Source organism: Mustela putorius, unplaced genomic scaffold, assembly GCF_011764305.1.
Source record: "Mustela putorius furo isolate JIRA1106 unplaced genomic scaffold, ASM1176430v1.1 tig00003983_pilon_pilon_pilon, whole genome shotgun sequence".
Taxonomy (NCBI): Eukaryota; Metazoa; Chordata; class Mammalia; order Carnivora; family Mustelidae; genus Mustela; species Mustela putorius.
In genome coordinates, this window is record NW_025422123.1 from 2,281,307 (window position 1) to 2,407,405 (window position 126,099).

General features: G+C 38.5%; 3 protein-coding genes across 6 annotated transcripts; 1 reads left to right on the forward strand and 2 right to left on the reverse strand.

The window, feature by feature from the left end:
- Nucleotides 1-513: 513 nt before the first annotated feature.
- NUS1 (NUS1 dehydrodolichyl diphosphate synthase subunit) lies at nucleotides 514-35,596 on the reverse strand. 2 transcript variants are annotated; one of them, XM_045071105.1, is made up of 6 exons: nucleotides 34,979-35,596; nucleotides 34,561-34,707; nucleotides 14,220-14,345; nucleotides 13,142-13,291; nucleotides 7,033-7,132; nucleotides 514-3,369 (listed from the first exon to the last, which is right to left on the reverse strand). In XM_045071105.1, the coding sequence occupies exons 1-6, from the start codon at nucleotides 35,391-35,393 to the stop codon at nucleotides 3,279-3,281; spliced, it is 1,029 nt and encodes a 342-aa protein (XP_044927040.1). In that variant the 5' UTR covers nucleotides 35,394-35,596; the 3' UTR covers nucleotides 514-3,278. The 2 variants fall into 2 exon arrangements, with proteins under 2 accessions (XP_044927040.1, XP_004740141.1); XM_004740084.3 differs by lacking the exon at nucleotides 34,561-34,707 and having other exon boundaries at nucleotides 34,979-35,595.
- A 9,448-nt stretch (nucleotides 35,597-45,044) lies between these two features.
- Nucleotides 45,045-65,134, reverse strand: LOC101681553 (nephrocan-like). The gene is made up of 3 exons (XM_004740083.3): nucleotides 64,934-65,134; nucleotides 55,031-55,932; nucleotides 45,045-45,903 (listed from the first exon to the last, which is right to left on the reverse strand). Exons 1-3 carry the CDS (start codon nucleotides 65,120-65,122, stop codon nucleotides 45,456-45,458), a joined length of 1,539 nt encoding a protein of 512 aa, XP_004740140.1. The 5' UTR covers nucleotides 65,123-65,134; the 3' UTR covers nucleotides 45,045-45,455.
- Nucleotides 65,135-74,282: 9,148 nt separating this feature from the next.
- On the forward strand, nucleotides 74,283-115,925 carry GOPC (golgi associated PDZ and coiled-coil motif containing). 3 transcript variants are annotated; one of them, XM_045071092.1, is made up of 9 exons: nucleotides 74,283-74,810; nucleotides 94,372-94,536; nucleotides 96,070-96,093; nucleotides 99,451-99,626; nucleotides 100,646-100,811; nucleotides 103,346-103,441; nucleotides 104,906-105,070; nucleotides 107,722-107,902; nucleotides 115,542-115,925. In XM_045071092.1, the coding sequence occupies exons 1-9, from the start codon at nucleotides 74,523-74,525 to the stop codon at nucleotides 115,550-115,552; spliced, it is 1,272 nt and encodes a 423-aa protein (XP_044927027.1). In that variant the 5' UTR covers nucleotides 74,283-74,522; the 3' UTR covers nucleotides 115,553-115,925. The 3 variants fall into 3 exon arrangements, with proteins under 3 accessions (XP_044927027.1, XP_004740138.1, XP_004740139.1); XM_004740081.3 differs by lacking the exon at nucleotides 115,542-115,925 and adding an exon at nucleotides 111,288-114,318 and having other exon boundaries at nucleotides 74,284-74,810; XM_004740082.3 differs by lacking the exons at nucleotides 96,070-96,093; nucleotides 115,542-115,925 and adding an exon at nucleotides 111,288-114,318 and having other exon boundaries at nucleotides 74,284-74,810.
- The last annotated feature ends 10,174 nt before the right edge of the window (nucleotides 115,926-126,099 follow it).

The window sequence follows — 126,099 nt, forward strand, 5'->3', positions numbered from 1 at the left end:
ATTTCAAACTATACTGACCTCCTAATTTTTGTTAAATGCATTTCCTATTAACCAAAGTTAAAATGTACCCTTTGAAAATCCTGATTTCAGATAAAAATTATGCATTAGAAGTCAAGTGAATATTCTATGCAAAGCAAGACAAATCAGAGTTCTTACCGTTCTATTTTCTAGCTTAACAAGGACTGTCAAATTTCTTAAAAGAATACACATATATGTTTTTAATTTGGCATTCCCTACTCAATAAAAATCAATTTAGATTTTAATTATTCTGGAATTTTGAGAACTCTAACAATGGCAAAGCGAATTTTATCTTGCTGTTATCTAGCAAGAAGCAAATACCATTAAGGCTGCAAATGTTTAATCTGGTAAAAAATGTTTAACCTGAGAATACATTTCAATCAAGAACTTACCATCCAAAAAAAAAAGGTATTGCTATCTAGTCATGAGTTTCTCAGTAAATTTCTGCAGGCCCTAAATGTTTAGAATAAATGTAGCATTCACATACTACTATAGTCCATGAAAAGAGCATATTCTTTTATTGTTTTTGTTCATACATGTTAAGTTTCAACTTTCAATAATAAAATTCAATAAATTTGATTCCTCGATCATAAAAACTTGCTTTACACATTATTTACATGTTTCCGAAGTCTACAGTCATACAAAACACCACAAGGATTTGACTCTATGCATGGTACCATCACACAGGAGGAGGGAGCTAATCAAGTAACATACATTCAAAGATTAAATTGTAGATACGCACAGTGTATTTGGCACTGTTCATTAACATTGTAACACCTTCCTCTCAGAGATAGGTATTCTTAAGCCTTAGCCCCAATATGCCAGAATTTTGCTATTCACATCAAAAGCAGCTTTCAAACTTTGTTATAACAGTAATCAGGTTTAAGAAACAAAATACAACCAGAATTGGGAATGGAATTCAAACACTCCAAGTTTTTGCTATGCTCTAAGCTGCCATCCTTAAAGTCGGTTTAATGTGATTTTTCCATTGTGGGGAGTGTCAAGAAGAAACAATGTAAAGACAAAAACCTTGAGTACACACAAAGACAAACAACAGTTTTCTTTAAGGTTATCAATTCTTCTTGGGAGCGGAAAGGGAGCCCTGATGATACATAACTTGTGATGATCTTGGCAGGAATTACAGAATGACCAACGCCATTCAAGTTGTGGAAACTGATATTAAACTCCTGAGGAGAAGGATCTGGAATGCCTGTTATCTGAATTCAGAATCTTTAGCAACTTATTTTAAGGGTCTCTTCCTAGGACTAGAATAGACTCAGGTAACAGGTTATAGGTTTATTGTGATGTGTAATACTAAATACTACACTGTTATGAAATGGAAAGAGGAAAGTACAAAGACTCAACCATTAAACTTTTAGCAGCTTTGGCTATATCCCAGTGGGTAATTTTTTTTTTTTTTTTTTAACTAACTTCATTTTAACAAATAAATCTCTTCCCTTCAATCAGGCCCATTAAATTTAATCCATTAAAGCCATACATTTTCCAGAATGTTTACAAAAGACACATATCGTGTTTATAAAGGACATAAACTCAGTCTCAAACTAAGGCAAAAAAGCCTCAATAGAACATGGATCACAGTACAGTGGGACAGAAATCAGATATTGTCTAGTAAAGTTCAGAGATAGGCTACAGTTTCACATAAAAACTTTCAGCAATAAATTAAGACTTAAAAAAAAAGTCTTAAAATGTACAAAGGACTATGAAGTGCAAAGTAATGTCACTGGACCAAAATTTAGTTTAATCATTTTATTTCAAGTGTAATTTTTAAAATCATAAATGGGGTTTTGTAATCCAAAGTGGAAACAATTATTCTTCATAGCTTCAGAATATGACAAGCAACTTCAGATCTTGCTTTCCAAACCCAGTCTTCTTTGCTATTTTTCAGACTTCTGAGACCTAGTATTTAAGCTGCTCCATTCCAAATGTACAGTTTTAGACAACTATTGTACACTTAAGATTTTACTGAAAGAAGTCCATCAAATATAAAGACTGGTTTCTATCCAAGGATCAGCAGTGAGGGAAGAAATATTAAACACCTATCAAAAAATCACTTATTCATTTAAAAAATAACAGAATCAGTGCTATTCTCTGTCATGAAAGAGAACATGTAAAATTAATTTAAATTACTTTTGTGGACTTTGGTAATCTTTTATTACCCACACAGACCTCAATCTTACTTAAAGTTCTTTTAGGCAAAGTCACCATCAGGATTTAGAGTAAAATGAGTAAAAATCCTGGGTACTAACACAGCCCGAAATGTGCTATTCCAAAGAGGAACAGGTTACTACTTTTGAAGAAAAGAGCTGCCCTGATAACTTCCCTCAAATGCTTATTTTAGTATATGTGCTGCAGAAGCGAGCACCTTCAAATGCTTATTTTAAATAAAAATAGTTAATGGAAATATTTTTTAAACCAACTTTGGGCACACACTGCCCACCAAATGAAAAAGGAAATTACTTTCTTCCCTATTTTAGGAAATTTTCCAACTTTACTTTTAAGATTATAACTTTTTCAATTTTTTACTTTCTAATACAGTATATAGATTTTTAAAATTTTGCATTTCAATGTAGTGAGGGTTCTTTTTCAGATGATCTTCACAACCCAGAACACAGACACCAGAGCAACCCTCAGAAGTCACACTGTTCAACTACAATGAGATGAAAATGGACGGATATCTGAAGTACGTATGCCCTCTGCTCCAAAGCTGAGCAAGCGCTTTTAACATGTGACCAACACAGAACTCCACTCTTCTGGAGATTCCTCAAGCTCAAAACAGTTCCATTTAATAAGTCAATATATTATTCTTAAAAATTAAGTTTGGTCACTAGGAAAGACTGAACAAAAATTATTCCCCTCCCCTCAACACAACAACCAAATAGCTTTAGTCACCCCCTCTGCTCCCCACAAAAATGGGGAAGTAGTGGAGGTTGAAACCTTTAAATCTGAAATTCCAGCTCCTAAAACACTGAGGCTATTTGCTCAAACTGCAGGTCTACGTCTTCCTTCTCCAATACTTCCCCATTTATAAATTTATTTACACACACACACACACACGCACACGCACTCACACTCACACACATACTCTTACTCTCAAGTAAGACACTTTTTTGTGTTTGTTGATAAATTATGAGGATTATGAACTAGGTGTGTACAGGGTTTCATAGGTGCTTTGTAAACATCAGAGTCACTTGGGTCCTTTTCTCCAAAAGCCTGAAATCAAATTACGCAGCCAGGGATCACTACTTTCCCAGACGCTGTTCACAGGCTGCATATTGACGAAGGGCAGAGAAAAAGTCCTCATAACTGATGTTCAGATGGGAAGGCAAAGAGCTGAAAAGAAAGCACAGGGAAAAAAAAGCAATTAAATGATACACTGTAATTTGGAGGGGGAACCAGAAGGATAATGACCCAAAGGAAGTTAAGGACAGAAGAAAGTAAATTCTAAGTGTAGGGTATGTCAAACCTGTTCTACTAAATGACTGCTAAACTCACTGTGAAACAGTCCAAGTAAAAAACTTTCTCTCCTTCTTTCCATAAGAAGAGGAACTTGTATTTTGAGATAGTGACTCAGAACATATAGTAAAGCCTAAGTCTAAATTAATGTAAAACTGGAGACCTATTTATAAAGAATCTCATTCAAATTCACTTTAAGAACTCCTTCCTGAAGCAACCAGGGTAGTGGCTCAGTCATGATCCTGGGGTACTGGGATCAAGCCCCACACTGAGCCCCACACTGAGCCCAGCACTGAGCCCCACACTGAGCTCAGCAGGGAGTCTGCTTCTCTCTCTGCCCCTCCCCGTGCTCATGTGAACTTGCACGCGCTCTTTCTCTCTCTCAAATAAACAAATATATAAATAAAATCTTAAAAAAAAAAAAAAGAAAAAGAACTCCTTTCTGTTAAGAGTATAGCCAGTACTACTTGAAAAGTTTATGAAAGCCAGGATTAACCCTGGCAGAATAGCACAGATCCTTCTATGACTGTATGTTAAAACCATGCGGTGAGCAACCAGTAAGTTTTTATCTCTACCATTTCTAATTGCTCAAGGAGGCAATTAGAGTGTACTGAAAAGGCAAACACTTTAAAGGCAGACTGAACATACAGCCAGAGGGTTCCCCTTTAAGTATTTTAAATACTTAATATAATTTTCAATAATTAACATAAACAATTCTCTAATTTATACAGCTTTATTGTGAGGCTTTGGAAATTCCAAACTGTACCAGAGCCAAACACCAGGTCAGAGTACAAGCCACAGAGTTCCAGTCACATGCACCACTGGGCAAACTACCATGAACGAACTGCTGGCCTGACCGTGTGGTGCTCATAGCTATGCCTTCTTCATCCTTCCTTTTCCCTTCCCTAGCTTTACTGAAATACAATTCACTTACAATCTTGTCCCTTCCTTTAACTGCCCAAAATTCTGAGAGATGTCTCCTTTCCCTCCATTTCCTTATCTCTTAATAATCTCTGCCCTCAAACTTTTATCTCATTCACTGTACTTCAGAAATAAGCTCACAAGATTTCCTCAAAGGACAAAGTCAGCGACCCTCCTCTTGCTGAAAAGCATCCTTCAGACATCCTCTTCAAACAACCCACTTTCCTCAGTCTTTCTCTTTTATCCTATCAATGGCTTCCTCTCCTTTCATTCCTCAAAAAGCTCTCAGCGCCACTACTCCTCAGTGCCTCCGAAGTGGTCTTGCCATTCTCTTCTATCTCCTTCTCCATATTATAATTAAGACATTAAGACCTAACCATGCTTCCAGTCGGATGGGCAGCAGACTTCAATATAATGTGACACAGAGCTAGGACAGAAATATGTACAAAAATCCATGAGAAAGTTTGTTACGTGTTAGGTATCTGATATCCATTATCAGACTTAAATCCTCAACTTCTTATTAACATACCCATTTGACAAATACAGAGAAGCTTACACAACTATCCAAAGTCATGTTACTGAATTGCATTGCTAAGATTAGAAAGGAGATACATCTGTTCTACAACACACGCTTCCCTCCAAACCATGCTCAACTTCACAAGAAATCACTGCTAGCTTTCTTGGAGCCCAACCCAAAGGAACCTGAAATCAAACTCAGAAAACCCAAGCTCAGAAAAAGAAATGAGAAATAGACACCTATCACAAGAAAACCCAGAGTTTGGAGATGTAGGTTCTAATTTCACTTTATTACAAGCAATAATAAGAGCAATGTCTCTTCCCCCTTCTCCTCACCTATAAAATAAGGAGGTAGGACCACATGGTCTATAGATCTTTCTGCCTGGCATGCTATGCGTTCTTTTCTGCCTTCTGATTCCACAAACCATTTCCCTGTCCTGCCCCTGAACTTGAAGCACTTCTTAAAAGACCAAAAGATCCCTCCGTACTGTGCTCTTCTATATACACCTGAGAAAGTTCCTTTATTCTCACTGGTTCAACTACTACTACTTCCTAGGTACTGTCAGTCTTCAAATACCCTTTTTTTGCCTTGAGTTCTCATCCATGGACCAATTCTACATCTTCATATGCTCTCCTAAGTGTTTCCACTAAATAGTCTATGGCCTCAAAATCAACTTATCCTTGAATTCAACATTTTCTCTTCAAAAATCAATGTTCCCTTGACTTTCTAGTCTATAAGTGGGGAGTCTGCTTCTCCCTCTCCCTGTGCTGCTCCCTCTGTTGTGCACTGGCATTCTCTGTCAAATAAATAAATAAAATCTTTAAAACAAAATAAATCAAATCAGGGGTGAGCAAATGCAGCCCAAGAGCCTGCCACCTGTTTTTGTGAATACTGTTTTGCTTCGAGAGTCACACATATTTGTTTATGTACTATCCATGGCTGCTTAGCTACACTACGAATGTTGAGCAGCTGCAACAGAGAGGAATAGCTCGAGACTGTATGGCCCACATACTTACCTGAAATATTTTCCACCTAGTCCTTTATACAGAAAGTTTGGCCAACTCTCTTCTAAACAGGCAATTTCATACTCATCACTGTATGATCTCCTAAATCATAGTTATGGACTTCCACTCATTTCTCTACCTCATCCTTTCCCAGATTGAATCTACTCTAGTACACAGCGCCAAACAAATCTTTTAAAATCAGACACTTTATGCTATCTGCAGGTTCAGTGGCTTCCTACTTCCTGTCAAAACTGTTACACATATTCTTTGTGCTGGTATTTAAAGCCTTCCTAGCATCGATACCCAAATTATGCGTTTACACCTTACAGAGGTGACCCCTGACCAACATGGGTTTAAACTGCACAAGTCCAATTACACAAAGGTATTTTTTGATAAATGCAGTACAGTACTATTAATTTATTTTCTCTTCCCTATAATTTAAAAAACATTTTCTTTTCTCTAGCTAACTTTATTGTAAGAATATAATAATTGTGTTAATTGGTGTTATTCAGTTGGGCTTCCAGTCAAAAGTAGGCTATTAATAGTTAAGTTTTTAGGGGGTCAAGTTACATGCAGATTTTTGACTGCATTCGGGGGCCCTCATAACACTCACATTGTTCAAGGATCAATTATTCTACCCTCTAATGCTATAGTGCTAAGTCTCCATTCTGGTACAGCCAGTTCCCTACTTCTTGAAAATGAGATGTTCATTGCTCTCCCAGGTTTTCTACCTTTTCCTACCATCATCCGCTACACTTCTCACCTTTTTTTCTAATTATAGAAATGCTATCCATTTTACATACATACCCCAGAGCAAGTTACATCTTTTTTTTTGTAAAACCAACAACTCTGGCCCACAGAGGTATCTCTCCCTCCTGGTCTCTTATGACAATGTGTATCAGAACCAAATACTTGCACAAACATACTCTCTTGTGTCTGAGTCCTCTACATATATCTTTATCTTACCACTGATACTGTGAGATACCTGAGGGAAAGGAACAGTACTGTCTCTGGGAATTATCAAGATACCTAGTACAATGCTAGGCTCAAGAAACACTTGCTGGATTGAACCAAAGTCAGCACATTTTAATTACTTACATAATCTCAGTCAATCTGATGTGCCAGGGAAGAAAGCCTAACGTGCTGTCCACAGGACCAAACTTCAATACTAAATCAGGATCAGGAAAGCCAGTTGAACCTTAAAAAGAAATAAACAGGAATTTAACATGCATTGCTTACAAATAAAATGACCGAAGGCAAAATCTGTTAATCAATTTGGCTTTTTATGCTCTGAGGGTGTTTCCTTTAGAGGTTTTATCCAATCCCCACCACACTGCCCAACATTTACTTTAATATCTATGCTTTTTTCATATGTCAAAGTTTTCTCTAAAGACCATTTAACTGAACTGATTACCTGATAAGAAGGGGTAACCCCACTCCCATTCTAAACCCTACAGGTATCCTCCAAATCCCATCCATCTTTCAACATAAGAGTTCTCTGGGCATTCTGGGAACCACACTGCTTTGGGGGCACAAATGCTTATAGAATCATGTAAGTTCATAGCCTCATATAACTTCAGATATGAAAAGGAACTATAAAAGTAACTACTATCCTTCCTTCCCCAATACCCATTTTATAGCTAAGGACCCACAAAGATCAGCTCCCAGATATCCAGCATAAATGTTCTTTCCAGAGCCCCTGCCCTGGGGCGGGAAAACACTATACACCTGCCTCAACAAAGGCATGGCCACTTGGTCTCACAACCCGGTTTCCATATAAGACCCGGTTTGAGAAAAAGAGGGGATAAGGATAGCACAAGGCAAAAATTTAAAGTAGTCACTGGTAGAACAGAAAAGATGCTATAATCCAAGAGACCCAGGCTCTAACAGTTTCGAATAGCTTCAGTTTTGCCACTAACTTTTGGTCCCATAACCACCCCAGAGCTTAGCTGTTTCATCTGTTAAGTGAGAAGACTAGATGAAACAGGCTCATCCAGCAGTAAATAAAGAATTATTTCCGTAAGGAAGTTTCTTTAAAGTCCATATTAGTAAAGTAAGTGGACTAAGAAGAATATCTATTCCTCGACCTGGTAAAAAGCAAATTCTCTTTAGTTTAAAAAAAAAACCAAATTAAATAAAAAATGGCAAGAAGGAACTTCTCACGAATGGTAGTGTAAAGGTGATGAATCCTCCCCCATAAAAAACACATATAAAACTGGACAAAGCCAAACATTTAAGGGGACTAGGCACTGTCCAGAAGCAGACAATTATTCTTTTAATAACAAGAAAACGAAACAAAACAAAACACTAGCCAGAGCGTCAGGTAAGAGCAGTGGTAAGGGTCTTTGTCTCCTGCCTGGAAATGGTCCTAACTCCCCATGCCTCTACCCTCAGTCAAATGGTGAGCACCCCATTTTTACCAGCATGGGGCTCAGAGTAAAACTAGCAGATTTGGTGCTTGTAGACAAAAGGTATACACTCAGTTCGGAACTGGAGATTGGCGGGGGAGGGGGGATGATGATGATGAAAACCTAGGGTTTTGCCAGCTATAAGTGGAAAACTCAGAAGTGAACAAATGAGGAAAAGCCACAGCCTGCTGGCCTGATGTTGTAGCCCCAATGGGGGCAAGCAGTATAATGGTCAGAAATTTACCAGGAAGATCCCCAAAACAAGGGCTCAGATAAGCTCTCCACACACCCACAGCTGACCAGGAAACTGCATACATGCAAAGGAGGAAAGAGGGCAGGGGAAGAGGGCATCAAGAGAGCCAGTGAAAACAAACAGCCAAGAAGACTTGAGAACTGTGGCAACTCTGAATGCACTCTTACATCACACAGAGATCGGGGAAGCCTTACAAACTTAAGGTGTTTGAGCACAACCAGTGTGCATATCATAGTCTGACACATAAAACTAGACAGACACAGGCAGTCAGACTAAAAAATAAAATAAAAAATAGAAAATTTGAGCACAGATAGCAGTTGGCATCTTTATATATACACAACATCATCTTGTGCTTAAAAAATCTTAAGACTCTGAAAAATGAACTACCAGAACTATTAAATGAATTTTAGTAAGGTGGCAAGATATAAAATCAATATTTAAAAAGCAACTATATTTCCGCATATTACCAACAAACAATCCAAAAACAAATCGAGAAAACAATCCCATTAATAATGGCAACCGAAAGAATAAAATACTTGGGAATAAAATTAACAAAGTAAGTACAAACCCAAATCCCGAAATTAAAAAACATTGTTAAAAGAAAAATTAGGACCCAAATAAGTGGAGAGATATGCCATGTTCATGGCAATTTTCCCCTAACTGAGCAAGATTCAACTCAATCCCTATCAAAACAGGGTGTCTCTGTGAAACTGACAAACCTATTCTAAAACTTACATGAAAATGAAAGGGCCCTGAGTGTAGCCAAAGTTGTTTAACTTTGAAAAAGAAAATCAAAGTTGAAAGACATACCCTACATGATTTCACAGTTTACCACAGCAGATGCTGACGTAATCAAGACAGTGTGGTATTTGAAGGACAGACAATATAGAACAATGGAACAGAATAAGAAGTACAGAAATAAATTCAAGGATTTATGGTAAACAGAGTTTCAACAGAGGAGTCACAGTAATTCAAGGAGAAAAAAATGGTGGTAAAATGGTGGTAAAAGAACAACTGATTTTGTTTATCCCACATTATTCACAAAAATTAGGTCGAAATGGATTACAGATTTAAATGTAATAGCCAGAGTGATAAAAATCTAGAAAACAAGAACTGTGACTCTGGGTTAGGCAAAGATTTCTCTTTTTATCATTTATTTATTTATTAATTATTTTTAAAAGATTTTATTTATTAGAAAGAGAGAGAATGAGAGAGAGCACAAGAGGTGGGAGGGTCAGAGGGAGAAGCAGACTCTCCATGGAGCAGGGAGCCGGATGTGGGACTCGATCCCAGGACTCCAGGATCATGACCTGAGCTGAAGGCAGTCACTTAACCGCTGAGCCACCCAGGCGCCCAAGATTTCTCTTTTTAAATTTTTTTTATTATTATTAACATATAATGTATTATTTGTTTCAGGGGTACAGGTCTGTGATTCATCAGTCTTACACAATACACGGTGCTCACCACAACACATACCCTCCCCAATGTCCATCCCCATCCTTCCCACCCTCCTCCACTCCAGCAACCCTCAGTTTGCTTCCTAAGATTAAGAGGCAAAGATTTCTTAAATATGACACCAAATGTGATCCACAGAAGGAAAAAAATGATTAACTGTACTTCTTAAAGAGTAAACACTTTAAAAGAAACTGTTAAGAAAAAAAAAGCCATGGATTGTGAGAAAGTATTCATTCATAAATCATACCTTACTACTGAAAAAAGATGTACACCCAAAATACACAGACTTCTGAAAGTAACAAGACAAACTACCCATTAAAGACAGGCAGAATGTTTTGACTAGATTCTTCACCAAGAAGATACAGATGACAAATAAGCACATGAAAAAAGCTCAAGTCAGTAGTCATTAGGAAAATGTGAACTAAAACCATAATAAGATACTACACACCCACCAGAACAGCGAAAATTAAACACACACACACACACACACACACACACAATACTAAGCCTTGGCAAGGCTGTGAAGAATCTAGACTCCTCTACATTGCTGGTGGAATATAAAAATCAGTATAGCCTCTTTGGAAAATAGTTTGGCAGTTTCTTAAACATTCACTCACCACGCAATCTGGCAATTCCACTATTAGCTATGTACCAAGGAAAGGACAACATGTCTGCACAGAGACTGTATGTGAATGGTCACCGCAGCAGCATGCAAACAAACCTAATGCTCATCAACTGATGAATGAATCAACAAAATATACATCCATACAACTGAATACTGTTCAACAAAAAGTAATGAGGTATTAATATATGCAACATGGATGAACCTTAATAATATGCCGAGGAAACAAAGCAAGACATTAAAGTTATATATAAATGATTCCATTTATATATAACTTATAGAAAAGACAAAAGTATAGTCAAAAAGCAGATATGCAGTTGCCTTGCGTGGGAGTAGGAACGGTGATTAACTGCAGTCACAAGAGAACTTTTGGGGGTGACCGTATTCAGAGGGTTTGCTTCCATTTATAAGCAGTTTATCAGGTAGCCAGTCCAGGTGGCTGAGAACTGCAACTGGCATCTGAAGTGGGGACAGTCTTGTGTGTATTTTGGGTGCACCGTATTCAGACGGTTTGCTTCCGTCCGATCAGTAAATTAACGTATGGATTTTTCAGGGTTTACTACCCTGAAGATAGCACCTGGGCTCAACACTTCAGTACTTCTCCATAGGCTACCTTTGGTCCCTGCATCACTTTCAGGATACCCTCATAAATTACTCTCTGGCTGAGGCATTACAGAATCCAGGAAACAGTCAACTCTCCAATAACCTACACTGAGCCCCTGCAACAGTCTACTTTAAGTCTGTTCATTCAGCCTGAAGACTGAATACAACAGGCAATGAGAAAAGAACAGGACAGTCGGGGAGGAGGTGAGTAGTCAATTTAAGTTGGGACTTAGTGAGGCCACGTGGCCAGAGAGCGACTATGCACTGGGATGAACATGTGTCAAAGTAGAAGAAACAAGAACACGGAGTCAAACAAATGACTGAGTTAGACAGAAAACGCATGATTAATGAGTAAGGTTAAGTGGAAACTCTATGTGAATGAACAAAAAAATGTATGTCTGAAATTGTATGGCTATAGAAGCTATCAACGGACATGAACTTGTTAAGAAGTGCTGCCTTTATTCAAAAGGATCAAGGATAATGCCAGTAAGCAGAAGAACCATAAAGTTAATGCAAAAAGTTCCTATGGGGCTCTACAGAGAATCAGCAAATTAAAGGCTTTTTTATAAATAGTTACAGGAAAAAAGAAGTATAATGTTATACTTGGTACAACATGACAAATATAGTAAGTATATTTGGTATCACGTAATAGAAAGTCCTAAAAATAGAGCGATGATTAATGATAAGATTATATTCTTTGGAATGCCTCCTAAAGAGCTGTTAAATTCAAACTTACCAGATAGGTCAAATTAAAAAGACACAGTGAGAAGAGTGTGATATTATAATATAATAAAGAATATATACTTGGTCTCTGTCAAGGTTCCTGGCACAGAGCTCCTAAAATCCTTGCCATTTCCTGAATGATAGGAGAGGAGTATTTTTTGTTATTTATAATAAGCACCCTTCCACCATACCTGAGTTTATGTTAATTATGACTCTTGGTGAGCCTCTAGACCTCTAGATAACTTTAGGAAGGGAGCTAGTTGCCAAAGAAACCAATCATGTGATTAGAAGGCTGAAACTTTCCTCCTTCCCTTCCAACCTCCAGGTATGGAGGGGAAGAGAGGCAGGAGACAGAGTTCAAATCCCAAGAGGCACTGATTTAATTAATCATGCTAACATAAATGAACCACCATTAAAAACCCCTAAAAGACAGGGTTCTTAAAGCTTCCAGGTTGGTGAACACAATGACTGCACCCTCCCCTGCCAAGACCTTGTCCTAGACTCTTACACTGGGCTGCTCCTGACTTGTAGCCTTTATAATCAATGGGTAAACAGAAGTGAAGGTCCCACCTAAGTTCTGTGAGCCACTCTAACAAACTAGCAAACCTTAGGCGACAATCATGGGAACTCCCCATTTATAAGCAGTTGATCAGGTAGCCAGTCCAGGTGGCTGAGAACTGCAACTGGCATCTGAAGTGGGGACAGTCTTGTGTGACTGAGCCTTTAAACCTGGAGAATCAAACACGGACTACAGGTGGTTAGCATCAGAAGTGAACTGAATTGCTAGACACTCCTGTGGTGTCTGAAGAACTGGAGAACTCACTGTCGGTATGGGAAAATATCCCAGAAGAAGGCTGGTGACAACTTATTCAAGAATATTCATCACTGCCCCCCAAAATCCTCTCATATCCTCTCCTTACCAGTTAGTCCTCATGCAAGTGAGTTGACTACAAATTTCATATCTCAAAACCATTTTCACATGTGGGTCTTTAAAATTTCAGAAACATTGCAAGTGTAAAAACAACAAAATCAGGCGTTACCATGCAAGTGGAACCTAGATGTTCTCCTTCATACTGTACACTTGTGGGACAAAACTAAAAATAAACATATATATATGTGTATATATATATATGTATGACTTACTAAGTAAACGGTCGAACATGTCTACATCCAAATCTGTGGATCTCTTTTGCTGCTGGGCTACTAATTGGCAAAAGTCCTGAGCAGCTCTCACAATATCTGCTTTTCCATCTTCTGGGGAGAGCACCTTCACTGCTGATCGGCAATTTAAAACTGGAGGAAAAACCAAAGTTATTAAATAAAACATCCTGTTCTAGACATATTTCAAAATCTGTTTCAAGAAATATTAAGGTCAGACTAAAATAAAAGTACAGTTGTTCTAGTAAACAAGAATCATTTAGGTCCTTCAAATTCAATATCAAAACATACCTATTTACTCTCCTCTAAAAAGACTCACACATCACATTTTTGTGTATGTATTTATATATCGCCTTCCTTTTAGAGTGCTCAGAGACCTTGTATCTCTGAATGAATCCTCTAGAAAACAGGAATTATAAGCTAGCTTACAATCTTCATTCACCTAAAATGTCATCTACAATCACAGTACAGTTAGCAAAAAACATGAGAGAAGATCAAAATGAAGACTGTAAGGAAAAAAATGTGTTTCAATGGAATAGGTATTGTCTACTTTATCAGACTCTGATTCTATTGGACCTATTTTATAATTGATAGGATTCTATCTTATCTATTGATATGTAATTCTTTCTAATATGCAAAATTCTTTTTTATCCAGTAAAGTCTAGCAATGCCAAATTCTTATCTATTGACATGCAAATTCTTTCTTGTCCAGTAGAGGATCAATTATCTTCTCTGTAACCCAACAAACCAGTTTTGCCTCCATTTACATATTCATTTCAGTATTTAGGACCTGTGTGTCCATTCTCTGGACTCTCTTTTGAACTGGTTACAAAATCTGCCTGGTTCCTGGTCTACAAATTAAATGAAATCTTTAACATGTATTTATTTTTTAGTATCTACGAAAATCATAATTTTATCCTTTTCTGAAAATTATCTTTGAACAAGGTGAAGAAAGAAAAGTCTAAATCTGATGATTAAAGATGGTGACAAAGTGACAGAATTTACCTTGAAACACAAAACATATCTGCATAAATTAGATACTCAATTTTATACTCATGCTTACCTTGATCATCTTTGTCATTACTATTTGCAAACTCTGGTGAGTATTTTGAACAATCTAAGCCCAGAAGTTCCTGCTGTTGTTTTAAAATTTCATCCATCAATCTGGAATTATTTCTTTTGAAAATACCTTAAAAAGAAAAAAAGCAAGTAAACCCCAACTAGGTTAATTTATCAACAATTAATGGATGTTTGTTGTGAAAACAACATGCTCCCAGAATTGGACAAATCCCAAATGAAACAAGTGACTGACTGAACCTAACTAGAATCTAAAAGAAAAACACAACAAGATTTTGTTAATATAAGAGTCTAGAGTCAGGCTAATTTACAAAAAAAAAAAAAAAAAAAAAAGGGTGATTACTTAAGAGTCAGTATGACTATGATAAAATTAGACTGAGAAAAGCATTTTACTTTTTTAAAAAATATTTTATTTATTTATTTATTTATTTATTTGAGAGAGAGAGAGAGAGAGATCACAAGTAGGCAGAGAAGCAAGCAGAGAGGGGAGGGGGAAGCCGACTGAGCCGACTGCTCCCAGCTGAGCAGAGAGCCCAATGCAGGACCCTGAGATCATGACCTGAGCCAAAGGCAGAGACTTAACCCACTGAGCCACCCAGGCACCCCTGAGAAAGACATTTTAAGAGATCATTTACTTGAAACCTTTACTTACAGATTAAGAAACTGAGACACAAAATCCTTTAGAGACTTGTCCTAGAATTTAAAAACTATAGCAGTGATCTGGAGAGAGCCCTTGTCTTCCTGATTCCCAGTCAGATTTACTATGTACATTCAGTACTATTACCTTAATTTAAAAGATTTTTATTTATTTATTTGAGAGAGAGAGCATGAGCCCACTCAGGGGGAGGGGCAGAGGGAGAAGAAAGAAAAAGAGTCTCAAGCAGGCTTTGGGCGGAGCATGGAGCTCCAGTGGGCCTGATCCCACACCTGAGATCCGCAAACTGAGCTGAAACCAAGAGTCAGCCGCCCAACCAACTGCGCCACCCAGGAGCCCCTTGATTCGTTTTGTTTTTTGTTTTTTGGTTTTTTTTTAAATAAAGATTTTAGGGAGGAGTCAAGATGGCGGAGAAGTAGCAAGCTGAGACTGCTTCAGCTAGCCGGAGATCAGCTAGATAGCTTATCTAAAGATTGCAAACACCTGAAAATCCATCGGCAGATCGAAGAGAAGAAGAACAGCAATTCTGGAAACAGAAAATCAGCCACTTTCTGAAAGGTAGGACCGGCGGAGAAGTGAATCCAAAGCGACGGGAAGATAGACCCCGGGGGGAGGGGCCGGCTCCCGGCAAGCGGCGGAGCAACCGCGCACAAAATCAGGACTTTTAAAAGTCTGTTCCGCTGAGGGACATCGCTCCAGAGGCTAAACCGGGGCGAAGCCCACGCGGGGTCAGCGTGGCCTCAGGTCCCGCAGGGTCACAGAAGGATCGGGGGTGTCTGAGTGTCGCAGAGCTTGCGGGTATTGGAACGGGAAAGCCGGATGCAGAGACAGAGCCGACAGTAAGCTCGCAGCTCCGTGTTTACCTTGAACCGGTCGCAGGCTCGGTGAGCTCGGAGCGCGGCTGGAGGTCAGGCAGACGGGAGTAACTGGGCGCTGTGCTCTGAGGGCGCACTGAGGAGTGGGGCCCTGGGCTCTCGGCTCCTCCGGGCCGGAGACCAGGAGGCCGCCATTTGTATTCCCGTCCTCCGGAACTCTACGGAAAGCGCTCAGGGAACAAAAGCTCCTGAAAGCAAACCCGAGCGGATTACTCACCCCGGCCCCGGGTAAGGGCGGTGTAATTCCGCCTGGGGCAAAGACACTTGAGAATCACTACAACAGGCCCCTCCCCCAGAAGATCAACAAGAAATCCAGCCGAGACCAAGTTCACCTACCAAGGAGTGCGGTTTCAATACCAAGGAGAGCAGCAGAATTCCAGAGGAGGAGAAAGCCAAGCACGGAACTCATGGCTTTTTTCCTGTGATTTTTTTTAGTCTTGCAGTTAATTTAATTTTTTCTTTTTCATTTTTTTTTTCTCGCCTTCGGGTAAATTTTTTTTTTTTTTAACTGTTACCTTTTTCTTTTTTAACGATTTTTTACTAGTTTATCTAATATATATATATATATATATATATATATATATTTTTTACATTTTTCTTAGGTGTTTTCTTTTTTTAAAATTCTTTTCTTTTCTTTTCTTTTTTTTTTTTTTTTTCTTTTTTCTCTCTTCCTTTTTGAACCTCTTTTTATCCCCTTTCTCCCCACTCACGATTTTGGATCTCTTCTAATTTGGTTAAAGCATATTTTCCTGGGGTTGTTGCCACCCTTTTAGTATTTTACTTGCCCCTTCATTTACTCTTATCTGGACAAAATGACAAGACGTAAAAATTCAACACAAAAAAAAGAAAAAGAGGCAGTACCGAAGGCTAGGGACCTAATCAATACAGACATCGGTAATATGTCAGATCTAGAGTTCAGAATGACAGTTCTCAAGGTTCTAGCCGGGCTCGAAAAAGGCATGGAAGATATTAGAGAAACCCTCTCGAGAGATATAAAAGCCCTTTCTGGAGAAATAAAAGAACTAAAATCTAACCAAGGTGAAATCAAAAAAGCTATTAATGAGGTGCAATCAAAAATGGAGGCTCTCACTGCTAGGATAAATGAGGCAGAAGAAAGAATTAGTGATATAGAAGACCAAATGACAGAGAATAAAGAAGCTGAGCAAAAGAGGGACAAACAGCTACTGGACCACGAGGGGAGAATTCGAGAGATAAGTGACACCATAAGACGAAACAACATTAGAATAATTGGGGATTCCAGAAGAAGAAGAAAAAGTGAGAGGGGAGCAGAAGGTATACTGGAGAGAATTATTGGGGAGAATTTCCCCAATATGGCAAAGGGAAAGAGCATCAAAATTCAGGAGGTTCAGAGAATGCCCCTCAAAATCAATAAGAATAGGCCCACACCCCGTCACCTAATAGTAAAATTTACAAGTCTCAATGACAAAGAGAAAATCCTGAAAGCAGCCCGGGAAAAGAAGTCTGTAACATACAATGGTAAAAATATTAGATTGGCAGCTGACTTATCCACAGAGACCTGGCAGGCCAGAAAGAGCTGGCATGATATTTTCAGAGCACTAAACGAGAAAAACATGCAGCCAAGAATACTATATCCAGCTAGGCTATCATTGAAAATAGAAGGAGAGATTAAAAGCTTCCAGGACAAACAACAACTGAAAGAATTTGCAAATACCAAACCAGCTCTACAGGAAATCTTGAAAGGGGTCCTCTAAGCAAAGAGAGAGCCTACAAGTGGTAGATCAGAAAGGAACAGAGACCATATACAGTAACAGTCACCTTACAGGCAATACAATGGCACTAAATTCATATCTCTCAATAGTTACCCTGAATGTGAATGGGCTAAATGCCCCTGTCAAAAGACACAGGGTATCAGAATGGATAAAAAAACAAAACCCATCTATATGTTGCCTCCAAGAAACACATTTTAAGCCCGAAGACACCTCCAGATTTAAGTGAGGGGGTGGAAAAGAATTTACCATGCTAATGGACATCAGAAGAAAGCAGGAGTGGCAATCCTTATATCAGATCAATTAGATTTTAAGCCAAAGACTATATAAAGAGAGATGAGGAAGGACACTATATCATACTCAAAGGGTCTGTCCAACAAGAAGATTTTAACAATTTTAAATATCTATGCCCCCAATGTGGGAGCAGCCAACTATATAAACCAATTAATAACAAAATCAAAGAAACACATCAACAATAATACAATGATAGTAGGGGACTTTAACACTCCCCTCACTAAAATGGACAGGTCATCCAAGCAAAAGATCAGCAAGGATATAAAGGCCTTAAATGACACACTGGACCAGATGGACATCACAGATATATTCAGAATATTTCATCCCAAAGCAACAGAATACACATTCTTCTCTAGTGCACATGGAACATTCTCCAGAATAGATCACATCCTCGGTCCTAAATCAGGACTCAACCGGTATCAAAAGATTGGGATCATTCCCTGCATATTTTCAGACCACAATGCTCTAAAGCTAGAACTCAACCACAAAAGGAAGTTTGGAAAGAACCCAAATACATGGAGACTAAACAGTATCCTTCTAAAGAATGAATGGGTCAACCGGGAAATTAAAGAAGAATTGAAAAAAATCATGGAAACAAATGATAATGAAAACACAACGGTTCAAAATCTGTGGGACACAACAAAGGCAGTCCTGAGAGGAAAATATATAGCGGTACAAGCCTTTCTCAAGAAACAAGAAAGGTCTCAGGTACACAACCTAACCCTACACCTAAAGGAGCTGGAGAAAGAACAAGAAAGAAACCCTAAGCCCAGCAGGAGAAGAGAAATCATAAAGATCAGAGCAGAAATCAATGAAATAGAAAGCAAAAAAACAATAGAACAAATCAACGAAACTAGGAGCTGGTTCTTTGAAAGAATTAATAAAATTGATAAACCCCTGGCCCGACTTATCAAAAAGAAAAGAGAAAGGACCCAAATAAATAAAATCATGAATGAAAGAGGAGAGATCACAACTAACACCAAAGAAATACAAACTATTATAAGAACATACTATGAGCAACTCTACGGCAATAAATTTGACAATCTGGAAGAAATGGATGCATTCCTAGAAACATATAAACTACCACAACTGAACCAGGAAGAAATAGAAAGCCTGAACAGACCCATAACCAGTAAGGAGATTGAAACAGTCATTAAAAATCTCCAAACAAACAAAAGCCCAGGGCCAGACGGCTTCCCGGGGGAATTCTACCAAACATTTAAAGAAGAACTAATTCCTATTCTCCTGAAACTGTTCCAAAAAATAGAAATGGAAGGAAAACTTCCAAACTCATTTTATGAGGCCAGCATCACCTTGATCCCAAAACCAGACAAGGATCCCACCAAAAAAAGAGAGCTATAGACCGATATCCTTGATGAACACAGATGCGAAAATACTCAACAAAATACTAGCCAATAGGATTCAACAGTACATTAAAAAGATTATTCACCACGACCAAGTGGGATTTATTCCAGGGCTGCAAGGTTGGTTCAACATCCGCAAATCAGTCAATGTGATACAACACATCAATAAAAGTAAGAACAAGAACCATATGATACTCTCAATAGATGCTGAAAAAGCATTTGACAAAGTACAACATCCCTTCCTGATCAAAACTCTTCAAAGTGTAGGGATAGAGGGCACATACCTCAATATCATCAAAGCCATCTATGAAAAACCCACCGCAAATATCATTCTCAATGGAGAAAAACTGAAAGCTTTTCCGCTAAGGTCAGGAAACACGGCAGGGATGTCCATTATCACCACTGCTATTCAACATCGTACTAGAGGTCCTAGCCTCAGCAATCAGACAACAAAAGGAAATTAAAGGCATCCAAATCGGCAAAGAAGAAGTCAAATTATCACTCTTCGCAGATGATATGATACTATATGTGGAAAACCCAAAAGACTCCACTCCAAAACTGCTAGAACTTATACAGGAATTCAGTAAAGTGTCAGGATATAAAATCAATGCACAGAAATCAGTTGCATTTCTCTACACCAACAGCAAGACAGAAGAAAGAGATATTAAGGAGTCAATCCCATTTACAATTGCATCCAAAACCATAAGATACCTAGGAATAAACCTAACCAAAGAGACACAGAATCTATACTCAGAAAACTATAAAGTACTCATGAAAGAAATTGAGGAAGACACAAAGAAATGGAAAAACGTTCCATGCTCCTGGATTGGAAGAATAAATATTGTGAAAATGTCTATGCTACCTAAAGCAATCTACACATTTAATGCAATTCCTATCAAAGTACCATCCATCTTTTTCAAAGAAATGGAACAAATAATTCTAAAATTTATATGGAACCAGAAAAGACCTCGAATAGCCAAAGGGATATTGAAAAAGAAAGCCAACGTTGGTGGCATCACAATTCCGGACTTCAAGCTCTATTACAAAGCTGTCATCATCAAGACAGCATGGTACTGGCACAAAAACAGACACATAGATCAATGGAACAGAATAGAGAGCCCAGAAATAGACCCTCAAATCTATGGTCAACTAATCTTCGACAAAGCAGGAAAGAATGTCCAATGGAAAAAAGACAGCCTTTTCAATAAATGGTGCTGGGAAAATTGGACAGCCACATGCAGAAAAATGAAATTGGACCATTTCCTTACACCACACACAAAAATAGACTCAAAATGGATGAAGGACCTCAATGTACGAAAGGAATCCATCAAAATCCTTGAGAACACGGGCAGCAACCTCTTCGACCTCTGCCGCAGCAACATCTTCCTAGGAACAACGCCAAAGGCAAGGGAAGCAAGGGAAAAAAAAATGAACTACTGGGATTTCATCAAGATCAAAAGCTTTTGCACAGCAAAGGAAACAGTTAACAAAATCAAAAGACAACTGACAGAATGGGAGAAGATATTTGCAAACGACATATCAGATAAAGGACTAGTGTCCAGAATCTATAAAGAACTTAGCAAACTCAACACCCAAAGAACAAATAATCCAATCAAGAAATGGGCAGAGGACATGAACAGACATTTCTGCAAAGAAGACATCCAGATGGCGAACAGACACATGAAAAAGTGCTCCATATCACTCGGCATCAGGGAAATACAAATCAAAACCACAATGCGATATCACCTCACACCAGTCAGAATGGCTAAAATCAACAAGTCAGGAAATGACAGATGCTGGCGAGGATGCGGAGAAAGGGGAACCCTCCTACACTGTTGGTGGGAATGCAAGCTGGTGCAGCCACTCTGGAAAACAGCATGGCGGTTCCTCAAAATGTTGAAAATAGAACTGCCCTATGACCCAGCAATTGCACTATTGGGTATTTACCCTAAAGATACAAATGTAGTGATCCAAAGGGGCACATGCACCCGAATGTTTATAGCAGCAATGTCCACAATAGCCAAACTATGGAAAGAACCTAGATGTCCATCAACAGATGAATGGATCAAGAAGATGTGGTATATATACACAATGGAATACTATGCAGCCATCAAAAGAAATGAAATCTTGCCATTTGCGACAACATGGATGGAACTAGAGCGTATCATGCTTAGCGAAATAAGTCAAGCAGAGAAAGACAACTATCATATGATCTCCCTGATATGAGGAAGTGGTGATACAACATGGAGGCTTAAGTGGGTAGAAGAAGAATTAATGAAACAAGATGGGATTGGGAGGGAGACAAACCATAAGTGACTCTTAATCTCACAAAACAAACTGAGGGTTGCCGGGGGCAGGGGGTTTGGGAGAAGGGGGTGGGATTATGGACATTGGGGAGGGTATGTGATTTGGTGAGTGCTGTGAAGTGTGTAAACCTGTTGATTCACAGACCTGTACCCCTGGGGATAAAAATATATGTTTATCAAAAATAAAAAATAAAAAAAAAAAATAAATAAATAAATAAATAAAGATTTTATTTATTTATCTGACAGAGAGAAAGATCCAAGTAGGCACAGTGGCAGGCAGGGGGAGAGGGAGAAGCAGGATCCCTGCTGAGCAGAGAGCCCAATGCAGGGCTCGATTCCAGGACCCTGAGATCATGACCTGAGCCAAAGGCAGATGCTTAATCAACTAAGCCACACAGGCACCCCTTTATTTGTTTTTTTAATGATAAGATGAACTAGAATGAATTATGTAAAAAGCAGAGAGAATACACAAAGTAACAGAACCAGAATTTAGTAAATTCAAACAAAGCATGGAAAATGTACTACATAAAACTGTGTTTGAGGCACCTGGGTGGCTCAGTGGGTTAAAGCCTCTGCCTTCAGCTCAGGTCATGATCCCAGGGTCCTGGGATCAAGTCCCCCATCGGGCTCTCTGCTGAGCAGGGAGTCTGTTTCCTCCTCTCTCTCTGTCTGCCTCTCTGCCTACTTGTGATCTCTCTCCAACAAAAAAATAAATAAAATTTTTAAAAACAAAAGTGTGTTTGATCCTTCAGCCATGCACAGAAAAGTTAAAACTTTTAATTACTATTAGGTCATTGAAAGGGATGAAGAACTATGTGACGTATGTTTAATATAAAACTAATAAAGATAGCTCTAAAAACAAGTGACAAGTTTTTAGCTGTTTTCAGAGGGGGCATTTCTCCAATGGCCAGTGGGTTTTTTACTTTTTATCTAAAGTGTTCCTACTCTGTACTCTCAGTCAGATTTGACTTTAAAGCACTTCAAAGATTAACTGGGAGAGAGAACACTGTAAATATAAATAAAATTACACAGAATCTGCTGTATACACATGTCAACTTGGTGGTGTATGTGTTACAGCAATTCAAAGATAAAAAAGCAGTCTCCTTTATTTTAAAAGAAAGGGTTTGTAAAATAAGCAAGACTTGAGCTACGCTGACTTGAGAAACTTAAAAAAATGAGAATACTGTTTTTCAGGAGAAAAAAAAAAAAAAACCCAAAGCCTGAATTCAAAAGACAGACAAATGTTGCTGGAGCAAAGGATCTGAGAAAAGGAGACAGACCTAATTTTCACTTCATGGTGTCTACCGAACAGGTAACCAACAATTAAATTCCAAAGCAATGTGGTAATGGTGGAAATTTAGAACTTCAGGAAAATTAACCTGACAACACTACAGAGAAAGGGAGGCAGGAGAGTACTGTAATAGCCCACTCATAACCTGATGAAGCAATGGAAGGAGTTCATTATAAAAGAACTGACACAATGAAGAGCGTGACTTCATTAGAGGTGAACACAGAAAATTCCATGACTTTAATCCTAGCAAACAGAAAATAGTAACTTTTTTTTTAAAAGATTTATTTATTTATTTATTTGACAAAGAGAGATTACAAGTAGGCAGAGAGGCAGGCAGAGAGAGAGAGGAGGAAGCAGGCTCCCTGCTGAGCAGAGAGCCTGATGCGGGACTCGATCCCAGGACCCTGAGATCATGACCTGAGCCGAAGGCAGCGGCTTAACCCACTGAGCCACCCAGGCGCCCAGTAACTTTTTTTTTAAAGTGGAGAAATTCTAGCAGAAAAGTGGTTTGAAGGAGAATAAGCTTAGTTTTAGAGAGCTGATGACGAATATTTGGGCAGGGGATACCAAAAAAGTGATTAAGATACATGAGGAAATGACATTCAAAACAGGTCCTCTAAGTACCATGTGGGTAGATCTAGATCTTGAGAAGACAACAAATAAACGTCTGCTGAAAGAAGACAACAGGTTAGAGACTGGCCGGGGGACTTCAAAAAACCTCTTTAGGGTAAATGACGTTTCAACTGGCCCATGAAGAATTAGGAGAATTCTTCAGGGGTACACACAAGAAGTGAGAAATAAGATTTCCAAAGGTAAGGAAACATACATGGGGGAGAGCAGGGGCTAAGGTTGTGGCTCCTTTATGAAAGCCCACAATCACAAGATCAAAAGCCAAGAAATATAAATGCAAACATTGTGTAGTAGTACCCATACCCAGAGTGAAAGTAAACAAAAAAATATAGTCCCAAGTACAACCAAAATTTTTAAAGGCAGGTGATTAATATCAGAAACTATTTGAAAAACAATGTTTAGTATTATACTACTTCTGCAACAACAGAGATGTGCAGGATATGAACATCTTAGAGTAAATCACATAATTCACATGTATGACACAAAGGCATATACTTCAAAACAACTATATAATACAGATTTAGTAATGTTATAAGATTTCCAATTATTTATGCAAATAAAAGATAATTTAGACCACACTTTGGTCTATATCATAGGTATAAATTATGGAAGACATATGAATGTTAAAAACAATTCAAAATCTCCACAACACTCCTGCCAGGACATATGGAACTTATTAAAATGTTAAATCTATTTCTCACATGAGCTAAGATTATTCATTTCAACAGTAACCTACCACTAGGAACCCTTGCTTTTGTCTATTTACACCACGCTGGCCCCTTCCTTTGATACTCTGAAGATCTATGCTTCAGTTCTCACCAATTCAATTTGCCAATCCAATTCAATTTCCTTAGCTTCCAGAGGAGAGTGGTAACACGCTACAGGAACTCCTGCTCTCTCCAAATCAATGGGTGATATTCTTTATTACCAAAATATCACCATCTCTTCTCAATCTATACCTTTCCTTCTCAATCTTTCTAAAGTGTTACCATTAATGACTACCCTGCTTCCTTCTCAAAATTCTATCCTTACCCCAGCTTGTCTGAATGCCCTTTCTTAGCTCTACTCCCAACCTGTTTCTTGAATGGCACCTTCTCCCTTTTCACTGCATCCGTTCCCTCTTCCCACCTGTAACTGGAGATTACTCCTAGAATTCCTATCTCCACTTTCTCTTTCTGTCCATGTGCTTCTTGCTCTCTAAGTCTAGTCACCCACAGGACTTTACAACCCCTCAGGACCAGGACAAGGGTAAGATGAGTGAGGCAAGACTTAAGGAGGCACCGAAAAATTCAGTTATTACGATAAATAATAACTTAATGCAGTATCTTTAACAACTTAATGCAAAAACATCCACGATGAACAAAACATTAAAATTTTAAGTAAAAACAGGATTAGCATTTGGTTAACAATTCCAGTTCTTTCAAATATCTAATTCTATCTAGAAGTCCTGTAAACATCTGAAAATGAACAAACCTAAAACCTGGCAGCTTATCTTTTAAAGCTAGTTCTCAAATACGTATATCAAGTTTGTTTGTTTCTTTGTTTTAATGGAACAGTACCATAAATGTAAAACTTACATGCACTTAGGACACGGCCTGAAGGGAATAGGCAATGTAAGAATAGAGAATGTATAAGGATGATAGGACAACAGGTGATTTAAAATTGTCACTGTAGTTAAACTATTTATATAATTAAGATTAAAAAAAAAAAGCCATAGCCCTTTTTGTTGGTCTATTTCTAATAAAGGCATCACTACCTACGCAGTTACCCAGGCATCTTCTCTACTCTCTAGTATTTTCACTATCACCTCCAATGCCCTACTAATATGCTAAACCCATTATCTCTCCTACAGCAATATTTCCTATATCCATTTCCATTTGTTCCTTTTCCCCAATTATTTCAAGCAATTCTCTTCTTTAAAATATTATAATCAATGGGTTTTCCTGCCCCTTCTAACATGTATTACTAGATTGGCAACTAGACTAATTGTTGGATTCATCTTCAACTCTGACATATTCCAATTTTATTATCTCTGAAGGCCCCCCAAATGCTTAATGTATTAAGAACATACTGCTCAGATCAGCATTAAGTTGTGCCTAGGGACGCCTGGGTGGCTCAGTCAGTTAAGCATCTGCCTTCAGCTCAGGTCATGATCCTGATGTCCTGGGATCAAGTCCTGCATCCGGCTCCTTGCCCGCCTGCTGCTCCCACCGCCTGCTGCTCACCCTGGTACTGTGCTTGCCCTCTCGCTCTGACAAATAAATAAAATCTTAAAAAAAAAAAAAAAAAAAAAGATTGCAGCCAATGTTACTACACATGGTAGGGAGAAATAATGTTTATGAAACAAATGACTATTTCTCTGTAGTATGCTACTCCCAGCAAATTAGAATTGCCTTATGCCCCCCCCAAACATATGATGTAAGTCCAACGTCCATCCTTTGTGACCTTCCCAGCCCCACACCTACTAAAACTCTACATAAGCCAGCTAAAATATCACTTACCCTCAAGAAGCCCTTTCCAACTCCCCAGCCAGATATGCCCCATTCCTCCTTGGACTCACCCTCACCAAATACACAGTTTGTTCAAACTCCGTAATAGAAAATATTCTACTTTTTATTCTAATTATAGCTTAATCCCCCTACTGAATTGCAGTCTTACTTCATCTCTTTTCCCCAAGGCACCTTCCACATAGCAGGAGTTCAATGTTTGTTTAAAAAACTGAATTATCAGTGCACAAAGTGCCACCAACAACAAAACCTAACTGGACAGGTCTCTGAATGGAATTTTTAAGAAGTTTCCAGGAACCTCTCACAATAAAAGCAGGCACTTCCTTAATGCACACAGGCAGAAATTCTGTTAAAAGGGAAGAATACAGAGGCACAGTTACAAAGTATCTTTTATAAGGATGCTCATAAAGTTATTTTAAACACAACCTTTGTCTTGGCTGATTTGGATGGAGAAATTAAATATATAGGTATTGCTTCTGAGAAGTGCTAAATACAGACAAAGCACAGTATCAGCAAAATGATTCCTGATACCTCATAGCTTGCCTCCTCCAGAAATCCTGATTAAATACCACACCCATCTCACTTTCCTATAAGCAATACTATCAACTTAAAATTTACTTCAGGATTCAATGTGTACCCACACATATTTCACATGATACACAAGAAATGCAACAAGATTAAGACTGCCTTTGACTAAGACAGGCAATTCCTCTGGTAATAGCATAGTATGATATTATGCAAGTATTTATACTTATAGAGTTCTTTTTCTCATATCATAATTCATCTTTTTTGCCTTCATAGGCTCTCAATGGAAGCCAAAATGTTGTGAAATAAGTCAAGCAGAGAAAGTCACTTATCATATGGTTTCACTTATTTGTGGAACATAGGATATAGCATGGAGGACATTGGGAAAAGGAAGGGAAAAATGAAGGGGGGGAATTGGAGGGGGAGAGAAACCATGAGAGACCATGGACTCTGATAATCAAACTGAGGGTTTTAGAGGAGAAGGGGGTGGGAGGATGGATTGGTCCCGTGATGGGTATTAAGAGGGTATGTATTGCATGGAGCGCTGGGTGTTACACGCAAACAATGAATCATGGAACACTACATCAAAAACTACTGATGTACTGTATGGTGACTAACAATATAATTTAAAAAAGAAAAGAAAAGAAAGCAAAAATGTAATAAAAGAAACTATCACAAAAGTCATTTTATGTAAAAGGAAGTTGGGACCACAATCACTCAGAAATAACTTACCTAAGGGATTACCTAAGGGAAAAACAACTGCAAATACATTTTTGAGAAAAATCACACCCATCTTTTTACAGATGAGGAAATAGACCTAAAAAGGTTAAGCAATTGTCCTTGTTGGTTAAGAGTCTTTAAAACGATGGCCTGAAATCCAGGTCTCTCGGATTCTACTTACTCAGTTCAGTAACTATTTTTAACACTGATAAACACACAATGTTAAACCCACTTTACTAAAGACCCATTACATTCTGAATTCCTCTCCCCCAAAGTTGAACTCTATTAAAATATATACAATTAGCGTTTTCACAAATAAGTCACATCTTTTGAAAAAAACTAGGACTAGAGCTCCTTTTTAAAAGGTTTTTAAGAAGGCTTGCCAGGGCTAACAGTTATTTAAAGAATTTTGTATTATGTTTTGTTGCTCTACAAGTATATCTCATGTACTCTCAACTTCCTAAGTGTAAACTACCTGTAAATAGACAGAAAAGATATATGGAAGAACTATTTTTTAAAATACACAGATTCACATGTACACACACCCATGAACATTTATAATTTCAATAAGAAATAAAATATTATGCTAAGAAAACTGGACCTCAGAAAGGCTACACTGTTTTTGGTATTTCTTGATAAACATTAGCTGTGCACTTTGGGGGCCAAATGTAAACTTTTTAGTCTTAAGAAATATCTATTTTAAATTCTAGTATTCAAATCTACTTACAATGCTCAAAGTATAGACAACAAGGTAAAGTAATGTCCCCTAACCATCCACCCTGAACTGAATGCCCCCAACCTCACATCATAACACTTCCAGTTTTTACTATTTCTTAGTCTTTGTTCCCATGCATGTGTAATCCTGGTTTATAGGATCATACAATTTTTTTTTCACTTGTGTAACATGTATTCTTCCTCGGTGCTAATCTCGTGATTATTGTAACAATTGCATTATTTAACAAAAAAGTCTTTGCTGATTTTATTCAGCTCTCAAAATACAAAAATCAATACTTTCAAAACTGAGATCGTTACCATTATAGCTACGGCATATTCTCCCAGCATTTAGGTTTTCATCATATTCAAGGGAAAGAAAAATGCCACTATAACTGGTGAACATAGAAATTAAGTGGAAAAAAAAATTATATGAGGTCAGACAGATGTAGGCAAAAGGGTCATACAAAAGGATCTGTGGGCCTTAGTAATGAGCTGAGAAAACATTCCAGGTACAAAAGGAAACTGCTGGAAGGTTTTATTCAGGTTTCGAATGATGTTAACAAAAAAAGATCACCTTGCTGGTGAGTGAAGAATGGATTATATAGGGGCCTGAATATCAATGACGATCTAACAGGTGGCTACAGCAATAATCCAGGTGAAAAATAATAACTCAAAGTGGGTGGCTGTAATGGACAACCAAAAGTAGTGTCCAATTTGAAACATATTCTAGAAGTAAGGCCAAGGAGGCCTGTTGATGAATTACAGGTGGAATATAATGTAAGAGATTCACAGAAGACATCTAAGTTTTTAGTTGAGCAATTAGTTGGAAGGTACTAGTATCTTTTAAGATAAGAAAAACTGTGAGAGAGACAGGTCTGAGGTAGGGGGTGAATTCAAGAGTACTGTTTTGGAAATGTTATGTATCTGAGATGTCAAATAAAAGTGAAACTGTTAGGCAGTGAGTTGGATATAGGAGCTAGAATTATGGGAGAGATCAAGACTGGAGATACAAATCTGGGTATGAGCATTTAAAGGCTATCTAAAGTGATAAGAATGGAGAAATCGTCTGGTATAGGGGTCAACAAACTACTGCTATTGGGAACACAGCCTCCACCACTCACTTATGACTGAGTTTTGGACTCACTTGCAGAACTGAGTAGTTGTAACAGAGACCTCTAACCCACTAAGCCTAAAATATTTACTAGCTGACCCTTCAAGAAAAAGCTGGTTGACCTAGAAGATGGCATGAATGAGAGAAAGACAAGGCATATATACATATAAGCAGCACAAAACTCTAGGACACCCCAACATTCAGAAGTGGAACAAATGAAGAGAAGCCAGAAGGCTCAGAAGGAACAGAGCAAGACAGGAAGAAATCTAAGCATATATGATAGCATCAAAGCCAAGACAGAAATATTTCAAAGAGAGTAGAATTAAGTATGCTCTACATGCTCTTAACTACCTATTAGAGTATATACTGTATTCAGGACCCTTCCTGTAGCTTTCCTGAAATATCTACTATATTAATTAAAATGACATTTTAGAATTATAGAGTTCAATGTTTAGTCTACGCTTTCACTCAAGCATGCATACATTAACTGGGTAATACAACCATGACATACGTACTTTTTTTCAAATTAAGGTAACCAAAAAGGAGGTTGTTTTTTTTTTTTTTTAAGATTTTATTTATTTATTTGACAGACAGAGATCACAAGTAGGCAGATAAGCAGGCAGAGAGAGAAGAGGAAGCAGGCTCTCCACAGGGCAGAGAGCCCGATGTGGGGCTCAATCCCAGATCCCTGGGATCATGACCTGAGCTGAAGGCAGAGGCTTTAACCCACTGAGCCATCCAGGCGCCCCTAAGAAGGAATTTCATTAGACAAGTATTCACTCAGCAAATCTTATCTGTATTCCTTAAACACTGCTTCTTTTTTAAAATTTATATGAAATGAATAATCAATTCCATAAAATGAGACTTTTAAAGCACCTATTTAATGTATCTTCTTTTAAATCTGAAGTTAGAAATTTTTATCATGGTTATCCCCTCCCTTCTATAGAAACAGATTTCAAGAAACATCTACAGCAGGTATTTACAAGGCAGGGTCCTGGGATCAAGTCCCACATGGGGCTCCCTGCTTGGCTCCCCCTGCTTGTGCTCTGTCAAATAAATAAATAAAATCTTAAAAAAAAAAAAAAAAAAGACAAGGGAAGAGAGAAAAGTGGGATAAACACTACAATAATCTCTCCTAATTATAAAGCATAACCGGCTATGGAATTAATAAGTGTCCGTCCTTCAAAGTGGCCTTTTATCCTTTTAAACTAGACACGTAAGTGACCTAGTGGTTACCCTCATTTAATTTCTCTCTAACAACCCAATTACCCTATCAGAAGCAATCTTCAGAGAAAAAAACATATACTTATGAAGCAATTATTTAAAATTTTTAAAAACTACCATTAAAATTTTACATGACTAAAGTAGTCATAACAAAATAAATCTTATATGCCATTAAACAATTTTACTTTAAGGGAGAGCCCCAGGATACTTCATTGGAATGAGCACACTGTAGCAAGGGAAGAGACCTGTGACTGGGGCACAGCAAATGTGACAAGTGCTGTGCTTCCCAACCCAGCTCTTCAGCAGGAGAGACGTGCGTGATTAACAAACCGCACGGGATTTCTCGGCCTCTGGGTGCACATCTTAAAAATGAGAAGAATGTCTTCACATACTCTGCTTACCTGACAAAGACATAATTCAACACAGAGCAGAAGTCCCATAAAATTAAATTTGGTTGATTAAGAAAGTATGTCCTATAATTTATAGGATTAACCTCTGTATTAGTGGTATGAAGAAAATTCTATTTGCCTTCAAATACGTTACAAATTATTTCTATTACCTGTAGATAAGTACCACTTTAATCAAGGCTTTAAGATGACCCAACATAATTAGGAATAATACTAAAAGTGACTATATTATAGTCCTATTCTCTTACCAGTGGAGGTCAGTATAGCGAAACAATTAAGTACAAAACCCGTACAAGAAAATCTAGTTCAAATTCTAGAGCTGCTCCTTACTAGATACGGGTGCTTGGCTTTCTAAGTGTCAGTTTCTTTATGTGTAAAACTGCTAAGGATTTACTGCTAACTTCTTTGCATAGTATCTAGTACATAGTAAGAATTCAACAGAGACTAATTATTCCTATTACGTAAAGGTTTATTTTTTTAAAATTTTATTTATTTATTTATTTGACAGAGATCACAAGTAGGTAGAAAGGCAGGCAGTGAGAGGAGAGGAAGCAGGCTCAATGCAGGGCTCAATCCCAGGGCCCTAAGACTCTGACCTGAGCCAAAGGCAGAGGCTATAACCCACTGAGCCACCCAGGTACCCCAAAGTTTATTTTCATACACGGGCAGTACTGTGGCTAAACAGAAGGGTACTCAAGAGAATGAGGTCATTTCAAAAGTTAAACAAAAGCAGAGTAAGGCTTTTCAAAGTCAGCAAAATTGGGGATTGAATAACCAAGACCTTAACTAAAAGTTACAGAGTGGACGTTATAAGGATTGATGGTAACCTTTTGCTGGGTACCTAACTTTGTGGCACAGAGAGGACATTCCAGGATGCTAAGGTACATGTGAAATTCTGTACAGGACAAAAAGTACACAAAGGTGAAGACTGGGAACAGATGCTCCCATACATGAGTTTCCCCATGAAGGAAGACAAGCACCCCAGTTTGTATTGCTCATTATAACATGATATAATCACAATACAACTGGATTTTCACCACTTCTTCCAACTCTGTATTTCAATATGAGGAGAACAAGAAGTACTTAGTAAAACCATACCACCCAACAGCATCTGTGTCACTGTGCCAAATACAACTCGGACAAACTATGTTCATTTCCCTCCATTATTTTAGGGGTCCTGGGTATTCATGCTGGGAAACAAATTACATGAACACCACCAAACTACACATTGTAGGAGAAGCAAAAATGAAAAGGATAGATAAATCTGTGGAGCTTACAATCTAGTAAGATGATTCAGGCCCACAGACATGACTACTACTTTAGAAAAGAAATACCTTTAGAGATGTACAAAGTTCTGAAGATATCCAAGGATAAAGCAAGATAAAAGAATGGAAGAGTCAAGACAGGCTACGTAAGAGGTCATAGTAAAGATGGATTTACAAGGATAAATGAGAGCTTCTGACTAGTAGACAGCCAATAGACAGTGAGAGGGAACATCAAGTAACCTAAACATGGATGCAGCAAAAGGTATATAAGATAGTGAGAAGTAGGTTGGGGAGGCTGGGAGTACACTGGGCAGGCATTTTTAATGCCAGTGTGAGAAATCTGTACCCAAAAACAATTTCAGAAGATACCTAGTCCAGATTTACAACTTTACAACTATGGAAGTTAACACCAGAGAGAGCAACACAAAAGAAATCTGTTCTCCTGTTGCTGAATCTTCACAGAGAAGACAATTCTGGAACACTCCAATTTATGCTAATAGTTTAGGGGCTAATTTATGCTAGTATTTTAGGGGCTAATATTAAGCCCCCACCCAGATTGCCTCCCTCATGGAAAGGAACATGAAGAATGAATAATCTGAAGTAAGGTTAAGTTGCAGAGTATCCCTCAATTTGTGCTAGCCTCAAATTTCAGTGCACAGAGGCAATGTATAGACAGTCTGATAAAAACAAAGATGCTCAGGTCCCACTCCCCTAATTCAGTCTGATCTAACTGTTCAATCTCTATTTTTTAAGATTTTATTTATTTATTTGACAGAAACAGCACAAGTATAGAGGGAAGGGCAGGCAGAGGGAGAGAAAGAAGCAGACTTCCCCACCGAACAGGGAGCCTGATGTGGGGCTCCATTCCAGCATGACCTGAGCTGAAGGCAGCCACTTAACCAAATGAGTCGCCCAGGGGTCCCTGAATCTCTGTTTCTTATAAGCATCCCCAATGACTCATTCTCAGATGGTCCCTTGGCCACATTTTGAAAAATACTGCCCTACAGCAAGGTCTCCACATGGCACCAATAGAGCTGGGCAGTAAGAACAGGTCCCATCACTGAAGATAACAATACATACCCAGGTAACGTGGAGTTAAGCATACTTCAAGTGAGACCCAGGCAAGCATAGCACCCAAAAGCCCCTAAACTCCGGTTTTTTTGCCACTCCAATTATGGTCATTTCTTTAGTTATAATCATGGAGACAAATCTCTTTACTCAGGTCCTGTTCCTTGAGCTCCCTGCTCAATGGGGAGTCTGCCTTTCCTTCTCCCTCTGCTCCTCCCCCTGCCAATGCTCTCTGGCTCATTCTCTCTCTCATACAAATAAAATCTAAAAACCAAACCTCCTGGTTTTTTTTGTCAATACCTGGTTAGCTTGACTTCTTCCTTTTTATTAACAATCATTTTTCTTTTAGCAAATGTAACACAAGATATTTCTGAACCACATCAGCAATTCGTTAACAGGAACTGCTGGAACAAGGAAGTGTGGCAATATTACAATCTTTGTAGGTACAATAACCAAGTTAAGCTGTTAGCTATACATCTGCCTTCCCTTCTGGAATATAAAGGTACTTGCTTGAAAAGAATCAACTGTACGTATGGGATTCACTTATAAGTTAATTCACCACATTGTTTAATGGCTTCAACTAATTTCCATTTCTGCTTCACTTCTTTCCCCAGGCAGTATTTGTGTTGCCCTGGTTTAAGCAACGATGGTGTCCCTTCCTAACAGTCTTGTGATTTCTATTGGTCTGCTGACTACTTTGGGAAGTTCCATAAAATGTCAGTCTCCATTAAACTTTATCCTACAGGTTAAATCATTTGATGATGACAGGCTGAGTCACTCTATTCCTTGCTGACTGCAAGGAAGATGCCAGGTTAAAGATTAATACCCTCTAAGAGTTACGTCTGACCTCACGCTATCTTTCTGACAAAACCCCACAAATGACACCCACCTACCTGAGAAAGATTCTAAGGAAAAAAATCAAACTGTAGCTTCCGTGGCGCATACAAGTAATCTACAGTACTGAACAGAGAATAAAATATTAGTTTCCTTTCCTTCATACCAGCACATCTAAATCATTGTTACGACACCTGTGTCTCTAAAAAAATATTCCACTGCTTTCAAGATCTAACTGAACTCAGGCCTGACATTTAGAGCCTTCATCAACCTTATCTCCAACTCATAATGTCCCACTGAAAGCCCATTTCCTCTGCCTGAACATCTCAAGTTCCTCCATTCGAAATTTCTCTCCCCCAATCTCACAGTGTTTACTAACTCTCAACACTTCTTGTTATTAACTCGGTCACTTAGGTATTTGTCTACTCCCCATAAGCCTGACAGTCCACGGAGTCAAATGCAAAATCACAAGGAATGTGCTCAGCACAGTGCTGAAGGTTTGTCGCTACCCAGTAAGTGTTAAATTCTCGGACTTAACAAAATCCCCCACGGTGAAATGCATTCCCTTCATCAGAACTTAACGAAGGGAACTATTCTCTCAAGGACGGTGTTAACCACTAAGGATCAACCACTAAGTTAACCACTTAGTTAACCACTAAGGATCTGCACACCACCCCAGAACTCTGAAGACTAAGTGGTTAGTTTCATTTTTGCCTATCCAGCCTCAGACTTCTCGAAGGCCCAGTTCAACTGCTACCTGGCCCCAACCCCTCACCTTACGCCTCTTACCCTTCACAGCCTGACACTGACTTAGGAGCGGTTCCTGGAATCTGAAGAAACACTGCGGTGCAACAAAAGGGCAAGTACGTGGAGAAGCACAGATGCTGGCGATCCTCAGGTCTCCTCTTTGGTGAAACAAGGGGATACAGATACCATCTACCTTACCGGGGCATTGTAAAGAACAAGAAATGTTTTTAGACGCGTAGAACACGACTGAATCGAATAGAGGGACTTAGGAGGTGTTAGTAAATCCTCTCTCCCTTCCTCGAAAGCGCTGGCATCCTAATAGGCACTCAAGGACCTCGGGACTTGGCAAGTGGAGGAGCCTGGAACGCCGCGGTGAGCGGCACGCCCCGGATACATCTGCCGGATGTGCGGTCCCGGCGGTCGAAGATGCCCCGGTCCCCCTCCCCGCGCCGGACCTCACCTTGGTGGTCGTAGACGCTAATGTAGGAGATGCCCACAGCCATACACCACACCACGAGACTCGCGATGTCCGAGAAGCTGGGCTCCTGCTCCTCTTCGGTGACCACCAAGCCCATATGCACTGGCAGCTTCTCCAGGGAACGGCCGTCCGCGCGCCAGCGGAGCCGGAGGTGGGAGGCGGTCAGGCCCGGCCTCCCGCGCGGGTGCGGGTGGTGACGGCGGTTCCTGCCGGCAGCCGGGGGCTTGCGGAGCGTGAAGCCGAGCGGCGCTAGGACCGCGGCGGAGGCGGCGCGACAGCAGCGCCGCCAGATCCAGTTCCAGGTGCCGAACCGAACGCGGAGCCAGGAGGTGAGCGTGCGGTGCAGACAGAGCAGAGCGTGCAGCACCCGCCACACCAACTCGTACAGCCCCGTCATACTCTCGTGGCGCCCTCACCTCCCTCCCTCCTACACCCGCGGCGCGACGGCTTTTATCCAGCCCTGCGGCCGGCGCGGGCCATCGCTCCACGTTCCCCCGCCCCCCACGCCCGAACCCCTTTCTGCTGCCAACACCTCACCTCGCCCCCGCCGCCATCTTCCTCCTGCCTCGGCAGCCCCGCCCCCGCTAGTACATGGACAGTGCTGATTGGCTGGTGCGAAACTGTGACGCGGCCTCTGGGTCCGAGGATGTGGCCTAACCCCGCGCGGCAAGGAAGGGCGAGCACCTGCGAACTAAGTGGCTCCGGACCAAAGCACACCCCCTAGTGTGTGGAGGGCGAGCTGCAGACGCCGCCAACCCTTGCTGGCAGGATCCCAGAAAGGTACACATCTTAGAGGTTGGATCCGGCGGTTTCAGGGATTCAGCGTGTCTGGGGGAATTAGGAGTCTTATACTGCCTACTTTCATGGCCCGGCCAGAAACGGTTTCTAAGGAGTAGAAGTGACCCAGGGATTAGAAATTACAAACGCCAGAAACAATCTAGGAATAGAAGGAAGCCCGCTGTCATCACTGCTATATTTCTCTGACTTACTCTAGTGTTTGCCACTTCAGACAAGATTAAAGCCATCAATTTCATCTCCCCATGGCCAGCTCCCAGGTCTGCAGGCACATGTGGGCTACAACTTTTGTACTTCCTTGAGTTGCAAACTTAAGCAAAGGGGTTCTGGCCCCATCTCTATCTGATAGTACCCACCACGGCCCCCAACATGCAGATCCTGGTTCCTCTCCTCAAGTGTTTGTTTTTTTCCTCCAAGAGTAACCAGAGGTAGGTTAACAGGTCTCCTGGCTTAAACATGACCAGCCTCCCCGGGTGCTTGGGTGGCTCAGTTGGTTAAACTCTTGATTTCAGCTCAGGTCATGATCTCAGGGTCATGGAATCAAGCTCTGCATGGAGCCCCACGTTGAGCCCCATACTCTCTCTCAAATAAATAAATGTTCATTCTCTACAAGGGAGTAGGGAGGGGGCTCCCACTCTTCTTCTTTGGCATCTTTCAGTGAGGTGGGGATGGAAGTGTCTGGTGGTGGTTCTCAAATTCTGGCTACTTCTCTGTGCTTAGAAGGAGGTAGTTTTCCTGTACCCCAATGTTTCTAACAGCGATGTCCACAATAGCCAAACTATGGAAAGAGCCCAGATGTGTACCGACAGACGAATGGATAAGGCAGATGTGGTATATACATACCACGGAATATTATTCAGCCCAGAAAAATGAAATAACGGTAGGAACATTTAACTGTAGGAAACAAACTGAGGTTGGTGGGGGTTGGGGTAACTGGGTGATGGACATTAAGGAGAGTATGTGATGTAATGAGTACTAGGTGTAATATGCAACTGATGAATCCCTGAACTCTATCTCTGAAACTAATAATACACTCTATGTTAATTAATTGAATTTAAATAAAATAAAAATTTTTAAAAAGGAGTTAGGTTTGATGCCTTTTGTTTTCTGCCACAATTCTGGGATAACAGGAAAACATAATATCCTGTTAGGTATTGAATATCCATTCAATCCAAAGTTTATGCACTTCTCTCTTTTCTAAAGAATTTCTTATTTTGTCATTTTCCAAAAATGACAAAAGTAAGAAGTAAATGTGAAAGAAGTAAATGTGAAACTTCTAGGAATGTTAGGGGTTTATATAAATATAATACACATTTTGAACTTCTTAAGCATAATTCCCAACCCCCAAGTCCTACCAGGGACAGAAAAATGCTGGAAGAATTTCACAGCCTCAGAAAGATAGTAAGTCCCCAACATTATGGGGACATACATACTGCGTGATTCCAAGTATATGACATTCTTGATATGTCATTTATCAACATTCCTTGTATATCAGTCTGGTTCTGATGCCTCCTCTCTCTGTCTTCAAACTGGTTTTGTTTTGTTCTGTTCATTGTTTTTGCCTTTTAGAATGCACTGTAATTTTTATTTGAGGATAGGACATGATATACTGGGGAAAAGCAACTTCTGTGAACGGTCCTTTAGTAATGTGGTGAATGAGTTGCAGAGGACGGGAAGCAGGAAGAGTTCTGTAATCCTATGATCAGGACTCAAACTCTTAGTGAGGCTGTGTCTGTCATCTGTGAACCCACCAATGTTTTCAGTTCCCTAACTCACTCCCTCTTCTGTGGGCCAGGATGGCTAGACAGGGCTGGAGTTGGGTATTTCCCTTCCCCTAGACCAGATACAAATCCCAATAATTTAGACTGTGGTGAAATAGTTTCTCTTCGGAGCACACCTTGTTAAGAAGAACAAAATGCATATTTCAAAAGTTCCTATCTGCCATCTATTGCCAGAAGCACAAGGTGATTTTTGCCTCTACTATTTACTTGAGAACCTTGTCCCTTCCTTGTTGACTTGTTGAAACTTGACTTCCTGAAGGTAAAAGGTACATAAGTGTGGGAGACCTCCCGTCCCTGCCCTTCTCAACCCCACTCTCCAGAGTTTCTAATTCTCAGACTTGTCCATTTTGAGCCTCCAGCACTTTATCAATTACAGTGTGGGTTTTTCTGCCATAACACTGGCTCCTGCTGAGGTGTCTGCTCCAGACTTTTGGCTCCAGTGAACTGCGATTCTCTCGTTCACCCGTCTCTCTAATGTGGGGAGCAGCAGTCTGCCTTGTGACCTCACTCCTCTTACAGATCAAAAAACGTTGATTTTTTAGTTTGTTCAGGTTTTTTATTTGCTGTTACAACAGACTGACAACTTCCAAGCTCCTTACATGATGGGTCATAAACCAAACACCCGCTACCAGGTTTTAAAACGTTTTATTAGAACACAACCATATCCCCCCCCCTTTTTTTTTTATGACTTGTCTATGGCAGAGTTGAGTAGTTACAACAGAGATTTAAGTCCCATGACGTCTCATATATGTACTCTTGGGTCATTTAAATTAGAAATTAGCCGATTTGGCTTAGATTACAAAATTACTTAAAGAAAAGGAACCTCATTCTGATTGGTCTCTAGAGGCTATAAAATACATGTCTAATCTTCCTTGAATTCCCAGAAAACAAAACAAAACAAACAAAACAAAACAACACTATGTACTAGGTTCTTAAAGGAAAAAAATCCCTCTCTCACAGAAACTGCTAGGTCCAAAATCCAAAAAAAGTACCCAAAATGTTTAGGTAAATCATACTTGTCTGATAGTACGGGTTTTTAAAAAGTCTGTAAGATTATTCCCTAGACTTGTCTTCTCATAAAGAGGCTGGTTAACATGAACTTGCTGAGTTCTTGCTCTGTGTTATTGATCAGATACATTTACTCCTACGTAATGTTTAAAATTAAGAAAAATGCAAAATTATATGTTCAACAATTTAGCACTATATAAATTCTGATGAACTTTGTATGTCAACACTAACTATGATCTGTAGTATGTCATTTTAAACAGAATTTCCAAGATCCTTTGTTAACTTTTACAGTTGGAAATAATATTAGATCAGGTTACTTGATTAATTGTTATGAGTTACACAGAAAACTTCTAAGTAACATAGAATACTGAAACATATGTCACATATGTCACCAGGTTATATAACTATCCACAGAGTAGATACATATCTTATGTGTATGCTATATATATGCACATATACACATATTATATAAACACACATATATACACTAAAATGTATCTTAGTGTATATACATATATATGTGTATATATATATATATATATATATATAGTGCCTTTGGCTCAAGTCATGATCTCAGGATCAAACTCCCACCTGCTTGGCAGGGAGTCTGCTTCTCCCTCGGTCCCTCATCCCCCTTGTGCTCTCGCTCTCCAGAGCAACCTGAGCTGAAATCTCGCTCTCCCTCTCAAATAAATAAACAAATAAATAAAATCTTTTAAAAAAGAAGATGAGCTGATTTGACTATCTAAAGGTTAAATTTTTTATAAGACAAAAAACATCATAAAGCAAGTCAAAACAAAAGCAATGATCCTGGAGAAAATGTTAATAATATAACCGGCAAAATAGAGGTAATATCCCTTACTAAATGAAGAAATCCTACAAATTGCTTTTTTGAAAAGACAAAGACCTGAATTTTTTTTTAAATGGGTAAAGTGGATGAATAGGTCATTAACAGAAGAGGAAGCGCAAAGGCTAACAAACATATAAAAACGTGCTCGACCTCCCAAGTAGTCCGTAGAGTGAAGACCAAAACAACGAGATACTGTTTTTTCACTCACCAGACTGGCAAAAAGTAAAGACCAAGGGTAAATTCTGATGACCATGTAGAAACCGGTCTCTACAAACATTGCTGCTGACTTGATACCTTTGGAGGAGGTAATCTTTGTAAAATGATCTGGTGGAATAGATTATAATTAACAATACACATAGCCTGTAACACAGGGATCCATTTTGAAATTTCATTACATTTCCAAGTGAACAATTATCATGAGCTACTTTTCATATAATACATGGACATTTATTGTCTATCAGACAGTGTTGTTTTCAGTGGCATTTGTGAAATCTTTTTTAGAAAGGGGGGTTGGTAAATTAATACTAAAACAGAAATGAGTACTGTAAATCTCAATAAGAATGACCCAACACAGGATAGCAGTTTGTGGGTGGTTTGTGTTGTGGAAAGAGAGTAAGTGGGAAGGAATAACTATATCCTAGGTATCCTTCCAAAACCAAGATAAATTAGAATAAGAACACTCTAGGGGCAACTGTCAGTGACTGTTTTAAAAGTTGAATAGTGGCTATTAAATAAAATCCTCTGCATTGGATTCTTAAAAACAGTGTTTTATGAAAGCCTATAGGAATATGAGAACAATATTCTACCTTAGAAAAAGATAGGGAAATCCATCATACTAGCTTTTCCCTGTCAAAAACAGATACCATATAGAATAAAGGCAATCTTAGAATTCAGAGACAATCTTAGTAATGTTACTAAATCACACTGTTAAGATAATCCATTATTATTACCAGAATGATACCAGTTCCACAAAGTTCATTCTTTAAAAACGGTGCTTTGGGACACTTTTACCACTCCCTGAAGTTTCAGACTGATAAGCTGGTGAGAATCAAATTTTTAACATTCACTACACCATTATACGATGGAAAACCATTGAATTTCTGGTTGACTTGTAAAGATGGTAGTTTCTCATTTATGAGGACATTTGTTTAAGCACTCTGGGCTAAGAGCAATATATCTAATTGACTAAATAATGGTGATAGAACTGAGCAGTGACCTCTGGTACAGTAGGGCTTTAAAAGAATAATGATATTAAGGCCTGGTGAAACCCATACAGCCTGTATTTAAAAGGCATGAAAGCATTAAGTATCAACTGACCTCCCCCTCCCCCAACATGGCTGTTTTATAATGAGGAGACCAGCATTTTTGGTTACAGCCTCAATACCAGCACATTATTTGATGAGGGGACATAATGATCAACTGGAGAAAAAGGACTTCTTCTAATTTTTTTTTAAAGACTTTTTTAGAGAAAGGAGTGTTCTTGAGCATTAGCCTTAGAGACAACTTTTCCATCTAAAACCAGGGTGTCCTTGAACCACATGAAGTCAGGGAGGAGACTCAGAGATGCAACAAAGCAGGGAATTTGAGACTTGTGAGCCCCTTTGCAAAGGCATTAGCAGAAAGCCTACACATCTCAAGAAGGCAAGTCCAGAGTTCCTGCTATTGCATATATTGGATAACAGAAAGTGGGGCTCCTGGGTGGCTCAGTGGGTTAAGCCTCTGCCTTTGGCTCAGGGTCCTGGGATTGAGCCCTGCATTGGGCTCTTTGCTCAGCAGGGAGCCTGCTTCCCCTTCTGTCTCTCTGCCTGCCTCTCAGCCTACTTGTGATCCCTCTCTCTCTGTCAAATAAATAAATAAAATCTTTTTTTTTTAAAAAGGGATAACAGAAAGTTATAAAGTCTGTGAGGGAAAAACTCTATTTAAAGTTTATATACATTCTGAGCATTTCCAAGTAGAAACTAAGAATTCTCCTGAATGAGACTCTCCACCCTGATAAAAGTAGTACTTTTATGGTTTGACCCTGTGTATGCCAGAAAGGAGCATCTGTGCCTTCTATTCAGATCATTCGTTTCAGTTACTCATTCATTTTGGCTATTCTCACTCCCTTTCCCAAGGCAGAGTGGAAGACTAGTCTTTCATCTAAGAAAAATCAAGCCCTTACAGTGGGCAGTTTAAAGACTTCAACCAGGATTTGTATCACCAAGGGAGCAGCCACTGGGAGGGTTTGACCAGGCAGTGGTTCGGTTCTGACTTTTGGCAGGTCTAAGCAGACATACTTGGAAACCAGAGAAGGAAAGCAGTGAGAGAATAAAAACACTTTCAGAAGAGACACAAGCTATCCACTGTGTAATCCCAGGAAGCGTCATTTACATATGCCACTGCATGATTGGCATCTGGGGTATAGAACAATGAATGTCTCCATTTGGAGAGGGAGGAAGATTTGCAAATTATGGGGGGCAATTAAGAAAATGTTTTTCTTTCAGATGGGTTCAATTTGAAAGAATTGGCGCAAGGAGCTAGTATTACAGTCCCCACTTTACGAATAAGGGCATAGTGGCACTAAAAGGTAGCACAGGAAAACCTAGTCTCAGGAAGTTTATCTCCTCTTTTTCTTATCTACCACCAACGAATCCCCCTTTTCAGGCATTAAATGGACCCTTGTGCCCAAGATGACGGCCCCTTCTCCTACTCCGGTGACACTCAACCTACACCGGCCTTCTGGGATCACGAAGCACCATCTCAGTCTATAGTTCATCGTTCCTCTGAGTTTTACCTGCCCTGTAGCTCAATGTTGCCCTCTAGCGGCCTTCTCAGAGTAGTAGCTAAATACCTGATCTTTAAAAAACTCTAGGTAAGTGTAAAAATGTGTGATAGCGAGGCTTTAAAGTTTCCTAATCCTTTTCTACTTTGTCCTCCCCCGCCTTTACCTTTTTCTTATTTCTTTTTTTGTAAGTTTATCAATAAACTTAATCAAGAGCCCAAAACTGAGATAGCGTAAGTAGGTGGGTAGATACATACATGCGTTATATGTACATTTACATACTGTTATGGACGGAATTGTGTCCCCCACATTTCTTATGTTAAGCCCTAACCCCCAGTGTGATTGTATTTGGAGATAAGACTTTTAGGGAAGCAATTAACATTAAATGAGGTCATAAGGGTGGGATCTTAATCCAATAGGACTGGTATCCTCATAAGAAGAAGAGACACAATGGGGCACCTGGGTGGCTCAGTGGGTTAAAGCCTCTGCCTTGGGCTCCAGTCATGATTCCAGGGTCCTGAGATTGAGCCCCACATTGGGCTGTCTGCTCAGCAGAGAGTCTGCTTCCTTCTCTCTCTGCCTGCCTCTCTGCCTACTTGTGATCTCTGTCTGTCAAATAAATAAATAAGATCTTTAAAAAGAAGAAGAAGAGACACCATAGATCTCACTTTTTCCCAGTGTGCACACGCACATGAGAAAAGACCTTGTGAGCAAGAAGGCAGTGGTCTACAAGCCAAGAAGAGGGGCCTCACCAGAAACCAACGCTGATGACATCTTAACCTTAGGCTTCCTAGCCTCTAGAACTGTGAGAAAATACCAGCTTGTGGTATTTTGTTATGGTCACCAAAGCAGATGAATTCACGTATCTAATGGAACAGTCTAGTATTCTGGACATTGTTTGTGAGGAGAGTGTCCTAAGTGAATCTTAACATCAAATTCTGTAGTAGGAGTACTGGATGAAATAAAAAAAACAAAAACAAAAACAAAAAACAGATGCAGTCAAGTACTAGTTCTGCCATTTTCTATGTTTATGAACTTGACCTTGACTTCACCCCTCTGAGACTGCATTCTCACGTCTGTAAAAGACTAGATTCTTTCTCAAGGCCCTCATACCTTGGGAATTCTGACTATTAATACCCAGGCAATGGCAGTGGGCAAAAATTATTATATATCACAAATCATTGGTTTTTCTCAGAATGGTAGGTCTGACACATTACAAGAGTTGAAACCCATACAATAACATGAAAAGTGATCTATGAGTTCCTTTATTTCTGTATTTCTGGGCTTTATGTAGTTGGGATACCTGTCAGTGTGTCAAGGAATACTAACAGCCACAGTGAAAATCAAGCTCCTTTTCAAGGAATGTCCATTTCATAAAGATTTTGGGAGAAGAAAACGTGGACATAAAGCAATAATACAAATTCTGCATAAAATTTGAAAACATGACACTGTAGAGAAAGTTCAAGTTTCTGGTAGGCCTATTATTCATCCGTTCAATCTCTACTATGTACTTTCTCTGCCTTTAGGAGCATTTTGGTGGAAAAACTCTCAAAAATAAATACAATAGGGCACCTGGGTGGCTCAGTGGGTTAAGCCTCTGCCTTCATCTCAGGTCATGATCCCGGGGTCCTGGGATGGAGCGCTCTGCTCAGTGGGAAGCCTGCTTCCCCAATTCTCTGCTTGCATCTCTGTCTACTTGTGATCTCTGTCTGTCAAATAAATAAATAAAATCTTTAAAAATAAGTAAATAAACAGATGACTCTTACCATTTAGAAAAGGAGCCAATTTAGATGGGGTTTTAGATTTATACCCTAATAGATCATATTTATAAGTTGAGGGACAGAAAAAAAATTTTCTACAGTCACACCTCTATCCCTAGGCAGGCAACTCTCAAAAGAATGCAGTTCATCAAAGGGAAGGGGGTGTCGGGATTGTGGTCCACGCAGGGAACCCCAAATGTAACTCAGATAGGAACATCCACCTTATATAAGGGGAAAGTTTACAATTCCTTTTTTTGGTTTTCCCTTGATAAGTCTTGCTAAGACTGTCAGGCCAGACCTACTCTCCCAGCCAAGGGTGAATATGTGATCGGAGTTAGGCCAACTGGCCTCTCCTTCTGAAGATATGAATGTGGAGAAGACAACACTGATGATAGCGGGACCTCTTCATTCTACACAGAGAACCTGGAAGAAGCTGAGGGCTTCTCCATTATGTCCTTCTGCTTAGGGCCCTGGAGCAGTTCTTATCCCTATTCTCTCCAGATTCTTCAGCTTTTCCTTTGATTTTAGGAGCTAGACCCAATCTTTCCAACACTTTCTTTCCTGCTTAACCTGGAGTCTGTTTCTATTGCTTAGTCAAAAGCCTGTAGTGTAGGACTGCAAGAACCAGCTTCATACCCAGAAGTCATCACCTTACGTGATAAAATGAACTACTCTATTTGCAGGAAGTTAACCAGGTGGCAATTTTATGTGGCATCGTTATTTGTGTAGATTTCAGTATAGAACACAAATGACTTTTTAAGTGGAAGGAATCTCACATCTTTTTACCACTGTCCCTTTCCCTTTCCTCCCCCACCTCAACTTACCTTAACTCTCAGTTCATTTTTTTTTTAAAGATTTATTTTATTTATTTTACAGAGAGAGAGAGATCACAAGTAGGCAGGGAGGCAGGCAGAGAGAGAGGGGGAAGCAGACTCCTGCTGAGCAGAGAGCTGATGTGGGGCTCTATCCCAGGACCCTGGGACCACGACCTGAGCCGAAGGCAGAGGCTTTAACCCACTGAGCCACCCAGGCACCCCACTCTCAGTTCATTTTTAGAAAAAAACAAAAAAGCAACTTACAAAAAGAGTCCTACATATCTAAATTTATTGACTATTTCTGCTTAAGAGATGGAACACTATAAAACTTTTCCTGGAATGCAGAGCATTTTTAAAGCAGTGAAACTACTTTGTGTGATAATACAGTGATAGATACATGTCATCATACATTTGTCCAAATTCCCAGAATGCACACCACCAAGAGCGAACCCAGGTGCAAACTATGGACTTTAGGTGGTGATGATGTGTCCATGCGGGTTCTTCAATTGTAATAAATGTCCTGCTCTGAAGGGGAATGCAGAGATCAGGGAGGTCATGCATGTGTGGAAGTAGGAGACATATGGGAAATTTTTATATCTTGCTCGCAGTTTTGCTGTGAACCTAAAACTGCTCTAAAATGAAGTCTATTTTAAGAAAACCTTTTTCTAAACTGTAAACAAAGCTCATACTTAATCTATTTCATAATCATAATCATCATCATCAATGTTGATTCTGATGCTGGAGTGCTCTTCTGGTTTTGGTTTCTTTTTGGTCTCTTTGTTTTTCTCCGTCAGATGTAAGTGATGCTCACACTGTCTCATGATCTTCTTGGAGGACATCCAGCTCTCCCCTTGTCGTTCAGCTGGTGCAGCACATTGTCCTCCCCTCACATCTGTGCCCTTGGCCTTCAGGATCTCCCTCGCTCTTACGAGACTGCAGGTGCAATTCCACGGATTTCCATCCAGATACAGGTGTCTGAGGCGAGGCAACCCCTCCAAGACTTTGAGGTCTAAGGCAGAAATCCTGTTGTTCCTAAGGTTTAGAACCTGAAGTTTCTTCAGATCCTTGAGCTCCCTCTCAGCAATATCCTGGATGGCATTGCCTTTTAGGTCCAGCCTGGCTAAGGTCTCCGGAAGCCTGCAAAAGCATGGAAATAGGAGGGGAGAGGAACTCAGAATAAGCAACACCAGCCTTTTCTGTACCGTTGTGTCCTGGTGGAAGCTAGAAAACAAGCTACGTTTTGAAAAATTAAGTCTTCTGTATAGGCCTTTAACCTTTCTCATAGGTCTTGTCTTCTAACCCTCAGAGTGTTCTTGTTCCTAGCCATAAGACTCTCTCATTTCTTGTCTTGTCAAACAGGATCAGGTAAATCAATAAGAAAGAACATTGCCAATTTTTATGTGGCAAAGGTCATGAGTCCATAATGTATAGGAGAAGTAAAAGTATGGAATAAAAACATGAAAAGGTGTGGTTCTTCATGAATATAAAAGGCAACGAAAAAAATGATGCAATGTTTTATGTATGAAATTAGAACATGGTTTTGGTTTTAAATTTTAAAATGTATTGCTCCTGAAGGTGTTGGAGGTAAGAACTTAAACTCTGTTGGTGGAAGTGTAACTTGGTACCACCTTGGAAATAATTTAGTAACACATATCAAATTTAAATAACATCATGTCTTTCAACCTAGGAAATAGTAGAAGCAAACAAAGTTATTTACAAATATGTTTGTCACATATTTAATTATATTTACACTAGAAAAAAGGATAAAGACTAATGCCCACTAATTTGGAAATTAAGAGATAATAGATTATTATGTGACAACAAAAATCATGTATTTAAAAATATTTTTAAATCCTAATCCTAGGAGAAAGCTTTTCTAACTATGACTTGAAAATCCAGAAGCTATAAAAGATCAGTGAATCCAATGATCTTTTTTCACACACAAAAAATTGTGTATGGCAAAAGACATAAGAAAAGTCAAAAGATAAATGATAAACTGGGGAAAATATCTGCAACTTATAACCCAAAAAGCTAATCTCCCTAATATGTAAAAGATTCTTAAAAGATGAAAAGAAGGGGCACCTGGGTGGCTCAGTTGGTTGAGCGACTGCCTTCAGCTCAGGTCATGATCCCGGAGTCCCTGAATCAAGTCCTACATCAGGCTCCCAACTCCATGAGGAATCTGCTTCTCTCTCTGATCCTCCCCCTTCTCATGCTCTATCTCTCATTCTCTCTCTCAAATAAATAAATAAATAAATAAGATCTTTAAAAAAAAAAAAGGTGAGAAGAAAAGGTTTTAAAATGAGACTTAAAAATGGGCAAAAGGCATGAATGGAAGTCCACATAAACAGGAAAGCAAAGCTTTTAAGTCTTCAAACATACTCAGAATAGAGAAATGAAAAAATAAAACCACACAGAGATGCCATTTCTCACCTACCAGATTGGTTAAAAAAAAATTAAAAAAAAATTAAAAAAAAATTCTTAGCAATACATTCTGTGGACAACGCTGTGAAGAGACAGACATTCTCATACATCACTTGGTCAGACACTAAAATGGCATAACTCCTATGGAGGAGAATTTAGCAAAGCCTAATGAAATAACTTGTGCATTTACCCTACCACCCAATCATTTCACTTCGAAGACTATACTCTGAAGATATGACTCAATAAATATAAAACTGCATATGGGCAATTATTATGGTATTATTTATAATAGCAAAAGACTAGAAACAACCCAGTACAAAGTTAAAAAACTACTATGCAGTCCTAAAAAAAAAAGGGACTCATCCCTAAGAATTATCATAAAATGATTTCCAGAAAGTATTGTTAAAGGGAAAAAAGTAGGAAGTGCAATAGGATGTATAGTCTATCAGTTTTTGTGTAAGAGGGAAATGAGAATATATGTACACATATTTGCTTATGTTGGGTTAAAAAAAAAGAACGATAACCCAGAAGTGAATAAAAATGGTTACTTATAGGAAGTGTATGCATATGGTTTTAATTTTGAATCATGTTAATGTTTTACATGTTCACAAAATGAAAACGGTAAAACAGAATCAAGCCCTAAAATTGAACACAAACAGAAACAAGCATATCTAATTAATCAATCAAATGATGATGTTGGTATATAACCACATAAAAGAAAGAAAAAGTACTCAGACTGAATATCCTTCATGGATATATCTAAGCCTTAGACATTAAGGACGAAAGGATCTGCAAGGAAATTTCTCTTACCACGTTTATTATTCATACTGCTGTTAGTAATGAAGTTTTGAAACCTTTTTTTAATGAAGTAAGTAAATATATTCATATCATTAAAAACCAAGATTTCATTGTAAAAGAAAAGATACAAATATAAAATAAGAAAAACTCTCTAATGTTAAATATGAACTAGAGGTATTAATGTGAATTCATCACTTTAAAAATATATTTTCTAGGGGCGCCTGGGTGGCTCAGTGGGTTAAGCCGCTGCCTTCGGCTCAGGTCATGATCTCAGGTCCTGGGATCGAGCCCCACATCGAGCTCTCTGCTCTGCGGGGAGCCTGCTTCCTCCTCTCTGCCAGCCTCTCTGCCTACTTGTGATCTCTGTCTGTCAAATAAATAAATAAAATCTTAAAAATATATATATATTTTCTAGTTGTGCATACTGGAAGGATCTCGAAGTAATATTACACCCTGATACCAATGCTACTCCAATAGCCTAAGCACACTGAGCACCCAGATCTTAATTTCAGAATTCCAGTTCCCACTTAAAAGAAGCAAGGCTTCTTAGAGAAATGACTGTTTCCATGTCTGGGGCAAGGTAAGCCAGAACGTCTGAACCAGACTGCAATAGCATGTTCAAAGATTAATGGGACATCCATCAGGATGGATAGCTGCTATTAAAAATCCAGAAAATAAAAAGTGTTGAGGATGATGTGGAGAAATTGGAAGCCTGGTGTGCTGTCAGTGGGAATGTAAAATGGCGCCAGCACTATGGAAAACAATATGAGGTGCTTCCCCCCAAAATTAAATATAGAATTACCACATGATCTAGCGATTCCATTCTGAGTATATACATAGAAGAACTGGAAGCATGATTGGTCTCAAAGAGCTATTTACGTATTAAATAATATTATACAATATTTACATGTTGTATACCCATATTGAATTCACAAGAGCTGAAATGTGGAAGCAATCTGAGTGTCCATTGATGGGTGAATGGATAAGCAAGATAAAATATGTATGTACCATGCAATATTTAGCTTTAAAAAGGAAGGAAATTCTGGTACATGCTACAACATGAATAAACCTTGAAGACATTGTGCTAAGTGAAAAAAGCCGTCACAAAAAAAGACAACTACTATAATTCCACTTACATGACATATCTAGAATAGTCAAATTCATAGAAACAGAAAGTATAATAGTGGTTGTCAGGGGCTGTGAGAGGAGGAAATGAGGAGTTGTTTAATGAATGTGGAGTTTCAGTTTTGCAAAATGAAAAAAGTCCCAGAGAACAACTGCACAACAATATGAAGGGATTTAGCAATATGGCATTGTACAGTTAAAAACAGCTAAGTAAATTTTATGTATATTTTATGACAATTTTTTAAAAAGAGAACTAATAAATTTGTGTCTCATGAACAGAGGGACCAGCTTAGAAGGGATCTCACTAGACAAATTTGGAACAACTTGAGAATAAAAGAGACTAGCAACGTTAAGTGACTGTAACACAGTGAATAAAGTAAGATCCCTTGGGTCCATTGTAATACTTGGAAAAAGTGGAAAAGGGAAAGAACAATCCTCTATGGTGTTAAATAGAAAACAAAACTGAATGATCCCAAGAATATGAAAACAAATTATAGCAAAAGGTCATGAGTCCATAATGTATTTCTTTGAGTCTACTCAAATGGATACCAATTTGAAAAATGTCATGCTAATGCCTATTGATAAAAATTTAAAAAGAATCACAATTGTGAACCTGAACATTTTCCTACTACTCAACAACCCCATATTAAGGGTCATTCTGTTTCTGAAGATAAGAAGGGGAAAAGTTTTATAGGAAAAAAAAAACCTCTCTTTTCATAGAGTGTGAATCCACTGATGCCTTTCGGCAATCAGTGAAATTTATGGTTGTTGTCCCAGTCATACTTTACAGTGTATCCTAAGCTATACACCGCATATACATATGTATGTATTTATGCTTTTGAGTATTTTTTTAAAGATTTTATTTATTTACTTGACAGAGATCACAAGTAGGCAGAGGGGCAGGCAGAGGGAAAGAGAGGAGGAAGCAGGCTCCCTGATGAACAGAGAGCCCAATGCAGGGCTCAGTCCCAGGACCCTGAGATCATGACCTGAGCCGAAGGCAGAGGCTTAACCCACTGAGTCACCCAGTTGCCCCTATGCTTTTGAGTATTCTTTAGTCTTATTTATTTAAAGTGACTTCTTCTTGGTTGGAATAAAATTTACCTTAAAAAGTGGGTTAATTGGGGCACCTGGGTGGCTCAGTGGTTTAAGCCGCTGCCTTCGGCTCAGGTCATGATCTCAAGGTCCTGGGATCGAGTCCCACATTAGGCTCTCTGCTCGGCAGGGAGCCTGCTTCCCTCTCACTCTCTCTGCCTGCCTCTCTGCCTACTTGTGATCTCTGTCAAATAAATAAATAAATAAAATCTTTAAAAATATTTTTTAAAAAGTGGATTAATTTACCAGGGCAAATCACTTCATACATTTTAATAATCTGCTAAATTTATTTTGAAGTCAATCCCCAGGAAAATGTAATTTTGTGCACATACCAACTGATATAAGGTAAATCCCTAAAAGTTATACAGAAAAATCTTACGTATAGCTTCTTTTTTTTTTTCAAGGAAAGATGGACTGTTTACAGATGATGTGGCGGGAAGCAAGTTTCCGTCACCCTTGAAAGTAAAGGGAGAACAACAGAGAAAAGATATGGTAAAGTAAACCAAGAGTCGTCTACTAATTAAGACTCAAGATCTAACTTTGGCCACGCGACTTCAGGTAAGTTATTTAGCTTAAAGCTTCTGATTGTCCACCTTATAGATGAAGGTGCCCAGTACACAGAAATCACATAATAAACATTAGCTAATGAAAATGAGAAAGCCAAGTTTCCTTTTAAACAAATATGATGATCAGTTCTAGGCTGCAGAGCCAAAATGTGTACCTGTTCTTCCTTTTTTGTGTGTGTGTTTTGATGAGCATTATAACCAAAATGACACTGTAAGCGAAATCACTAATATCCTGGTTTTGTGAAATTAGGGCAGTCACTTATGGCTTTGACATAATTTGTCTTTTGAGTCTGATTTATAGAGAAAGGTATCCTTGATTTTAAGACAAACCAGCTTCTAAAAATGATATTTATTCTTTGAGTCTGTCGCTTTTTAGTGTAAAAAGAGGTATCCCATGTTACCAGTAGATGGCATGGGAGCATAAGTAAGATAAAATGTTATGCCTGCGGTAGGTTGTAGAAAGCTATTCTGGATTTGAATTATCCAAATTGTGAATAAAGATAAGATGATGTAACTAATCGTTGTTCTTCGAATTGCAGATTGATAAAATAAGAATGAAACTGCAAAAGTGAGACCCAGGTCTTAGGGTGTTCTAAGTTTTTAAGTGGGTCTAGTGTATTGTTTATAGCAGAGTACATCTCAGGGGCAGGTGATCATGTGGTGGCTAAAATTCCCTGGCTCTGTTAGTTTCGTTTCTTCTTTTTTTTTTTTTTTAATTTTTTCAGTGTTCTAAGATTCATTGTTTAGGCACCACACCCAGTGCTCCATGCAATATGTGCCCTCCTTAATACCCACCACCAGGTTCACCCAAACCCCACCCTTCTCCCCTCCAAAACCCTCAGAGTCCACAGTCTCTCATGCTTGGTCTCCCCCTCTGATTTTCCCCAATTCACTTCTCCTTTCCTTCTCCTAATATCCTCCATGTTATTCCTTATGCTCCACAAGTAAGTGAAACCATATGATAACTGACTCTCTCTGCTTGACTTATTTCACTCAGCATAATCTCCTCCAGCCCATTAGTTTCTTTTAACAATATATGTGTTGCTGGAGTGGATGGGTGTGGGAGGGATGGGGTGGACATTGGGGAAGGTGTGTGCTATGGGGAGTGCTGTGAATTGTGTAAGACCGATGAATCACAGACCTGTACCCTTGAAATAAATAATATATTCTATGTTAATAAAAAAAGAAATTAATTTTTTTAAAATTCCCTGGCTCTGCAGTTAAGCTGTTGTGTTTAATCTAGACTCTCCCACTTACTGATGGTCTGATTTTGAGAAGTATCTTGATACCTCCTTGATACTTAAATGTTCTAGTCCATAAAATAATAGTTAAAAAGTGTACCTACTTTCACAGGATTGTTGTAAGAAGTAATGGGGAATAACACAGAGATATAAATTCACTGTTGGGTTAGTCAGTACTTAACACTAGGTATTATTTTCTATCTCAATTCGTATATTGAGGCAAATATAGTAGATATTTGAATGTATGTGTACCTACAACCATCTACTATTATTTCCTTGGTGAAATCTAAACTGGAGGATGGTAGGCAAAAGAAGGGATTTGTAATTTGTGGTAGGATTTTTTCTTGGAGTAGAGGTATATAGTGATAGCAACTAGAAACAAGTTAGGTAAGCAACTGGCAATGGATAGGTTGCCTGTGTTTATAGTTTCTTAATAGGAATCTGAATTTTAAAGTACAATTTTGTGCATGAATAAGACCCATGCAAATAAGAGTATATTGTTTTAAGCTCATAAATAAAAGTTCTACCAATCAAAAATTTAAAAACAGTATTGAGTTTTAATGCTCTTTGGGAGGAAAATCAAGGAAAAACTTTTCTGGGCCATTCCCATTTTCCAAGTCAAAGAAAAGCTGGGACGTGGGAGGGGGGGTTGATGAGGAATTTAAAAATCACTTTCTACAAAGAACACATTGCTCTCATAGCTGGCCAAGTTCTTTGACTGAACAGACAGTTGTGTTGCTTAATTTAAGCCTCATAGGAAAAGCCCACACTCATCTCATGTCCCTCGCTCATTGTTCTTGCTCATTACTTCTCTAAACCGGCTGCGCATTAAATTCATCAGGGAGCTTTTCAAAAATACTGATGCCTGGGCACAAATCCTGGAGTGTCTGCTTTAATTATTTTGAAGTGAGGCCTGGGCATAAGTATGCTCCTTTCAGAGTTCTCCAGATAATTGTAACATGGAGTCAGATTTGAGAATCATGGCTAGCTCAGGCTTGCAATTCTATTATACAGTCCATTGGGCAAAAGCATTGTGCTTTCTGTAGTCACTTATTAAAACACACAAATGCCCTGGCAGGAGTAAATAATTAAGCTACTTTTCACTCATTAAACTTAGCAGGATTACTCAACCAAATGCTGCTAAAAGCCATCTGAATAGAGCAGTCCCCTGCCTTCACAATTTTGCCAAGGCTCTCACAGCCCCCTGAGAATCCTTGATGACAACAGTCACTTCCCAACCTGTTTTAGGAGTTTTTATTCTATACATGATTTTTTTTTTCTTGGAGTAGGGGTATATAGTGATAGAAAATAAGACTTGAAACATAGTAGAGAAATTATTGAAATATTAAGTATTAGAATCCTAATACACTGCATGTTTTTTGCCTTAGGGTCTTTGTATTGGCTGTTCTGTCTAGAACACTTCCCCCGCCAAACAGCTTCACAGCTAAATCTCTCACCTCCTTCCAGTTTTTGCTCAAAGTTTACATTTTCATGAGAGTTACCATGCTTACCCTATTTAAAATTGCAACCAGCCATGCCCACGCTCCTGAACCTGTAAGCCTGCCCTTTTTTGTTGTTGCTAACTATAGCTCCAAACACCATCTCAGTGTTATATACTTATACATTCTGTTTCTTATTACTACTTCCCTGCTGGAATTTAGGCTGTATAGAACAAGAAGTTTTATTTTTTACTGCACTGATGTATCCCAAGGGCCTGGTAAAATACATTATTTGTATGCACATGATTATGCATTAAAAATTGATTAATTTCAAATAACCCTCAATATATATTTTAAAATACTAATTTCCATTATAAAAATTACTTTCTGGTGTTTTGCATTGGGTTACAGTTACCATGCTTATAATAAAATATCTTTTTTTCAACTAGAAAAAATGAACATCTGTGCATAGCAAAGATAATTTTTCCCTTTCTCATTGATAACAAAATGAAAATAAGTAAATCGAGTGCCACAGGACTGTAAAGAAGCCAAAAGTTGGTATGTTACTTATGAGCAATTCAATAATGATAATCAACAGAGCAAGGGGACTTTTTTTTCCTATAAAGCACCCAAAGGAAAATGAATCCACTGATAGGCATTTATAATTAACCATATTCTCTTTCTAGGAGAATAATAGGGCTTTCTCCTTCTACCATTTTTTAATTTACCTATTTCATACATGTAGAACATGGAATAAAGTTTACCTAAAAAAGGATCAGTTAATGTCAACATGTACATTAATTATCAGTTATGACTGGGTGAGGAAACAGGACAGGAGGCTGGGCACAGAGGGAGGGATATTTGGAAAGAGAAATTAAGTGTCAGAGTATGAGGGTGTGTATGTGCACATGTGTTTATGAGAGAGACAACCAAAAACGCAAGGTGAGACCAACACAAATGGGCTTGCATACCCACAGGCAGACAGAGAAATAAGCAGAGCCACGTTTAAGTCCTTTAAAGATCTCAGTGCTGAGAAGCATATGAGGCCTCCAAATATATAATTCAAAATAAATACAAGATTAGATTATTCACTTGTGATTTTTTTTTCGTAATTGCTATTTCAATGCTGTTAAAAATGTAAATATCTTACTACATTTCCCCTTCGTTTCTTTCTCATAACCTTGTTTTGCTAGTGGCTAAGCACCCAGTGACCCTGTTGCTGGTCCCAGGCCACATACTTAAAAACACATATTTAAAAACCAAGATCTTTTATAAGATCCCCATATTATGTGTAATAGCATACTTCGCCAAAGCAGCATTGCCTATTTTCAACATAGATCTCACTTGCCGGTGTCTTATCCAACAGGCAAGATAAATTAAGTGGGTGCAGGATTTAGTTAGAGAGCTGGAGATTCCAAAACTCTGTCAACAGTCTCTACCTTTGAGCTCTCGGGCACCCTTGACCAAGTCATTTATGTTTGTTCTCGTTTTTTTTCTTGCTTGTCTAATGTGCTTCATTGCCCTGATTTTCAGAAAACATTTAAAGTAGTCACTATAAATAATAACTCCCACTCACCTCAGAGGTATAGACAACAGCAGGTTCTGCTCCAAGGCCAGGTTGGAGAGCTGGGAACACATCTGCAGGGCTCCAGCTTCGAACAAGCTAACAATGTTGTTGTCCAGAAACAAGTGTTTCAAGTCTCGGAGGTCCTGGAAGTCTTGCGCTGTAACTCTCTGAATCAGATTATTGCTAATGTCAAGTTTTTGTAGTTTCGCTGGTAGTCTGAGGGGCAACATTTGAACCTGATTTTGGGACAGCTCAAGAGTAGTTAAATTGGCAAGTATCTGTGCCCCGTCAATGGAGGAGAGTGAATTTTCTGACAGATAAAGATGGGAGAGATGCTCCAAGTGTTTCATATCTCGAAAACTTACCACTTTGAGCTGGTTCCTCTCCATTTTTAAAGAAAGCAGAGATTTGGGCAGATTAATAGGAATTTTAGTCAGAAAGTTACCACTGAAGCTGAGAAATTGCAAAGACTGGAGAGACATGAAGAAGTTGGCTGGTATAAGATGGAGTCTGTTATTCTCCATGCTCATGCGTTTCAGGTGGGGAAGTGCCAGCGGTCTGGCTACAGATTCAATATTGTTGTCATCTAACACCAAACTCTGCAAACTGACAAGAGAGGAGAGTGTGGTGGGAGACAGAGAAGAGATCAGATTGTTTTTAAGTTCAAGGATTTTTAATTTCTTCAGTCCTTCAAAATCGGATCCATGTAGGACATATATTGAATTATCATTTAGTTTTAACACTTCAAGACTGACCGGGAGAATCCTGGGGACTTGTCTTAACTTATTTTTCCAGAGTTCCAAGGTCTTCAAGTTACTCAGAGTTTTGAAAGTGTCATTTTCTACTGACTCTGTTCCACTAGCCAACAGAATAAAATCTTCCAAAGCCAACATTCGGGTGAAGCTGGACATCTGCAAAAAAGTCAGGGATGGGTCACAAAAAGAAAAAGCAGTAAATTAAGATTATTGTCGGGGGTGGGGGGAAATACTCTACACATTATCATTTAATACTAATGATACTTCAGATTTCTCTTCAAGATCTATTTAAAATTATCTCTTGGAAAAGGATGGAAACTCAGGTCCTGACTTTTTAAAGTTTATTTCAGAGAAAGAGAGAGAGAGATTGAGAGAGATTGAGAGCATTAGCAGGGGAAGTGGCAGTGGGGGAAGAAGAGGGAGAAGCAGATTCCCTGCTGAGCCAGGAGCCTGATACGGGGCTCAATCCTAGGACCCTGGGATCATGACCTGAGCTGAAGGCAGCTGCTTAACTGACTGAGCCAGCCAGGTGCCCCATGACTTTTTTTTTTTTTTAAAGATTTTATTTTTAAGTAGTCTCTACACCCAACCTGAGGCTCCAACTCACAATCCTGAGATCAAGCGTTGTATGATCCACTGAATGAGCCAGCCTGGCGCCCCAGGTCCCGACTATTTTTTATTTATGCTTGCTAACAGTCTAAAATATCAAATATACGTTAGGATATTCACACAGTATTGGTAGACATAATATTAGCCAACTTTTGCTAGGTAGTCTCTGACCCAGCAAGTTTATTTCTAGCCAGAAGTGCTACCAAGTTGCACAGTGATTTCTACAATAGGATGCTCTTTGTGGCATCATCTTACAATAGCCCAGAATGGGAATGATCTGGAAATTACTGTCTTCATTTTTCATTGTTTAGATGATTTTTTAATGTTATAAATTACATAAAAATTTTTTTAAGCATTAAAAGTAAAAATTTTAAGTATCCTAGACACTGCTGTCACTAGGATGGGCCTATCAGAGAAACACTTTCAACTCTATTATACTTAGTAAAACTAGCCTAGCCTCCCTCTTCCCTAACCCTCAATTTGCACTTCACTGATGAAAAAGATCCAGGAAGAAACAAACAGGATACATGTGTCTCCATGTCTGAGAGCAAAGATTCCATTTGGCATATATCCCAGACCTAATCTACTCTTCTCTTAGGTTTTAGAAATGATCAAATCTGATAAACTTTCTCCATGGGTTGCAAGTTCAAGCACTCCTATCCTTCCACATATCTGTCAACCTCCTACCTTGCCATCTAGGTCTTCTCCAGGATGACGTAATCCTTGGTATTTAGTTCTTACAGTAAGATCATCTCTAGGCAGAAAGAGGAATTGTTCCAGGTTTTCTTCAGCTTGATAAAGATTCTCAAAATTTTCTGTCTGGTTTAGAATTCAACTGAGCTAAAATTTTCAATGCACAGTGTGCCTGGGCGGCTCAGACAGTTTAGCGTCTGCCTTCAGCTCAGGTCATGATACCAGGATCCTAGCATCCAGCGACTTGGGCTCCCTGCTCCCCAGAGACCTTTCTTCTCCCTCTTCCTCTGCCACTCCCCCTGCTTGTGTGCTCTCTCTTTCTCTCTCTCTCTCTCTCTCATAAACAAACAAACAAACAAATAAATAAAGTCTTTAAACATTTTTTTCCAATGCACAGTTTTATGTCTTTCTATCCAGTTTTTGAATGTTTGACTTAATTATGCAGTTGAGCCCTTCTGTAATACCAATGCATGATTAACACATTCAAGACACGTTAATTTTGCACCACATATTTATTAAAGGTACTTATATCCTAGGAGGACATGTGATGTGAATTATGGTATATTTTAAAGCTTCTCCTAAGATGATACTCCATTGGAAGAATCTCATGTTAAAATTTCCATAAACAGATGTTTTTAATCATAAAAGCTTTGGCAGCTGCCTTGATTTGTGCATTGCTGCTAACATATGATCTTCTCTTAATGATTAGTCAGATGTGTTAGTTAGTCCTAGTCCCAATATTAATAGTATTTTTTTCTTGCATTTGTTGACTATCTGCAGGTGCCAAGTGCTTTTTGTTAAAAACAAAACAAAACAAAACAAAACAAAACAAAAAACCCCATACACGTCCCAAATGGAGTCATTTCTCCCCACCCATGACAGCAAAGACTTAATTACAGTTTTAACCTCTCTTAAGAATGTGAATTTTAACAGTCAACCTGAAATTTCCTGATCAGCATTAGTTACATAATCATCATTATAAAAACCCTGCCCTTCCCTTATTCTCAAAAGGAACTTGACCTGACTTGAAACCATCCTTACTTACTGTTTTCTCAGTAACTCCCTTGCTCTACCCTAAAATCCTCCCATTTGATAACAGCTTCTGGGAGCATAGCTCTGCCTGCTAGAGGAGATGCTGCCTGATTCATGAATAGCTTACTTATTAGATCTTCCAAGATACTCAGTTGAATTTTGTTTATTAACAGTACACTATCACTAATTCTTCTAATAACACTGCAAATTTGCTAATATCAAACTTAAACGAGTTGAGAATTTCAGCAAGGTCTGCTGAACTCTAAACAGACTGAACTCTTAACGCTAAACTCTTTCTTCCTCACCTTACCATCTTCTCTTGCTTCTGGTCTACAATTAATGTTTTTCAAAAAAGACAAAATCTAGACATAAATCATAGAGATTTAGAAAAGCAGAAATTTTGGATATTATCTAATTCAAATCTCCTATTAAAGGGATGAAGAATTTCAGCCTCCCCACCAAAAATGAAAAGACCTGCCCAAGACTGTTCTTTAATATACTTTTCATTTCTAAATGCCCTTTCTAACCTTTCTTGCATATAAAGTTAGAAAAGACTCTAGACATAGATCTTCACTTCTTAGACTGCTGATCTTCCATAAGAACTTGGTGCTATTAATAGTTCCACTTTTGTCTGAGTGACTACAAACCCTAAAAGATTGCTGAGTATGCAGCAAGTATCAGGGCTAACATGGATCCAAATGGGCTGTTTATCTGGGGACCAAAGTGTCATTTCAGAGGTTCAATTTGTCTTCATTTCTACTCGTCCAGTGTACAGACTGGCATAAACCATTGACATAGTTGATGTTCTTAACGGAATTTTCTTTTGGTAAGCATAGAGACCTTTCTTTTTTCTTTCTGTCAGTCAATGCAGATTACTTTGGGTTATTACTAATTAAAATGGTTACCATCTTCTTGGGACACCTGGCTGGCTCAGTCAGAGGAACATGCGACTCTTGATCTCAGGGTTGTGAGTTGGAGCCCCACATTGGGTGTAGACATTACTTAAAAATAAAATCTTTTAAAAATGGCTACCATTTTCTAAGTATTTACTATGGTTATCTTTGTAAAGTCCTGTGTGTAAGCATGATTATTCCTTTTTCGGAAAGGGAAACTGAGGCTTGAGGAGATAAAATATCTGGGCTTAGTGTATCTTGCTAGCAAGTGGAAAAATTGAGCCTCCAACCCAGATTTATCTCATACCAACACACATATTTTTATTTTAACCTCACTCCTATGACATGCATTTAGCAGAAGAATATAGAATTCTGACACCACAAACAGTGGGGAAGATACTTATTTTCAACTTTTCCGTTGAATTTACAGAGCAGAAAAAGGAAAATAATTCTGCTAGACCAGTTTTTCCATTTCCCTGGACTAAGCTGAACTGTGCTCAGGAGATGTAAAAAAGAGATGCTTTTGCCCTCGAGCTAACCTTGAGGCTATGTGAGTTTTTTCAATGTTGCTTAAAAAGCAAGGCAAGTAGGGCTTGGTGTTAATGATTAAGTGTAGGAAGTTTAACTAAGTATAATTCCCTCCACACATTTTTACAGTTTAGTGAATCTAAGATATATGTAGATAAAAGTTATAATAAAATTCAAAAAATGAAAAAGAAGCAAGAAAAGTAAAATGAGGTAGACCAGAGAAGCAAGGGCTGCTGGCTTCCTTCCTCATGACAGGCTTTTTTTCCAGTTTCTTCTGGGTGGGTCCTGCTGCAAGCATTAGAGGGCCACAAACCTTTCTTGGGTTGCTTATAGGTTCAATGTCCACATGATAACCGAAATACCCTCATAGTTAGAGGCTCAGACGTGTGTGCACCAGGCCAATAAGTAAAACAATATTGGAACTTTTTTCTGATCATCAATATACTTGTTCTCTGTAAATAATTTTAAAATTCTGGCAAGTATGGAGAGAATATAAAAATAGTCCATAATCCTCCCACTTGGTGATCAAGTCTGTTTATGTTTCCTACCCAGGAGGAATCTGAAGTAGCTTTTCTCCTTCTACTGAAGATGTAAAGAACAATCATTTTAATTGACTGCCGTCCTAAAGGCACTCCTATTTGTCCTCTAAAGGTAGGAGCCAAAACTGTAAAATTGTTACTAGAAAATATAGACATAAATTTTCATGACCCTGGGTTTGATAAAAGCTATCTTAGATATGACACCAAAAGCTAAAGTGACATACACAAAGAATAGTCAATGGAACTTACTGGAAATTAAAAACCTGTGCTTCAAAGGACGCCATTAAGAAAATTAACAACAGTAACAGCAAACAACCATAGAATGGGAGAACATTTTCTCAAATAATAGATCTGATAGGAGATTTGTATTTAGAAAATACAAAGGACTCTTACAACTCGAAAATGAAAAGACAAAGAACCCAATTTCAAAAAATGGGCAAAGGATTCATAGAGACATTTTCCCAAAAAAAGATATTAAGTGGTCAATTAGTGCACAAAAAGATGCTCAACATCATTAACCTCTAGTGATAGAAAAGTCAAACCACAGTGAGATTCTAACAGACACTCACTAGGATGGTTATGATCCAAAAAAACAAACAAACAAAAAAAAAACAATAAGAAGTGTTGGCAGGAATGTGAAGAAACCAGAACCATCATACGTTACTCTAGGAATACAAAACAATGGAGCCACTTTGGAAAAACAATCTGGCAGTTCCTCAAAATGTGAAACAGAATTACCATATTACCCAGAGATCCCACTCTTAGATATATACCCAAGGCAGATGAAAATATATATCCACAGAAAAACTTGTACATGAATGTTCTTTGGAGCATAATATCTAAAAAGAGGAAACAACCCAAATGTCCACCAACTGATAAATGGATAAACAAAATGTGGTATATACATAAGGTGGAATATTATTTAGTCTTTAAAAGGAAGGAATTTCTGACATATGCTACAACATGGATAAACCTTGAGGGCATTACTTTAAGTGAAAGAAGCCAGCGACAAGAGACCACAGGTTTAGGGGGAAAGATTTGGGCATGTTATTTTGAGATGAAATACATATATGAAGAGGTCCAATAGGGAGCTGGATAAGTCTGAAACATGGGAGGAAGGCATGAATTAGAAATTCAGTTATGGGAGCCATCATTACTTACATAAAGTGAAGTCACCTAAGCAGACTGTACATAGTAAGAAATGGCATGGCTGAGGACCGAGACTCCCCGGAGAAGCCAAAAAAATAAGGGGCAGAGGAGGAAAAGAAACCTACAAAAATGGCAGAAAAGAACTATCAGAAAGGAATCATGAGGACATAAAAGTGTGGTGCCATGGAAGGCAAAAGAGTAAGAATTTCAAGAAATATGAATGACCCAAGGCCTTAGAAGGAATAGTGGTTTAACTGTTTGGAGTAGGTAGAAACCAGACAGTGGTGAATTAAAGAATAAATAGGAGGTAAACTAGAGACAGTAAGTACAGAGTATCCTTTTACAGAGTTTTGCAAGTAAAGAGAGACAGTAGCAGGAAGAGACAAAGAGAGTTAAAATTATTTTATTTTGTTTTATTTTAAACATTTATTTATTTGAGATTTATTTATTTATTTAAGTGGTGGGGAGAGGGAGAGGGAAAGAGAGAATATCAAGCAGATTCCCCACTGAATGTGGAGCCAAATGCAAGGCTCAATCCCACAATCCTGAGATCATGACATGAGATAAAATCAAGAGTCCAACATGCAACCAGCTGAGCCACTCAGGTGCCCCCAAATAATTTTATTTTTATTGTAACGAGAGGGGCCTATCTATTTATAAGCTAGAATAAGGCACTAGTAAGGAAAGAGAAACTGAAGATATGGGTGTGGGGAGAATGATGGAGCAAGCTTCAGGGGGTGGCAAAGAAGATGGACTCCAGGGGATGAGTGGGACGCTGCCTTGAGCAGAAGAAGGAAGATCTCATCCTCTCCGCCTGGAGGAAAGAGTTTGCAGAACTGAATGGAGACAAGTTAGTCCACAATGAGCAGAAGTTGAGTTTTGTTAGGATTAGTCAATAAAATGGGATGCCAGCCACGGGTGAGAATGAAGATAGTAGAAATTGAGAACATAACCCAAACTCTACTGAGGTTTTAGAAGATGTTGATGGAAGGTAGGAAAGCCTGACCAAGAAGAATTGAAAGGATTGATGACACTGAAGACCCAGATGAGGTCAGAGACCTTAAATTTGCAGTATTTCTACAAATCTGTGAATGCTCCAAACCACACACTTATACATACATATGTGTAGAGAGGTGGTGTGATCCTCTCCAGCAGCATCAGGCTATCTAAGTATAAGAGAAACAAGAGAAAATGATCACCATTATTTAAGACTAAGACTTTGCGGGATAGGTGTTGAGATAATTTATTTGGGGGATGCAAAAAAAAAAAAAAAAAGGAGGGGATGGGAAAGAAGATGATAGGAAATAAACTAATGATCTGAGAAAAACGGGTTGATGTACGGTTAGAAGTCTCCACGAGGTGACAAGAGAAGTGCAGAATATGGCAGCTGAAAGCAAGGAAGATAATGATCAGAGAATGGGGGAATTGAAGATTTCTGAGTGGAGGAGTTTCGGTATAATAATTATGATATCACCAAGTAGATGGCTGTAGTGAAGTGGAAATGTAGATGGATACTTTATTATCAGCTCAGGGAATTCTAATGAGCTAGGACACTGTACCCTGGTGGCAACAAGGAGATGCAGGGCTCAGGATGGAAAGCAAGACCAGAAGCCAGGAGGGAAGGGGCTGAGGCACAGTATGAAACAAAGGAAGAAGAAACAGGAGTGCTACAGTCCGATGGCATGCACCTCAAACAAGCAGGCAGCTTTACAGATGAACGGATAATGAAGGCCTTCATGTCTCAAGGGCAGGAACTGTGAATTTTTTGTCTTTTATCCCCAGTCTCAAACACAGCATTCACAGTCCCAAACACAAATTACACAATAGAAATATTTTAAATTGTGAGGCGTTTGCATGTATATGTGTAGGGTGTACACGTGTGTTTGTATGTGGCATGTGCGTATATGTATGTGTGCATATATATATATGTGTGTGTACATATGTGTGTAATTTCTATTGCTTTAATCTGAAGATATTCTAATGTTTATTTCTTGGAATACAGGCACCTGATTCTGTAGAACATATATCATATTCACCAATAACAGCTAAAAGAGATGTATTATTGCTTAGAGCTTTTTATTTCCTTCCCAAAACAACCCTGTCTTTCATCAACCTCTCTGCTAAAACTGTCCTTCCAAGAGACCATGAACTGGGTTGAAGTCAGGGAAGTGGCAGTATTGCCATTCATTGAACATAAACCAATGCGCTCATTCAGTAAATGAATCTGATGAGAGGTGTAATTTCGTCTTCCTGGCTGCGAAGCAGCAGTGTAGGATCATTACCGAGCTTAGCTCACACTTTAGCTCTGGGCATCTCAGGCCTCCAAAACAAATATTTAAGCATCTTACTACTGGATTACAGGAGGAGAGTCCACATGTCCACTAGGCAATTTTGCTTATTGAGCCTTGAAATCAATACCATACCACATACTTTAAACTCTCCGTGTTTAGGTGCACCTGCATTCGAATTTCTTAAGCAGACGAAAAGGGATGGGGTCTCTATGTGGAGGGAAATTACAGCCACCTGTGGACTCTCTGCACCTGTCCCACAGAGATGTATTTCCTTCTCTTGGGATTTGGTTCAAGGAGGCAAGAACAGTGACCGGTAAAGACAAAATCAGATTGACTTTTCCAGGTAAAAAGAGTCAGGGATCACCAATCTAACCCAAACTTCTTACTTCAAAAAGGTAGAAAGTGAGGCCCAGGGATTTTTTTTTTTTAAGTGTTTGCTTAAGATGATTATATCTCTGGCTAGGGGGAAACCTAGGATAAGGACCCTTGTCTTTCTATAGCTTCCAAAATATCAAAGGCCCAAACCAAAATTCCTTTGTATTATAAAAGCCAGACAAATCTATAGCACTCTTTGCACTCTGACTAGCTTGGCATAAATGTAAAAGTCAAAATTAGTTCATAGAACAGGGGTGTCTGGGTGGCTCAGTGGGTTAAGCATCTCCCTTCAGCTCAGGTCATGGTCCCAGGGTGCTGGGATCAAGCCCCACATCTGGCTCCTTGCTCAGCGGGGAGCCTGCTTCTCCCTGCCTGCTGTTCCCCCTCCTTGCCCTTACTCTCTGTCTCGCTCGCTCTCTGTGTGTCAAATAAATAAATAAAAATCTTAAAAAAAAAAAAAAAAAGAAGTTCAAAGAACAAGTACTGCAATAACACGCCAAATCAAAAACACGTATTTCCTCCGTAGATGTTTCCATAAAACCCCTGATGTCTGGCACATGTGTAGGGTCTGCTACAAATAATTCTCACATGCTGGGGTTCATCTGGATAGTCTTACAATGCTCTAAGGAATACCTGCTTTCTATGGCACAAACAAAACTCCTTTTTTTATCCCCCGAAAGCACTCATTGTCAATTCCAAGGATAGCGAGTAGCTATTGGCTCTCAAGCTCTCTTTGTTAAGAAAGAGCCACTTCTTTACTTGTACTTTGCAACAACATAATTACACTTTTACAAACGTAAAAATTGAAATAAAACATCATGAATGATAGATTCTGATGGTTTTTGACTGAGTCTCTAAAAAGAAATACCCAGAGGCATATACCCCTCTCAGGAGTAAAGGGCAAGCAGATAGTTAGTCCAAGGATCGCAACTTGATAACCACCACTTTTAAGGGTTGATCATTTAAATCAAGCCTCCCAGCCCCACCGTCCCCCCTCACCCTGCCTCAAAAAAATAAGACTGCGGCAACTTGAGCATGGAATGGTTACCTGAAGGTGTGGAATTTTGCTGTGGCTAATGTAGAGCTTCTTGGTGGTGGAAGGAAGAGCGGACGGCACCTCCGTTATCCTGTAGCATTGCACTGACTGCAGGGAATCACAGCTACATCTGCTGGGACAGGTGGGATGGAAACCATCACTAAGAGAAAGCAAAACAAGGAAAGCATAAAGCAGATGCATCTTCCCAAACGAGGCCTCCCAGGCAGCAGGCGAGTGTTTAGGGGATGTCCCACTCTTTATATCGTGAAATCTGATAATAGAATCTTATGAATGTGTACTCTGTCAATGTAAGAAGACAGGAAAGAAAAAAATTCTCAATTCACCTGGGTTAAAATGTTAGCAACCATCACAAAGGGTTTAAACATTGATAAGCTGCCTTAATATTTGTAGGTGAGCAAAACCCTCTGTTATTTATGGCTTGGGAGGCTAATCTGCAAACACCTCTACTATCTGTAGTTTCCTTGTTTTGTTAAATGTGACACTAGGGAATTAGTGGGAAAAGACAAAGAGCTGTTTTATAGTGGGCTGTAAACCTTTGAATTTTCTGTGACCCTGTATTAAAACCATTTTTGTAGACCTGCAACAGGCAGGTGTTTTCTAATCCCATTAACCAGTATAGGGAAATGGGCAGGTATTTTCTTTATTATTGTTGTTCCAGTAACATTTTATTGCTATGGGAAACAATGCGCCACCAAGAAGAGAGGTTTAGAGGCACAGAAAACTGGTTCGGTTCATCTATCATTCTACCCACCCAACTAACATATTTGGACAATATTTTTTGCCATTCAAAATTCAAATTCAAGAATTTGAATGGCAAAAATATGGTTGACTCAGATGTAGAATGAAACATCACAATGGGTCCCTTACCTTAATCTATCTGTAATGGAAGAAAAGGCCTCTAGTTTCTTCAGAGGAACTTGTGTGTTCTGAAATCCAGCTGCAGAAGGAAGGCTTCATTTGTCCCAGGCATGCCTTTTTTGAGGCTCTATTACTTGCTGGGCTCATCCCTGCTGAGGAATTTAAAAGCATTTCAAGCAAAAGATTATATAGCAAAGCTTTCTCCTGCCAGGTGGAAGACCTGAATTTCCCCATGCTTTTTGGCCTGAGTGGATTGCTCCAAATTTTCTAATATTGAAAAGCTTTTGTGATGTGCTCTTCAACCCACCTATCTTTGCTACAGTTTTCATTGTGAAGCCACAAGGTTTCTTTTCTCTAATAATCAGTTCATTCTATTTCCAGAGTAAGGATTTCTGTGTGCTTTTCTCAAAAGACTTGTCTGCTCCTCTTTCCTGATTTTTTTTTTAACCTCTGTTTTCTTTTACTATCTGAGATAGGGAATGATAAGGGATTTCTTTTCTACCAATATCCTGATTTTCAACAAACTTGATCATTTATTTCTCTTGTCTAGTGATAGAATTTTTTTTTTTTTTAAGATTTTAGAATCTTCAAATCAGAAAGTCATGCTCAATAAAAGAAAATTTGGGAAAAAAGAAGCAAGGAAGGGAAAAAAAAAATAAATGTTAGTCCTGTGCGCCAATCAAACATTTTTCCAGTTTCTTTTCTCTGCCTAGACTTTAAAAAAAACAAGAAGAAATACTCATGGGAAATCTTTTTTTCTTCTGTCTTACTAAGAGTGAATTCATGGTTACTTAAAAGGAAATGCCTACCAAACCCTATGCCGTCATCTGCCATCAGCGACAGCTAATTTTTCTGTTTTGTAGCACAGAGATGAAGTCCATTTTGCATCCTCTGTTGGTCACCGCAGGATGACCTTTGCTTTGAAGGAGCCCTGAAATTACACTGTATGCCATTTTCTTCTTCCATGGTATTTCTATAGCTTTCCTGCAATTCTGGCATCATCTCTGTTACTATTTTATAATGTAAACAGTTTCATTTTATCAAGTTGTAAACATACTCATATACAACTTTATATTCTACACTTTCACTATTATATTTTTCATGTGAATTTATAGTTTCCATAAATATAAATTTAAATGCCTAATAGCCCATCAAGAGTATTGTCCCTGGGGCGCCTGGGTGGCTCAGTGGATTAGAGCCTCTGCCCTCGGCTCAGGTCATGATCCCGGGGTCCTGGGATCGACCCCCGCATTGGGCTCTCTGCTCAGCGGGGAGCCTGTTTCCTCTTCTCTCTCTCTGCCTGCTTCTCTGCCTACTTGTGGTCTCTGTCTGATAAATAAATAAATAAATATTTTTTAAAAGAATAGTATTGTCCCAGTTTGATTAACTACTAAATGATAGATTTTTAGGTTGTTTCATGATTTGAACATTACAAATATAAATATTTGGATCATAAAAAGTTTTAAAATGTTTTGAAGAATAAAAGCTCCATTTGTTCTCCCAGACCATGCTTATTTATTTAGAGAGAAGCTGAAAATTCTTTTATTTATCTATTTATTTATTTTTCAGGTAGAAGGCAAAGTCTTATTAAGACCACAATCTATGGAGAAAGTAGAGTACAAATGTACAGCCTGGGTGTTTAAAGAGCATACCTGTTTTGTTGCACCTGCTCTGGAGATGACAAGCTCTTCTGCAGTTAGGTTGTGCTAAGAAGCAGCCACAAAACTACCACCCTGCTCAGCCCCTAGCATGCTTTCTGCAGACTTTCGGAGTCTTCCCGTGCTAATTTTACAGGTGTAAAATTCCCTACTTCTAGCTTGTGTTTTTAGGTCTTGGGTTTATGGATCCCTAAGACTAAGTGTGAGGAATACTGTTCTTTTCTCTGAGAAGACTGAAAAACACCTTCTCTAATCATTATTGCTTGTCTTCTTGGGGCAAGGAGAAACCTAATAAAGAAACATGAAGGGTGCCTGGGTGGCTCAGTGGGTTAAGCCACTGCCTTTGGCTCAGGTCATGGTCTCAGGGTCCTGGGATCGAGTCCTACATCGGGCTCTCTGCTTGGCAGGGGGCCTGCTTCCCTTCCTCTCTCTCTGCCTGCCTCTCTGCCTACTTGTGATCTCTTTCTGTCAAATAAATAAGTAAAATCTTTAAAAAAAAAAAAAAGAAAGAAAGAAACATGAACATCTTTCTCAAGAATGGAAACTCAAATGATTCACCTAGCAACTGTTCAGAATATAGTCCAGAATCTAGGTTAAATCTTTCAGCACTAGAAAGATTGCAATCTTAAAGAATTTGGATTGAATTTGAATTTGCATTTGAATTTGGATTGAATTAGATTTATGTCTTTTGTTTAGATTCTCAAGCTAGGATCCTCCCTCACTTGTTTTCTTCTTCTTCTTTTTTTTTAATCTTTATCACACCTCCTTGCTTCCCTTCATTTGTTCCTTTCTAGAACCCAAGGGTTCTCAGCCAGGGGCAAATTGGCAATGTCTGGAGACTTTTTTTTTTTTTATGACAATAAAAGCTGGTTGTGATGGGGAGAAGATAGGCAGTATTACGGGCATCTAGAGAGTAATGGCCAGGGATGATACTAAAGAATGTACAATGTATAGGACAGCCCCACAACCAAGAACTAAGAAGTCCAAAATGTCAGTGCCATTGATAAGAAACCCTGCAATAAATACAATGCAATGGGTATTGGCCTTCTTTGGTTTATTAAAAGCAAAGGGCTAGTTCCCATTATAGACAGGAAACTGAATTCCAGAGAAAAAACTGACTAACCCAAATTTTCCCTGAAATTGGTCTGTAAGCACTGGCTTGTGATTCCTGTTATAAAACTGATCAACCAAGAGCTAAACAGAAGGCTTTAATTTATGAAACTCTCCCTCTGAGGTAAAAGAAAAGAAATTTTAAAGAATCAAAAATTATGAGCATGATTCTTTTTAAACTTGTTTCCTTCTTGGGGTGCCTGGCTGTCTCTGTCAGTTGAGTGTTCGACTCTTGATTTCATTTCAGGTCATGATCTCAGGTTCCTGAGATCAAGTCCAGCTGTGTTGGTTCTGTGTCCAGTGGGGAGACTGCTTGGGATTTTCTCTCTCTCCCTGTCTCCCACCCTTGCTCTGTCTCTCTCAAATCAATAAATAAATCTTAAAATACATAAATAAGCAAGCTTGTTTCCTTCTTGAGAATGTTGCAGAAAAAGTCTGTTTAAGGTAAGATAAAAAAATTTTTTCTACTACTTAACCTCTCTAAATCTCAATTTTTCTTATGTAAGTGAAGATAAAATGAAGGGAAATAATTCCATTCTTCAGAAAGGAATAGATGAAGTGAGCAAAGGCATGTCAAGTCCATGCGTGAAAAGGAAATCTCAGTATAGGATAGCTGTATTGGTTCAGGTTATTAGTTATAAACAATGAAAAACAGTTCTGGCTAATTTAAGCAGAAGAGGGAATTATTGAAGATTGGGTGACACACAGAGTTGTGAAAACCTAGGGAACCAGATTTGGAAATGGCAAGAATAAAAGGAAGGCTATATAGCCAGAATCATAGGCAAAAATCACACTTCAGTCTAGTTTCACCAAAGAACATGGATGCCCTGGCCTCCACCACTGAATAAAAAATTGTGTGCCACGCTGGCCCCCAAGGCTACTGAAAAGGGACGTTACTATTTCCAGTACCATCTCTCTTCCCTTCCGAGAACTGTCCCAATCCTTGCCTCACTTGTCTCCAGGGTAAAAATCCCAGGTTGGTTATTTTGGTTTGCTGACTCCAGATCATATATATACCTTTGCTCCAGCTGTCACAGAGCCGGGAGACGGTGCTTGTCTGACAATTTCAGTTCATTATGGGAAGAAGACTCTGTTTACTGTATTTAAGTTATAAAAGGTAAGGAATTCCCTAAACAGAGGAAGGGGTCTCAAACATGGGTGGTCCCCCACTTATAGTGATGAATATCCACTATAAAATTCTTTTCAACTTTACCCCCTCTGCTTCCCATAGCCACAAAAACCAAATGAGTTTTGACTGAGTTACAGCCAACTAAGACCAAACAAATTCCAGTTCCAACAGCTCTTGTGACATGGATTTTGTATAATTGTTTCCCCCCAGTTTCCTGACAGGTTCATTTGGAAGACTATAAAAATTCTAAGGAGATAATTTAAGGTATTCTTGTACTTTTAAATCAAAGTGCAAAAAAAAGAAAAAAAAAGATAACTAATGTTAAACGGTGTTCAGAATGCAATTGTTTGGGGACCCTGTAGAATTAATCTATAAGAAACATAAATGACAGGGGCTGATGAGGGGGAGTCTATGATTGATCTGTAGAGTCTGACAGTCCAAGAAAAAAACAGTGACTTGACAGTGGATGAAAGAGGAAGAATCAATGACGAGTAAACTCTGATACCATTGTTGATAAATGGGGGTTTTAGATAATGCTGAATCAAACCTGGAGTTGTGGGAAATGGTAGATAAAGAATGTAAATCAAGTAACAGGTGGAAAAGCAGTTGAGGTTGGACCTGAGTAAGGAAAAAACATAGTAATAGACATTTTGAAAACTGTTTTTGTTATGTTTTGTCTTTAGGTTTGGGTATACCACACAAAAATGTAGTAGTTCATAAATTTTAACTACTGAATAGATAAAATAATTCCCAAAGCTTGCATTATACAGGGTGCATTTTTAGTCAAATCAACCAGGTCATTGTTAAATAAACCTTTCTCTTTTGGTTAAGAAAAAACACTCCTTGAATTTTAGAGGAAAACATGTATTTTGTAGATATTCCTGACTCCTGTGCCAATATAAAAATTTTTAACTATGCTTTCTGGCAGGTATCAAAGGTATGTCTTGAAAAGTGACAGCTTTTAGATCCTTAAGTAGACTGTTGTACTGTTTCAATTATTAAGCTGATTCCACAAATACTTACAACATTCTGACCATATTCTATGTTCTGTTTTAGAACCTGGAATTCAAAGATTAAGTAACATATAGTTACTGCTGCAAGGAGCTCACAGTCTAAGGGGCTCCAAAAAAATATGATGTGTTGTAGCAGGTGTTTGCAGGAAACTAAATGGTGATGTTATCTATAGCTCCACATGAGAAGAAAAAAGGAAGGTTTTCTGAAAGAGGTGTCTGAGCTAATCCTAAGCCACTGCACCAAAATTCTCAAGTTTTAAGAATTGGGCAAACAATTTCTCTATATGTCTATATAAAAGAAATTATCAGAAGGAGAATAAGGCTCAGAAATCACTTTGGGATGCCCAGATTTCTTCTTCACTATGCCTATCTCAAAATTTCATATTGTTAGTGAATGTGAATAAATATAATTTAAATAATATGTATGAACATGATATTCTAAGACTTTATCCACATTGCTCAAATAAAATGGTAGTGGATTTTCCTTGGCTTGATTCATCATACAACCGTTTATAGTGACCAACATCATTTACTTTACCTTTTCTTTTTTCCTGGTGGGGTTACTAGAGACTAAATGAAATCTGCGAAGCTTAGTACAACGCCTGGCACACAGTAGAGTTTAATAAATGGTAGTCTCCCTCTCCAGTCCAGAGTGGATCTTCTACAGCCATTCAATACAGTGCCTTTGTGATCGAGGAGGCTCCAATATATGTTTGAACTCTACACTAACCTCACAGTTTAAGCACCAGTACTCACCTAAGAAATCCTTAGCACCTTCTCTTTTGCCCAGTTTCCTCAGTTCCCACCCTATTTATTCTTAGATATACCTCGTGGCAAAACCCCAGAGGGATAAGTTCCTAAAACAAAACTGTCACATTTAAGTTCTATTAGAAAATTTTAATCACATAAGCCTGATTCATGGAACAGTTGTTCAAAGTTTCTGCCAATGCAATTGCAAATAGAAGTATCAACATTTTATTATCTCTAGGAAAACAAATCTCACAGAGATTGAGATTACACACAATTCCAAATTCTGGGGTAGGTCAAGATAAGGCAATCAAAAATAAAATAGATAGATAAATAAATAAATTTACCAGTGTGGGGGAGGGGATGGCAATAAATGTAGGCGAAACACTCTGACAACAGATGGCAGCACTTGAGTATCAAATCCTGCTCTTCCAAAACTTCCATATTAGGTTGTGACTTGCAGAAATGCAAATCCCTGGTAAAGTGGGGCCAAGGATAATGTCTACACAGAGGGCATTTCAGGAACATTTGAACTAGTCACATAGTACCAAGATAGCAAGCACACAGAGATGTGGCAGCTGCTAGAGAGTGGGATCATGACAAGGGACAGCGTGAGATAAAGTATTCTGAGACACAGAGAGCGTGATTTGTTGAAAATGTAAAGGTTGTAAACAGAACTGGAACTTGGTTCTACAATCCTGAAAATGGGGTTTTTACTGCCCATCAGAGCACTGGAAGCATAAACTTTTTTTTTTTTTTAAGATTTTATTTATTTATTTGACAGATAGCACAAGTCTGCAGAGAGGCAGGCAGAGAGAGACAGGGAAGCAGGCTCCCCGCTGAGCAGAGAGCCCGATGTGGGGCTCAATCACAGGACTCTGAAATCATGACTGAGCCGAAGGCAGAGGCTTTAACCCACTGAGCCACCCAGGCGCCCCAGCATAAACATTTAAAACATTTTAACGCATTTTGGCCATACCCACATGGTATGATAGAAAATTGAATGGTGTTTCTTTCTAAAGAAATTAGATTTATTTCCAAGTATAGGCCATACAAATTAAAGAGAGTGATAATAGAAAATGAGTATTAGAATTACTTTTTTGGTAATATTTCTTACATATTAATAGATTTGTACATGGTTTATAAGTGGGAATAATTTTTATTTATTTTTATTTTTTATTTTTTTAAGGAAAACTTTTGGACAGGGGTACCTGGGTGACTCAGTTAAGCACGGACTCTTGATTTTGGCTAAGGTCATGATCTCGGGGTCCTGGGATCAAGCCCCACTAGGGCTCTGTGCTGGGGTGGAGTCTGCTTAAGATTCTCTCCCTTTCTCCTCCCCTTCTCAAAAAAAAAAAAAAAGAGAGAGAGAGAGAGAGAGAAAGAAAAGAAAAACTTTTGGACTGATTTGCCAATTTATTATGCTGGTAACTTATACAAAAAGAATTGGATTCCCTCATCCCTCTATATTCCATGGTTAGTGGCTAAGACTTTGGAGAAAAAACTTTAAAACCTACGTGAAGGAACCTGCTTAAGCTCAAGGCAAAGACCTCACAGTTAGTTTCGCTTTGCTAAGTTTGCTGAAGCCAAAGGACTTTATTGACCAGTGCTAACTAGTGTGCCCTGCAATACCCACAGAGCAAACTAGAGCTATGATTTCTTATTCCTCAATGTCATTGCGTTGGCGAGAGATACACAATGCAGGCTTTGGTGGTGAGCAACTGGAAGAGTCTGTTCCAGATCACAGGAGCCTATCTTAGACAATGCAAGAGGGACAGTTCTCGCCAGCCTACTTTGAAGTCTGATTTCTCCTTCCCTAGGAATGGACTGCTCTAGAAGTGGAAGGGGTTTGACAGTGAACAGGGCTAATGAGCAGTTTGTAAACATTCCAAAGTACTGCAAAATTCAAATAAAGTAGCTGAGTGTTAGACCCACTAGCCTAAGAGCTCTGCTTGAGCGAGGTTCATATCTCACTGTGTGTCTCCAGTGCCTCAACGGGGCTCTGCATGCCATATATTTATCAATATATGAATCTTCAGTTTTGTTTTTATGAAAAGTCACTGTGGGAACACTTCCGTTGTTGAAATAAGTACACTTTTAAAAAACAGTTCCTTGGGGAAACCCATGACCTGTGGTGTAATATTAAGGAGTACCAAGTACTGAAGTTAAGCATTTTACCTTACTACTGAGGGAAGTAAATTTTAGAAACTGAAGCTTTGAGGTTGAAGAATACAACTAAATGGGAACGGTAATATGTGACAGGGTGTAAAACTTGAACCCAGGTCAGTCTGACTCTTAATCATACGACAAAAGATCTCGCATGAATTCTGCAAAACCTGGTCGGCTGCTGTCCTTCAACGCGCAGCCCCAGGCAGTTTCCACCCGGAATTTAGGGCCCGGCTTAGCAAGAAGAGCCCGTACGTCCACCCACCTCACCCTCCACAGGCACGGTAATGGAAAGGTAAAACGTGGCTATTGCGCATGCTCACATCGCCTTTCCCCGCATTCTTTTCCCGGCCCCTGTAAGTCCCCGCAGCCACTCTCCTGGAGGACTTTAGAATGGCTCCCGCCCACTGTGAAGTCAAATGGCCGGAAGCCGTTCCTGTCTGCGACGTGGACACCCTCCTCTTCCTCGGGCCTTTACAGCTTGGAAGCAAACACGATGCGTTCCCGTTTCTCGGGGATTCAAGCGGGAGTTTGCCAGTTGTCAATATGGCCGCTGACAGGCTGGTTCCCAAGCGGAGGCTTTTCATAGGCCAAGGTCACATCCTAGCCCCGCCCATTTCAGCCCACTAGGCTGCGTCCGCCTAAATTTTCGCTACGCATGCGCCGCGGGGGCGGGCCGGGAGGTGGGACGGCTCGATTCTTCCGTGTGCCACCGCCGCCGCCTTAGCTTCGCTGCTCTTGCCACTCTGGGGCTGCATTGCCGGCGTTAGCCGCGCGAGGGGAAGGGAGGGGACCGACGGAGCGTGCGTGCGCGGGGGTCCCCGTAGTCCCAGCAGTTCCTCTCGTGCGGGGTGGGCGGCGGGGGTCAGTAGCAGTCCGGGGAGGCCCTAGACGGCGCCATGTCGGCGGGCGGCCCGTGCCCGGCAGGAGCCGGAGGGGGCCCAGGGGGCGCCTCCTGCGCCGTGGGGGTCTCCCCCGGCGGGGTATCCATGTTCCGATGGCTGGAGGTGCTAGAGAAGGAGTTCGACAAGGCCTTCGTGGATGTGGATCTGCTCCTGGGTGAAATCGATCCGGACCAAGCGGACATCACTTACGAGGGGAGACAGAAGATGACCAGCCTGAGTTCCTGCTTTGCGCAGCTTTGCCATAAAGCCCAGACCGTGTCCCAGATCAACCACAAGCTAGAGGTGAGCTCTGGGCCCTGGAGGAGGTGGCATTCAACCCCAGTTGTCAGATCCCATTTAACGCACCGGTGAAACCACCCTAGAAAATTGCCCACTGGGGCACCTGAGCTTTAGTGTGACAGGGGAGTGTGTGTAAAGGAAAAGAGTGAGATGAGGTAGAAAAAGGGATTTGGATGGACCTGTGGGTGTCCCGGCGTCCTGTCATCCACCTTCCTAGGATCTCTATCAGGAGGAAGCAGGAACTGATTACACCAGCCTCCTGTACATACAACATTAGCAAACCAGAAATTCTCTGTCTGAAGAATATCTTAGTCCACCTTGCAACATTTGAGTTCTTATATGGATTTTCACATTGATAAACTAGGTGTATGTATCATCAGACTGATAGTGTTGATTGTTTTTAACCATTTCAGATCAACGTCTGTTGTTGCACACAGACATACTATTCCTTGCATGCATGAACAATTTAGGGGAATTCTATCAGAGCTCTTAGGAAAATTTAGTGGGATAAACAGCATAGTATCAGTGTTCTTCTCAGTTTACAGTTGGTCTTTAAATTACAGGCAGATAACCACCAGAGTACTCTCCAATTTTTCAAATGACTTATAACATTGAGGTTTTTCCAAAGTCTGGATTCATTTGGGAGAGTGTGTGAAGAATTGTCATTTGCTTAAGTCTGTAATCTTGGTTGTGTGGGTGGAGTGGTGGTAGTTCCAAAAAAAAAAAAAACAAAAGAAGCAAAAACCAAAACAACCTACCGCATTGTGCAGAAAGTTAAATTAATGCATTATTACAGTATTTAGGAACATGGGAGATTAACGTTATTACATAAAGACCATTTTCTAGTAGATAATTTAAGAGAATGAATCTTTCATTTTAAAGTAGATAAAAATTGGACAATTAGTAATGTGCAAAGCTCTTTGAACATTAGGTTACCTAAGAAATCATCATTTCTATCAGTTACAATGATTAAGAATACCCATTGGATTCAAATCAGTGTGATTATCAGATAGATCCTGTCTATAATTAATGGTTAGCGTTCTTTCACTTCCCTGTCAGTTACCCATCAAAAAGATGGTATAATTCATCTGTGATTAGCGTAGATGCAAAACAGATTTTGTTGAAAGAACTGTTCTTTTCTTCCATACTTTTTGAAAAGGTTGGAATGGAAGTGCTCATAGGAAGCTAATCACTTCTTGTTCTAGCTATATGAAAATGTTTCTTGATTTCTTGATTAGTGATTATTTCTAGAAGATAGTTTATTTTTCAGGTGGCGAAAATGCATGTAATGGTTCTTTTTTGAAAATAGTAAAAGCTTTAAATAATAGAGCAGGAATTACTTAAATGCTACGTGAGAACTTTCCTATCATTTACAACTGCAAGTGTCTAATGAGGATAAATAACTTTTTAAAAATGAAACAATACCTATCTGATTTTTTTTTAAATGACGAAGGACACTTTCAACAGTGGTATTTTGATGTCAGATATAAAATCTAATTTTGGAGAAAGGTTTATTCTGTGAGTAGGAGATGGTGCTCGTTCCCCCCCCATCTTTAAATATTTTAAATGAGTATTCAGAGCTATAATAAATTATGTATATTCTTTTTCTCAGAAATTGTAATTACATATTCTGACTCCACATCCTGGCTTAGGAGGTGGCCTTATTTCTCAAAATAAGAAATGCTAGTCTGTCATGATGTGAGCATGTTTTTTCAACATGTTTGAAACCTTTGACTTAAAAGATCTTAGAAAAAGGGGAGGGGACATTTTGTTTTTGTGTTTTTTCACTTACATTTTATTTGTTTGTGGGGTTAATCTTTTTCCATTTAGCAGGTTTTACATTTTTTGTGGAATCGGTATGTACTGGTGAGGAGAGAGCCTCATTGTCAGTAGTGTTTTTCATTTTCAAGGTAGATCTGCTGTTGGATTATCTGCAGATTTTCAGAGGTTACTTCATATACTGTTATCAATCACCTGAGATCTTGAAATCTTAGAAAAGATTTCCATACGTCCTAGCCCTGTTTTATTTTCTTAGTAAGTGGGCTGAATTAGTTCTATTGTTTTAAGGTTATGGACATTAAAATACAACCTTTGAGGCCATTTGTGGCTTGATATAGAAGGTGGGTACTGAATTTCAGGTTTTAGAGGTTGATACCTTAAACCATATTACCAGAATTGAATATTTTTATAATCAAAACACAGATACCTCCAGTATGGGTAACTTATATTTAAATTGGCCTTGAGTATCTTTGGAAATTGTTCCTTCTGCCCATTTGTTGTGTCTTTAGGTAACACCATGTTTAACATTAACATAGCAGTTTAGGAAAATAACTTTAAGAGTCTCATGCTCTACCGACTGAGCTAGCCGGGCAGCCGGAAAATAACTTTAGCTGCAAAAAAAATCATAGGTTACATTTTAAAATAAAATGTAAATGATGTCTACGTGACTGTTGCTTACTATAAGTTATATTTGGGGATAGGGCTTTTATAAGGGGAAGGGGAGAGCAAAGAGTATCAGAATATATTGAGATAGTGCCATTTCAAATTGCTCACATCTCTCTTATTTACCCTACCCACCTACTTGAGAATTCCTGCTATGGTAAGCTACTTGGTGACCGTTGGTGCTGGAGTCGTAGTACTGATTGGGACAGTAGTAAGAGTAGTAGTAGTATTAGTAATATTAGTGTGTTAGAGTAGAATAAAGATTGAAGAACTAGTACTTTAGAAAAACCCATCTCTCTACCTGGAGATGCAGTTTTCTGCCTCTTTACCCCTTCTTTAAAATAACAGCAGAACAATCCATCTGTCACATCCTCCTTTCTGTCAACAGTTCCTGAATCAGTATATCTTTCAAGTAATTTACTTGCAACCATCAGTGGAGAAACTTTGGTCTAGAGACATGTTTATAATGAACTAATGAGGTACTATTCTTTACTGCTTTAAAGCTGTCCTGTTTTTAAACAAGCAGTGAAGCAATGTTGTAGCGTTGAACTTGAAGGTTACTATTGGTTCGGTATGTATTTACTGAGCCCTAATTATGTGCCAGTTGCTCTCTTGGGTATTTGGGATATAATGGAGAGCAAAAATGGACACAGTTGTTTCTTTTTCAAAGCTAGGATTCTGTTGGATAATTAATTGGGATAATTATCACATAAGTGTGAAATTCCAACTTTGTTGCATGTTATGATAGTTATATAGAATAGTGAGAGCCTGTTCTGGGGGATTAGGAAGGCTTCCTTTTGGAAGTGACTATTGAGTTATGACATAAAGGATAAGTAGGAATTAATTAGGCCACAATAAATAGGAATATCAGTCAGTCTTACAGTAGAGAGAATAGAAATTGGAACGCAACTGTGACAGGAAAGTGTGTAATGCACTTGAAAGAAAGCTGGTATGTGTTGTAAGAGCAAAGGGCCAAAGAAATGAGATGTAAGATAAGTTTGAACAGGTGGGTAGGGACATATCTACTTGATTTTACTGGCCATGGGGTAGATTTAGGGGCCGGTATCATAGCAGTGGGAAATGTTTTAAACTAGATGGTAACCTTAGGTATGAGATTAGAATAGTTCACTCAAGCTAGGATAAGGAGAGACTTTGGGACATGCACAGAATGAATGCAGGAAATCATTTAGGAGGTTCTTATTCTGATCCATATGATAGGATAGTGAGGGTAGGATAGTGCAGGGTAGGATAGTGAGATGGAGGTAAGTGTTCAGAACAGGAGAGACTGGAGAAGTAAAAGTAAACAGTTTAGAAATGGATTGGAATGGAGGGATGAGGGAATTCAGGATGACTCCAAGATTTCAGTTGGTTGCATAGATAGATGGATATGCATTATTATTAACAATAACTGTATTGCTAACCTTACTGATCAATTACTAATGGGCAGACTCACTTCGTTTTGCATATATTGGTTCATCTAATTCTCATGACAGTCCTGTGTGATAGATTTAGTATTCTTATTATTCCCATTTTGCTCAGGATTAAGTAAGTGGCCAAAGGCTCTAAAATTAGAGAAGCCAGTTTTTCCAAAAACACATGCATTTATGCCTGGTGTAGGGAAAGAGGAGGTGGAGAGAAAAGCAGGTAGAAAGAGTGAATGTGGCTGGTTAGATTGTAAGAAGGAGTGTGGGGTTCCTGGGAGGTATTGTTATAAAAATTAGACACGTTTATAAGCCAATGAAATGCATCTACTTGAGAGGAAAGCTCAATATTCTAGCGAAAGAGAGGGATAATTAGGATTGATAAGGTTTCTGAATGAAGAAGAGATCAAAGATATATGTAGAGAGAATGGCCTTACATTGAAAGGACAGCTGTTGTACTTTGAGGCAGAGAGAGACAATTTTGAGGGAGAGGGAAGCGGTGAGAGCAGAAGGTAGGAGGTTGAGAGGATTCTGTCTGATGGTTTCTTTTTTGTAAACTTGGAGCCTGGGACAACTGCTGAAAGTGGGTGAGAGTAATAAGAGCTTTGAAATAGGGAAGAGTGGGAGAGCCAACTAGCCAGAGCAATAGAAGGACTGTCAGGCAACGTTGGAGACTTACTTGGAGCTAGTTTTCATAAATTCATGGTACAACCAGTGTGCCCTGTTGCGTGACTTTCTCCAGCAGTGCTTACATGGTTACTAACAGGCTCAGTGATGATAGTAATAATCCAGTGCCATAGCACAGAGTTTGCTATGTAGACAAGAGTGTTACTGAAATGAAAATGGTAATGGGGATGAAGAAAAGGAGATAATCAACTAAAGTAGAAACAGGATTTGATAATTATGTATATGTGGAGGGTGAGGAAGAGGATGCCACCACAGTTCTGTCTGACAGATGGATTAGTTGATAGCTGTTTCATAGTCTCCCCCAAAATTCATGTCTACCCAGAACCTCAGAATGTGACCTTATTTGGAAATAGAGTCTTTGCAGACGTAATTAGTGTAAAGGTAAGCGATAAGATCATAGCCGATTAGACTGGACCCTAAATACAGTGAGATTGTCCTGATAAGAGACACTCAAGACACAGAAAGACACTGAGAAGAAGGCTATCTGAAGAAAGAATCAGAGGTTGGGATGACCTTTCTACAAACCCGAGAAATGCCAAGGATTACTGTCAGCCACCAAACGCTGCGAGACAGGCATGGAACAGTTTCTTCTTTAGGGTATCCAGAAGGAACCAATTCTTGATTTTGAGCTCCTGGCATCCTGAACTGTGAAAGAATAAATTTTTGTTCTTTTAAGCCACCAACTTTGTGGTGACTTGTTGTGAGAGCTCTGTGAGACTTAGACCATGTAAGGAATCCAGGGGAAGGAATAGGTCTGGCAGGAAAAATAATGAGTTTAGGAGATTGTGCATAGTTAAGGTTCTTACCCTTTCTTGTATATTCCTAACATAGTCTCCTAGTTGCTTCTTACCCACTCCAAACCATCCTTTCATTGTCAACATAATTCTAAAATGTTTCATTTTAATGGTTCATATAAAAAAAGGCAACTCTGATTGTGGCCGCTCTTCTTTTTATACTTCCCTTTTATTCATTGGATAAAATTCATACTCTAGCTTGGTGATCAGTACCCACCCAATGTGTCTGTCCTTATTGCTTGTCACCCCTTCGTGGCTGCTGTTTCCTCTCAATAAAACTGGTCTGTGGGCAGTTCTCTGAGTAGGCCTTGCTCTTGCATGGCTTTGCCACCTTGACATAGGCTTTAGTATATAATGCCTTCTCTGTCCCCTTTGTCTACAGTATCGCACACCCACTCATCTTTCAAGGTACCACTTACATCACCATTTCTGAAGGCTGTCCTCACTCCATTTATCTCTGCTCTCTGCAGGCAGAGGCTATCAACACCTTTAATTCACTTGGACTGTTAAGTTGGTTACCTTGTCCTGTCATTAGTGATTGCCACAGCTCTTTACCTCTAGAAGGTAAGCTCTTTGAGGGTCAGGATGATGGCTTAGGTGAAATAATCTCAGTATCATATGCTTTGTGAAAGCTGACTTTAGGTGTGAACATTTTCTCTTTGTGAACCCCTTTTGGTTTCTAAGAGTTGGTTGGTTTTTTTTCCCCTATAGTGCTTTCAAGCCTTATTGAGTAGTAATTCCTCTGAGTGTGGTATCTGGTTGACTTACATGTGGATTACAGAATTGGTGTTTTGCTGGCCCCTTTTTAAAATTGGCAATTTAAAATTCACACATTAAATACCAACCTTTCTGACCTATTTACATCCGTATCTCACTTGTGAGGGGTTTTCATTTCTCAGACCTTTCCCTGCACCATCCATGTATTAGCTGATTTCCGTTCAGTACTTGGGTAAATTTCTCCTCTCTGACCCTTTCACTTCTTCTTTTATCTTCTTTTTTAAAAGTTTTTATTGAAATTCCAGTTAGCTGACATACAATATAATATTCATTTCAGGAGTACAATGTAGTGATTCAACACTTGTATACATCACCCAGACTTTCACTTCCATTTTTTTTTTTTTCTGAATTAGTACATCACACATGCCTCTATTATAATAGTGTTTTTGATACTCTCCATCATAATTGGAAATGTCATTTTATCTCTTTACCAGACAGTGAAATTCTGAAGGACAGAATCCATGTCTTACTCATCTTTTTGTCTCCAGATCCTGGCACACAGCATGTACTCAATACATGTTTATTTGAATGAATAAATTATTTGAAACACTTTTAGTGTTCTGCCATGAATCCTTCCAAGATTACCAATAATCATTCTGTAATACAGGTTTCATGAGAGCTGGGCTGGTGTCTTTCTGATAACATCCATAGTGTCTAACACAGTGTCAACTACACTGTTGAATGACTGAATCTGCAGCTTCATTTATTTCCCTGGTATGTAATTCACAAAGATTTGATTTGTGAGTTAATATTTCATGGTATTCCACTTTAAGAAAAAATTGGAACTATGACTAAAATAACATTAAACCTCGTTAAATGAGTGTATCGTATATGGATTGTGTGCTTGTGACATTTCTAAAATATTGGGTGAGTTGGTTCTCCTCACTCTACATCCAGTTGGATCATAAAGCAACTGAGTTGTTTAACATTAAAATGGAAACAAACATTTTATGTTTTTTTGGGACTTCATTTTGTGGATTAACATCAAAGTAATTTAACTGTCAAAAGTACATCACGGATTTATCTTCTTGCTTCTATTTCAAATCCCCCCCCATCCTAGTTCATTCAGTTTGTCTCCTGTATTACACACAGCTGCCTTTTTTAAAGCATAAATTTGATCATATCTTTCTGCTTAAAAGTCCTCATTTATACTATGAATAAAATTCAAACTTCTTATTATGGCTGGCAAGATCTGTATGATTTGACCTGTGCATATGTCTTCAATGACCTATCTTATTATTCTTTTCTCTTATTCTGTATGTTCCAGCCACATGGGCCTTTCTTCACACTCTAAGACTAGAGTTCTCAAACATTTTGGTCTCAGGACCCACTTATGCTGTACAAACTATGAGGTCCCTAAAGAGGTTTTTTTCTAATGTGAGTTATATCTGTTGGTGTTTACAGTATTAGAAACTAACACTGAGAAAACTTTAAATATTTATTTCAACAGTAAGCCTATTAGATGTTAATAGAAATATCATTTTGAATGAGAAAATAACTATTTTCAAAATAAAGTGCATTGTTTTACATTTAAAAATGATAGTTAAATATCTGGCTTACTAGAAGATAGCTGGATTCTTTCATCTGCTTCTGCATTCAAATAGTTGTGATTTAAGGTTTGGGTTATAGCCTAGGAAGAAAGTTTGATCTCACAGAAATAAATAGTTGGATAAGGGAGAAGTATTTAATAACCTTTTCAGATAGTCATGGATATTTTTCTATAATATAAAAAGGTAATTTCGTGGGGTGTCTGGGTGGCTCAGTTGGTTAAGCGTCCAGCTCTTGATTTTGGCTCAGGGTCATGAGATCTGGCCCGGAGTTAGGCTCTGTGCTTCGTGGGGAGTCTGCTTAAGATTCTCTCTCTCCCTCTGCACCCCTGCTCACGCATGCTCTCTCACAATAAATAAATAAAATCTTTTAAAGGTTAGTTACAGTGTAGAATCTAAAATTCTTATCAGTGAAGTTTTCATCCACTGTTAGAATACAATAATGTGTAGTCATTGAGTGAATCTTTTACTGAGTCATGATATTGACCTTATGGATTGGTCATTTTGAAAATACTGGTTTGCTGAGTTATGCAGATTTTCTAAATCTGGGCACATCTCATTATACAGTCTTTTTAAAGTCACATGTGGGGGCGCTTGGGTGGCTCAGTCAGTTAGGCATCTGCCTTGGGCTCCAGTCACAATCCCACAATCCTAGGATTGAACCCCATGTTGGGCTTTCTGCTTAATGGGGAGCCTGCTTCTCCCTCTCTCAGCTGCTCCCCCTGCTTGTATTCTGTCTCTCTCTGTCAAATAAATAAAATCTTAAAAAAAAAAAAAATCACATTTGTACTATTACCAGTCTCAGAAAAATCTTGAACTGTTTGGAAGCTGTTAAGATCATCATGATGGATTCAGTTTTTCCAAAATTCTAATTTTCATTTGAAAACACAAATTTTTATCATTGGCAATAAATGCTGCCAGTTGTTTGCCTTGAAGTAACAGATTTGCTTAATTATTCTCAAGATTAAGTCTACCAAATACATTAACCTTAATAACTGTATTTGCTCTTTTTCCAAGTAAAAGTGATGTTCCATGAAAAAAATGTTGTGCTTTTTCTTTGGACAACATGGTTTGATATGCAGCATATACACTTTATGCACACTTCCCATTTCATCACACAGAATATTAAAAATACGTACTCAAGGGTTGAGATTTTAAAAATTAGTAATTTTTACTGCTGCGTCATGGGCATTCTTTTTTTTTTTTTTTAAAGATTTTATTTATTTATTTGACAGAGAGAAATCACAAGTAGATGGAGAGGCAGGCAGAGAGAGAGAGGAGGAAGCAGGCTCCCTGCCAAGCAGAGAGCCCGATGCGGGACTCGATCCCAGGACCGTGAGATCATGACCTGAGCCGAAGGCAGCGGCTTAACCCACTGAGCCACCCAGGCGCCCCCGCGTCATGGGCATTCTTAAATGAACTTTTTTTTTAACCATGAGCACATAGTGGTGAAGAGTACACTGCACTGATGTGTACTAAAATGCTGTCATTTACTCATCGTTGCTTTTGCACCTGTAGTACAAATATCAGCATGGTGAAAAAGCCAAATAATATTTTATTATTATTAAAAGAGTTTTGACCTTGTGGATGCTCTGAAAAGTTCCCACAGACCTATGAGAACTGCTGCTTTGATAGTAACAGGAACACTTCCCAGAAGAACCATACTCTCCCATTCCACTAATTCCCTTCTTTTTGTTTCTTTTGGACAGCTTATGCTTTGTAATTATATATTATAATACTTGCTTGTAATGACCTTGGACAACCTAACCTCTCTGCGTTCCAGTTTCCTTCTCTATACAGAAAATTGTATCTCTTGAGGCATAGCATGAGGACTAAGGCAATTAAAATATGCATATATTCACAGTAGCGCCTGGCATCTAGTTAACGCTGTTGTTACATATGCCATTCATTTTCTTTATGTGCCACCTCCTGCAGAAGGCCACCGTAAACTTTGCAGGGCAGGACCCACGTATATTTCATCTACCAGTGTATCCCCAAAACCCAGCCAAGTGCTTGGCCTATGGTTGGGGGTTGACAAATACTTTTTGAATGAATGTATTTTAAAAATAAAAAAAAGTTTGCTTTTCTTAAGCTGCAGAGCAGTTTGGGGAGAAATGATGACAGATGACAATAGTAGTCCTTATGCTTGGATCAAGAGGAAATTGGAGTTTACAGGTGGAGTTTTCTCACAGAACTTTGGTAAGCCAAATGAGCAGACTGTTCAGCAGCTGACTTAAAGAGGACTGTTATTTTCTATCTCAAGGTACAGCAGAGTTTTTTTATATTTGACCCATGAATATACTTTCTGTTTGGTCAGTCTTTGTTTTAGAATAGGACTTTTTTGGCTTTCTGTAATCTTGGGTAGTAGGAGAAAAGCTGACCACTTGGGGCATATGGGAAAAGAGAAAATAGAGGGAGATTCTTTATAAAAGGTGTGTGTTAACTCAAATTAACTTTAAGACTTTGTTCTGCTATGTGGAAGAAGTAGAAGAAAAGCCAGGGAATGGATCGAAATACTTTGTTAGTTACATCATCCCACTGACTTATGTCACAGGAGAAAAGGCCACGTGAAGAATATGGTTCGTTCTGTTTCTGCTGTCGGTCAGGATCCTTTATACAGTAATTTCTGTGATACTTCTTTTTAAAAGTTTAGTTCCAGGAAAGAAAGAGAGTCTTACCAGATAAAACGACATTGCTTCTTTTAATGAGACAAAGAGTTATTTATAGGAAACTTGTATTAAATTTGATACACAATAAACACTATTAGGATATTTTTATAGTGATATCTTGCCATCTCTGTATGTTTATTTTTTACATTTATTTATCCTATGAGCTTTAAAGCCTTTTGGGAAGTAGGTGGGAGAAGATGATCAATTTTAGATATTGGTATTAAATGGTATAATTGCTAGAGATGTAAATTTTAATCCACTTCCATTGTAAACTGCATTTTCAAACATTAAAAAATATATATTTAAAAGCATACTTGTTTCCTTTTAGTGATTACCTTTTGTACACATACTTTAAAACAGAAGGTGTAGAAACATAGGTAAATGTGAAATAAATGTATTTACTTCTTTATCAGCAGCTTTCTATGCTATTGTTCATTATAATTAAACTGCTATTGGGAGTCAACTCTTTGTAATTCTTAAACAACTTGGGGAATGTATGCTTTTGCGTGCATGCATGTCTGTGCTTGCTTATGTGTCTTTCTGTGTATACATATGAGCCCCTGTGTGTGGGGGTTGGGGGCAGTGGTGGGCCAGATGAGGAATGTTCTGAGTCTCTTCCTTAAAGCCCTGTCTGTCTGAGATTTGTGGATGTGATCTCATTTGGAGCTCATGGGCCACTTCACCACCAATTCTCTGTTACTGCCAGGATTACACAGGATGTCAGGAAGTCTATGTTTTAATGCCATTTGTAATTTGGGACAACTCACCTAATCTCTTTGGGTCTTAGTTTCTTCATATGCAAAATAAAGATGCTTTACCTGATTTGTTTCGGTTCTTAGGTTGGGCCCTCTAAAATGTGTTACTGAGAGAGCTGAATGACATGTGGAAACTAATGACTGATGATGTTTGCTAGTTTCTTTTCTTAGTTTGATCCTCTCCCTGACTAGAGGTTTTTGAGGGGTGCTTAAGGGAAACTAATTGGCAGTTTTATCCATAAGCCTGTAAAATAAAAACTAGGTTATGTTTAGAAAGAAAAAAGTACAACTGTTTTGTATTTTCAGAAGATAACATGGACAGAGTATTAGGATCTAGACAAAGTGGAGAAATAGGAAACTCAAAATAAAAAATTCCTTTGATTTTGGTGCCTCACGGTGGAATCCAGTAGTGATGGATTATTTTAGGAAGGAATTATCTCTTTGGAAAAGTTTGGGTGTTCGAAAGAGTGTGAGATGAGAAATAGAAAAGTAACAGCTCCATTAAATACAAATAAGTGGTGATGATAATGCACTGATGTTGTTTAGATAGACTGCTTCTCTTTTTCTTTTTGGGGAATATTTTGTTCCTACTTTGTGAATTACTTGGTTTTCATCTGTTTCCACACTCCATTCCACCTGGACTACATGCAGAGAATCGCTGCTTTAAGAAATCCCACCAGTGATTGATTTAATTGCTTGGGTATAGTGAAGGTCATGGTCCTAAGTAAGGCCCCGGGACTCTCCTAGAAGAAGATCATTTTATCCTTACTGTCTACGGAAAGAATGTCTTGATGGTCAGTTTTATTTTTCTGTACATTAATCTTCAAGATCAAATGTAGGAAAAGTGAAAAGTTTGTTTCCCAGATTAAGACTGTATTTAACATAGTTTTTACTGTTTTTGGCTTTGCTTATTAAAGCATTTTTGGGCTCTTGTTTGAAATTTTAAGTAAGAGGTGAAGGTTGAAATCAGCTGTTTCCTTTAAACTTTCATTCTTGTTCTAATGTTGCCAAAGTAGGACAGGTGAAAAATACTCAGGCTTTTTTATGGTCAGACTGATTTTGAGTCTGTTACTTATTAGCTATGTGATTTGGGGCAAATCATTTAAACTCTTTAAACTTCCAGTTTCCTTAACTACTAAGAAAAAAGTTGGAGAGTAAGAATTACAGATAATGTATGGTGTGTATATGCCTGCCATATGGTGTATAGATGCTTGCTTTCTGGTAACTGTGAATATTGTTAGTAAGTTAAACATATGTATTATAGCTATAGAAACACATTTCTTTTTCCCTCTGTGGCCAGCTGCTTGATAACACTTCCACTGCCTTACCCTGTGAGTAATTGGGTTCAAAGTGCTGTTCTGCCGCTGACCAGTTGGGTAGCCCTGGATATAAAATCAATTTTGATTGGCCTTGGTGTTATTATGTAAATAGTAACTGTCTTAATCATAGTCTTTATATTCTCTGAGATCTCTTTAAATTCTAAAATTTGGTGATATTAGGAAGTTAACCATTAAATAAAATATGGAAATTTCTAATCTTGACATAAAATATGTCAGTGACTGTTTTCTTTGCAGCTAAAATGCTTTTATCATGGATAAGAAATAAGTTACTTAAATATTACTAAATTTAGAGTAAATTTGAAATACTTTTGAAAGTTTGAAAAATAAAATTGGGTTTTGACTTTTATTTTATTTCTTACTGTATCTACAGTGTAGTTCATTGGTGTACATGACAAAGTAGGGCTCCCCTAAACTCTCTCTTTCTTCAAAGGGTTTAGGATGGAAACTTGTTAAAGATCAAGAGATTCTCATTCTATTGGGGGATGATTTGGGACAAGGGTTCTCCAGCAGCTGAGGGCTTCTGTCTTCCTCTTGTGCTCTCACTGGGGCTGGTGGTCCAGGGAGCTCTTACTCCTTAGAGTCCATGTGGACCAGATCTACCACCTGGTTGCTGTAGCCAAATTCATTATCATACCAGGAAATGGGCTTGACACAGTGGTCATTGAGGGCAGTGTCACTCCCAGCACTGAAGGTGGAAGAGTGGGTGCTATTATTGTAGTTGCAGTGGACAGCCTGGTCCTCACTGGAACCCAGGATGCCTTGACGGGGTCCTCCAATGCCTGCTTCACCATCTTCTTGATATTATCATAATTGGCAGCTTGCTTTAGGCAGCAGGTGAGATCCATGACTGGTGAGTTGGGGGTGAGGACATGGAAAGCCTAACCGGGGAGCTTCCCATTCAGCTTCCGGATAACCTTGCCTCCATCCTTGGCTGTAGAAGCAAGGATGATGTTCTGGGCATCCCCTCAGCCATCACGCCACAGCTTCTCAGTGGCGCCAGCCATGGTCTTCTTGTGGCATTGATGGCAAGGACTGTGTCATTAGTCTTTTCATGTTGCCCAAGTTGTCATGAGTGATCTTGGACAGAGGGCCCAGGCAGTTTTTGGTACAGGAGGCATTGCTGACAGTTTCGAGGGAGTTGTAATACTTCTCATGGCTCATGTCCATCACAAACATGGGCCATCATTGGAAGGGGCAGAAGTGATAACCATCTTGGCCATACCCCTCAAATGAGCCTGAGCCTTGGTAGTAAAGACACCAGTGGTCATAGTAAAGTGGTAGTAAAGACACCAGTGGATTCTACAACATACTCCATGTCAGCATCACCGTATTTGATGCTGGAGGGATTTCCCTCTGGGAAGATGGAGATGGACTTTCCATTGATGACAGGTTTTCTGTTCTCAGCCTTGACTGTGCCATTGAATTTGCCATGGATGAAGTCATACTGGAACACACAGACCATGTAGTTGAGGTTAGTAAAAGGGTCATTGATGGTAACAGTTTCGACTTTGCCAGAGTTAAGAGCAGTCTTGGTGCCCAGGTGCCCAGGATGGCCAAATCCAAATCCCAGCCGGCACTGCACGAGAAGATGCATCTATTTGTTGAACAAGGACAGATAGAGAGCCTGGGCTTCAAATTTTAATATCTTCATCTTCTCTCTGTAAAGAATTTTTATTTATTTTTTAAGTAGGGCAGCTCTTGAGAAATTATTTGACTTAGGTTCATGTTTGTAATATGCCACACTCAAAAGGCCCATGTACTACTCTGTTTTCCTTGCCCTTTTATAATAGTTTCTGACTTAAATATTAGTCTGCCAAATTAATTAATGAATAACACTTATGCCTCTTTAACTTACTCCTTCCTTTCTTCTTTCCTTCCTTTCTTTCTTTTTAAAATATTTAATTTATTTATTTGACAGAGAGACAGTGAGAGAGGGAACACAAGCAGGGGGAGTGGGGAGGGAGAAACAGGCTTCCTGCTGAGCAGGGAGCCCAATGTGGAGCTTGATCCCAGGACCCCGGGATCTTGACCTGAGCCAAAGGCAGATGCTTAACGGCTGAGCCACTCAGGCGCTCCTTTAACTTCTTTCTTAACTCTAGGAGTTTTGCTCCGTTATTAATAACTCATGAGGTTTTTGGTTTGAAAGATAAATCATATTGGGACTACCAGCAGTATATGCCTTTTGAAATACAAAATATACCCCCTATCACAAAGATTTAATTAAGTAAATCTAATTAAACCTTTGAAGTAGTTTTTTTTTTTTTTGTCTTTGTTGTTTTTTAATTTGTAAGTTATTGCTACACCTAGCATGGGGCTCAAACTCACACAACCACAAGATCAGGAGTCATATGCTCTACTGACTGAGCAAGCCAGGCACCCTAATTAAACCTTTAGATCTAACTTCCAGTTAACAGATCTACATACAGGAATATATGCCCAATCTACATGGAGGAATATATTAGACAATAGTATAAAGAAATAAGACATTCAGAATGAAAGTCACTGTAATGAAAAAAGAGGTAAGGGTTGTGATAGATTAAATGGCTTATTTTAAACTATTTTTAAGTGTAGGTTCACTTTATTATAATCTTCATATTGCTCAAAAAGAGTGTATATTTCTCAAATATTTATTTTCCTTTTGTGATCACTTTGTTTCAAAGACTATAAAAACCTATAGGTTTTTGATTTTTTTTTTTTAACTAAGAAGCACTTTTTAGATAGACATTTTTAAAGATTTTATTTATTTATTTGAGATAGAGTGTATGAGAGAGAGTACAAGATTAGGGGCAGAGGGAGAAGGAGGAGCAGACTCCCTGCTGAGCAGGGAGCCTGATGCGGGGATCCATCCCACAACCCTGAGCTCATGACCTGAGCCGAAGGCAGACGCTTAACTGACTGAGCCACCCAGGCGCCACAAGACTTACTTGTATTTTAAAGGAGCAATCTTCAAGATACACTGAACATTGTCTGGTAACAGGTGAATTTAAAGGTTTATAATTATTTTGGTAGGCATATTTTTGTTAAATGGAAGAAGATCTATAAGACATTGATCATATATGTAAGTTTATTTTTCTTTTCTAAGTTTTTCAGTAGGAGTATCTGTGAAAGATACTGTGTGAAAACTGTTACATACCCTTTTAGAAGACAATGGAAATGATGTCCTAATTTAATCTCTTGTGTATGTTTATTATATTCAAAGAACAGAGTCAACTACTAGCATAATTATTTCTTTTAGCATTTAAATCTTTTTTAAAAAACTGAAGGGTATTTGATACACAATGTGACATTAGTTTCAGATGTACAACTATATGCTCTGCTCTGCTCAGCATAGATGTAGCTACCATCTGTCATGACTATATTTCCTATGCTGTACCTTTCATCCTGTGACTTGCTCATTCTATAACTGAAGGCCTGTACCTTTCATTCTCCTTCATCCCCCTTTTTTGCCCATTCCCCTACTCATAATGGTGTGTGTGTGTTTGGAGGGAGGAGGAAAGAGAGTGTGTGCTTGCAAGAAGAAGAAAAAAATAGATTATCCTGTAGAAAAATAGGCAAGAGACTTGATATGCACTTCACAAAACAGGCTATTCAGATGGCCAGTAAACATATGAAAAAGGTGATTAACCTTATTAGTAATCAAGAAGGTTTAGTTAAAATCACGATGGAATTCTACTGCTTTCCTACCAGAATGGCTAAAAGTAAAAAGATTGACAGTACCAAGTGAAGACAAGGATGTAAAACCATCAGAGTTCTCATACATGATGGGCATGTCAGTTGCGTGATGACTTGGAAAACTGGCCTTATTTGCCAAGGTTTAATGTCCTCATACATTGTAAACCAGCATTTTGTCTCCTAGATATATACTGCACAGAACTGTATTCCATATGTACCAAAAGACAGGTTTATACAAATATCAATTTAATAGTCAAAAACTGGAAACCAGCATAAATAATCAAAAAGAATGGTAAGTTTTGGTCTTTTCATTTAGTGAATACTATATAGTAGTGAAGATGAATGAGCTGCAGCTATACAAAACATGAATCTCATAAACATAAGCTTAAGGCAAAAGCCAGGCATGAATGAATGCATACTATATGATTCTCTTTATATAACGTTCAGAAACCGGCAAAATTAGTTGTGGTGTTAGAATTCAGGGTATTACTCTAATAATTCTGTCTGTGGATGAAAGTGGAGGTAGTTATTAGGAAGGAGCCACAAGGAGAGTCCTCGAGTGCTAATACTGCGCTGTTTCTTCATCTGGATGGTAGTTCAGTAGACATGTTTTTTTTTTTTTCTGGAATTCATTGTGTGTGTAATTCTCTGATGTTAAGTTATACATGAATAAAAATATTATAAGAAGCAATGAGGAAGTTCTTCTGATAGGGAGTGATCTCCAAGAAGTAACACAGGCAAGATACAGCAGTGTTTACATTATAAAACATTATAGTTTCTTTTTTTTTTTTTAAAGATTTATTTATTTATTTGACAGACAGAGATCACAAGTAGGCAGAGAGGCAGACAGAGAGAGAGGAGGAAGCAGGCTTCCTGCTGAGCAGAGAGCCCGATGTGGGGCTTGATCCCAGGACCCTGGGATCATGACCTGAGCCGAAAGCAGAGGCTTTAACCCACTGAGCCACCCAGGTGCCCAACATTATGGTTCTGTGCCCAACATTATGGTTCTGTTTATAGCATGCCACCTCTTTTCTTTTACCTCTGGTTGTTACCCAAGCCCCAGTCCTTGGCCATCTGTTTTCCCTCTAATTCAGTCTTAGGATATAAATTCCTATCTCTGTGCTTCTCAGTGCTTCTTAGTCCCAATTTATCACTTTTTTTTTTTAAATTTCCAACATTCTGTGGCATAGTTCCTATTGATTATATCATGGCTAACACACAAACATGTCTAAAACTTAGATCTAACTCCCTCAAGTCTAAATAAGCTACCATCCTGATTTTGCTATTTCTTTCAATGGCTTCAGTATTCTCTAAGCTTGAAGTATTTGTCATTGTTGATCTAATTCTCCACTGGACATCCAGTCTGTGTTGCCAACAATTTCCTTTCAGCATCCTGAAATGCTTTATTTCCATTTCCAGTGTTCCCATGATAACATCATTTGAAAAGCTACAATAGGGTATTGATAAAGGGTGAAGTCCCTGTCTTCACTTTTCCTGCAAATAGCATGTTGCTAAAATGGCATTGGAAAAAAATGTTTCAAAGTTATACAGTGATGATGGTTGTATAACTCTATGCAGTATACTAAAAACTGCTCAACTGTATATGTTTTTTTTTTTTTAAGAATTTATTTATTTATTTGACACAGAGAGAGATCACAAGTAGGCAGAGAGAGGCAGAGAGAGAGGAAGGGAAACAGGCTCCCTGCCTAGCAGAGAGCGGGATGTGGGGCTCGATCCCAGGACCCTGGGATCATGACCTGAACGGAAGGCAGAGGCTTTAACCCACTGAGCCACCAGGTGCCCTTCAATCGTATACCTTTAACGTGCATTTTATGGTACAGCAATTATATCTCAAGAAAGCTGTGATTGGAACAAAACCAAAAATGTCACTGAGAGCATGTAATGATTTCCATTGAGAATAAATCTTAGTTTTGGTCTTTCATCCAGAACTAGTCATTTATCCAGCTTCATGTTCCTAACCAGTCTTGGGCAGTCTGAGCATTACTCAGAGAAGAAAACTTCTCTGAGTAATCTAATCTCCTTGATAATAACATCTTCGTATTGTAGTAAGTGCTTTCATGTATAAGATTAATAATCTCATGAGAATAGTCAAAGCGATGGATATTATCCCTGTTTTGAAATTAGGGAAACCAGTGAGGGACAGAGTGATTTATCTAGAAGCACAGGGCTAGTCTTAGCATTCATTTCAACTTAAAGATACTTCCTGAACATCTTTTGTGTACTAGGTACTGATTGGTGCAGTTGGGATGCAGAGATGTATTTTAGTCCTTTGGTCGCTGAACCCAGAGAATTTACCTAAGTTGCTTCTGGTTTCTCTCTGCCTCTGCTAGTCTTCTTTCCATCTCTAGACTGCTTTACTACTTTTGTTTTATCCTTGTCATTTAACTTCGAAGCACTTCTGAGCTCTCTTTCCTCTTTAAACTTTTCTTTGCTTTGAATTTCTTGGGATGACCAATTCTAAATATATTTGTAACTTGCCACATTTTTCTTTAGTGGGCTTGCATTTAGATCACCTAAGTTGATAAGAAAGCTTCTCCAAGACATAAATAATTATCTATAATTTTAAAGATATTTCCCACAATTCTTTTCTCATTGAGCCCCTTGATGCTTAGGCCAATTATGTTGCATTTAAATAGAAAAATCAGACCTTTCCTTGAGCTTTAATCTGTTGGCCATTTGGGAAGACCAGACCCACAAGAAACATATCGTGTGTGCAAGTGTAAAACACACCAGTTGTGAAAAGTAAAAACTTCAACTTGAATGTATAAGTGGTTCTGAGGAGTTGTTCTGCTATAGCAGAACTGTAGCTTACCCTTAACTCTGATATTTAAGCCCATTGTGACCTCAGTGGCTCCCACCTTAGCACCTGAAGTAATTACTAGATAGTGGGTTGGTTGATGTGGGCTCATATTCTCTGGGGTGGCCACTTGCCTCTCCTTTACTATACCATTAATGTTAATGGACCACTGTGGCACACGTTATCCCTGAAGATGATGAACCATCCCATATCTCTATATTTTTGTAAGCTTCGTAGGTAAAGGTGAGACAGTGAAAAGCCCTCTTCAAATAAGCAACGTAAAATGGAAGTAGCATTCTGTGCTATTAGGAGGTATTAGGAGGTGGGGGTCCCTGGCTGGCTCAGTTGGAAGAGCATGGGACTCTTGATCTTGGGGTTTTGAATGTGAGCCCCACATTGGGTATAGAGATTATAAACAAGCAAACAGACTTTATTTTAAAAAAAGAAGGTACTGTTTATGGTAGAGTTGGTTCTCTTGCCACTCAGCTATCTTACCAGTGCTATTGAATTTATGACTGTTCAGTTGGATGTCAGTTCATCTGTTCATTTTAAAGGTAGTTTCTCTGTGTCATCTTTAAATAATTATTAGAGTCAAAATAAAATTAACTTACTTGATGGTTTTTATTGTTGTTCTTTTATAAGGCACAGTTGGTGGATCTGAAATCTGAGCTGACAGAGACCCAGGCAGAGAAGGTCGTGCTGGAGAAAGAAGTCCACGATCAGCTTTTACAACTGCACTCTATCCAGCTTCAGCTCCATGCTAAGACTGGTCAGAGTGTTGACTCTGGTACCATTAAGGCAAAACTGGTAAGTAGTTTAGTAGGTGACATATGCTAACATGTATTTTAGAAGGTGAAGAAGACAGTTTTTAATGAGGCTTTTGAAAATAGAGGGTAATATATGCTCATTGTGGGAAATTCAGAAAACGCAGTAGATGTAAAGATCTTTACGATCATCCACAGTCTTATTAGCGAGGGTGAAAAGGGATAATACCAATAAGCAGTTGATATTTAGAATAGGATTGTTTTCCTATTTGAAAGTATCTGTGTAAATATATTTTAAAGGTATTTGTGATTATAACCTGTAAACATAATTTTTGCCCTATTGGATTGGTTAGGATTAAGTTCTGCTGCATGTAACAGAAAGCCAAATAACATTGGGATTATTCTCGAGTAGTACAAATTATTTCCTCCCGAGTCTGATATAGGTAGTCTAGAGCTGGTATAATAGCTTTATAGATAACTAGGTATATCCAGGTGCTTTTTGTAGTTTGTAGTTTTGTAGTCTACCATTTTTAGCTCATGGTTTCCATCCTTAGGATTTCTTCATTCCAGGCAGGAAGAAGGAAGAATTTAAGGGCAAAAGGATGCTTCCAGGCTGCATTAACCTTCTTTAAAGAACTTTTCATGAAATCCTTCTCAGCGATTTTTGCCCGTCCAGTTAGCCATCTCATTGGCAACCCCAGCTTGCATTTCAGCCTCTTAGCTGGTCACATGGCCATCTCCAGTCAATCTGGAGCCCTTCCTTATGGAAGAAGGGGAAAATAGAATTAGGTGCGAACCGATGGCACATTTTTTTCTGTTGCTCTTATAAGCATTTTTCTTGCCACTGAACATTCTTTAATGTTTGTATAATACTCATTAGAGACATTTTCCATAATTAACCTTTGCCCTCTTAAAACAGGTTGGTTCAGTAGAAAATTTGAAAGTTTCATTTCAGCTTAATCTCCTATGTATTAAGTGTGTACTGTGTGCCAGACACTTGTTTGTAGGACACAGCAATAAGACAGGTACAGTTTGGGAGAGCCAGGAGATGAAATGATGATGATGATAGTCATACATTTTTAAGTTTTACTTGATTTCCATTAATTTCATTTGATTGGGTTTCTAATATTGATGTTAGAATTTATTTAACTGAGTATTTATTTAAACGTTTTAAATTTAGAAATTCTATGAATCTTAAGTTAGTAACCTTGTTCTGTTTAAATGAAATGAGTCAGATTTCTCGCTGCTTCTTTGGGATGTTTGATGGTAACGTTGAGAAACAGTGTACTTTTTCACTAGAAAAGCATTTACTTTCAGTTTTAACATTAGATCTGAAACAGGGTGCTATAGTGGAAAGGCACTGAAGCAGTTAAGTTGACGAATTTTGGTGAAACAAGCAGTTTTAATCTAACACTATAGAGTTACTATTGCTTATGGATTTGCAAGTATATTTGTTCTAATGAACTTTTACCCCAATGATGTTCAGCATACAGAAATTTTCATTATAATGATTATACCACTAGATACATTCATTTGATATTTTTCTAATTATCAAACTTTTTTCTTATATCTTAAGTCTGTCCCCTCTGTGGAGGAGCTGGTAAGTATGTTGTTTCTGTTTTGTGTTAGTATGTCATGCTGAAGTGTTCTTAGTGTCTTACTTGCATATTACATGTTGTCACTTTGTATTTGGAAATGATATTCATGATAGTTTCTAAATCTGCCAGTACCTGAAAAGTTTGCTCTTTTCTCACTGCTCGTTGTTAAAGATTTTTATTTTGTTTGGGATTTGTAACCATTATTTGCAGAACCCATTAATAATTGACAACTTCTGAGCCTTGTAACTTGCTCAGACCTCTGCTTCAAAAGAGCAGTTGGTTTTCTCACTTGAGTGTTTGGAAGTTACATTAAGCAGATCTAGGTTTTTCCTCTTTTTCTATTTGAGTTTATCCCCAGAGAAAGAATGTGCATGTTGGTTTCTTATTCACCCACTGCATGTATTGTAACTTTTTAGCAGTCTTGGAATAATGGTATGGCTTTTGAAACAACTGATTTTTGAAACTCTTTACCAGAACTTATTTTAGAAAATATCAATATATAAATTCTTAATACTTTCTCACTATCCTAACCTAATCAAGTTCCAGTTTGTCTTATGGCTTTATTTCTTGTGGTTCTCTGAGTAGAAAATGAGCTTCTATTAAACAGTTTAACGAAAGATACATATTTTTTCTTTAAAACAAAAAGTGATTAACTTCAGTTTTCTTAGACCTGTTTGTGCTTGCAAATATTATTTTCAGGCCTGAGAGTTTGTCAGATTCATTAGGGGTTTGAATCATGAAAGCAAAATGGTGCTTAGGCGTTTCTTAGATTTCATTAATATTGTATAAATAGCTCATCAAAGTAATTTTAAGTAGATACTTCTCAACATAAAGTTTATTTAGTCCATAAACCAAAGAATACTTGCTCTTCTGGAATTCTTTTTCTGAAACAAATAGGATTAACATAAGTAAATTTCATAAAAATGATTTTTGTTCATGTCATCTAAACTGTGGGGTTTTTTTTTTTTTTTTTGGAACTGATACTTGCCTTTTAGGAAATAGGTTCTGAAATAAATTGTGATTTTAATAATTCCAAGGTTGTTGTAAAAGGAGGATTCTAAATTATTCAAAATCTTGAAAAACAGTATCTAGAAATTATGGTCTAATAGTTATTTTTTTTACAGAAGTTGAAAAAGCCTGATAATTAGTTTTCCTCTATTTATAATAACAACAAATTATTTTTAATCAAAGAGGTGATAAATATATCTGCCATTTGGTAATTATTCATTTTAGCTTGTATATTTTTTATGTGTGTTTAAGACTGATACTCACTGCCTTTTATTTGACTATATCATATATTGAGGCTTAGCTGTATCATTTATTGATATACTGTTGTCAAAACAGTAGACCAAAGCAGACAGTTAAATTAGTGCCAAAATATATTCCAGAATTGTTAGAAGTTTGTTTAAATTTGTTTCTCAGCTTCTTAATATTCATAATAAAAAGGGGAATCATTATAATCATCAGTACCCATACAGTAGAAACAGTATCACTTGCCATTTGCTCAAGAGAAACATTTTTTCTGGTGCTGAGCTAGATCTTTATTTATCTCACAAAAGGGACATAGTGAACAGTGTCTTCCACATCTCGTCAACATATACAGCCACATTTTCACAAGATTTATAGATTCTCTGTATCAGCGAGTTGGTAAAAGCAGTTCTGTAAGGCAGAGAAAGGATAAATGGAAGTTTACAATGTTTGGATAGTTTTCTTGATCCAAAAATAACACTTAAAATATCTTGCAATATTTTAACACTTAAAATATCTCAACTTTCAGAAGAGTTTTATTTAGCCACATTTTGTGTGTGTGTGTGTTTGAATTTGACTGCCTTTAGGCAGGATTTTGTACCTTCCATTTTCCACTCTACTTTGTCTTGTATTGGCCTCTCTGTTTTGTGCTTGGGCCCTGAAGTCATTTATGTTAGTCACCCCTGGTTTATAGGAATAGACGTAGGAAGCATTATTTCTCATGTGTAAGCTCGTGATAAAAATTGGATGGCAAAGATTTTGAGGTTTTATACTCTGGCTAACACCTTTAATTCATATACATGGACTATCCACCAAGTGGAATATGGGACGGCATCCTTTTATGAGAGCTAAAATTGAATGTCCAACCTACCTCATAGAAGGCAGGTGAGGCCCTGTTTTCCTCTGCAAACATTTTCATATTTTAACTTCATTCACTTTGGTATATGGACAGGTAGATGAATCAGATCCCTAAATTCAGTGATAATCTATACCATAGATATGCTTAAGTAGAAAAAAAATTTTAATGTGTAAATGTTTCAGTGCATTTGTTACCAGCATTTTTCCATCAAACATTCTTTAAAAAATTAGAGTGTTCTGATTTAAGCAGTGTAAGTTTCTTATAGTCCTCTAAGGTAAATCAGCTATAGAGTCTATCTGTATAATTGAAGGATTTTGACTTGTTTATAGAATTACTGCATTAGGAATGCCTGGGTGGCTCAGTCTGTTAAATATCTGCCTTTGACTCATGTCATGATCCCAGGATCCTGGGATCATGTTCCCATCAGTCTCCTTGCTCAGCAGGAAGCGTGCTTCTCCCTCTGCCTACCACTCTCCCTGCTTGTGCTATCTCCCTAATAAATAAATAAAATCTTTAAAAAATAAAAAAAGTTTAAAAACAACATCAACAAAAACAGCAACAAAAAAGAATTGTTGCGTTAAAGTTAATTAAATGTTTGGATGCAACCACCAGAATGATTATTTTTATTTTAGTTTAGTTTCTTGAGACATTTTTAGAAAGGAAATAGAGAGCTGATGTAATTATTCATTGAAGCCACTCCTATTAGTATATTATGATGTGAGCTTAGAGAAGACTAATTCTCTTCGTATCCTCAGTGTCAAAGTACCCTAAAGCATGGAATTATCTTATGTGGAAGTGGTCCCGACACCTTCTGGGACTAGTTAAAAAGAATTGGATCCACATCTTTGTTTTTATGTTCCATTTTATAGAAATGAAGTAACTTTTTTTTTTTTTTTTTTTTTTTTTTTTTTTTAAAGATTTTATTTATTTATTTGACAGAGAGAGATCACAGCAGGTAGAGAGGCAGGCAGAGAGAGAGAGAGGTAAGCAGGCTCCCTGCTGAGCAGAGAGCCCGATGCGGGACTTGATCCCAGGACCCTGAGATCATGACCTGAGCCGAAGGCAGCGGCTTAACCCACTGAGCCACCCAGGCGCCCCTGAAGTAACTTTTATTACATGCTTTCATTGTTGGTATTATAGACTGTGTGCGCTTTTACGTATTTTGAGGAACATGGTCTGTTACCGAAAAGCCTTAAGAGTATTTTCATTGCATTGCACTTTTTTGTATTTGTTTTTGTTTTAATGAAAATAGGAGAGAGAGCTTGAAGCAAACAAAAAAGAAAAAATGAAAGAAGCTCAACTTGAAGCTGAGGTGAAGTTGTTGAGAAGAGAGAATGAAGCTCTTCGAAGACACATAGCTGTTCTCCAGGCTGAAGTTTATGGGGCAAGACTGGCTGCTAAATACTTGGATAAGGAACTGGCAGGAAGGTGTGTAAAAATGAGTACCTTGTACTCTGAGGTAACAAATTGGATATTTAATGATGTTGATTCTTACCTCTTGTAGTAAATGAAACATTAATCTTTAAAAAGTTATTTTATAGTTGGGTATAGCTTATTGTTATTACTGATAGCATTATATACTGCAGATTTATTTAGCTTTACTACATAAGTGTTTCTGGTTTACACACACACATTGATAGGAACTTATTTTGAAACGCTAAAAACTCTAGATCTGCACTTTTCAGCCATTTCCTGCCTCGAAACCATAAAAGATGATGTTCACATGTACAGCATGACTTTCGTAAGGAATTCTTTCTATGATTATTGAAATGTTATCTTTTTTGAACCTCCAAACACATTGGAATGGCAGTGACTTTATCATAATAATACAGAGTTCTGCTTGCATTAATTTTTTAAAGTTAATTATCCACAGACTTTGGTGATTTATTATTTTTGGTAAATACATTTTTACTCATTGTTTTGATACCACATTAAGAACTGATGTGGAGCAAATAAAAGTAATTTATATCACGCTAAAGTGACCATTTTCTGACTTACCATATTTAAAATAATGATTTTGTAAAAAAAAAAAAAAAAACCTCATTAAAAGAAATGTTTTTGTACAGTTAGACTCTTATAAAGACCTAATATACAATAGTATCTGAGTTTATTGACCTACCCTGATGGTGTGCAAGACGTGAAACATGGTCATTGACATTAGTCTCAAAAATTGTTTTGAGATGTATTTGAATTAAGTATATGATTAGAAAAGGTCTCATTCATTCTTTTTTAAAGAAATTAGTTCTCTCTCAAAGACATCTGTTCTTTTCAGACTTTTGGTATTTTACAAATCTGAGAGAACTCAGGAGCTTCCTAAAGGGATTAGTTTTATTACTAACAGGTTTATGCAAAAGCTACTTGTGTTCAGTAGTTTTTCTGAATTCTCTCTGTAATAAAAATTATAATAATGAAAAACTAACTGAATTAACTCTTTTCTCAATATAAAGGGTCCAACAAATACAATTACTAGGACGAGATATGAAGGGACCAGCTCATGATAAGCTGTGGAATCAGCTGGAAGCTGAAATACATTTGCATCGTCACAAAACTGTGATCAGAGCCTGTAGAGGACGTAATGACCTGAAGCGACCAATGCAAGCCCCCCCAGGCCATGTATGTTTGCTTCATTACTCTTTCTTACTCAGTCTCTTCCTTTTTCCTTTAGTCAGAAGTCCTTACCATGTATTTTATTCTAGTGGTATTTAAAGCCATTATTTTAAAGGGGAAAGTAGAATTAAATGTATTTAGAATAGATACATAAAGTTCTTGGTTGACTTACCCTGAAATGCCCTGAAAGTGATATTTCTGAAAACTGAACTGTTGCTAGCAAAGACCTATTGCTCATGCTTTGGCTCAAATTTCAGAATTTTCCTGGATCATGATTATGCATATTTAAATTGTTTTTTAAAGCTTAGCAGAGAACATTACTAATTTGTCACTAATAATTAATTTAAAATTATTAATTTTAATAAATATTTTTAAGTAAATTGATTAATAGATTGGCAGTATTTGGGAGGTAGTTCTTAAAGAAATTTTTGGTAACTAGATTCTACTGTAGTTTTTTCCACCTGTTTGGTCTTGAATTAAGATGGAATTTGAGATCTGTGTCCAACTGTCTGCATCTGTAGCCACCAGTGTACAGGGCTTTTCTATCTGAATAAATCTTGATTAAATTTCATTACTACACCTGTCTGAAAATATAAGCCCTTCCGTAATAAAAGTATGTCTGACTCCTTCCCAGTGGCTTACATGTCTTAGTACCAGATAAACCATGGCCTCAAACAAGTTCAAGTATTTGTTGCCTCTGTAAAGATTATTGTGAGAAGAATTGACATGTACATGAAGTTGGTGAGAGAAGAGTGGGGATTACAGTAAGCACTTATGCCATTGTCTTCTCTGGCACATGGGGGACCATTAAATTCCAAGCAGTGGCTAGACAGCAAAAGGTATTTCATGCTACCTAAAGGATTATGAACTTTTTCCTGATAATCATGGGATTTTTAATAAAATGGTAGACTCAAGATTTAACATTATTTTGACAGATTACTTTGGCATAGTGAAGAGAATATATTGGGAGAGGGCCTACATGAGAAAGACACAGTGGTAACCTGAGGAGAAAGTGATGAATGTAGGGGGGGTATATTTGAGAGGAAGGGTAGCTTTGAGAGAATTAGAATCAAGAAGAGTTGGGGGCACCTGGTTGGCTCAGTCAGTAGAGCTTGTGACTCTCAAACTCAGGGTCATGAATTCAAGCCCCACACTGGGTGTGGAGCCTATTTAAAAAAATAAAGAAGAAGAATCAAGAAGACTTGGTGATTAACTGCTTTTGGTTATGTGGCTAAATGAGAAGGAAGAGTATAGGTTTTTGGTGCAGGCAGTTGAGTGAGATGATGGCATTCACTGATAAAGCAAATAGAGGAAAAGGAAGATTTGAGGGAGAAATAGGAGATTTGTTTTCGACATGTAAATTTGAGGTGCCATTGGGACAAACAAAATATATCCAGTTGACTATATGACTCTGGAATTTAGGAGAAGTCTGAGTTGAAGAAATATTAGGTAAATCACCTATCTGTTATAATCAAACTATGGAATTGATTAAATAACCCAGGGAAGTATATAGAAAATAAAAAATATAGGAGGCCAGGGATGGAAAGAAACTTCTAGGGAGTGAGGGAAAGACATGGATCACTGAAGAAGGGAGTCTGAAATGAAGCTGTCAGATATAATCCATCTAGTAAAGTAATGTAATAGAAACCAAGGAAAAGAAGGTTTCACGAAGGGGTTAGTGAACAGTATCAACTTTCCACAGTGTTTAAGTAGGATAGTGACTAAAATTTATACATTGGATATAGTCATGTTGGTTGCCAGTGACTGTAGAGAAGACAGTTTTAATAGAACAGGTCGGCACAAAACCCTAATTACAGTGACTGAAATAATGAATGTGGGAGGCAAGGAAGTAGATATCATAGGGATTAACTTTGTGTGAAGGTTAAGGTAAGATGGAGAGTGGTAGCTAAAGAAGATAGTAGATAATTAAAGGTTTTTATTTTGTTTTATGTTTTCACATGGTTGGTATTCAAAGCTGGAAGAGGCTTAGAATTTGTTTATGTGCTGGATGGGGAGGAACTTAGCAGAGAAGGAAAAAGTAAAGGTACCAGAGAAAGGTTAATTATGGAGCAAAGTCTTTTATTTAAGAGATAGACTCCAGAGCTCAACAGAATGAAAAGTAATTAATGATTCAATTGGCAATTTGTTTTTTAATTCTGCAAATTAGTTAGAATGATCTTTATGATATTTTCTAGTAAAAATAAACATCTTACTACTTTTATTTTTTGAAGATACTTGCTTATCAGCTAATTCCTGGCAATAGTTTCCTTTGTAATGTCCTATAATTTAAAAGGAGATGAATCAATATTAAAGAAACTAACAGAAACATGAGAAAATCATCCATCTGTTTCACTAAATTAACGGAATTACTATTTTCATTTTACCATTTTATCTGTTAATTTTTTTCTTAACACTTTACTGTGTATCCATTCCAGGAAATTAATGAAGATTTCTAAAAGCGAGTTATATAGCTTGGGTTTACTCTATTTGATATATCATTTAAGTAGTACTAATTTTTCTTCTTTTTTTCCCCCATTAAGGATCAAGACTCTTTAAAGAAAAGCCAGGGTGTTGGTCCAATTAGAAAAGTTCTTCTCCTTAAGGAAGATCATGAAGGCCTTGGCATTTCAATTACAGTAAGAAGTGGTGCTTCCAGTCTCCTTTTCTGTAGTTAACTAGGATAATTGTGCTCCTGTGTTGGACATCCTTGGGAAGCAAAGTATTCTGGATATATTCTCTAAATAACTAAATTTGTTCCCCTGGGCAATACCATTTTTGTGTAAACTTTTTGTATGTAAATCTTCCTAATGACTATTAAGTATTACCTCAGTAAAATTATTACTTTATTAAGCATAATTTAGCATTTTCACTATGACTGGGGTTATAGTTTTATACAATATACTCTGATTGCCTCTAGGACCTTTGAGAATAGGTATGATTGTTTTCTTCTATGTTAAATGACTCCAGATTGTATTGTTCTTTTCTCTAGAGTATGTGTTACCTTTCTCTTGACTCCTTTCTTTGTTGTCAGATTTCAGTGGCTATTGAGTCCAAATATTCTTCCTTTCTAAATTTGGTGCCTTTATAAACAGTTGTCTTGGGCAGCATTTCTGAGATCAGCTATTATAAAGTACATATATTTGGAGTCATTTTGCTGTCCTTAGAGTGCTTAGAGTAAGAATGAATAAGATGGGTTACCCTGTTTTTCATTTGGTAATAATTAGATACTGCCTAAGTTTTTTTGCTTTTTGGTACTGCTTAATACAGAAATATTTTTTATCATAAGAAGTTTACCTGTCAAGTTTATATACAAGTTATGTACAAGTTTATACCTTGACAGGTAGAAACCTGTCAAGTTTATACCAGTAAATAGGTATTTATTGAATACCTACCTGTCTTTTTGAATGCACTGACATTAAAGATCATAAATTTTAGAAGAAATAATAACATATATATATATGTTATATATATACACACACACGCACAAGCAATATGTATATATGTACATATACAATTGTATACATACACACAAATAATACGCATATATATGCATACACAAATAATTATAACACAAGCTAAAAAGTGAAAGGTACCAAATAACTGCATTTCATCAATTCTTTGTTGCATATTTTCATATTTTAATATCTCTGAAATTCAGATTCTTACACTCTTTCAGTGATTTTTGTAGTACGTAAAATAATGCTAAGTCATATAGTGATTTAGATTTGATAAAATCTAGTAGTGCTAAGGACTATTAATATGTAAAATACTTTTATTTATGTTTGAAAGAGTTTAGCTGACTATAGTTTTTTCATTTGGTGTTTGTTTGGTTTTTTTTTTTTGACTTTGGAATGTGTTTTAGAAAGCACATTTGGAATGTGTTTAGAAAACATGTATGTTATCATTTTATTCAGAGATAACTTTGATACTAGTAATAATATATTTACCATTACCTAAGTGGCAAATAATATTTTAGTCAGTATTTATACAGGATAGATGCTTACTGAAATGTATTTTTAAGATGTTTTATTGTGAAAATAGTAGAATAGTCTATGACATACAAAGGGTAAACTAATTGACCACCTTTTTTTTCCGGGTAGGGTGGGAAAGAACATGGTGTTCCAATTCTCATTTCTGAGATCCATCCAGGGCAACCTGCTGATAGATGTGGAGGACTGCACGTGGGAGATGCTATTCTGGCTGTTAATGGAGTTAACCTAAGGGACACAAAGCATAAAGAAGCTGTAACCATTCTTTCCCAGCAGGTAAGTTTCTGTTTTGCAGTTAAAACTGGATCTATCAATTGTTTCTTCTCGAATTTACTGAATATTTTATACTTCCTGTACTTAAGGCTTTTCAAGTAGTAAAGTGTTTTTATACAGACACTAGTTCCCTTTGATTTGGGGCTTTTATAGAAGACATTCAGCCAGATTTACTGAAGAAGATTTTGTTTGCCCTTTTCCACAGCTGTGTAACTTTAAGCAAGTTACTTAATTCCTCTGCTCTGCTACGGTGTCCTTATCAGAAAACTGTAAGGGTTATGTATGTTGATTCATATAAAGTGCTCAGGACAGGACCTGGTACTTGGAAAGCAAAACATCATTAATGACTAAAACACTACAAATAGAAGGTATAGAAAACGTAATGCTAGAAGCCAACTGATTTTACAGACGTAAATGTTAGAACTGAAAGGGTCCTTAGAAATCATTTAGCCCAACCCTCTTATTTAAAATGAGTAAACTGAAAGTTCTTAGGGATTAAATGATTTGGTCAAGGTTGCAGAGAAAATAAATTAGAGTTGGGATTCATACCCACAAGTCTTATTTGCTTCCAAGTTTTTTTGTTTTGTTTTCCTTTTTTCCTTCAAAAAGAAGGTTGAAGAAATTAGATTTTGATAGTACATTGAGATGTTTGTTGGATCATAAATGTAGAATTGAATCTCAAAGTTGATAGTGAATTTATAGCTTATGTGGTTCAACTACACATTGTATAAATCTCTACAGTATCACTAATTAAATATTTATATTAAAGGGGGGACTTGTTGATAAAGTAGTTCATTCTGTTACTGTACATTGCTGATTTTTAGGAAGTTCTTCCTCATATTAAGCCTAAAATCTATCTGCATGACTGCCACCCACGGACCTAATTCACTTTATGGAAGACTACCGCATTAGTCCATCTCTCTCCCCCAAGTGGTATTTATAAGCATTATCTGCTAAGAGAGAAATCAAAATGCAACCATAACCTCTTTTAGTTGGTGTTTTCTCAACCCAACTTGGCCATATCTGGTGGCATTAAGAGTGAGATGAATGGCAGCTATGGTAAAGGAAATACAAACAGGCAGTCACAAACTTTTAAGGAAATGCTAAGCGTGTATTAAAATTTTGAAAGATAAACATCCGGGAAAGCAGCGCACCAAAGATACTGACTTAGGAAGTGACAGTGAAAAATGTCATGCTTTCTTTGGAGCAAAGGCAGGCCATAATTTGCAAATACCAGACTTGTATGTAGTGACTGTAGTCTCTTATTAAATGACTTGGAATGTTTTTTATTTTTATTTTTTTAAAAGATTTTATTTATTTATTTGACAGAGAGAGATCACAAGTTGGCAGAGAGGCAAGCAGAGAGAGAGAGAGAGAGGAGGAAGCAGGCTCCCCGCCGAGCAGAGAGCCTGAGGCAAGACTGGATCCCAGGACCCTGAGATCATGACTTGAGCTGAAGGCAGAGGCTTAACCCACTGAGGCACCCAGGCTCCCCTGGAATGTTTTTTAAACATAAAATAATCTGTAACTTTTTACTTGAATATAAGTTTTTTTTAAAGAATAGCAGTTCAGGGGCGCCTGGGTGGCTCAGTCAGTTAAAAGTCAGACTCTTGGCTTCGGCTCAGGTCATGATCCTCAGGGTCCTGAGATCCCGCCCCACATCAGGCTCTGCACTCAGTGGGGAGTCTGCTTGAGATTCTCTTTCTCCCTCTCCCTCTGTACTTCCCCTTGGCCTGCACTTTCTCTGTCTCTAAAATAAATAAATCTTAAAAAAAAAAAAAAAAAAAAAAGAATAGCAGTACAATTACTACATTTATTTATTTAAGTAATCTCTATCCTCATCATGTACTTGCAACCCTGAGATCAAGCTTCATGTGCCTCTTCTGACTGAGCCAGCCAGGCACCCCCAAATATGATACATGTAGTCCAGTAGAAAGAACAAGGACTTTGGAGTCAAATTTTTGTTTTTCTGACTTACTTGCTCATTATGTTGGAAAAATTATCTGCTCTTTCCAAAGCTCATTCAGGTTTCTCATTCATGTAAAAGAGACTGTACTATAGTAGGGTTATTCTGAGGATTTAAGGATATAGTTTCGCATAATAAATAAAATAACTATTATAATAATTGCTGTTAACATTATGTTACTCAGGAAAAGTTAAGTAAAGGCTCAAGACCTATTCAGTAAGAAATAAGAAATCATTTTCTAGAGGTTTCTTGAATTAGTCAAGGAAAAGTTTGTGTGATGCCCTTAAGTGCAACTTTAATATGACCACTTAGGTGGATTCACTATGTCAAGTACAAAATGGCAGAATAACTTCTAAACTGAACATTTGTTCTAAAATTTTATAAGTTGAGTAGTTAAGCATTCATTTTTAGTGGTCTGTTAGCAAAAATACTGTGACTGGTACAAAGAGCTACTGTATTATTAAAAGGAAGTTAGGATTCATGGGGTTGGTCTGGACGTGATGGCCTTTGTGTGTTTTTCTTATCTTTTGAGAGTCTAGAATTTCATTATTTGTTATCTTGAAAGGAGCTACATTTGAAGTCATACTTACTACTTCTCATGCCTATTACACATCCCAAAGAATTTGGAAACCATTTTCTGAGTATAATTATAGTAACTTGATTTCCTCATTTTCTTTCTTAACTTTAGAGAGGAGAGATTGAATTTGAAGTAGTTTATGTGGCTCCCGAAGTGGATTCTGATGATGAAAATGTGGAGTATGAAGATGAGAGTGGACATCGCTACCGTTTATACCTTGATGAGTTAGAGGGAGGGAGTAATCCTGGTGCTAGCTGCAAAGACACAAGCGGGGAAATCAAAGTGTTGCAAGGTAAAAATTACTCTAAAAGTTATTAATGTATTTATCATTAGCAAACTTTTAAAATGCAAAATTTTAGATTTCTTCAGTAATAATCTTTTAATGATGGGAAATCATCATTAACAAATTGAAGCTCTCCTTTGCTTATAGTTTAATTGCATACTGGTCACTGTGCCAAAATGTTACTTACATAGAAGTTTCTTAGGTTCATCTTGGACTTTAAGATAAGTGTATTACCAGTTACTGAACTCCAAATGATCCTTGAAAAATAAAAAAATAAAAATTCAAGTGTTCTGGATTCTGAAATAAAGACTGATATATATGCCTTTTAGAGTAGATACACATCTTACTGTCATCTTGCTGTGTTAATGCAGATTCTTCTTTCATAATACAATGATTTGTAGACTAATATGAATATGTTATTAGACCATTGTCTTATGATTATTATGAGAATCAGGATATGTGATCTTGAGGATTTTTGGTTTAGTTCCTTTGCTATTATTTACACATATTGTTCAGAGAAATTCTAGCTCTTTCTTGTACATAGAGCAGTGGTTCTTAAATTGTGATCTGTGAATCTCTGGAGGTCTCTGAAGACTCTTCAAGGGAATTCCTGAGATAAAAACTTTATAATAGGGGCATCTGGGTGGCTCATTCCGATAAGCCTCTGCCTTCAGCTCAGGTCATGATCTCGGTATCCTGCGACTGAGACCTTCTTTCTTCTCTGAGCTCCCTGCTCAGCAATGATTCTGCTTCTCCCTCTGCCCTCCCCCCCCCCCGCCCCCTGACTCATGTGCGCGTGCTCTCTCTCAAATGGATAAATAACTCCCTCTGCAAAACTGTTCATAATAATGTTAAAATCTTATTTCTGGTTTTTTTTTTTTTTTTCCTGAGTTGATATTTGCACTGATGGTGCAAAAGCTGTGGGGTAAATTCCTGTTTCCTTAGTATGAATCAAGGCGGTGGTGCTACTCTTAAAGTAATCATCGTTTCTTTCTTGCCATCTTCTCAGAGTAAAAAACAAAAAGAAAGAATAATAAAATGCCAGTTTCATGAAATAGTAAAACGGTTCATTTTATTAAATCTTGACCCTTGAATGCATGTCTTTTTTGTATTGTGTGTTATGAGATGAGAAGTATACGTAAAGCACTGAGTCTGCATGCTGAACCAAGATGATGGTCTCAAAGAAAAGCATTCAAGTGGTTAAGTAGCTGGCTAAACTGGCCATTTTTTTCATGGAAGACAATTCTGACTTGAAGAATGACTGACAAATTATGTTGTTCAGACTCTTTGGCAGCCATTCTCTTCCAAAGGAACAAGATGGGGCACCTGGGTGGTTCAGTGGGTTGGGCCTCTGCCTTCGGCTCAGGTCATGATCTCAGGTCCTGGGATCGAGCCCTACATTGGGCTTTGCATAGCAGCAGCCTGCTTACTCCTCTCTCTCTGCCTACCTCTCTGCCTACTTGTGATCTCTGTCAAATAAATAAATAAAATCTTTTTAAAAATAAATAAAAAATAAAAATGAAAGGAATAAGATGAGTCCATCATTTCAGGGAAATAACTGATAGTGTTTATTGCCAGTGACTGAATTTCAGCTTTCAAGTTACATTGAGAATTTTGTAAGACATTTATCAGTCACCATGAGCTTGACAGCTTTCCAACACTACACTTATATAATAAGATTGGTGGTGATGTTAATAAATGTGATTTTTTTTTTTGATATAGTAAAAATGAAAAATCTCAACTTTTGGAATTGCTATATAACTCAGTGATCTAATATTATTCAAAAGACCAGTGTAATATGTTAAAAATCCTGCATGGCTAAAAGAGTCATTCAAATAGCAATATAGACAAGTGGATTTTAACATAACAGTGTGAACCGCTCAATTCTGTGGCGAGCAATTTTGGTATAATATCAAAGAAGAAAATTGACAGCTGAAAAGCCTATTAAAACTACTCTTCCCTCTTCCAACTGTGTATCTTTATGAGGGTGAGCTTTTTGTATACTTGTAATAGATTGAGCAGAGGCGAAAAAAAAAAAACAGCTATCTTCGATAAAACCAGACTTTATTTTTTTTAAAAGATTTTGTTTATTTTCTTGACACAGAGGGAGGGAGAGCATAAGCAGGGGGAGCAGGAAAGGAAGAAGCAGGCTCCCCGCCGAGCAAGGTGCCCAATGCAGGGCTCAATCCCAGGACCCTGGGACCATGACCCGAGCCCAAGGCAGATGCCTAACCAGCTGAGCTACCCAGGTGGCCCTAAAGCCAGACTTTAAGGATCTTTGCAAAATTGAAAATAAGTCATAATTTTTTTTAGCTCTCTCAGAAATTCTAATTACTAATATGGTAAACATCAGTAACTCACACAACATTAATAAACCACATAAACAAAACTCTTTGGAATCCACAGTACTAACTAAGAATGTGAGGCCATCTTGAAAACCAAAGATGAGAATTTCTGGCATAGAGTTATATAGTGAACTGATGAACTAATGTTTTTGTGGTAAACCTGGATTTTATTAATTATCTACACGTAGACAGCAATAGCAGTTGTGTTCTCCCCATACATCTTGAACACAACTATTGTGGCAGTATGTCAAAACTGTACACTCTTGGGCTGCATTCCTTACGATTTCATTGTCCTTCAGCCTTTCTGCTATTTTCTGTCTGGATCAGAAGGCTTCTTCCTTTTTTTTTTTTTTTTTGCAACTGAGGCTAAAAGACTTCTCTGTCACCTGTGTAAACTACAGACCACTTAAAATATGACTCATATAACCACAATGTATGCTTTTATGATTTGTTACTATTAATGGACTCAAATCACAAAAAATGTATCCATTGGTTACTGTTGAGTAAGTGTCCATACTTCATAGCTCACTAAATAGATGACATAATCAATTCTAATCTATTTGTAAGCCCAGTGTCTATTTTTTAGATTAACCAAAGTTTGTTTTAGATTGTATCTGGACATTGTCTTGCCAGCAACTCTGATTTTTAGCAATAAGCTAGTCTTTGCCTCAGTGCACTGCAATTAAATAATCTGAAAGCAAAATGTAAAAGAAACATGTAGTTGGTTATTATATATTTGTGTAAGTAGAACTTAACTGAATTTTATAATTGTGTATATTCGAAGTTTCATGGAAAGTCTGATAGGAAATTACATATAATTTTTTGATAGGTCCAACAGAGAATATGAAAAAATATGTACAGTGTTTGCTCTCTGCCAGAAGAAGGAAGAATCCCTTTGTCAGAAATTACTAACTTGATTAATTTAGGGTCCCATTATTTGCCTCATTACTATTAATAATTATAGTGGGCATTCCTTTGTCTTTGCTCAATAAAGCTACAAGATTTTTTTTGGACTAGAAAGTATCTGCTTTTTTTTCTCCTTCCTTCAGGGTTTAATAAGAAGGCAGTAGCTGATGGACATGAAAATGGAGACCTAGGAACTTCAAGTGAAACTCCCGTAGAAGACAGTGCTTCTAAACTAGATGATCTGCACAGTCTGTATCACAAAAAATCATACTAAATTGACTGTATCTCCGGACAAGATTGTTGATCAGACTCTTCTGAGTTTGGGGCACTAGGGAAACGGTGACAAAGACTATACAAGATCAAGGGAGGCTTGTAGCCTAAATGACAGGCGGGTACCTCAGGGCTTCATGTGAACAATTCTAAATGCGTAAAACTCTCGGTTTTCTGTGGTATACCATAATTAGCTATTGCATGTAAAGCGACTTTGATTTTCTTAAAATTGTAAAGTACCAAAGCATGTTTCCCAAAGGGATATTACTAGGCTCTTAAGTACCAAATGAAGCACTACTGTTTTATTTGGCTCCTTTTCCATTTAGTAGAAGGACCGTGCTAACCAGAATTTTATAAGAAATAGCCTTTAAATACAAGAGAATAAATGAATTCATTTATTATATATTCCAGAATGTTAAGTGTGGTATTTCAGAGACAGAACTTAACTCAATGAATTGCAGAAATGTAAGCTTGACTTAATTTTTTTTTAATTAAAAGAATGGTTTTAGTTTTTTAATTTAATTTATTGTGCATCCTGATACCTAAATCAGTTCTTAATGATCATTTATTGTAATGAGTTTGCCTTTCAGCTTTATTCAATGCAGTACAAAATAGTTTTCTTTAAGCAATCCTTTATCAATCAATGCTGCACTAGAAATACTTTCTCAAAAGTTATTGTACATTATACTTTCCTGGTTTTTGAAAGAAATGCAGATGAGTGTAAAATATCTGTCCTCAATTATGTTATCTGTGTGCATGGTATTGGAGCATTACATTATTAATGTTTGGACTCCAATGGTTTTTTTTTTTTCTGGGATCCACAAAAGACAGTTTTATACATTTTGAGTTGTTCATAAAGTTTGTCTTGTGATAGTCTTGGTACTTAACGATACATTCTCCTGGCAGTAAAAACTTAGATTTGTCAGTGAAATTACATTGCGTCTACACAGCAGTTTTCTCTCAAAGTAACTTATTTGCCAATCATTTAAAAAGCGGAGGACGTTTTGATACAGTAATTGTTCGGGTTGGCTTTTCATCTCAGTGTTTGCTTGATGAAAGTGCTGTCATTCACAAACTACAGATCTGTTAATTATCTTATCCTGGGATTAAGCCCTGGAGGGAGCCTGCTTTTACAGCTTTGCAGGCTACTGTACCCTGCTGGGCAAAGTGAAAACATTGCATTTAAAGAGGTGATAGTTTTGCCAATATCACTGATTTTTTTAAAGGATATACATTTAAGGGGATATTAAGTGGGGGACAAGCCTACAAAGGCTTTTAGAGTATTACCAGTATCTTCATGTCTAATATTCAGATGTTATGTGATATATATAACACTTTTTTGTTGTTTATCCTAGATGCACTATATATTTGTTCATAGGTAAATCTGTACAATGTATATACTTTCTTTGGTGGTTTTGCTATTTATAAATTTTATGTTTTAACTGTTGCTCATTTATGGTTTGTTTTGGGTGGTTCTGTTCATCTGTATATCACCATGTTAGTTTTTAATAGAAATGCACTTCATAGTGTATATTGTTACTGATATTAAATACATTGTTAGAGTAACGTTGCCTCCCAGCAAAAGCTAGTATTTAATTGTACAACCAAATAAGCAAGCTCCATGTTATTGTTTGCTCCTGACAGGCTAGGCCTCTTACAAGAAAAAAGAATTTTTTATGCATTCTCCCTACACCAAACACATACCCCAGGCATGACATGAGAACTGCAAGCTGGAGTTGAGCCCGTTTATTCATTTAGCCAAAAAAAATTCCATTGCAGTGTCTCTGAAAACACTTCTGTTGTGACTTGAAACCATGTTCTTGTTTTTTTAAAGCGCAGCCTGGGACGGGAAGACCATGGCAGTTTTCATTTTTGTTTTTTCAGAGAATATCCTGAATCTGCTAGACAGAATCCTTAGGAGATACTAGCCAGACCTTTTTGATTTTCGAGAACAATCTAAAAGCCCATTAAGAGTATTTAAGAGCCTTGAATTAGCATTTCTGTGGCGACGCTGTGTAACATGGATCACGTGGGATGGTTATGACATAAACTCCTTTCAAGGGCTGAAGAGCAGAAGGAAGAATTTCCCAGGTAGTTTAAGATTGCTGAAGTCAGTTCCGTTTTTATTCCTGCTTCACCCTGGTTTGCAAAGTCTGTATGAGAACCCCGTTGCTCAGATGCTACTGTGAGCTTCCTGGCAGGTGTTGAGAAAGTACCCAGTTAGAAGTTCATTTTAGAATGGTCTCTAGGGGATGAGCTAAGGATTACAGATGGAATGAGAAGCAGTTTTTATATTTTCACATTTATAGGGAAGAAATTCCCAACACTCAAGTCTCTCAGACAAAGTCAAACAAACAGCAAAGAAGAGAACTGTTGCAAAGCCATCACAGTTAAAAAGGTAAAAGAAAAATCTGCAAGTACACAACAGAAGAGCTGAGGGAAAATGTTCAACAATGTGAGGGTTATGTGTATGTGTGTATATTTACATTTTAGCCTCTAAAATTCTCTTCTGCAGTATCTGGTAGGAGTCTGATGGAGCAACAATATTTGGGTTTATGAGGCTTGTTAAAACAGGTTTAAGAGAAATGAAAGGTTGTGAATCTTGGTAATTATAACTCAACATCTGTCAAAAGGTAACACGGCTTATGCTTGGTGCTGGTTTTACTCCCCACACAGTGGACTTACTTTGTTTTCATGTTAAGAAACAAAATGCATCGATTCATGTGTAAGTCACACATTATCTGATATCTTTATTATGTATTCCACCGTTCTACTTACTCAGTCTTCCACATAGGGTTGGCCTCAAATCTATAGGATTTACGACAAATATATTATATCTAGTTAAGTTGAGTTTAATATTTTTTTATTAGCCTGTAAATAAAGATGGCATCTTCTACATTAAAATGGTATTGAGCTCATTTTCTTTCTTTCTTTTTTTTTTTTTTAAGATTATACTTATTTGAAAGAGATAGTGAGAGAGAGGGAACAAAAGCGGGGGGAGTGGGAGAGGGAGAAGCAGACTCCCACTGATATTAAATACATTGTTAGAGTAACATTGGGAACCCAATCGGAACTCGATCCCAGGACCCTGGGATCATGACCCGAGCCAAAGGCAGATACTTAACAACTGAGCCACCCAGGCGCCCCTGTATTGATCTCATTTTTTAAAAAATAAACATTTTAAGTTTCCCATTAAATATTTTGGTTTATTTCTGGTAGCCCCTATCATTTGTACTAACAGGCCATCACATCCATGAAAAGGCTGAAACCTAATTACTATAGTTGAACAATTTTTTTTTTTTTTGGTAGAAATTAACTGTGTGATCATAGGAACTGTTTACTCTGGGTCAGTTAAAAACATGGTGGTTGGAAGGAGCTGTCAGCAACTGTGGGGCCAGTGTTTTGTTAGAACTTAGCAGACTAGTCTCCTTGGGTTAATTTTGTGTTACAGATTTTGATATCCGTGTTCTCTAAGAGGATAACTGAAGCAAATTAAAAAAATCCTGTTAGATACCATGTAAGAAGACATTCTTCCATTTTATCATCTGAGCCCATATAGTTGAGAAGTTTCCAAAATAGGTGTAAAATAATTTTTAGAAACATATGTAAACATTATTCTGTTTCATTGCTTCAGAAGTTTTACATATGGTCACTTACGTCAAAGGACTAGGTGTAACATGCGTAGGAATGCCTTTGCTTTGTTAGGGTATTTGAGGTCAATCAAGATAAAGTTACAAATGATATTTTACTCTTAGTATTGATGAATACAAATCACATTTCAGAAAATTACTTGAGTTACCAACATTCAGAAATACTTTTGTCATTGATTATCCTTGATTTAGACCTCATACAATATGCTGTCTGTATGGCAGCTTAAGCTCCCAGCCCACCAAGCAGTTTGGAAAAGCCTTTTCCCCAGAATTCATTTGCATGGATGTTGTTCAGTCTATGAAATGTAAAAGATTATTTACATTTTGGGTGTGTGTGTGTGTATGTGTGTTTTTTACATTTTCGTTTTTAATCAGTGTTCTAGTTTAGGTGGTTTTGTATCTTTTTTAACTAAAAATATTGCAAGTTACGTAGTGCTGTTGGTGCTAAATATTTGTTTGATACTGAATCTTTTTCAGATGTATATTGAGCACTGGAGCCCCTGTGGTGGTGGCCAGGAGAATGCTCTCCCAGATCTCCAGCAGGAGGAGCACACTGACTCCGGGCTCGCCCAGCTGCTGCACTCTGAAATCTATCCCAGCTTCTCCAGCCGCTGCCCGCAGGGACTGATCATGACGGGAGTACTATGACCCCTTGCCTTGGGCTTGAGGACTTCCTGACGGTCTGGCCAGACTCCCACAGGATTATGTTCTGATCTGAGTGGCTTCCTCCCCACCTTCCCTCCTTTAGCTGAGCTCATACCTGCATCGGGGTCTGGGTGCTTCTGGCTTCCCACTAAACCCAGCTTCCTCTCTATTTCCTCACCAGCATTGCTCTCAATAAATCTGTTATGCAGCAGATCCCTTCTTGGTCTTGGTGTCTGCTTCTTGGAAGACCCAGGCTAACACAAGTGGACCAGGAGATGTGAGGAGATAGGTTAATAGATGAGGAACTGGCTTATCTCCCACCCAGAGGCTGAAGAGGATGATCTGATCGGTTAAGTGAGTGGCATGAAGTCATGGCTCAGTTTACTAAATATTTCATAGATGGTGTGCCTGAACTGTGGCCCTTAGAAAGGCCTACCTGCAAAGTTCACCTGTGGCTAGTAATGTAGCAGTTTGGAGTTTAGGAGTATGCCGCCCCTCCCATTCCCTTACTGATAAGAGTGGTTTATTGTGCCTCCTGAAGCCTTTGTACAAACAGTTAGATTTATGTTGGAACACACCTGCCTTCCTTCTGGGAATCTGGAATTTTGATACATGCTAGGCAGGGAGTGCCTCCATGACTGTACCCAGTAAAAACCCTGGACTCCAGGCTTGCCCAGGGTCAGGCAGGCTTCCTGGTGGACAGTATTTTTATGTTACACATCATTGCTGAAGGAATGCAGCTCATCTTCTGTGACTTAATTAGAAGAAGACTCTTGGAGCTTGTGCATGGTTTCCTCTGGACTTCACATGCCTTTTCCCTTTGCTGATTTTGCTTGGTGTTCTTTCTCTGTAATATCATAGTTGTGAGTGCAGCTCTGTGCTTAGTTCTGTGGGTCCCGCTAGCACCCCCGCCGCCTCAGACAATAACTGTCCCCTTGGTCCCCTATTGGTTGCCAGGCCAATAACTAGGCTCAAATCCTAGAACAGCCTGGGTATGGATGTGTTAGGCCTGGCAAGGGAGAAAAGAGATGAGACCTAAAAGTGTAAGAATTAGCTAGCATATACTGGCAGGTGCCAAGAATGTGCTACTAGGATTGGATTTTGAGAGGGCTTGATCAAGAACTAAATTCTCTCATTAAAACAATATTCAGATTGGAAAAAATAATCCATACCTAAAACATAAGGACAAAGAAAATTGGAAAGTGACATGATAGAGAAGATACACTGGGCATATATTAAAGGCCAGCTGAGATAATTATTTGTATCAGAGAAACTAAGCTTCAAAAAAAAAAAGCATTACCAGGGATAGAGAAAGCTACTTCAGTCCTTTAAGAGTCAGCTCACTACAAAATTAAAATAATTCTAACCTTTTATTTACTAATTTGAAATAGTCTCAAATTATATAAAGCAAAAGTTAACAGAACCACAAGAAAAGTATAAAAAACCATCATAGGTTTGGGAGGTTGCAACAAAACTTTCAAAGAATTTGAGAAGGAAGGAAGATTTGAAAGCAAAAGTAATAAGATTGTTTTAAAGTTCAAGTCAAGATGGTATTTGATTGTAAAAGACTTTTGGCTTATAAATAGGAAGATAGATGAATGGAACTATTTGCAAGAAAACTAGATCACAAAATGTAAAGTATACAGACTTAACTAAGAGTCTATGCTTGGGAATGGTAAAATTTGCAATTTGTCAAAATGCCAGCAGGGGGCAGCAGATCCCAACTATGGTATTCTACTTCTGTTTACTAGAGCTCGGTTCTATGAAGATTGTCGAATAAAATACTTCTTATTGGGATGTTGAGTAAACTGAGAACTAGAAAGTTATATTCCTTGTCCAGGGTCACACAGCTAGTAGGTGTCAGACAGGACTCAAACCCTCTCTTGATTCTACTTTAATGGGCCACAAGGAGGGGAAAAGGAAATACAGATGAAACTCAGCTTTTCAGTCTTTCTCCCCCAATAATTATTTCTATTTTTTTAATGGGTCCAAGGTTTTGTGAAACCTAGGATAGATTCAGTTTTTATTTTTAAAAATGATAGTTGAGCTGGATTTGAATTTCACTAGAAATTTCCTGCAGTTGGGTGACTGTTGCATTGTGGGAACTCCTCACATTCTATGGCAGAGATGCAGACCCTTGAGATGGGAGCATTCCCTCCCTTGCTCTTCGCATGCACAGAGTTCCCACAGTCTTCAGGGAGCCAGCTTGCAGCAGGATATTTGTGACATTTGGGAAGGTATCAGTCTCACTATTGGTAAGGGCATTTTTACCTCTGCTGAGGGCTACAGGGAAAAAAGACAATAGATGAACTACTGGCTAAACTAATAAAAAAAAAAGCAAGGACAAATGTACAAAAGAAGGGAGAAATAACCATAAAAACAGGGAACTCAATGGGTGATTTAAAAAAAAACTATTGCTCAATTCTATATGAATAAATTTGAAAACTTTTCTATGATAATATAATTTACCCAAACCGGATGAAGCTGGGGTGCCTAGGTGGCTCAGTCGGTTCAGTGTCCGCCTTTGGCTCAAGTCATGGTCCCATGGTCCTGGGATCAAGTCCAGCATTGGGTTCCCTGCTCAGTGAGTAGTCTGCTTCTCCCTCTCCCTCTGCCACTCCTGCTTGTGTGCTCACTCTCAAATAAAATTTTAAAAAAAGCAACTGAATGAAGTTTTAAAATCTAAACATATTTCCATGGAAAAAAACGAAGGAGAATATGAAATTGTTTTTGTCAAGCTAATAAACCTGATGAAGACTGACACAGAAAAAAATGAAAAGCCCTGTCTCAGGAAAAAACATTATTGCAAAAACCCTAAATAAAATGTTACCGATGTGAACCCAGCAGTTTAATGGACTCACATACCATAACTAAATGTTTAATATTAGGACATCCGGTGATATAATTAATCGCATGGCTGGGTCTAGAAAGAGGTGGGTCCTAGGCAAGAAAACCATTTGCTTTCCTTTTTTTTAAAGACTTACTTATTTGAGAGAGAGAGTGCATGAGCACATGCAGGAACACATGGATGGCAGAAAGGGGGATGGTGGGAGAGAGAAACTTAAGAGACTCTCTACTGAGCCTGGAGCCCAGTTCAGGGCTCGATCCTGTGACCCTGAGATTACAACCTGAGCTGAAACCAAGAGTTGGACACTTAACTGACTGTGCCACCCAGGGACCCCAAAAATCATTTCCTTCTAGTTCCATAGATGCTGAAAAGTCATTGGTGAAAATCCAACACTAATTCTTGGCGAGGAAAAAAAGGAATGAATGGATGTTTTCTTAATAATATACACCTAAACGTAATCTGTTGCTACCTCTAAGCCAGCATCATGTTGGGTAGGGAGATACTAGAAGCATTTAATCTGGTAGGGGAGGTATTGCCAATGGAATTAAATGTACGTACAAATATTGTAAAGGAGGTTGCAACAGCACTATTGGCAGACATGATCACATTCCCAGAAAAACTAGAAGAATCAACTAGAAACTACTAGAAACAGGGAAACTTAGTAAAGGAATAAAATATAAACAAGTCAAAGAGGAAGAAAGAATATGTTTTAGTATTTAAAACTTTTTTAAATTAAAAAGGTCTATAATAGCTAATACCAACATGATGCCCACCATGGGTCAGGCTCTGCTGTAAGGGTTTTACATGTATTAACCCTTGTAATCTTCACTGCAACCCCATGAAGTATAGTCTACCTCAATTCCACTTAGAAATAAGGGAATGGAGTCAGTGAGAGGTAAACTAATACTTTCTTGTTTACACAGGGATAGAATTTGAACAGAGACAGTACAGTTGCAGGATGTATACTTTTTTCCATGAAGGCCATACCAGTTCTTGATCTATTAAGAGGAGAGGGGCGGTACCATTTCCAATGGCAACAACAACAAGAAAACACCTAAGCATAAATTAAAAAATGTGCAGTACTTGGGCGACAACTGTATAAAATGCTGTAACGGGATGCAAAAGAAGGCTCCAACAAATGGAAAGGTTACTACATTGTGGGTATAGCCAGTGTATAACCACGTGTAACCAAAGATTACATCAGACGAGTGGGAGCCAAGGCCAATGAACATGCCAGGTTAGATCACTCTGGGAAGAAAGGGGACACATAAGCAGATGGACTTGTGGTATTAATGGAGAATTCTTTGCACTTGAGAGAGATTTAAGCAAGGTTATAAGCCAAGAGGGAGGTAGATACCCCTTGAGAGGGAGAGAAGGTGGAGACAAGGGAAAAGGGAATCTCTGGAGCAGAATCTGAGATGAAGGAGAAGCCCGCGGGGATTAGGTCCCCGGTGAAGGCTTTGAGCCCCTTTCCCGTTGCCACAGGAGGGGAGAAGGAAAGGACTGGCGTGGGTGCGGTTTTTCTCTGGGAAGAGGGATGGACAGGCAGGTACAGGCAAGGCCTCCGAGTACAGGAGGGGTGCTTTGCAACATTGCTGAGGGGCAGTTGGTAAAGATCAGCTTGATAAAGTAGGAATAATGGGCCCCTGGTCAGTGGGGAAACTGGGAGTTGGTAAGAGCCCCAGTGCGAGAACATAGTTACACCATGTTCTGCTGCCATGGTGGACGGGTGCAGGTAGTACGCCGAGGGGGGCCTTCCCTCCAGGTTTGGCCGTCCTGGAAAGACAGCGGCATGAAATGCTGAGGCAAAACAGTTCACGTGCTGGGTGCAAAGGAAATGCAACTTTAAGAAGTTCACCAACCAGAGGAAAATGGCTATCTGGGCATCAAATATCTTCATGAGGTCAATGTATAAGGAGGATGAAAGGTGAGGAAGCTGAAGAACGGGAGGTTTGGAGCAGACAGAATAGTAAGATCTCTGAGCTGAAGTTCTTGTGGACATAGCTCTTGTGGACATCTGTGGAGGTAGCTTCAGCAGAGTGGAGGTTCCTGGAGGAGGCGTCAAAAAACCATGCTGGACACCCAATTCGCCAGTGTGATCACAGGGAAAGAATGGAGAAGACCTTGAGCCAGGCAAAAGTCCTCAGTGAATGGGGAACATGGCTTGGGGGACATCAGGTGCACAGCAAGAAGAAAAGGGGGCAGAACTGGAGGGCAGGAGTATCACAGAGGGAGAAGATTTTACAAGAGGGAGAGAGAGAATGGGTGGGAAGTGGGTGTCGGGAGGAAGGTGTGCCTTGCCCCCTGGCCACAGCCAGTGCAACTGTTAAAGAAAAGGCCACCTCCTCTTGAAAAGGAAGGCAAGTGGTGCTGGACGACAGCTTTAGACTTCAGATTGGCCTGAAAGGGAAGAGTTAATATTTATTGACCACCTGCTGTATGCAAAAGACAGAAATTATTATAAGCAGCCCTTGTATAATCCTTAATGTTAGGGATTAAGAAATGGGTTTAGAAATCACCAATGTTGAAAGATAAACTGAGGCATTTAAAAAATGTTAAAATTTGGGGCGCCTGGGTGGCTCAGTGGGTTAAAGCCTCTGCCTTCAGCTCAGGTCATGATCGCGGGGTCCTGGGGTCCTGGGGTCGAGCCCCGCATCAGGCTCTCTGCTCAGTGGGGAGCCTGCTTCCCTTCCTCTCTCTCCACCTGCCTCTACTTGTGATCTCTGCCTGTCAAATAAATAAAGTCTTTAAACAAATAAAATAAAATAAAAAATGTTAAATTTATTTGAGTGTCTATAGATTCTAATCTGCGGGTGCCAAACCAGGAGTGGTTAGGAGCACTCCACCAAAGGAGGCCAGGGGAAAGACTTCGAGAACATGTGGGAACAAAGAAAGGAAGTTATCTGATTGGCTATAGCTTAAATCCTAGTTGGCTGTTGGTCACTGGCTGTCCTTGGCATTCAGTTTTGAAATCTTGAGGCACTTTGAGGGGTAGACTCTAGTTTGCTTACACAGGCAGTCTGGGCATTAGAACCCCCTCAGGCTAGTGGTTCTTATTTAATTGACTGAAACCAGGGCGCCTGGGTGGCTCAGTGTGTTAAAGCCTCTGCCTTCAACTCAGGTCATGATCCTAGGATCCTGGGATCAAGCCCCGCATCTGGCTCACTGCTTTGCGGGGGGGCCTGCTTCCCTCTCTCTCTCTCTCTCTCTGCCTGCCTCTCTGCCTACTTGTGATCTCTCTCTGTCAAATAAATAAATAGAATCTTAAAAAAATAATAATTGACTGAAGGCCAATAATACGTTTGAAATCATGTAGTTAGATTAAATTCCAGGTTAAATGCGAGTTCTATACGGTTCTAAATCCTATGCTATTTGTAAGAAATATGCTGTCTCCTGCCTGCTAGGATGGCATCATTCCAGCAAGATGAGATGCAGACCTGTCTGTAAGTTCCTAGGGATGTTAGGTAAAATAAAATCAGAATTCTTTAAAAGGCCTCACTAATCTCAAATACAGGGAAATACCCAGGTATCGGAATTAAAGACGGCACTTTAAAGCAGAGTGAGGAGCACTGGAGCAGGAGCTTGAGCATCCTGGGGGTGTGGGGGCTGGGCTACTCAGATGCTGGGTATGTGACCTCCTGGAAAGGACAAGAGAGGAGATTTGGGGTTTAGCATGAGGGGGAGTTAGAACAGTGAAAGGGTGACCCTAGAAAAAGATCTGCCCAATAAAACAGACAACAAAGGATGAATGGTCCTGAATGATCAGCCAAGGCTCCCCTGAAAAATGAAAACCAGGGGCTCTGCCTCACACAGCTCTGGGTATAGGAACCACTGACTCAAAATTTACACCAGAAACTTGTACAGGGCTGACTGATTCATAGTGTTAGTGTTGCCAGATCCAGCAAATAAAAATACAGGACATGAATGCATATGTCCCAAATATTGTATAGAACACCCTTAAACTAAAAAACTTATTTGTTGTTTCTCTGTAATTCAAATTTAACTGGATATCCGGTATTTTGTCTGGCAACCCCACCTGGTGTACGTGACAGATACAAACGCTAAAACCACTCAGGAAGGCCATTATCATGAGGTTTTTCACAAGGAGGGAAAAGCCCTGCTAAGTAGAAGGGCTCACGATTAAACATAGGAAACCATCTAAAGACACAAACCATCTTGAACAAGAGTCAGGAGAAACAACACACAGGACGGAGCCTCAAGAACTCTGCCCATTCATTCACTGAGCAAATATTTATGGAGCAGTGTTTAAGGTGCTGGGGATCTGCAGGGAACAAAACACACAAAGCTCTTTTCCCTCACGGGATGGGGTCTAGCAGGAGAGCCAGAAACATCAGTACAGGCGCCGTGTCAGATGGTGATCAGCATTATGAAGAAAAGCAAAGCAGGAAAGGAGAGAGAAAATGTGTCAAGAAGAATGCTGGTTTCAGACAGGGAAAGAAAGGAAGACCTCCTGGAGATTCTGAGTGTAGACTCGAAGGAAGTGAGAGCACGAGCTGTACAGATATCTGGGGCAAGAACTTTCCAGGAAGAGAGATCAGCGAGCCCAAAGGTTTCAGGAGGGGTGTATTCCCAGCAGGTTCAAGGGACAGCGCAGAGGCTCATGTGGCTGGATTCGGGTGAACAAAGGTCTGAGGGGTGACATAGTGATTGGAGGGCACAAATCACAGATTTGCCCAGTCCGGTACAGGAGCCAGCAGCCACAGGTGGCTGGTTACTTTTAAATAAATGACCTTCAGTAAAATGAAAAAGAATTCCTCGGTCAGTCCAGCCATATTCCAGTGCTCGACAGCCACGTGTAATTAATGAGTACCATGCTGTGCAACTCCGAGAATGCCTCTCTTGTTGCAAGAGTTTGACTGAACAGTGCGGCAAAAGCCTTATAAATCACTGCATCGCGGCTCCTACTCTAAGTGAGATGAACAGAACAATCAGAAAGAGAATATAAAATGAGTATGTTTTGGGCCCTTGCATGGCTCAGTCGTTAAGCATCTGCCCTCCGCTCAGGTTATGATGCTGGAGTCCTGGGATTAAGCCCTGCATTGGGCTCCCTGCTCAGTGGGGAGCCTGCTTCTTCTTCTCCCTCTGTCTGCGGCTCCCCCTGCTTGTGCTCTCTGTCAAATGAATAAATAAAATCTTTAAGAAAATTAAAAAAATATATATGTTTCAAATGATTAAAAAAAGAAGGCATCAAAGCCCTAGAAGATACCAAGACAGTGTAAAAAAGGGCAGATCTGAAAAAGAAACCACAGACATAGACATTTTTTAAAAACAAATTAGAACCTCAGTGGCTTGATTAAGCAGATGAGATAGAAGATAGGGTATATAGTAAACTGGGGTATTTCATGTGGGCCAGGCAATGCTCAAGAAGCTTCACTCATCTTCACACCAGGCGTAGGCAGGTGGATGGTATTGTTTCTCCCCACAGAACAAGCAAGGAAATAGGTGCAGAGAGGTGACGCCTTCTGCCCCAGGCCATCTCAAGTCTGTGTACCCCCAACCACTGTGCCATATTGTCTCTCGGGAGAGACACTCAGGAGAGAACTCAGCACAGGAAGATAAAGAGATGATAAGTAAGAGAAACCAAGGGACGGGGATGGAAATGGAATGAGGTCCAAAGAACATCCAGTAGAAATTCCAGGAGGAAGTAACAAAAATAGCAGAGGCAAGTAGTTAGTGCAAAACCGGATGGCTGAGAATCTGTTACAGTGGAGAGAGGGGAATCCTAGGATTCAAGATGCAGGAGTCCCAGGTAACATGAATACAAATAAACTCACAGAATTCATAGTCCAACACAGTAGTGAAACAGCAGCGTACCAAAGACAGAGCAGACATCTTTCAAAACCTCTAGGTGAATTTATTCCTAGAAGAGGGAGAGCTGGGAGAAAGACCCCCGTGGTTGGAGAGGAGAGATCTGGGCTGTGCACACAGTGGTGGGGCTAGCCGCAGGGAGAGCACAGGGGAGAGGCTGGGCAGGGCTGGGCTGCATTGTTTCGGGGGAGGACGACTAGCATGACTGTACCTCAGCCCTAGCCTCTCTTCCAAGACTCAGCTGTTCCAAGATCCCAAAGGGCTTAGGCATGCTCTCTCAAGTAAGTACAGCGTGCATGTTGCTCTCAGAACTTGAGCAACTATTTGGTGTGCGAATGAAAGAGAGGCATTTTGAAAAATGAAAGAAGATGGGGTCGGAGGGAGACAAACCATAAGAGACTCTTAATCTCACAAAACAAACTGAGGGTTGGAGGGGGTCGGGTAGGGAGAAGGTGGTGGGGTTATGGACATTGGGGAAGGTATGTGCTATGGTGAGTGTTGTGAAGTGTGCAAACCTGGCGATTCACAGACCTGTACCCCTGGGGCTAATAATATATTATATGTTAATAAAAAATAAAAAATTTTAAAAAACGAAGAAGAAATGCTTAAAAAAAGAGAGAGAGGCCTTTTGAGAAAAGTGAGACCAACCTGGTACTTGCACTGGGACCACTGAGCTGATGTATTTCTAAAAGGCCATGCAGGAAATATTTTTGGAAGGCTATTCATGGTGACTCTAGTTGTGTCCATAACTGTGATTTCATTTTCTGCTAAGATTCAAAAAACAGCATAATAAACAGATCGCATCCTTCCTAGATGTTTTCTAGGCTGATTAGAAATATTAAGAAAACTTTAAATAGGAACAAAACCCAGTGCCATTTCAGCAGCTTCTGTGGTCAGTGTAGTTTTGTTTGTCAGGAAAGATATGTTGCAGTCACAACTGTAAGAAGTGACAGAATGCCATCTTGGCCTCCCAATGGGATTTGATAACAGAAGACACCAGACAGTTAAAATGATCTCATTCTCACCTTATCACAGTTGCTGATGTTGCAAAACACTGAAAAGGACATAGCATTTTCCACTCTTATCTTCTACTTTAGGCTAGGCAGTGTAGGGTTTTACCAGACCTTTCCACTCAACCACCCCATCTGCACAGCAAGTCCACCTGGGGAAGTGCTGTTACAAAACCAAGTCCTATTCTCTCTCTGTCATGATTAGATCATGAGTATGGGCAAGAAATGTGGATGAAAATAACTTGAATTCACTGTAAACAAGTCTATTCCTGTGGACTAATATTTTAATGTTAGAAGGCTACATGCAGCCCACTAAGGGCCTGGATTAGAAAAACAGCTAATTCCAGAACAAAAACTTTGATAAATGTTGTTCCAACTAATTCTTACTTGTAAGGCTAGAAGGAAGGTGCATTAACGTCATTTTTATACAAGAAGAAATGGAGGCAAAGGGTTAGATATGACAAACCGAATATACAAATGGATAACGCACAGGCCATGCATAAAAACAGAACTCTGATTTACACCCCACAGCAATAAGCACAGGAAAGCAACCCATTATCCACAGGAGCCAGCCCAGAAGGCGAACCCGCTAGAAGTCAGGCTTGCCAGTCAGACCAGGAAGCAAAGCAAGAATGTTTGCTATGATTACTAACTGATAGCCTCTCACATTTTCTGTACGCATTTCCAACGTAGGGCCAAGCAA

Coding starts and splice junctions, on each gene's coding strand:
- NUS1 (XM_045071105.1), bottom strand. CDS start 35,393: ATGACGGGGCTGTACGAGTTGGTGTGGCGGGTGCTGCACGCTCTGCTC. Junction 7,133..13,141: donor CATGTTCGACCGTTTACTTA/GTAAGTCATACA, acceptor TTTCTTTTTAAG/GTTCAACTGGCTTTCCTGAT. Junction 3,370..7,032: donor ATCAGATTGACTGAGATTAT/GTAAGTAATTAA, acceptor CTTTCTTTTCAG/CTCTTTGCCTTCCCATCTGA.
- LOC101681553 (XM_004740083.3), bottom strand. CDS start 65,122: ATGCATCTGCTTTATGCTTTCCTTGTTTTGCTTTCTCTTAGTGATGGT. Junction 55,933..64,933: donor GCAAAATTCCACACCTTCAG/GTAACCATTCCA, acceptor ACTTTTTTGCAG/ATGTCCAGCTTCACCCGAAT. Junction 45,904..55,030: donor CTGTTGTCTATACCTCTGAG/GTGAGTGGGAGT, acceptor ATGCTTTTGCAG/GCTTCCGGAGACCTTAGCCA.
- GOPC (XM_004740081.3), top strand. CDS start 74,523: ATGTCGGCGGGCGGCCCGTGCCCGGCAGGAGCCGGAGGGGGCCCAGGG. Junction 99,627..100,645: donor GATAAGGAACTGGCAGGAAG/GTGTGTAAAAAT, acceptor CTCAATATAAAG/GGTCCAACAAATACAATTAC. Junction 100,812..103,345: donor TGCAAGCCCCCCCAGGCCAT/GTATGTTTGCTT, acceptor TCCCCCATTAAG/GATCAAGACTCTTTAAAGAA.